The 144,179-nt window shown below is 36.7% G+C and overlaps 2 protein-coding genes across 3 annotated transcripts; both read right to left on the bottom strand.

The window, feature by feature from the left end:
* Nucleotides 1-67,779: 67,779 nt before the first annotated feature.
* LOC128198929 (uncharacterized) lies at nt 67,780-70,068 on the bottom strand. Its single transcript, XM_052886700.1, has one exon. The coding sequence runs from the start codon at nt 70,066-70,068 to the stop codon at nt 67,780-67,782; it is 2,289 nt and encodes a 762-aa protein (XP_052742660.1).
* A 3,631-nt stretch (nt 70,069-73,699) lies between these two features.
* On the bottom strand, nt 73,700-125,289 carry LOC112054629 (uncharacterized). Of its 2 annotated transcripts, XM_024094480.2 has the most exons (8): nt 125,129-125,288; nt 89,422-89,525; nt 86,186-86,353; nt 82,641-82,804; nt 80,553-80,766; nt 77,813-78,245; nt 75,063-75,166; nt 73,700-74,518 (listed from the first exon to the last, which is right to left on the bottom strand). In XM_024094480.2, the coding sequence occupies exons 2-8, from the start codon at nt 89,480-89,482 to the stop codon at nt 74,406-74,408; spliced, it is 1,257 nt and encodes a 418-aa protein (XP_023950248.1). In that variant the 5' UTR covers nt 89,483-89,525; nt 125,129-125,288; the 3' UTR covers nt 73,700-74,405. The 2 variants fall into 2 exon arrangements, with proteins under 2 accessions (XP_023950248.1, XP_023950249.1); XM_024094481.2 differs by lacking the exon at nt 86,186-86,353 and having other exon boundaries at nt 125,129-125,289.
* Nucleotides 125,290-144,179: the final 18,890 nt, after the last annotated feature.

The following is a 144,179-nucleotide window of genomic DNA, read 5'->3' as shown; positions in this document are numbered from 1 at the left end:
TAGCTTTTTATTTTTCAGAATTATGATAGATTAGCATTACTTTTGTTAGAACGTTTTTTATTGACTCTACTACTTAGTATTTAATTTACGTATTCATGTTAATTCTCATTAAGGTCTGTTTAATGTTTTATAGTGGCTATAACTGTATGCAGGTGATTACATGTGGATTTCTGTAATGCTCTTTATTACGACCAGTGTGGTTAACTTTCATTATGCGTACTGGATTTTGATTGCATATACCAAACAATTTATTACAAGTGTATTTACAGACTAGCAGATGCCACGTGGTTTTACCCACGTAATTTATTTTCCCGTCAGAATACGGGAATAAAATATAGACAGCCTTACTCACAAATAATATAGCTTTCTAGTTGTACAAAAATTTTCAAAATCGGTTTAGAAGATCCAGTGATTCCCCCGTACAACACCACAAACTTTATCTCTTTATTACATTTACACAGCTAATTAATTTGAATTTAAATAAGATATTTTGTTCTTTATGCTTAAAAACATTTATTTACCTATTCAAAAACCATTGTTTTTGTTACTGGCTCTACACTGTAGCGTTCCGGTACGATGCCTGAAACTGAACTGAAAGGGGTGTGGATTTTCATCCTCCTCCTAACAAGTTAGCCCGCTTCCATCTAAGATTGCATCATCACTTACCATGAGGTGAGATTGTAATTTGTAGTCAAGTCAAGGAATTGTAAAGAATAAAAAAAGGCTCGACGGCTTAATGTGCCCTCTAAGGCACGGAAGTTATGTATCTTATTGTGTTTTGTGTAAATTATCTGAAATATGACGATAATTGTTGAAGATGAGAAAACATAATTATTATGATAAAAATATGGCAAACAAGATAAGGGCTGGAGTTCAAATATCGCAAGTTTATAAAATCTGTTATTAATTGAGTTATTATCAAAAGAAAAATGGATCTGAATCCGAATGGTCTTTTAGCGAAAATTTATTTATAAATAATTGTTACACTTTGATCGTCTCAATAGAAATCACGAACCCATTGATTGCGCGAAGGTAAATATTTACCGGGTAAATATTTACCTTCGCATTGAATGAATCTCATTCCGGGACTCCCATTTCATTTGTATTTGAAAAACGTCTGTGATTTAGACAAAATGTGATCTCATGAATAATGTTGAGATGTCATTTGTAGACATCGAATTTCCTTTTTTCTATTTACTCTATTTATATTATTGTTCAAGGTAAATTTACATCTAACAAGTGCCTCGAGCATGTAAAGAGACACTATTGCTATCGATTCTTTATCGACACACTACGCGTAACAATCTTTTCTTCACGTAGACGCTTTTATAAAAATAATAATTATGTGTAAAATCTTTGACCAAGGCGGCAAATCTCATATTGAGACCTAGTCTTTTACTGTGTACGCAGGCATTATAGCCTGATGGAAATCCGATCTGATAGGATTGGAGAACTGTGATAGCCCAGTGAAAATGACCTTTGCTTGTGATTTCGACGGCGTAGGTTCGAATACGGGCAGGGCATGCATAACTACCTGCAACTACAACTTTATCTGCCGATCCGCATTGGGTCGGCGTCGTGGACTATTAGACTCTCTTATTCTGAGAGGAGACTCGTACTCAACAGTGAACCAAAAATAAGAAAGAGTACTGACGACATAACGTGCTCTATGAGGCACGTATCATATACTAACAACACAAGAGCTTACAGCTCATTTTTTGCAAACAGATCTGGCACTACAAGTTAAAGTATTAAATTAAATATCACGTTTGCTTTGCATACCATAGAATTTCCTTAATTCTCTGCGCGTGTGAAGTCTGCCAATCCGCATTGGGTCAACGTTTTGGACTATTGGCCTAAGCCCTCTTATTCTGAGAGGAGACTCGAGCTCAGCAGTGAGCCGAATATGGTTTGATAATGATGATAAATTTTACTAAGTAATACTTCAGGATAATGGAAGCGGTTGAGCGTTACGCTTTTGATGATCATGACTATAATAATATGGTCTTATGTAAGTGTCTACCTATTGCAAACTAGCAAGCTTTAAGTGCAGTTTATGCGAAATTGCTTTGATGGCTAAATAGTTGGCTCGAATATCACAGGGTTATACCGCATGCAAGATTACCCTCTGGCTTGTGATTAAATTCTGAATTTTGAACATCTTATATACATATGCAATCTTAGAGGAAAATACAAATAAATGGCTGCCACCAAAGATTTTATATTAGTAGATATGTCACTAGCCTATGTAGCCGTAATCATCATCATCATCATCATCATCATATCAGCCGATGGACGTCCACTGCAGGACATAGGCCTTTTGTAAGGACTTCCAAACATCATGATACTGAGCCACCTGCATCCAGCGAATCCCTGCGACTCGCTTGATGTCGTCAGTCCACCTGGTAGGGGGTCGGCCAACACTGCGCTTACTAGTGCGGGGTCGCCATTCTAGCACTTTGGGACCCCAACGTCCATCGGCTCTTCGAACTATGTGCCCCGCCCATTGCCACTTCAGCTTCGCAACTCGTTGAGCTATGTCGGTGACTTTGGTTCTTCTGCGTATCTCCTCATTTCTGATTCGATCACGCAGAGATACTCCTAACATAGCTCGTTCCATCGCCCGCTGTGTGACTCTGAGCCTTCTTATGAGGCCCATAGTTAGCGACCAAGTCTCGGAACCATAGGTCATCACTGGCAACACGCACTGTTCGAAGACTTTTGTCTTCAGGCACTGAGGAATTTCGGACGAAAAGATGTCGCGAAGTTTCCCGAATGCAGCCCAGCCGAGTTGGATTCGACGGTTCACCTCTTTCTCGAAATTGGACCTACCTAAATGGATCATATGTCCTAGGTATACGTATTCGTCTACAATTTCGAGTGCAGCGTTCTCAACTATAACTGGGTGGAGCGATACATGAGCATTACACATTATTTTTGTTTTGGCCTGTTCATTTTTAGGCCCACCTGTTGAGAAACGCTGCTGAGGTCATTGAGCATGGTACTAAGGTCATCCAGAGTCTGTGCCATGATGACTACATCATCCGCGAACCGCAGTTGAGTGATGTACTCGCCATTGATGTTGATGATAAGTCCGCCCCAGTCCAGAAGCTTAAAGACGTCTTCCAATGCAGCGGTAAATAGCTTCGGAGAGATCACATCTCCCTGACGCACTCCTCGCTGCAACTGGATTGGCCTCGTAGTCTGATCCTGAATACAGACTGACATAGTGGCGTTTTCGTACAAGCACTTCAACGCTTGGATATACCTGTAATCAATTCGGCATCTCTGCAATGACCTTAGCACAGCCCAGGTTTCCACCGAATCAAAGGCTTTCTCATGGTCCACAAACGCTAAGCATAGTGGCTGGTTATACTCGTGGGTCTTCTGTATAACCTGCCGCAGCGTATGGATGTGGTCTATGGTACTAAAGCCTTTTCGGAAACCGGCTTGTTCGGGAGGCTGGAAGTCGTCAAACCTATTAGCGAGACGATTCGTAATGACTCTCGAGAACAATTCGTAATTCTTCAGCAAGGTGTTGTCACCTTTTTTGAAGAACAGAACCACCACGCTCCTATGCCACGCCTCAGGCGTCGTGCCCTCGTGAATGACGGAATTGAACAATCGCTGAAGGACTTTAAGTATCGGTTTTCCACCCGCTTTCAGGAGTTCTGCTGTGATTCCATCCTCACCTGGCGCCTTATTGTTCTTCAGGTGTTTGAGAGCCACACTAATCTCGTATAGGCTGACGTCCGGGATATCTTCGGTATAGTGTCGGGTCAACTTGGCTCTGGGGTCTTTAGCCAAATTGTCAACAGGCTGCTGAGTAGTCGTGTATAGCTGTCCATAGAACTTCTCGACCTCACTTAATAACTCGGGCTTTGAAGAAATCAGATTACCTTGTTCGGTCTTCAAACGCGTCAGCTGCCTCTGTCCAATAGACAGATCTCTGGCGAAAACTTTGGAGCCTCGATTGTTTTCAATCGCATTTTTAATATGCTCGGTATTGAAGTTTCGCAAGTCGCTGGTTTGCGACTTAGAGATCTGTCTACTGATTTGTCGGTATTTTGACGCATCTGCTGAAGACTGTAATCTCATTTCTTGCCTCTCTTCCATGAGTCTAAGTGTATGGTCTGAGAACTTTTTGGTTCTTTTAGTACGGTGGGTCTTATAGAACTTAGACCCAACGGAATGGACAGTTTCCACGAACCTGTTGTTCAGATCGTCCATAGTTTCGCAATTTGCTAGGCAATCAAAGCGGTTCTGCAGTTCTAGTTGAAAAGACTCGGAGTTTTGGATATGGGCACGATTAGGTCGGAGCGTAGACTTCATCAGTCGATACCGTTCCAGCTGAACGTTGATATTCAACGTGCCTCTAACCATTCGGTGATCGCTATCGGTTTTCACCCTATGGATCACAGAAACATCGTTGAATATTTGCCGTCTGGTAGACAAGATGAAGTCAATCTCATTTTTCGTGGAACCATCGGGGCTCATCCAGGTCCATTTCCTGTATGGTGGCTTCTTGAAGAAGGAGTTCATCATAAAGAGGCCCTCCTTCTCCATGAAGTCAGCCAACATTTGGCCCCTATCGTTCCGTTGCCCATACTCAAATCGTCCCACTTTCAGCTCTGAACCGCTACGTTCGCCCAGCTTTGCGTTAAAATCCCCCATCACAACATTGTAATAAGAGTTTGAGGCATGTATGGCTTTAGAAATATCCTCATACAATACCTCTACCTCCTCGTCGGGATGTGTCGAGGTCGGTGCGTAAACCTGTATAACCTTGAACGAATACCGTTTGGTAATTCGGAGGACCAGGAACGCTACCCTGCTCGACACACTCTCGACTTTTACAACATTGTTCACGAGGGACTTGTGAACGATAAATCCGACACCACCCTGGGACTGTTGGTCGCTCTCCCGGTAGTAGAGCATGTTGCCGGATTCAAGGATTATCGAGCCCTCCCCCTCTCTACGGACTTCGGACAATCCTATGACATCCCAGTGCAACTTGCTCATAACTTCTTCCAGCTCGATGACCTTTTCGTCGGACCTCAAAGTTGTATGCGATGTCGCTGCTGCCCGACACCGGCCTGAGGCATTTTGTAATCTAGCCTGTGGGAATGGATATATATATTCGTCGGTCGCCAGAGCCTCGTCGGTCCATCTGCAGGGTGCACCACGAGCAGGTGAGGTTGACAGTTGGGGAGACTGACTGGTACTAGCCTCCCCCTTACACCCCAAGCCAGCCGTAATAGCCCAGTGGATAAGACCTCTGCCTTCGATTCCGAAGGGTGTGGTTTCGAATCTCGTCCGGGGCATGCACCTCCAACTTTTCTGTTGCACACAACTTTTTTAAAATTAAATATCACGTGTCTCAAACGGTGAAGGAAAACATCGTGAGGAAACCTGCACACCAGAGAATTAAGAAAATTCTCTGCGTGTGTAAAGTCTGCCAATACGCATTAGGCCAGCGTGGTGGACTATCGGCCTAACCCCTCTTATTCTGAGAGGAGACTCGAGCCTAATATAGGTTGGTAATGATGAGATATCCCTAGCGCGTCGAAACTGAGGTGGACAAAAGTGGCTAGCTGTCTTAATTTAATTTAGACGCATTGTAAATACTAGTAATACCTAAATATTGTCTACAATGTCGAGTTGTATATTCAGGAAGTGTAAAAACTACATATACATAAATATAAAATGTAAGGAAATACAAAATATTGTGTATACGTGTGCTCAGTGGAGTAGCTAAATTGAAATCACTTTTTTGTGGTGAATTTGTAGGTAGGTAGAAAATCTTTGGCTGCTACAGTCATCGAAGTATTTTTTTTAGTTCTATTGTTATGAAAATTTTTAAAGTTATACAACTTTTATTATATTGTTACCATGTAAGAGCCTATACTTTTTTACTTTTTTAAATGTAAATATTGCTGGCTGGTTCATATTGTTTCTTTTATTGTTGAAACTCCTGTGAGCTGAGCTTCAATTTGTGCTGGTATACACCTTTTCAATTAGACTTAACATTATTTTTTAATGGCATTGTTAATAAATAATTTGTTGAAAGTCTTCAGTGCTTGAAACTAAAAGCTTTATATCTTTCAGGACCCTCTTTGAGCATTTTATATTTTATTGGCATTAGACAAAAAAAATAATTAAACTCGTACTTAAAGATAATTGTTCTTTGTAGCACGACGGGACCAAAACGAATGCTTTTATTTCAAGAGGGCACGAAAATCTTCCTTCCCAGAATTATTCCACCCAATTTGCATTTTAATAGAAAGGAAAGCGCTAGGAATCCTGCGCAAAATTTCGTTTTAATACCAGTTATTGTATACAATTAGTACAGCATTGTTGCTATTTTATTAATACTGGCTTTTGCTTATTATTCGAATTAACTATTTAAATGTACGGGTTTATACTTCTAGTCTCCTGTTAGATGTACAATTACTTCCACAATAGATTAACATAAATTAATTAAAATATTCAACTTCGTAACTTACATATTATTTAATTCAAGACAATCGAATTTGAAGTTATTTTTTTTTTTTTTTATTCTTTACAAGTTAGCACTTGACTGCAATCTGACCTGATAGTAAGTGATGATGCAGTCTAAGATGGAAGCGGGCTAATTTTTAGGAGGAGGATGAAAATCCTCACCCCTTTCGGTTTCTACACGGCATCGTACCGGAACGCTAAATCGCTTGGCGGTACGTCTTTGCCGGTAGGGTGGTAACTAGCCACGGCCGAAGCCTCCCACCAGCCAGACCTGGACAAATTGCTTTAGTTACTAATACTTTTAGTATTATTTGCGCAGTGTTAACTGTCCAGTCTTATCAAATAAAAATTTCATTAGAAAAACTTTGCTTGTACTTTTATTCTAACATAGTTACAGAAGTCGTTCATCATCAACAATCCATATCCTGCTCACTGCTGAGCGCGAGTCTTCTCTCAGTATGAAAGGGGTTAGGTCTTATTACGCCACGCTGGCCAAATGCGGATTGGCAGACTTCACACACGTAGATAATTAAGGAAAATCTCAGGTATGCAGGTTTCCTGACGATGAATGAATGATTGAATGAAATATACTTTAATGTGCACCAAAAAAAAAAAATAACAAGCGAGAAATAAACTTAAAAACTAATGTACAATTGGCGGCCTTTTCGCTAAAGAGCGAGATCTTCCAGACAACCAATCAAAAAAGAAAAAATAAATACGATGAATAACGATGGGTGTACACATGTCAAAAAAGTAAATGATAAATTTAACTTAGATAACATGTTAAATAGACACACAAATATACATACGTGTACATAACTTACTAAAATGATTTTCTCCACCGTTTGAGTCACGTGGTATTTAATTTCATAAAATGCACATAACTAGAAAGTTGGAGGTGCATGCCCCTGATCGGATTCGAACCTACGCCCTCCGAATCAAAGGCAGACGTACGTAGACGTGCGAGTACGTTGAACAATGTGACCAAACTACGTACAGGTACGTAATTAAATGACACAATGTGATGTGCCCGTAATTTGGTATGGTTACACAAAAATAATCTTATTCCTTTTGAAAGTAATGACGTCATTTTATAATTACCGCGGTCTCACAAATACCATCATTAATCGCTGTCGCTTCCTACATGATTTATGAGAGTGAGTGTACGAGTAAAACAGAAGGCTCATTTTGTAGGTAAGTGTACCTAACGTTATACTATTGAGTAACCTATGTACACTGAGGTTACCATTATACAAGACCTAAAAGAAAACAAGGACCTGTAGCCATGCGAAATGAAGATTCTCTTTCTTCAATCGCAAACGTTTTCAAAATAAAGAAAAATATATGAGAATGACATTTGTTAATGACAGATCACGTGACCAAGTTACCGATCGGATCTGTCATTCTCATTCTTTTATTTTAGTTTCCGAAGCGTTAGCGTTTGTAGAAAGAGAATCGACGTACCACATGGCTACGGACCCACATCTATCTATCTTTAATGCCCTTTAAAGTTTACCTTGAAGGTTTTAAAATTTTACGTGGCAGGAAACAGACTAATTCCACATGTTAGGCTATGAAAAATTGCAAAATGTTTTTAAAAGAGTAAATTACTTTAAGAGTAAACTTTGTATCTACTAGTTGCAAACATTTACAGTTAAATCAATTTCTTACTAGAAAGTATTTGTATCTACTTTGTGTCAGTTTATTTTTTTAAGCTATATTATTTTTGATGTACAAATAAAAAGTAATATAGAAATTCATTTCTTTGAAGTCTTAAACGTTACTAATAAGTATTAGATAGTGTTAAAATCGTAACATTCAGCTTTGTTACCCAGAGATAAAGTGTGTACAACTAGTCATTACAAGTTACAAGAAACTCAACTGTTTGTTATCGGGTTTGACTTAAACTTTGTAGTAACACTGGCTAGAAGTCAGGCCGAACAAGTAGGAGATAACTTTGAGATTAGTATCACAGAAATTAAGACCAATATAGAATACATTTAGGCCCATAGTTAGCTAAATAACTATAGGCCTAATAAGAAGGCTCAAAGTCACTCAGAGGGCGATGGAGCGAGCTATGCTTGGGGTTTCTCTGCGTGATCGAATCAGAAATGAGGAGATCCGCAGACGAACTAAAGTCACTGATATAGCTCAGCGAATCGCAAAGCTGAAGTGGCAGTGGGCAGGCCACATAGTTCGAAGAGCCGATGGATGTTGGGGTCCCAAGGTGCTGGAATGGCGACCCCGCACCGGAAAGCGCAGTGTTGGTCGACCCCCCACTAGGTGGACCGAAGACATCAAGCGGGTTGCAGGGAGCCGCTGGATGCTGGCGGCTCGAGACCGTTTTGTTTGGAAGTCCATGCAAGAGGCCTATGTCCAGCAGTGGACGTCCATCGGCTGACAATGATGATGATGATGATAGAATACATATCAATATTAAATCTCACTAATTTTTTGAAACGAGACATTAATGCGAGATATACCTAATCATCTTAAAATAAATAAGATGAAAGAAGCAGAGATAATTTTCTGAGCAACGATGAATGACGACGGTGAATACTTTGTTGGTGATTCGATCAAATAATAAAATTATTCAAATGATATTTCTGATATAAAAATATTCATCAACATGAAAGGTATTCTTTTATGCTCTGCGCTTTCAGTATTTCAAATTTTATTTTATTTACATAAAATGGTGGCTTGGAATTCATTCATTACTTGAATAACTGTTTTCAATACTTTTATGTTATTTAACTTCGAGTCAGTAGTCGTGTAAATGTTGAATTAAATTTATTAGCTTGTCTATGTGACAGAGGTCATCTGGAAAAGTAGGTACTCTTGCCATTTTCTTTTTAAATTAAGCAGTATTGCGACTTTCTGGTCTCGTTTCGTTAAATCACGATTACATGAGGCACATCACTTTGTCATGGTGCAGTGGTTCGATTATGCGGCTTATGAGGTTTAGGTGCGAGTCGCAAGTCGGGTTATAGTTTTTCTTTCTTATATAAACATTTGACAAAATCGATCGATTGATCGTTGTAAATTATCGCCATTGGCATTGCATGCCAACCCGTTTAGTAGCGTGGTAGGTCCCCATGTCGCAAATCGATCGCAAGTCCGCATGAAATTTAGTTTTTCACAAATCCCTCAGAAACCATGGATTTTTCTTGAATGAAAAGTAGTGTAATGTGTTAATCCAGAGTAAAATCCATTTCCCTTCCAAACTTCAAAGCAAATTCGGTTCAGTAGTTGCGTCGTTAAAGAGTAATAAACGTCCAAAAAACTTCCATACAAACTTTCGCGTTTATAATATTAGTATGATGTAGGATTAAAGTGGCTATGGCCTGCAATGTGTGTAAGGTTAATTTAAATTTTAAGCACTTCTACACTAAATCAGGAAGATTTTCTCGACCATCATGATCACCAGATAGTATAAAAAATAAAACAAATTAACAACCTTTCATTATTATGAAGTTTTGCTTAGAACTATAAATTTTTATAATAATCGGAGAAAGCTGGTATGGGTGCCTGCCAATGTAGTTACAAACAAAACCGTTATTTCTAAACAAAACGGAACCTTACTATTCTTTCACCAAACTTGTTCGGCGTACAGGCGTTGTATAACATAACAGTTTTCTTTCAAGAATTCCAAAGTGTTTCTATTACTGAATAACATGCTTACTATTGAAAATATTGTGTCGACGTGTCTATTTATTTTATACCTATTCTCTACCTACTCAATATTTGCAATTTCTATAATTTTATGTCAATACAATTGTCATTGTCAATACATTTTTTGTGTCTATCTTGGGGATACATATATAGACTTCTTTGTGTTTTTTGAGAGTTGAGAGTTAGCTCTTGACTTCAATCTCACCGGATGTTATGTAATGAAATCCACACCCCTTTTAGCGCAAAGCGCAAAGTTGGTCTACCCCAACCAGGTGGACTGACGACATCAAGCGAGTCACAGGAAGGACGGCTCAGGATCGTGATGTTTGGAAGTCCCTACAAAAGGCCTATGTCCTGCATGAAAGTGGATGTCCATCGGTGATGATGATGACGAATTTGAAGCGTATGCTGAAATACAGGCACATGAATGTTAACATTACTTCGGTTGACTGGCGCAGGGTAGAATTGTAGGAAGTGTAACATATATCTCCTGTTAAGTCTTACTCAGTATATAAACGAAGATCTGCATTTTCCGGAGGTACATAATAATAAATAAATAAAAAAAAATTAAAGTAAGATCCTGGAGAAGGTTCAGGTAATATACGTCCACGTTTTGTGAACTAATGGAAGGTTATTCGAACCATGGTATTAAACGCCTTGCAGCGCGAAATTGCTTCGTAATTTTTTGCGTTTTGAATTCGTATTCCTTTTTTATAGCAAACGCAAATATCAAACTATTTTAATTTTTATATTCAATAATGACAAGCCAGACTAACTTGGAAGAGGCATACGTTAATTCTCTACTAAACCTCTGACGGTTTCTATGCGACATCATACCGGAACGCTAAATCGCTTGGCGGTACGTCATTGCGGGTAGGGTGGTTTACCCAGTCTCACCCGCGTAGTTCCTGTTCCCCTGGGATTACAGGGATAAAATATAACACTTGGATGTATACGGGGATAATCTGTAGGAGTAGCTAATTTTGAAAATAATTTTAGTAGAGTAATTTATGAGTTAAATAGTAACAAATAAACAAAAAATCTGACCTCTTTATAGTAATAGACAGTTTAAACAGAGTTTAGAGAAGTAGACTTCACACAATATGAATATTCATTAAATCATGACCAAGCTGTAAAAGGTTCGTTGCATCTCGTTGTTTTCATGCATTTAACATTACTTTGCTACTTAAAACACTGAGTGTTTTAAACGGACGGTGGCAAACTTTATGATGTGAAACTTTCTTATTGTTCTATACAGCCCCTGCATTCTGTAAAGTTACAGAACTGTGACATCGTTCGTTTCCATAGCAACTTTGTTGTTAGTGTCATTTTAATTTTGGTATCCTATAAACATAAAGTTCAAATTCGAATAAGATGTGTTACAGGCGAACCGTTCATCGACGAGTGTAAAATAGTGGAATCGCACCACAGTACGTTCATTCTGTAAAGTTACATCGCTGCGACATCGTTCGTTTCCATGGCAACTTTGTAGTTAGTGACATTTTAATTTTGGCATCGTATAAACATAAAGTTCAAATTCGAATAAGATGTGTTACAGGCGAACAGTTCATCGACGAGTGTTAAATAGTGGAATTGCATCACAGTACGTTCATTCTGTAAAGTTACATCGCTGTGACATCGTTCGTATCCATGGCAACTTTGTTGTTAGTGGCGAAACAAAACATTTTATTTTTTGCATTAATTCCTTCAATTCAACTGAGAATTGTTTAAGGTAAAAAGTTCATCGGTGAGTGTAAAATACCGGAGTCACACTTCTGAAGCTAAATATATTGTATGTATACAGCTTGCTATTGAAAATAGAAAACATAAATGCTCATAATGTCTTTTGAAAGCACTAAAGGGTCAGATGGATTACGAGAGGTATTAGGTTCTGTTCCACACAGTGGTCAAACATCACTGGTTTTTTGATTAGTGGATTAAGGAGAAAAGAGCAACTGTTGAGTTTCTTGCCGGTATCTTCTCAGCAGAACCTGCCTTCCGAACCGGTGGTAGAATCTTTACAAATAGTCAACTGACGTGTCAAAAGTGCTTGTAAACTGAGCCTACTTGAAATAAATGATTTTTGATTTTGATTTTGATTTTTGAGATTGTTGGTTGACTGTTTTATCATTTCATTTACATGAACATAATATTATACGACATGAAACTATTTAAGTAAATAATTCCATCATATTATCAATAAACAGTTTTATATAACAAAAAATAATACATTAAAATATCAAATACTCTGAAAACATAATATAAACCTGAAACAACCAAGCTACAAGCAGATCTTTGGCATTATTACACGGAGTGTATGACATTTTAATACCCATATAACTCTTTATACAAATGACCCTTTCTTGTTTTCCTTATGACAAAAGAATGAGGCCATCTCGTACGCAAATAAAACGTGCTCTCTTTTTATGAAATGTTTTACATGATCTTTTATTTTATTTACCTACATTGTTGCAATTTAAAATACTGCAGTTATATTTAAATTAACGAAGTGGCTTCCTTTATCTGTTGTAGGACAGCGTATATACCTACTCGCAACTCTCAACTATGACAAAATGTATTGTGTTTAAATTCCGATTGCAGATTTTAGTATTTAGTAGTGGAGATTCTGGTAACTGAGCTCGTTTGGGGAAGTACTACCACCGTGCTCATTACTGTTGTCAAGTGGTATTGTTTTGCTATTTATATTTTATTTAAAAAAAACCGGAAAAGTAAAAAAAAAGTGTGAGTTAGCCTCAACTACCGATGGTTTCGTATGTGAGGTCACTATAGTTATAGTCTGGCAAGTTCGTTGATGATATACGGGCGACGGGGGGAAAGATTGCGTGGGTGTTAAAATGTGCGGGGAAGTGAGGTGCTTTAGTCATCAGTTCATTCAGTTCTACACGCCCCCCGGCCCGCGCGGAGTGTTACGAACGAAGCTTTGCGAAACTATAGTTCAGAAATCGAATTGCGCAGTTTTTGCCGAGCTTTTCCCGAATTTCAGATCTTTTTTACATTTCATTACAAATGTATAGTTTTTTCTAAAACAATGTTACTTGTTAAATGTAATAGACAAACGGACGGAGAACAGAACATAACATCCACGTGAATCTGCTTATACATATTCGTACACATAATATACTTGTTTTACAAATCCTCGAACTTGTGAAATGAAACAAATACTTAAATCAATGCTATCAATGCTAACGAGGTTCATCTCGAAAATGTAATCTTCATACAGGTTCCGTTTGTTTTTTTTTTTTTTAAGGGACGGAACCCTAAAAACGAATTATTATTATATTGCTATTCTAAAATTAGTATTCCCTTACAATAATGCAGACCTCTCTTGTTACCTCAACGTAAATCATTCTTCCAATTGACAAACGTAAAATCTTTCCGCAATTATTCATCGAGGATAATTGATTACGTGTCCCAGTATTCGTTCGTCAGATGTAGAGCGATGAACGTCAGTCTGAGTTTGAAAATGACAAATGTTTGCTAATGACCTGCTCAGTGCAAAATTAAATAATTCTCCCAATGGTTCTGAGTGTTTTTTTTTGTTTAATTGTTTGCACATGCAATCATCATCATAATTGTCGGCTTATTTTAATGGCCTACTACATGGCTAAACCAGACAAGAGACATGTATGAGATATGCTGCTCCATGCGGGTTTCTGGGCATGCTATGCAAAAATTTAATTAATATATAATAATCTATAGGTACTTACAAGAAATCTGTTGAGAGTTCAATTCTGTACATGAAATATATTTTCAAGATAACTATCAGGGGGTGATTAGAAATCGATACTGATGCCAAAAATGCAATCAGTAAAATTTTTGTCTGTCTATCTGTCTGTCTGTCTGTCTGACTGACTGTCTGTCTGTATGTTCGTTGTAGAAACAAAAACTTCTCGACGGATTTTTACGAAACTTGGTACAATTATTCTTCATACTCCTGGGCAGGTTATAGTATACTTTTCATCACGCTACGATCAATAGGAGCAGAGCAGTGAGGGGAAATGTTGGGAAAACAGGAGGAGTTACTCCATTTTTTAAGTTGAAAATAATTTCTTTCATCGGGTCATCTTAATGAAAAAAAAACAATTATTCCATTCAAAGCTCCTTCTACAAAACAAGTAAAACATTATTTATAAAATTACTATTACAATACATTGGTAACTTAACCCGCAATGTTTAACAAAAATTTGATCTTTAAAATGTGCATTACAAAGGCTACAGCATTGAAAAAACTGATTCAAGAATGAAAAATTTTAAAAATCTGAAATAAAAATATAACTCGGTCACCCTAGGGATTTTTGGAAAAATATTCTAATTAGTTTTAGATAATTAGATGGTGTATCTACCATTTGCGTATTATCCATTAATTACGGGACACCCTGTACTATTTAAGAAAATATATAGCAAATATAGTGATGGTCCCCACAGACCGGCAGTGACCTATATTTTATATTTCGTAGAGGTGACTCGAATAACTTAATTGCTACCAAAGGTCAAACTAACCTTTGATAAACGTTAGTGGATAGCATCGCGTAATGAGTTTACCGTGTAGCAAAATATAAAAGCAAATATAAAGTCTGATCTCTAAGCACAGCGGGAATTAACTGCTAACTAAGTAAGCACATAATTTGAAAGTTCCTTAATATAAAGTTACACATACTATTATTACGAGTAGTTGTTTCAGGTACTAGAAGTTACTGCTAATTATGTAACTAGCAGAAATAACTATGTTTGCCTGGATGAAATAAGGTGATGCCTAACTTATTTTTGGTTACAAAAGGAAGTAGTTTTTCACAGATTTACATGGCTATTTCAAGCGATTTATTAATTCTCTAAATTAATTTACCATAATGACAGATTTCCGTGCAATCGTAAACTTTGAGAAGGATATCTTACTGTGTCTATTGCTTTAATAGTAAGTATAGATGCGATGGTCCGAAATGCAGTCCATGGGATTCGGAGGATTTTTCTCCAACACCACATTTAGAACGCGTCGATTTTTTCCCATATTCTCACATTAAAAAAGCAACTGGCCCATATTAGTTCCAAATAGCACATAAACTACTTAGGTGCTAACATATACTTATTTAAGTTTTACTAACCAAATTAACTTAGAATTCTAACATAACTCTGTAAATTTATGCAAGAAATTTAGACTTTTTATTTTTATTTTTTCTTCTTACGGGAACGGCAATTACGGGAGTGAAACCGCGAAGCCCCAGAAAATTACTAATGTAATATTTTTTGTATCTTAGCTTCTTTGGATGACAAACATGTTTTACGATGCAATAGCAAAAGGTTCGTTACGCGAAGCCTTGTAACACCATACGTGCCTTATCTTCCTACAACCAATGAAGGTTTCTATACATGAGACTAAATATGTTAAAGGGTCAAAACTCACGTACCATAAATAATATCATAGTTATTTTAAGTGTATTTTTCTCCAAAAAAATTACATTTAAAATGTGATTCGTTTACTACAAAATATAATGAATAGAACTTTAATTTTAATATACTCGTTTATACCTATTTGCTCATCAATATCTTTCTACAAATAATCATTTTGATTTCCGTTTTTTCAAGCCCAGAATAGTTTAGTAGTAAAAAAAGCCAGAATTGGTTTAGTAAAATAAATAAATGTATAAATATATACGGACAATACACAAACTCACAATATCACTACCAAGTCTGAAAGAAAGCTTAGCTTATGTTGGGTGTTAAGATAGCTCTTTCATAATTATATTAATGAATCAATCAATCATATCAACCCATATTTGGCTCACTGTTGAACTCGAGTCTCCTCTCAGAATGAGAGGGGTTAGGCCAATGTGAATTGGCATACTTCACACACGCAGACAATTTAGAAAATTCTCTGGTATGCAGGTTTCCTCACGATGTTTTTCCTTCGCCGTTTGAAACACGTTATATTTAATTTCTTAAAATACACTCCGGAATCGGTGGCAGAGGTGATATCCACTGGGCTATTACGGCTCTCCATAATTATATACTACGTATAAATACTTATATAATGTATAAACACACCCAGTCACTAGAAAACAATAACGTTCATAACACAAATATTTTCCAGTTGTGGGAATTGGATCCACAGCCGCGGATGCAGGAAGCAGGGTCACTGTCCACTACGTTACGTGCCCTTTAAACATAGTAACGAATGCAAGCAAGCCTAGTATAATAGCAGTTATTAGTTATCTCATCGTTCCTTTTAATAAACTTTATCAGCAAGCTACCAAGACAATGACTTCTCTTTTTAATTAAACTCCTCTGTCTTTCTGAAAATCTGCTTTCGTTTCACACAAATTACACTATGTTACACGCAAACCTTTTTTTCGGCCAACTTGTTTAGGGAAAATCAATCACTGTCAGCTGCCCAGATAGTACTTACTGTGTGATTTATAGACTGGGTTAAATAAGACAGTGACCGCAAGGAATGTTCTAAACATTTTTAGCCCTTAACATAAACAAGCCAGTGTGACAGTGATGACATAAGGATCCGAGACGCTCGCTGACTATGGGCCTTATTAGAAGGCGCAAAGTCACTCAGCGGGCGATGGAGCGAGCTATGCTTGGAGTTTCTCTGCGTGATCGAATCAGGAATGAGGAGATCCGCAGACGAACCAAAGTCACTGACATAGCTCAGCAAGTCGCAAAGCTGAAGCGGCAATGGGCAGGCCACATAGTTTAAAGTGTTTAAGGTAACATAAACAAGAGAGAGGCGAGTTAGGCGCATCTGTGTGTCTGTCTGTGCATTGTAGCGTCAAAAGAAATGGAAAAGTTTTTGTTGTTTGAAAGCTGACTTGATAGATGGCATATTACGGCAGACGTCCACAGACGGACGTATCGCATCAAACGGATTTCAGTATTCTTTGTATAGATATTCATACAAGTGCGTACACTGATTCGCATATTAAAGATCGCACGGATTTTTTCTACCGTATTGTAAAAAGTCCGTTTGGTGCGATATGTCCTATACGTACGATGTAGATTAGTGGATGTCTGTTATATAATTTGTTAAAACGGAAAAAAAATTGACAATTATTGTCGTTATTATGAAGTTAAATTCATGAGCGAACTTTTATAATTTAAACTTTTAATTTGTTAATAGTACTCGTATGTAATTTATATGTCATTATTAATAAATATTCGATTATAAATTGTATCCACTACCATATCATAACAAAATTAACCCAATTCATAAATATTATAACGGCATTATCCCCGGGCAACGTAATGAAATTATATAATATTAAAAGTTGTTTATTACTTTTATACTTATTTTTTTTTGTGATTTGATCCATCACAGAGACACACACACACACACATACACACACACACACACACCGCAGACACTTTTATCAGCTGGATGATTATTATTATGGACGCCATATAAATAGTTACATATTTGTTATAATATTTTTATTAAAACAGCAGGAAAAAGTGAGAATATATTTTTTAAATACAACATTTTTAAATTTAAAAGTTTCATACATACGTAGTTACGAAACCCCGAAATTGGAGCATACTTTTTGTAAACTGCTGCCGATATCATATTTTATACGCTTAAAAATGCTTTTTTGGTGAATATTGTACACGACGATGCTCGGGCCGGGTACCAATATTCTTTTTCAAACCATGTAAATTTTAACACATAAAAAAATGGAACACGTAACTACGTGTCTACAATAATAATATGAGTAAATATTTTCGCAGATATTTTTATATATCTATAAAACAGAAACGTCCTACTTTGTTACATAATAATATATTCCTAGGTAGCGTTTTCGATCGAAGCTCCAAGGTGGACTGATTTTTTCCGACATTTCAATACAAAATCCAAACTCATCACTCTATCTAATGGTAAAAACCGCATGAAAATCCGTCCCGAATTTTTTGAGTTTATCGCGAAAAGACATACAGACAAACGTGGTGAATTACTTAGTTTTATTACATGTATGGTTTTCGTATCTAAACTCAGCTTAAATAGATACAGATTGAGTTTTTAACCTCTGATTTACTAATGAAATAAAACAGTACTAAACTTTTTATAATAGTGTAAATACGTGTTTATACATACTTTGCTCGTTGTAAACTACATCGAAAAATGCTAAGAAAAGAAAATTTCACTGCACATAATTGACCCTGCAAGCGCCTCAATCGGTTCAGACAAGCGCTAAGCTAACAACCGTCCGTTATCTTGAAAAAAAAAATGTATTTTAAGGCTTTTAAAGGAAAAGTAATTTGTAGCGGCGTTGAGCGGAATTAATGATATTTACGGTAGATAAATGCTTTTAGGTGCAAAGAATGTTGCCCTATATTTTATACGTGCTCCCTATTATAGGATGATTTATAATGCTTCATTTTAAAATTTTTTCCTCAGACCTTTCTACTTTTAGAATGAAAATATACACCTTTATGCAAAGTAATTCATAAATTACAAGTGCTGAGTGCTGATATTAATTGTTACTTTGTTTGAATGAATGAATTTATTCTTGTAGATTTTTTTAAAACATAGGATACTTTTTGTATAGTAGTGTCTCGAGTGTAGACTTATAAGACTTTATTTTATTGAGATTTAACGTAAAGTGCAGGCAAAATAAGTCTGCGCGCGACTGGCGGCGCAATTATGTTGCCAGCTTTAGTGATCTTTTACCCACCAAGAGATAGAAAGAGATAGACAATGACGTCATTTTTGATTAGTTCCGATTTTGGCCACGCGCAAACTTATCGTTACGTTAAATTTCAATAAAATAAAGTCTAATTGGACTATACTCGAGACACTTCTATTTAAAATATCTTATGTTTATTATGAGTACTTAAGGCGTGAAAGATCAAGTATCAAACAGAAATAAACTGCCTTCCATCTTTATAAAAGTTTACCTTTTAGAAAATAAATATTTAATATTACATTGGTTATGCATTACACACTTTACTGTTTTATTTTTAATTTTATTTATTGAACGCGACATTTGGGTTGTCCTTTTTACTTTTACTCAAAACCGCTAGACGTACAAAGATGAAATTTGTCAGGAAGGTAGTTTACAAATAATAGACGTCCGCTAAGAACGGATTTTGCTACAGGGCCGGACAAAGGAGGTCTAAAGACGGACGAAGATGCGGGCATCCTGCTAGTTTAATATCTCATAAATAAATAAGAAATGTTAATTGCGGTTTTAATTGCTTATCGCCGAGTAACCTAAGAAATTGCAGTTTAAAATGAATCTAAGCGACAAAGATATCGCCGAGACTACGTTGTCCACTAATTGGCTTACTGCATGAATAAAGATTAAGATGCAAAGCAAGTCTGTGCCGCATTATATTTCTTAGAACTAATGGTATTACTAAAGGTAGCTGCCCAAGGTGGTAATAGTGAAAGCTAAATTATATTTATATTTGATAAGTTTTATAATACAATATGGAACATAAGCTAACTTATCCTAATAACAATTGCATTTATAATCAGGCCTGCATTTCCGCCCCGGACATCCAGGCTGACTCTTTCCAGCCTTTCGGTCAAATTGAGGCAACTAGTCGCGGTGAAATGGTTCGATGAATTTTTATTGGCACTGCTACTCCATGGCACAAGGCAAAAAGAAGAAATATGTAATTCTCAGTTCGGTATACTTTTGCTTGCGGCTTCCGGTCTTGATTCTGTCTCCCTGATATGACACTGTGCTAATGTGTCAACGCATGTAGCATCCCACCTTAAGGCCCGTCCTATTTTCCAGGGAACCAGTGTCAATCCATCAGGTCTCTTACCATCATGCCGACTTGACAGATCGATTAGCGCAGGAATATGTGCTATGTTTTTGTTATATTTTCGTGTAGAGATTCAACCAAGGCTCTCCCCTTCCATCTCCCCTGAAGATGCATGCATGAAAATATATGGTCATGTATGCATAAAAATTACCAAAATGATTCACGTCAACTATAGATTCTTTAAATGATGGCTGAACCACAGTACAGTGCAGTACCAAAATAATATTTTTTAATTTGTTTTTTACTTTATGCATGCTATATTTACGCTTGCTTAACTTTACCTTTGGCCTATAAGTTGACTTTTAAAAATTAGCTCTGTAGATTAAGCTCAGTACATATTATTCAGAACATTACATATGTATCAACACATCTTAGTTCCTAACAGCGCAGAGTGCATAGAATTTCCTTGCATATGAACAAGTATTAGACTACGACGTAGGCATGTCCGACGTAGACATGATATTTGCTACGCTACCATTTCACTGCGACTCATTTAATAATGCGCTACGCTTGTAAGCTGCTATGCCAGTGGGTATTCTTATATATACCCGCAAAATACACTTTTAAGGTTACTAAAACTTTGTATGAAACATCGCATATCTATTGTCCTTCTATTTTCATTTTTTCTTCATAGCGACCGCACATATAACTTGTAGGAATCTGTTAGCTGGTATTCGCACTACCGTAGTAGGGGTCTTTTCAGTGGGCCACTAGACCGATTTGGGATAGGCGGCCTTCGGGGAGTCTTTTATTCGGAACTTGTTATGAAACCCGGTCCTGTTCTTTTAATTAGTAACTCCTGGAAAGATATTCCGCGGGAATAATATACTATTCTGACAATAAAAAGCACACCTTTTGTTTGACAATTTTGTACTGTCCCATTTTATTTTTAAGCTTATTTTCAAATACAACTGCAATAGTAAAAATATTTTAATCACAACCAGGTACCTAGGAGTATACCGCATCGTGAAAAGATGCCTTTATTCTGCAGTGAAATGTTATACGATGCAATTAATAATAATTGTCTGTGAACCATAGCGTTAGTCATCAATTTTATAAGATTAAGCTTTCGCGTTTAAGAAATAATGTATCGCAAGTATTTACCACACGTCTTCATTAACTGTACGAAATGTATAACTGCTATAGCAACACGTCATGTATATGTTACCATCAAAATGTAAAATACGTTAGTTTATAATCTCACTCGTGATATTTTAATCTACCGTCATATTGTGAACTGAAAATACTGATAAAAATTTAACGTGTTACTTTTCGGCATATTATTATCGGCCGCAGGCCGGGCACTTAGGTATAATGAATAATAAATAAATATTCTTGAATTTTATTTGACTGACATATCTGTATCATTCCTAACTCTATGGACACAATTAAGGCCGACCAATCATGGGCCTAGTTCGGACAGTTGACGTTTTAAGATTGCAATTTAACGGTTTCACTTTCGATAGATTATGATATACCGAAAAATAACACTTTATATTGTAATCTGTATTTTCAGTTCACAATATGACGGTAGATTATAATATCATGAGTGAGATTGTAGTCTAACGTATTTTACAATCTAACGGTGACATATATTGAATAATATTACAAATATACACTGTGTGTGAGGTAATAAGCTATCGTAATTTTGAATAAAATAAATTTAAATTAACAAATTTTAGTAGCATAATATTAATTAGGTATTAATAAATTACGCTTGATTATGTGTCGGCAGTGATGATAGTGCACGGTGTGTTTATTTTTAATGAACTTTAGTCAATGGATTAATTATAATTATTTTATTATTAAATATGACTATTGGAATTTTACTATAAATTATATCATTAATTTATTATTCAGTTACATAGTGGATACGATTTATAATAAGCTTTCGTTTGTTCGTGATTTAACTGAAGTTAATAAAGTCACGTTTAATTGGATTAAGTTAAATTCCAATATTTCATAATTCAATACAACAATTTTAATTACAATTATATTGTTCATTTTGTAAATCAATGGTACCTATCTGATATTAGATAATGGCTAAACATTAACACTAGGAAGATCTTTTGACCGATTTTGAAGTTTATCGGTCGATAATTTCAAAATTATTTATTTTTGTGCTACATCTTCTCGTGACTTTTAAGAAAAAAGTTCATATTTTAATATTACATTAATGTTATTGTAGTATCATATAATAAATAAACATAAAATTTACCTTCAAAGACGGCGCCCGGTTATTTGACCACACGGCATTTCAGTCAACTATTTTAACCGGCTTCTTGACTGTTTCCTGGATCCAGATTCTCAACCATCCAAATTTTATGCGATGATAACTTTTTATGGGAGAGTAAACCGCTTTGTCGTAGGTTTTTCATTCATCACTACGAGCTCCCCGGTCCGCGCGGCCCGTCGGGAGTGTTACGAACGAAGTTGTCAACTATATTGCTATAGCCAACGAACCGCGGTTCTCGTTCCCGTGAGAATATGGGGATAAAATATAGCGTATGAAACTCACAAATTACGTGGTTTTCTAGCGGTAAAAAAATCAAATTTGGTTCAGTAGATTAGAGTATTTCCCCATACAAAACCACCTAATTTATTTCTGTAGAATACTACCGACGCACTGCGGTTTCACCCGCATAGTTCCCGTTCTCGTAAGAACACGGGGATAAAAAATAGCCTATAACATTTACAAATAACGTGGCTTTCTAGCGGTAAAAGAATTTTCAAATTTAGTTTAGTAGATCCAGGTATTACCCCATACAATACCACAAAATTTACCTCTGTAGAATACTACCGATGCACCGCAGTAGTTCCTGTTCCCGTAAGAATATGGGGATAAAATATAGCATATGATATTCACAATTCACGTAGCTTTCTAGTGGTAACATATTTTTTAAAATCGCTTCAGTAGATTCAGAGATTACCCCTTACAATACTACAAACTGTATTTATCGATTGTACATCTAAGCGTACAAAAGTGGTAAAGATTTATTTATTTACTAATACTGTGTTAACGTGCGATAATACCGTTGGATAACAAATTAATAAATTAACAATGTATTACCATGTTTGACCGCAGATGCTTCGATTTCATCCGGTGTGTAATTATTTTAACAATTCGTATTTTGATTCTCATTTTACGGATAATGTGATTAAAGCAACAAATCGAAAATTAATGCAAATTAATTTTGTGATTTTAATTTTATAATCGTTTTATTTTTAATTCAAAAGAGACTTGTACATTTAACCAATTTCGTTAATCTGCATAAATCAATCACAAGGGGATTTAAGTGTTTGTAGGCGAGTCGTTGAGCGATTTGCAAAACATTACAAGCAATAAAAGACCTAAATAAAACGTATACACCACTTTTTGAACATTTTGCAACTTAATACCTGGAGTATTTCGTAATGTTGTTTCAGTTGAATTAGCTCATCTCATGCTCCTACCATAAGTAAATACGGTAGCAAATTACGGAGTTTGGACCGTGATGGCTTTGGGAGGTAGCAGGTTTTAAGGATCCAGACCCTCAACCGTCTAAGTACATAAAAAGAGTAATTTTTTTATGTTTTCCTCGGTATGATATAAGAAATTATATTCCCAGTCATAAGTTACTGGCTCCATAATTGACTACCGTAGGTACCTATTTACTTATGGTAGGAGCATGAGCTGACAAACTTTCACCTTATAAAAAATGAGGAAGGTGTAGTAGGGTTAAAATTGTGACCCACCCCTAAATATATTTGTTTTTTATTGAAGGTATTTTTTTTACTTTCATGATTTAGTATTGAAACGCACATACACTCTTATTGCATTCGTTTTATCAATAGCGATAAGGTAAAACAATGTTAGCTGGGTCAGATAGCATTATTATAAAAATAAACAGAAAAACCATGCACCAATTAATTTCGATTCCTTTCTTTAACTAAATAAAACATTTAAAAGATAACAACAAAGGATATATCTTCGTTAACTTAGTATAGATAAATATAGATTATTTATCACTGTAGCAGCGAAACCTAATAAACTACTTATACGATAGGAAACAGACAAGGATCGAGTATTAGACGCGAGGCGATGTTTCTAAGAAGATCGGCGATAATAAATCGAATCTGTTTTGTTCTGTGTTATATTTATAGGTAAGTGAAAGCTGTTCAAGGTCTAACCTTGATATATAAGCATTGATTTTTTTTTTATTATTTACAACTTAGCCCTTGATAACAATCTCACCTGATGGTAAGTGATGATGCAATCTAAGATGGAAGCGGGCTAACTTGTAAGGAGTCTTGTAAGTATACCACTGCGCCACGGAGGCCGTCAAATTTCAAATTGACATTGAGCACAGAATATCACTACAGCTATACATAAGACAACTTTTATCTATACTAATATTATAAAACTGAAGAGTTTGTTTGTTTGATTGAACGCGCTAATTTCAGGAACTACTGATTTGAAAAATTCCCATTTATCGAGGAAGGCTAAAGGCTATATATTATCTCGTATTGCTACGGGAACGGGAACCACGTGAGTGAAACCGCGCGGCGTCAGCTAGTCAAACTCAGCCAGGTTTATCTTTTTTTAGTTTATAATCCTTTAACAATAGGTATATAAGTAGCCTGGTAATAGGGTTTATGTGTGTGTATTGTATGTATATTAAACTACCTCGTAGTTGGATCCGTAGCCACGTAGGCTAGCAGATATTTTGTCAGGGAAATCCTAAAATTTATAATTATACTGACGGACGCCCGCGACTTCGTCCGCGTGGAATTTAGTTTTTTACAAATCTCTCGGGAACCATGATTTTTTCTAGAATAAAAAGTAGTCTATGTATGTGTTAATCCAGGCTATAGTATATTTTAATACCAAATTTCAGCTAATTCGGTTCAGTAATTGAGGCGTGAAAGAGTAACAAATATTCATATCATCATCAAAATCATCAGTTTTCGCAAATCTCGGAAAACCATGGAATTTTTCGGGATAAAAAGTAGCCTTCGTGTTAATCCAGAGTAAAATCTATTTCCAATCCAAAATTTCAGCTAAATCGCTCCAAACATCCAAACATCCATACAAACTTTCGTGTTTATAATATTAGTAGGATTCTTAAAATAAATTCAATGAAACCAAGTTCTTATAAAATAACGCTTGACTGGCATATTTCACAGGAAGATGAAATGCTTTATTCATCAAATCACCGAAACCCAAAAGCGTCCCGTATTAAATATTTTATATGCGGCGAAACCCAAACCCGATTAATTGCGTAGACTTTAGTTCGGAAGTTAGTTGAAATAACACTCAGACAGAATCTCTGAATACCCGCGAAAAGGGCATAACCCCGAATCCGCGTGTCAGCATACATTTTATATGATTACCTTATTCACGCATTGAATATGTTATAAGAGATAACTCGTCGCGTATTATGTGAATAGATATGATGTGTTATGCCAATTTATTCATGACTCTATACGCCATGTTACAGGAAGAATAGTGAAATTTTGATAGGATCTTGATAAAATATAATGTTAATATGGTTTCTAAGTTTAGGACTCTCTTTACTGAAAACGAATGACATTATAATGACTTAGTTTTATCTTCCATTCTTTTCATCTGTCATTTGCAAATAAGTGACAAAATTAGGCATCGCTTACTCTATCTAGACTCTACATAGCAAAGGTTCTATTAAAATCTTCCAAGTTCTAGCTAGTAGGCAATAAATAATGTTTTTTTTTTTTACATTAAATGGGCGCAAGACGATGCGCCAGTGCGTTTCTTGCTTATATCCAGACCTTTGATTTTTACGAAAAAAAGTCATGCAGAATCGATTTTTAGGCTTGTCTTTGCAAGATTTTTACTTTAGCTTCGACCCAGAAAATGATGACGAACTAATCCTGTATATAATTAACTAACTACCTAGAATCGATTGGGAAAAAAAGATCGGTATTTTAGGTACAACGTTTCATCATCATCATTATCAACCATATACGGCTCACTGCTGGGCTCGAGTCTCCTTTCAGAATGAGAGGGGACTCGATGATTTCCAACACAATTTACCGAGTAAATCAGCGTGCAAATTTATAGCAATATTTTACAATAGTACTTATATTATACACATTAATTAAAAATTATTCACAAGAAAAAATATTTAATCCAAAAATTAGATATAAAAAGAATGAAAATAGCGACTGAGGAAAATATAAAATAAATGTCAAAATGTCAATAAGTCAATTTGCAGTAGTAATTATTATCGATAATACATTGAAGAACATAATTATGTAATCTGATTTATCAGTAATTCAGCTAAAATTAAAAAAATCTTTCGTAGAGTAAAAACAATGAAATAATAACCACTCATGTAATTTACGTTTAAATGCAGGAAAAGTCAATTCATCTAATTATAAAAAAAAATATGTTGATAAAATCTATGGTTCTCGCGTGATTTCAGAAAGACAAAATTTTACGCAAACTGAATTGGGGACATCTGCTAGTAAAAGAATTTAAGTTCGACAATTGCGATATCCCAAAACCTACTGAATAAGTAATTACCTATTATGTTAACTAAATGTCCAGATCAGGTGATTTACGCACATTCTATCCGTGTACTAAATCCCGGAATTTAGAATTTAGTTTACACTGAAATCTAATTTGAATAGGTACCGGTATTGAGGTAACTGAAATACAAACTTAATTCCACTGAAATTCGTAACTAACTTGTATTGGCAATATTTTGAATACAAAGCACGTCAACTGTATTTGATTTTAAAAGCCTTATAATTTGACTGACTTTATTCAAATAGTTTCCACGAAAAACTATCAGCAGGTGTCTAGATTAAGATCCAGATTAAATTTTACTTCTGATTTTGCCATATGCTAAGGGAGGGGAATGGGGAAGTGATGCAGATTGCTGACGGAATGGTACACTAGAGATGGCAAAAGGAATCGGGGCAAACAGTTCCTTAGATGGAAGGACGACTTATAGCTCACAGCTATAATTCTATAATAACAGTCATAAATAGTATAATAACAGTCATAAATAGTATAATAACAGGTTGAAACTGGAGGAGGGTTGCAATAGATAGAGAGCATTGGAAGTCGCTGGAGGAGGCCTATGCCGAAAGGTACACTGTTTTGAAAAAATAAAGACTGAAATTAAAACAAAATGTAATGTGTGTAAAAAAATTAAATTTCTTGTCACAGAACGAAGGGTTTATTATTATTATTATATCTGGTTTTGTTACAAATTAGTACTGACATTTGTGCGTAACGATCAACGATATTTTGAACTAGAGATAAGGCACTAGCGCATCAAACTGAGGCAGAGAAATGTGCATAATTGTCTTACTAAACTAACAAATATAAAATACAACGAATGTTATCTAAGCAAATAATACCCAAATTTTGTCTTTAATGTCGAGTTGTGTGTTCAGGAAGTGTAAAAATTATATATAGATACATGAAGCTAATATAATGGAATTAAACCCAAAATTGTGCATGTGTCCGCTTAGTGGTGTAGCTAAACTCTGATAACTTTTTGCAGTGATTTTGTAGGCACGTAACATATATATAAAATATCGTTGGTATTGATCGATTTTGTCTTACTTTCGTAAAATTCAAGGTGTCCTCGTTATCTTCAAGGAGAGAGTATTATGCTTCAGCATCAAATAGCATGATAACAATAAGTACGGTGTATCTTGATCCCACCAGGATATAAATTAAAATGATGATGATTATGATGACTATATTGTTAGCGGCGTAGTTAATTATGTTTATGGGCTATATGTGTATCCGTAAGTATCTATACTAATATTATAAAGCTGAAGTTTGTTTGTTGTTTGTTTTTGTTTGATTGGTAATGGGCACCAATAAGAAGACCACAATTCGCCAATAACTATTGGCGAATTGTGGTCTTCTTATTTGTGTTAAAATATATTTTTAAAATCTACTTCAAGTAGATTTTAAAAATATATATATAGTATAATCTACTTCAAGTAGAGAAGTGTTGTAGTTAATTATTTTAATGATCTGTATGTAGAGAATAATATAAATGATTCGATAGGTAATTGACATAAACATTTCTTGACAAAATGTAGTTAGGTAGGTTATTAATTTATCTTATTTTTACTATTTTATGAAGAACAAAACGATAGTTTAAAGACAAGTAATATGTGTCTGCGACCTACATGACATTAATCGCGTTAGTACTTGTAAAAGTAACAGAACACTAATAAAACACTAGCATGTGTCCTACCATTATACAGATTAGGAATAAAAGTATTTATATAAAAGACAAAGCAGAATACACCATAAAATGGTATAATAACGTCGGATTACTCAATAAAAATAGCTTAGCAATAAACACAGTGGCAATAAAAAACGTTTTATATTATACAGGCCAACGATAGCCTGGTCCGCGTCATGGATAATAACTTTATAATGCTGTGGAAATGGGGTAATGTGAATGAATTAAATCAGTGCCAATTTACTTGTATATTGCTAATATAGCAAACAGAATATTCATTTGCTTCATTTCATTGTAATTTATAGTTGACTGTTAAAAACATAATAGTCCGGGATTCGTGGATCATTTTTTACAACTGATAACTATGAAGTTGATTTTTCGTGAATAGCTTCATCTCAATGAGACGATCAACTTTTTTGTTTACGAAAATTCTTGATTCTGGTAGCTAATGCACGCCATTGACGATCAAATATTCTCACGTTTCTGCAGCGCCCACGACTGTAACTGATCGTGTATTGGTCACTGCGTGCATTACGGCTCGACTTATGAAACGTCTTCGATGCCGTTTGCGCTGCAGAAACGTGAGAATAGTTGACCGTCAATGGCTGACTTAACTGAGTAACCGGGAAATAAAAATTTCTGAGCATCGGAACGAACTAATGTACCACGCAATTTGTAGGTCATTATGGCTGTTAAGTTGTATAACTATTAATTAAGTAACAGTAAAAAATCACCTGGTGAGTAAGTTATATTTTATAAATTGAACTATCGCGAGTGTTATAAACTTAGATCGTAACTCGTTGCAATAACCAGCTCATGACCAAGAGCCCCGTATGGGTTCGAAACTAACTAAGTGAGTTAAGTTAAGTTTCATAACAAACTAAGCCTATCTATACTAATATTATAAAGCTGAAGGGTTTGTTTGTTTGATTGAACGCGCTAATCTCAGGAACTACTGGTCCGATTTGAAAAATTCTTTCAGTGTTAGATAGCCCATTTATCGAGGAAGGCTATATATTATCTCCGTATTCCTGAGGGAACGGAAACCGGCGTCAGCTAGTTTGATATAAATGAATTAAAATATTGGTCTTTCGTCTTGGCCCGAGAAGAGCTCATAAAATTGGAAATAACATGAACTTTGAATTTTGACCTTGTTTTATTAAATTTATCGTTAGAAAGTTCAATAGTATTTTATGTATATTGCTATTAAATTGTCTCTGAGATATTTAGCGTTCAGGAACCTCGGCATTAACGTGAGCCGCAAAGAGTTTGTTCCCATTGCCTCGCGACCCCGTCGTGTTCACGTGCCGACGTATATCTTCATCATCATCATAAATCACCCGATGGATGTCTGCTCTACTTATGCCTCTGATTAGAACTTCCAAACAACACGGTTTTGAGACTTTTGCAATGGCTATCTGCAACCTGTCTAATATCTTCGGTCCACATAGTGGATTGACAGACACTGCGCTTTCCGGTGCAGGATAGCTATATTTTGACTTACCTACGTAGCATAGAGCTGAGGCAGCGCCCCATTCAGCCGAAACCTTAGTATTAAGTCTCATGTTTTCTCCTAATTATTTTATGTTTTTTGGCTGAATAAATGATTTTATTATTTACTATTATTATTACTTATACAGTATTATAAGTTTTAGTGACTGTTACGTCAAACATTACCGCTTTACCTGTACTATTCGCAAGTTTTAAAATATGGTGAACGTCTGATGACCATTAATGCTCGGGACTGAAGGTCTATGTTGTCGTTTGTTATCCGAGCCGAGGGATACCAGAGATTTTCAAACTTCGGGATTTTTTGTTTGGTAGCAAACAAAAAATCCCGAAGTTTTATTAATTTATGAAAACAATAATTTTCATGGCCTAATTCATTCTGGGACTTTACGATTTGTAGTCGAAAAAATTAAATTTGGCTGATGTGCCAAATACTAACGCAATTAACGTTGTCACTAGTTTTATGGGAACACGCATTTATTGTATGGGAAGCGAAATTAAAATCTGCGGTTACATTTAAGCTAGCAACTCTACTAAACATAATATGCGAAAGCGTTTCACTTTGGAATGAGTGTTGTTCACTAATGCTGGGTACACACTAACGTTGAGGTCTATAAAACGTCTTAGTTAGCATTATACGTGTTTCATACTATGCGGACTTTTGATTTGCTTCTACCACGAACATATGCGGATTTGAGTCTTATTCTAACATACATAACGTCTAAATTATATTAAGCTAAAGGAGTTACTTCGCGTTCATATTAAAATGCTGGCAGTAAACGTTCTATGTGAAGCATAATCCTACATACTAATATTATGGAGGACTTCTAAAGTATAATGTGAAGGTTAATGCTCATTACCTTGCTAACTAAAGTAATAAAATAATTAGTTGTTTGAAGCTTCTTTCACAAGTGTAGCTACTATAGTTTACATTATAAAGTTCACAAGTTAAACTAATAAACATTTATAATAAGCTTTGCAATGATATACGGAATACAATGGTTTCTAACTATGTACAAAATTAAAATTAAATATACCGTTAAAAGCAGTAAAGCTGCTGGCTACGTATTTTAATCTATACTTTTACAAAGCTGAAGAGTTGGTTTGTTTGTTTGTTTGTCTGGTTTAATGCGCTAACCTCAGGAGATACTGGTTCTAATCGAAAAAAATTTTTTAGGTACCTACTTACATTTATCAAAGAAGGTTATTGGTTGGAGCATGACGTGCATGATGGAAATATACGTGCATATATGGCGGTGTACCAAAGCGGCGACATTGTACCGGAACGCTAAATCGCTTGGCAGTACGTCTCTGTCGGTGGGGTGGTAACTATCCACGGCCAAAGCCTCCCACCAGCCAGACCTTTTTTTTTTTTTTTAACGTGGGGAAATCCTCATGGATACCTTCTCGCCACGGGGAGGCAAGACGGTTATGTCGGACTTCAACCGACTAAAACCCCACGGTGTTCCCACTCGCCGCCTTATGACTGAGCCACGGGAACATTTCATAAACTACCGCAACCCCCCACCAGCCAGACCTGGACCAATTAAGAAAACCTTAATTGGCCCAGCTGGGGATCGAACTCAGGACGTCCGTCTTGTAAATCCACCGCGCATACCACTGCGCCACGGAGGCCGTCAAAAACTAACTACTTTACAACTAACTACGTAACTAGCTTAACAAACAACAAACCAATCTTAAATCTTCAAAAAATGTGTTGTAAAACTCAGTCTGTATGGTCAACGATCTATGCTTGTTTCCATTGGGGACAAATTAAAGATGAATTGAATATGTCGTTAAACATTACAGTAAAGTTTTTTTTAAAGTAATGATTTCATTATTAAAGTAGATTTATCAATTTTTTTTTTATATTTATATAAATTTCCGGGTGCTGCAATGCGTAAACGTTTAAAGTTCGACGGAATTGTTTTCCTTTAAATTTAAAAATTAAATGGGTTTTTACACAGACGAAGTCGCCGGCGTCCACTTGTTTATTATAGAAATTGATCTATTCGAACTAATATTCAGAATATTAAGACTAAAAATGTGGGTAGTTGTAGTTTCTCACACTACAGCCGGTGTAGTTGCGTGCACTTGATTTATATTAACTCATCATCATTATCAGCTTATATCCAGGGCCAGGCCATCTTCCTTATTAGAAAAGGGATATGGAGCTTGAACCACTACACTGCTTCAATGCGGGTGGGCGTGCGTAGGCTGTTTATGTAGTTGGTTAACTACCACTACTAAATGTTAATGATATAATATGTACCTACTACACTATTATTATGTAGGAGCATTTCCCTCTACTTATAAAAAAGTAAATTAAAAAAAAACATGTTTAAAATTCTATGAAATAAAGGGCTAACAGGTATGATTCTACCTTAAAAAGTCTCGCAGATACCGTATTGTACAGTGTATAGTTAAAAGTGCCTTATTGTTGCAACTTGCTACTAAACTCTAGAGAAGTTCGAAGTTTTCAAGTTAAGCACAATTTAAGCAGTTTCTTAGGTAGTTTACTTAAGTAAACGCAATAAATTACATTGCAGCTAATGGCACGGCGAAATATTAAATTTGTTTACGATACTATAAAAATGTGTAAATCTATGGACCGTTAAAATAAAATTACGTATTTATATTACATTTTTTATTATAATTTGACTGCGTCTTGTTACTTGGACAAATAACATAAAAAACAGTTATTTATGTTTGTTGGTTTGTTTTTTTAAATACAAATTATAAGGTCCAATATTCAAGATAGTGTTTGGACTTCGCGAACGAAATAAATTCCGTTTTTCAAACCATGGATTTTTCCATGACAAGATTCACCTATATTATATTGTTTAATAGCCTACCCTATCTTTCGCTGCAAGACCTTTAAAATCGGTTCAGTCATTCCAGAGATTAAAAACATAGATATACCTACATAGATAGATTTTAAAAAACATCGTTTCTGTTTTAGTGTCTTGTTCACAATTTGTGGTTATACCACTTGAACAATATACCCTTCTTTTGTAGTGACTGACACTGAAAGTGACTGAAAAAATATATCATTGATGGAACAAGCAGATGACTGATGAAGCTGATGTTACGTGTGTTAGGGGAGGCGAGAAAAGAAACTCGAGGTTCACAAACACACCACTTTAATAACACAACTCTTCGAATATAATCACAAAAACTGAACCCGCGTCATCCATGAAGCCACGTTTTTATACCTTTCCAACGGAATAAAAAAACAAAGAAACAGTCAAACATCAAACTTTTATCTATACGAATATTGACATAACTTCACTTATGGATTATGTCAATATACGTTTTTAAATCTATTTATTTATTTTAGTTTAGTTAAGTATATTTTAGTTTATCATGGTAGTGGTAGTCATGGTACCTACGTATATTGACAACACTACAGTTATAACCAGGTTGTTTGTAACATATAATGTAGCATATCCGTTAATACAAATGCCTTCTTATTTAATTTTCTAACACGTGAAAAACAATCCCCTATAACAATATGTTGACAAAACATAGCGGACGAACAGGCTTAACAATGTTAATTTACGCAAAATCCATTTATAGAGCGACAATTGGCCCATAAATCCGTATGAACTGTTATAATAATCCTAATGGGTAAACTGCCCTCATAAATATTTTAATGTTTCTATTAAAAGAGGCAAAACATTGGCAACGTTTACAGTCGCCAAGTCGTAAGCTCCAAATAATATCCATGAATTAGCGATGGACCGGCGTCGGAAGTTGCTGCTATTTCGGATAAATTATGTAGGCGTGCCGATCGATCTTGATGCTTTTGATAAATTCAATCCAATGGACGTGATATACATTTTTGAATAATAACGTCGCGTGGCGGGAAATTTAGACGATCACAAATCTATAGTTGTAAATGTAACTTACAATAATAAATCTTTACAGGGATATTACGAAAGAATAAGTCTATGATTAGTATTTTTTTATCATAAAGAACATTAAGTTAACCACTGCGAAGAACAACCTTACATTATTATGTTTAAATAGAAAATAGAAACAATAATTGTCAATATACAAGTTTGAAAAATACTGCTATAGCCATAGAGCAGATTGCGTGTACTGGCGTGTGATTGATCAATTTAAAATGCAGAAGGAATGTTTGCCAATAGACGGTTTGTGAAACAGAAATTCCATACTGTAAAGTTCTTATACAAGGCATACGCTACACACGAAGTTCGTAAGCTTAAAGCAAAGTACCATATTTTGGTCAGGGCTATCCCTAGAGGGTAATTATTAAATATCCTTAACAATTTCAGAAGTTAATGTTTCTTGTTTGATAATATTTTTTGACGTGACAACGTCTTATAATTCGATGGAGCTGGCTGTAGAATCGAAAAAGGTGACGTTCGCTCTAGGGTTGCCAACTTTTTTTACAAGAAAATGCAACCATTTTATCAGTATTTTCTTATGACGTTGTCTCGTTCAACTATCGTCAGTAAACCAACTTTACAGAAAACCGTTTTTTTGTAGTCTGTCTGCGTGACATTTCTTGTGAATAATGCAAAGCAAAACAAAAGTTCTAAACAATGCATATAAAGAAGCTAATTTTGTTTAATGCTCCACCTAGTACTAAAAAGTTAGAGGCAATAAATTGAACAGAGATAGATTGAGCTCAGCTGAATCAAAAGGATACTTAATTGGAAACTTTGTTACGTAAAATTTTATCGGCGGCCATTTTAAAGTGCAACTTTGTCAGTTACCCTTGCTTAATCGTTAAAATTGGGTACCACTTGGGAATTGGTATACTGATTCTTATTTAAGTTGATCGAATAAAGCAAGGTCTTCATATTTAAGTTATTTTGCTATTATCAAGTCTACATTATAAGTTGATCAAACGAAGAAATACATCCGAGTTTTCATCAACAATTTGGGCCATTGCTACACGACCATCATGTGCTTTATTAGATTCATTTTATAGTTATTTAATTTTCCTTGTAAGAAACATGGCTTATTTTTCGGTTGAGAGTAAGTACCTAATAGTAGACATGATACAGTCTGGGATATTTTGCTGTTTTAATTACAAAAATGCTTCTAGTTGATTCACGAATTTTATGCTCACATATGAAATTATATTAAATAATAATGCAGTAGGTGTATGATGAAACATATTGTTAAATTTAAGATTACTTTAAAACAAGTTTTTCTTTATTTCATTAGAATCTGTCTATATAACAGAAAGTCATTAAAAACACACAAACTAGACGTTTCTAAGATTCCTTATAATCGTATTTAAGTTCAGAGGGCCTAGTGGCAGTTTGATATTGTTAACGCGTTAACGTAAACGCGAATTTCTAAGGCATCGAAATAGCACCATCTAGTGGCACTACTGCACAACTTCTTCAAATACATATAAATTCGCGTTTACGTCAACGCGATAGTAATAGTATGAAAATATTGATAACTCCCCCTAGGCACACAGAAAGCAGAGACACTAAGAACACACAAACTTGATGTTTCTAAGGCTACTTGAATTCAGTTTTCAAAGCGAAAATAAAACGCATACTTTCAAGTATAAAGTGATTGGTCAAATTCAGTTCTAGCTCGTTCCTAGGACATTAAGTGCAGACGTAACCCTCTCCATAATGCAGCAAGCCATCTTAACCTAAATTACATAGTGTGGGAAGTCTTTAATCCCGTCCACTTATGCAACAACGCAACCTGTTTAATTTGTTGTGTAGTTGTGGTTAGCTGTAGTGGAATAACATTAAATTATTCTAGCGCCGTGTTGACATTTAGTTCCATATAATTAAGTTAAAGACGCTGTTGTGTTGGTAGTTTGTTGTTAATTATAAATTATTTTTATAAACAAATTCTAACTAATTATGTCAATGCGAGTGTGTTCTTCTTCTTCTCTTCTTCTTGGCCACTAGTGGTTGGCCATAGTACGTAGGTACATTTGGTGCTGGTCCCTGCTAGAGTCACTCCAGCCAGCCGAGCTCGCTCTAGAAGCTTAGCAGGCCGCCCAGGTCGCCGAACGCTTCTTGGAGTGTTGCTGGGGATCCTATGTGTGCTGCGCGTTGTTCAGATACACCTCTGTATCTAAGCATAACATGTATCGGGGTTTCTTCTTCCTCCATGCATGCTCTGCAAAGGGGACTGTCAGTTATATCTAGAACCAAAAGGAATTTAGAGAACAGTGCCCTGTCATTAGTTCCGTTACTGTTTGCTACGTTTAAGTTTAAGTACTTTTATCGTTAGACGTGCATTGAGGCTTGGTAAAGCCTCTTTAGTATGTTTGCAGTCATTTGTGTTATTTTAAATTATTTGGAACCCTCGTAACTTTAATTTTAAGTTTTCGACTTTAATTACCACCATTAAATAATGACCTAACTTGACATTTTAATAGTGCTTATAAACTTAGCCTAATTTAAATAAATGAAATTTGAATTTAACGTCAAAGCTGTATAACGTTTTAAAAATTTACGTACATGTAGCTAGGGTTACTTACATAAAATAAAAGAAAAATGCTACACCCCAGTTGTAGAAAAAACTATCTACGTCAGATAATAAGATTAGGCTATCATAAAATATCTGCACTAACGCTAAAACTAAAAAATGTACTCAAAATATAGGTAAATCTTTTAAAATCATGATTTTAACTTTTTAGTAATTTATACTTATCAATAATAAAAAAAAATAATTATCATCAAAGTTTTCAAATTAAAATTTGTACAACAGAAAAAAATTTAGAAATATATGTCTTAGTCAATCTCAAGATGGCAGCTTTTTCAAAGTGTTTTTCTTTCATCGCCTTCAAAGCCTCACCGTCAAGAGATTCGTCGAGCTGCCGAGGTGGCTTTAGACTACAACAATAGGGAATGAGAACGGTTGTGCTATATTTAGTCCAAAATGCAGCGTCTCTACAACTGTTTTTCAAACAAACATTAATCATTATGAAGCCTTACTTATAGCAAACTAGGTGACGCCGCGCGGTTTCACCTACGTGGTTCCCTTTTCTTTAAGAATACGTGGATAATAAATAGCCTATAGCCTTCCTCGATAAATGAACTATCTAACACTGAAAGAATTTTTCAAATCGGACCAGTAGTTCCTGAGATTAGCGCTTTCAAACAAACAAACAAACAAACTCTTCATCTTTATAATATTAGTATAGATTTGAGTATTCTATCACGTCGCTATCATCTCCTTTACAAAATATATCAATCTCGCATCATTTTACTCATAACATATTTTTATTTGATTTAGTTTGTGATTTGAGTATTCTATCACATACTCGTTTATTGAATTCATTTATCTCATATTATTCTAAGTAATTACGTGTAATATGACATAATATACTGAAGTCTTCGAACAGTGCGTGCTGCTAGTTCTATAGAACCTATGGTTCTGAGAGTTGGTCGCTAGCTATGGGTCTCATGAGAAGACTTTTTTACAAGTTAAGTTATTGAGATACTAAATATTATAAAATGAAACATTTTTTTTACAAGTTAGCCCTTGACTATAAGCTCACCTGATGGTAAGTGATGTGATGATGCAGACTAAGATGGAAGCGGGCTAACTTGTTAGGAGGAGGATGAAATTCGGTTTCTACATGGCATCGTGCCGGAACGCTAAATCACTTGGCGGTACGTCTTTGTCGGTAGGGTGGTAACTAGCCACGGCCGAAGCCTCCCACCAGCCAAAACTTACTTAGACGGCTGTGTGACTCTAAGTCACACAGCGGTCTAAGTAAGTTTTAAGGCGTTGAAACGAGCTATGTTAGGAGTATCTCTGCGTGATCGAATCAGAAATGAGGAGGTTCGCAGAAGAAGCTAAAGTGGCAATGGGCGGGGCACATAGTTAGAAGAGCAGATGGACGTTCGGGTTCTAATTCCAAATACTGAATACTGAGTTCACCCCTCACCAGGTGGACTGACGAGATGAAGCGAGTCGCAGGGATTCGCTAAATGCAGGCGGTTCAGTAGAAGCTAGCCCGTTTCCATCTTAGATTGCATCATCACTTACCATCAGGTAAGATTGTAGTCAAGCGCTAACTTGTAAAAAAAAAAAAAAAATGTTTTATTTTATAATATTTAATATCTCAATAGCATCACGGTAAAGGGGCTGCATTCAGCACCAAAAAGTCATGGGTTCGATCGAAGAAATAAGGTGAAAGTACTTCCCCTGAGTTTTATCGAAAGGATCTTCACTAACTAACTAACTAAGATTAAAGGTTTAACTTTTTGGTGTAGTTATTAAACTAAACTTAAAAGTTTACATTCAAAAATAATGGTAAATTTCAAAAGTAGACAAAACTTTTCGTGTAAAGATACATTGTCGCTTTGTCAGCATTCTCTCTGATTTGGCTGTCGCACTTCCGTGGGTCTCGATAAATAACAACGTACAACCCTAGCCTGGTAGCCACTAAACTTTAATATGAAGGAGATTGTCACCATTCTCTTAACCTAATGAAGTAGCCTTGAAGCAACACTGTAAGAGGCTCTTCACACGGTTACGGTGTAAATAATTTTAACACTTACAAATTTTTAACCGTATTTCAGTTTAAAATATATAATATCTCCAAGAAATGTAATTTATTTTAACTTTGTTAAATAGAGTTTACAAATCACTTTATAATATTTGTCTATGACAGATAAATTCATCTCAAGACCAATTATTTATGGATGAAATATTCCAAATTAATAATTATCTAAATTCAATTATTTGAAGTAATCTTAGTCTACAAGCAACTTTGAAAAGTTAGGTTCGTCTATTTATAGTGTAATTGGCCAAACAAGAGCTGACATGTTGCTCTAACAGTTGTTTTTTTTTTAAATCAAACTTTATCATAGATAACTAAGATTTTACCTATAACTCATTTCTAATTTCTTTTAATTTTATTAAAAGACAAAGTACCAATGTCTTTTTCTTTTATTAAAAGCCAAGAGTGTGTCGAAAGTGCAAATACAGGTGCACTCTCATTTCATACGAGTCTCATTACGACTACCTACACTCTACAGTCTGATGGAGCGAAACATCTATAGCTATTTGGAGGGTTAATATTTTAGTAGCAAGTAGTAGCAGATATATTATATGTTTTTTCCAAAGAACATTCCTAGATGCAAAAATGCATTGCCTACCCAGAGGATTATATCTTTATTGAAGGTAATTTCCATTTTGTACAATGTAAATACGTATAATATCTGCCCTAAATCCCTTTAGGGAGAAGCCACACGGTGCAATACGGTAGCGGTGCGGCGCCATACCATGTGCCAAGTTTTATTTGAAATCATTCAGTAGTTTCAGCGTGATGCCCGAAAAACAAAAAAATGCGGACAGACAGACAGACAAAATCGAAAAAAAATAGATAATCGAGAAACAAAAATTTCAAAATTTCTTTAATGTACAAAATGTATAGAATTCGTATTATAAGTATAGATTCTAGATGGCGCTAGTAGTACTCTATGCCACGGTAGCATTTATTGTTACAAATCTTATAAGTAAAACCTCAAATTGCGAATTAATGTATAGAATTCGACCAGTTCTATTATAAGTATAGATATGCCATACGGTGCTATGTGATCGCGGCGCCGAAGCGGTTCCGCTGCGGCATCCCGCATACAAATATCAGTTATATGCCATACGGTGCGCTCCAGCGCCGAAGCGGTTCCGCTGCGGCGTCCCGCATACGAATATCAGTAATATGCAACACTGTGCGTTGCGGCGCCGCGCCTTAGGCACACTTTCTGTACGCACACCAAGTGCGTACAGCGACGCGGTAAAACGTCTCTGAGACGCACCGCACCGTGTGCCTTCACCCTTACATTAATTCGACTTCGCCACTAGTATAGGTGCTTTTGTTAAAAAAAGCCAAAAGAAAAACTCAATATTTTTTTTTATTGGCCTTCATCCGGATCTCGAATTCTATTCTTCTTCCCATCTTCCGCTTCCAAGATATATGTCTTCCGCGATCCTTTGGCGCCCTATCTAGGGTGTAGTTATCTACGCTGGGTTTTTATGGGTATTCTGATTGCCCCTCAACCAGCGATACATTATTCGTCCGAAGGGTACACCTATCCATACCGCGAAAAATTTGTACTATATTCGCATGATAAAAAGTAAATGGAAACGTAATATTTTAGAAAGATCTTATTACAATGTAAAGTATTATACATATAAACAATTAAAGCGTTTGGCTTAAACTATAACTGGAGTCCTGAAATGGATTTTTAGAATCATAATTCATCATTATCATTAGCATAATTATAATATTGATCGACATGGAGTAAAAACATTATCACCTTATGTTAACCCATACTGGTGGGCTGTAGAAGCCTGGTGGGCCTAAACCATAACCCCTAAAGAGAGGCCAGGCCCTGTTGTCATCATACGTCATCATTATTAACCCATATTCGGCTCACTGCTGAGCTCGAGTCTAATCTCAGAATGAGAGGGGCTAGGCCAATATTCCACCACGCTGGCCCAATGCGAATTGGCAGACTTTACACACGCAGAGAATTTTCTTAATTCTCTGGTGTGCAGGTTTCCTCACGATGTTTTCCTTCACCGTTTGAGACACGTTATATTTAATTTCTTAAAATGCATACAACTGATAAGTTGGAGGTGCATGCCCCGGGCAGAATCCAAACCCATATCCCCTCTCTTAAAAAAAGAACCAGGCCTTGTAGTGAATCGTTAAAAAATAGGGTGGTAATTATGATTTCCATTGATGGTTTAAAGTTGCTAGAGTAGGTGTGAGTGAGCCATAACTCTACGTTTCGATACATAATTTAGGTATCTTGCAACGTTGTCACGGCCAGAACCGCGCTCATTTGTCAACGGCGCGCCAGCCTGCCTATTCTCTTATCTCCCAGCACATACATAACACCAGTGAGGTGTTATAACCTCTAGAATTTTATATAGTCATACAAGTATTTAATCCATTTATTTACCAACCTACAACCTACATTTTCTTAGATTTTTCTTTTGTGAAAAATGTAAGAAAATGTAATTTTCTCTAGAGTTATGAAATATGTAAGAAAAATAGTATTATGCAGGATATAATATAATAATCCAAATATTTAATTATATGTGGGGCTAAGGAAGTCTTTTATTTTTCAAGCCATTTATTAAAAAGTCTTGAAAAATAATAGTTGCTAGGTAAATTTTAAAGAGGTTCGTTTGGAACACTCATAACTTTTACAAAAGTTTGTGAATTTATTTATTTATTTACACCATTTGCGTACCACCCTACGTATTTCTTTAAAAATAGTAGTTGCATGCAGCACTTTGAACGGTCGGATATAGTACTGTCTAATTGCGGTCTCTAGATTTATCATCACCTCACTGGTTAATTCACGAGAGGTATTTCATGGCCGTTTTAAATATTTATGACATATAGGCAAAAACGTTTTTTAAGTTGAATATTTATTAAATATACGATTTTTTACACCCATTGTTAAGTACATAACATTACGAAACGAGGTCAAACTGGGAGGCTAAAGCTACTTAATAGATTTTTGTTTTCATTTCGGTTTTCATTTCGGCATCCACGGTCGTGAGTTCGATTCCTACAACTGAAAAATATTTGTGTGTTGAACATGGGTGTTTTCTAGTGTCTAGGTGTATTTATACATTATATAAGTATTTATATATAGTATATAATTAAATATGATAAAATCCGCTACCTTAGTACCAATAAAACAGACTATACGCTTATTTTGGAGATAAGTAGTGTGATAAGATAAGATGTTTTGTCTCTCAAAAAGTTCAAAGTGTTTATTAAACGCAAGCTTTTAGCAAAGTCTTATAGTGTTAGTGAGTATATGAATGATAAAAAAGCTTGGTGTTAAACTGATTTATACGACTGTGTGCTTAGTTTTAAATAAGTTTGTAAAATGGAGGTAAACGAAAAAAATAAACATTGGCTAAGTTTGTTGTGGGCTCTTCTCGGACCAAGGCGTTTGGAACCCTCGTAACTTTAATTTTAAGTTTTCATCTATTATTACCACCATTAGATAAAATTGAATTTTGACATATACCTGACCTTTTAAAAGTGCTTGTAAACTACGCTTAATTGAAATAAAAGAATTTTGAATTTTGTGTGTATTGTGTAAGTATATTTACTTATATAATAATCCGAAGATTAATTATAATATTTGCTTATAATTACAGCTATTTACAAAGGGCAGGATACTGGAAATGTTGATGTATTATGTGCATTTTCATTACAGTAGCATGTAAATTGGAGATAAATGAGCGATCGTGTTTATTGAATCAGCGGCTTCTATTGTGAACTACCGCAAACTGCATACCGTGCATAATACCAATAATAATAAATTGTTAGATTGGAATTTAATGCAATTTACTATGATGCGACTTACTTTCTGTTTTAATAGTAGGCACCTAATAAACTTAAGGTACTTTTACACATGCTATAAAATAGCATGCTAAAAACGCGCTATTAACTTTGCTCCATACGAGCATGCTTATCATCAGTTTACATTTGCTAGCAATGCTATTTTTAAGTATGCTCCTGAATAAGCATTATCAAAGGAAAGATTTCAATTACACATGCTAATTTGTATCTATCGCTCTCTGTTTTTAGTATCGTGTTAGACAGGGAGAGATGAAGGTGAAGAGAATACAGAATAGCAATGCTGATCGAGTAGCATACTCAATAAGCATACCTGTTCAGAAGCTCTAAAAGCACGCTCCCTTCCACCTGCGCAGCAAGTAGCATGCTCATAAATTGCACGACTGTTGATTCTTGAGCAAGTTCAAAATAAGCATGCTTATTATTTAGCAATGTTGCGATACACATGTTAATAAGTAGCAACTGCTCAATACCAGCATGAGCATGTGTAACAGTAGCCTTAGACAAACAATTTCGTACGTAATTCTACTAATATTATAAACGCGAAAGTTTGGCTGAAATTTAAAACGCAAATAGATAATATCCTGGATTAACATATAGGCTAGTTTTCATTCCGGAAAATTCTATGGTTCCCGCGGGATTTGTGAAAAATTGATATCGTACGTATCGTATCGATATTACAGGGACTTTTTTTAAAACTAGTAAGACCTAAATAATGTTTAGTTAATGAAAAAAACATTTTTCTTTATCATAGAAAATCTTCACAGCATTGAACAGTATAGCATATAAAAAAACATTAGTACACAATACTTGAATAAAATTTTATTCAACGAAATCAAGCCCTTGAATACACAGATCATTACGATTAAAGTTGAACTCCAGATAGAGTTAAATTGCATTGCGGGAAATAATTAATTGAACGGAATTGTTCAAGAAACAGTTTCTTCCACTTGCGCGATAATTAATTCGATTATTTCAAGACTGAATAAAACTGTTGTTGGTAAACCGTTTTACTTGAAATGAAAATTGGAATGGCTTTTAATGAGTCTTTGTAAGTCAATATAAAGATTGTATTCATTTTGATTTATAATTAAACTAGCAGACGGCAGTGACTTCGAACGCGTAGTTACCCTGAACCATTCTGTTTATATTATTGGGTACACTGTTTATTCAATCACTATAGTTTATAGTTTCTAAAACCGTAAACTAAAAAATCGGTTGTCTGTAAAGTCAGTTTACTGACGATAGTTGAACGTGACAACGCCATAAGAAAATATTGATGGAATGGTTACATTTTTCAAAAGAAAATTTCGTTTTTCTAAAATACTCTTTAATAATCTTTATAGACCAGAATATACTTTATTTCTTGTAAAAAAAAGTTAGCAACCCTAGAGCGAGGGAACGACGCATGACGTCGTCTTTTTTTGAGCGTGCAGCTCATCGAATTATAAGACGTTGTCACGTCAAAAGCGAAAAATAACAACGTATGTGCTAACTTCTGATAACTTTGAAGGCGGTGCCAACACAGTGATCCATTAACTCAAACCAAACTCAAACGTTTATATTATAAAGTTTTAGAATTTTCAGACGGTTCTTTCGGGTGGTTCTTCCAGAAAAGGCTTTAATTAATACGTCACTGGCTTGGCACCGCCTTCAAAGTCAGTGTATTAAAATTATGTTACTTAGTATTTTCGGGGAAATATTACTGTTTGTACTGTACTGGTTTGTACAAACCAAATGCACATGACATTCGGTTTGACAAGGTTCGATATTCAGCGCGGATAATATTGTAAACATTTCCCGCTGCAACTGAAGCCGGAATACGGACTGTTGGCAACATTTTGCTATAACATAATTTGTTAGTTGACAAACTAATTTAGAATGCAAAACGGCCATGACCATAGTGTCTAGTGTCTATGCCAAACGCAGTCAATTGTCACAATGTAATAGTCTACACATTGCTTATTTTACTAGCCGATTTAATAAAAGGAAATTCTTTATTTAACGCGTATGAATGTATGTTTGAATGTTTGCGATTTTATTATTGTAGCGTTATTCTTTACCTTACGATGTTTTTGTAACTAGATAGAGTGAATCTCGAATTCGTCTCTCTGTCTAACATAATAGGTACTATAGATATATAGAGATAGACAAAACTCATTCGGCTATATTATAGAAATGAAAGAAAGAATAAAGGTACAGATGCGATTTTGACGAGGTTTTGGTTAAATGCATCGATCGTAGATCGTTAGATGGGCCTCAACGCGTCGCGGAATTGTCATTGGTTTCGCACATTGAGTACGTCATCACTCGTAACACAATTCTCTTGATTCATGTTGTGGCTTGTGTTTTTACACTTCCAAAATGAACACGAAGGCATAATTAAAGCATTAAAATAAAAAAAACAGTAAATATTTTTTTTAATCCACATCCACTCACAGCATGCGCTTGTTACGTACTAAGATAAGATGTGCGTGCACGTCTTTGGGTAATGACATAAAATTGTGCGTTCTTTAGTATGGAGGGGCCCATCTAACGATTTATATCGATGGTTAAGTGCATATTGTTCACGAAAAAAATAATTATATTCCAAAGCACAGGTCAAATGATATTCACCACAGTGATCTATTAGCAACAACCACAGTGGGTCGGAATTGGTGCTGCCGTTATTTCGTCAAATATTGCTGTAGTACCTAATAGCTAATTAATATCCTTAATGTTTGATTAAATTAATATTTCTCGAGTTATTTACTGATAACAAACATAAAATAACAGTCTAAACAAAGGTTAATAGATCCATGAGGCCTATATTTGTTATAATCCTAAGATGAATTGGATCCAATGGGGTTGTAGGAGATAGCCTGTGATATAATGACAGCCATTAATATTTTCTCGAGATAGGGGTGACCCTTTAAATCAAGAGCGTGATTAACTGTTCGACTTAGATCTTTGATTATACAAGTTTATTTCAATTAAATGCTATTAATATTGCAAACGAAATCATTAAGAATGTGTATTTATTTATGGCCCTTGAACTAAATGAAATTACCCAGCTCTTGCCTTGGATTTAATCTCAAAAGTGAAGAATACGAGCAGGATTGGTAATCATATGCGTGTTTTTTTTTGCCAGTTTGCTTATAAAACAAGTAATTATTTTTAATGTTATGTTTTAATAAAGTGGGACATTAACAGCATTAAAACATCCAATTTTGAAGGACCTAAAATAGGGCCAATTCTCTTCTTCTTGATCGTACAGGGGGATATGGAAGTTAGAACCACCATAACTCCAATGCGGCTTGGCGGGCTAACTGTGATAGTATCAGGCCTAAGATAACTAAAATATAGAGTTTTTTTCTCCGGTACGAAGGTATAGGAAAATTTCCAAGAAGTTTTATTATAATTGAAAAGTACTTATCATTGGAAATGTCTGTAAATTACGCACATTGGAGTTATAATGAAAGGCATGAAAAATTCGTTTTAAATAATGTTATATTGAACTTTCTTTTAATTATTATTTTAATACATTTTAATTGGAGATAAGAAGATTCTTTATTTTAATTGCACTTTTAAGTAGTTACTGAAGCGTTATCTTATTTGATTATTGATTTTTTGTTAAATTTCTTAATAATAATAAATAAAATTTAGACATCATTAAAAGACAAAGTTTATGAATGCAAAATTGTGAAATAATATGTCTAGTTAAGTACCTCTGGCATACGATTTGCATATTCATGGTCATTTCATTTTCTCTGTGCTATCTTTTGCAAAATTGTAGGTACCTAAGAATAGATAGAATAATTTTCTATGTTCCGCACAAGTTAGTTAATAATATTTTCGTACATTTAAATGTTACGCAACCGTTAGCTCTGAAGTAAAACATCTGCAATGCGTCCAAATTTAAAGTTTTATTTATGCGAACGCTGTTTAGACACAGAATGACTTCCATATTCATAAAAAGTTATAGAGCACTGACCAACGTGTTTAACATGGTATGAAATTTTATACCTTGCGGTTTTTGTTATACCTATTTGTTTTCACTGTCCATTTTTTTGTCCATATCATATACGTAGCATTACACGCGTTCAAATTCAAATTCAAAATTCATTTATTTCAATTTACTTTTGATACGTTAGTTGACTATTTGTATAGATTCTACCACCGGATCGGAAGGCAGGTTCTGCTGAGAAGAAACCGGCAAGAAACTCAACAGTTGCAGTTCTGTAAGCTTAAGCGTGCCACGATCTCGTGAAGACAGAAAGACATATTGTTTTTTTTTTTTTTATTTTTTTAAATTCTATTACAAGTTATCTCTTTACTACGATCTCACCTAATGTTAAGTGACGATGAAGTCTTAAGATGGAAAAGGTACAAGTTTATCCTACTCATACCTATGACGGCTTCTACGCGGCATCGTACCGGAACGCTAAAACGCTTGGCTGTACGTCTTTGCTCGTAGGGTGGTAACTATAGCATGGCAACTTCGTTCGTAACACTCCTTTTAACACTCCCCGGATATCATTGGAGTGTCATCAACAAACTTGCCAGACTATAGCCATAGTCAAAGCCTTCTAGACCAACAATATGCTACTCGCCTGCTGTACAAAACTAAGAAGATGTTTTGCATATAGGCAGTTTAGGTGCCTAGAAACTCTAATCACATTTTTATTTGTGAAAATAATCTCGTAATTGTAATATTTTTATAAAACAAAATTGTATTTTTATCACGTCATCTCAAACGCCAATCATAAACTGTGACGTCATTCGATACAAGGAATGGGTCTGTGATTGGCGCTTGCGGTGACATGATATATCACATCACTGTAAACGCCAATCACGCTGCTATCTCTATGAATGACGTCACTTGCTAATGTGTTGTATTTCGGTCGCAAAAATTTTACGTAGATATTTTTTTTATTTATAATAAATTTTTTACTGGTTTATTGATGGGACAAAATAAAATATAGCTTATAATACTTCCATAATTCAGTTTAAACACTGTTTACAAAAGAGGCAAATAGTCTATTGTCAGCCAATAGCGGAGAATTTTGTTGAAATGAGACGGAAAAGAGAGCTCGTATATTTTCGATTCGATCGCTATCGTTGACGCATCTTAAGCCTTTATTTTATGGTAACAAGTACATAGTGAGATAATTAGTAATGTTAAACAATTAATTACTAGTGTTATACTCGTAGGTAGAAGTAGGTAGAGGTAGAGGTTAAGTTTGTGTTGTTGTAAGGCGTAATCTAAGATTCTACTTTATTTTACCACTAGAAAGCCATTTTGTTTTTTGTCTTATAAGCTATTTTATCTTACTATTTTCACGAGCACGGGAACTACGCAAGTGATACCACGGGACTTTGGCTAGTATTTTATATAAAAAGCCTATTTGGAATAAGTACAAATCAGCAAAAAAGCCACCCTTAAGTAACTCGGCTTATTATCAACTGAAAGCTACTTTTATATCCTACTTTTTATTCTGCTGACATTTTCTTCACGAAAATGATGGTCGAAGAAAATTTATTGCGAACATTTTTCCGATCATATTGTTCATCCGGGCCCATTGACCACCGGTTTCTAGACATTTTTTGATTCAGTACGAAACGTATACTCGTATTATAACGTTTTTTTTGAGCTACTGTTCCGGTCCGGGGCATGCACCTCCAACTTTTCAGTGTGTGCATTTTAAGAAATTAATTATCACTTGTCTCTAACAGAGAAGGAATTGTGAGGAAACCGGCATACCAGAGAATTTTCTCAATTCTCTAATATGGGTTGATAACTTTGTCTTTCCTATATATTTCTTTTCATCGAGATCAGTTCAGTAATTCTAGAATTAGAAATGGTGTACCTAATTTACCCGATTTTGTTAATATGTGAACGTTCTATGCAAAGCAAGAAAGCCGCTGTTCAACAATCGTTAATTTACGGCTTACTAAGATGAAAAGGCACACCACTTCAATGTGTACATTTCATAAGTGTGTAAGTGGGTATTAATGAAGGAAACATTAATAATATTATTGAAGCAAAGCTGTGTGTCACCGATAAATCATCGCGAACCATAATTGCCGTATTATTGGAATGCGTTAATTTCGATTCAATTACCGATGCCATAAAGCTGTTGGCACACATGGGCCTGTTTATATTTTTAAAGCGGTAAAAAGATCATTGTTTATGATTACCTACATAAAAATAAGTACTTTATTATCATAAACTATCACCATAAAAGAATTAGAACTTTGATAGTTTTACGTAAATGGGGTCGGACTTATGCCGAAAAGATCGAGAGTTACATTCCCACTTGGAGTATTTTTAAATTGGACAAGAACATGTTTAAATTGGTCATGTTTAAAAAATGTAATTTTTAAATTGGTCATGTTTAAAAACTGTACTTATACTACTTTGATGAATAATGTTTAACTTTATGATGTCATATTATATAGTTAAACATTATTTAACAACGTCAACATTAAAATTAACCGGCTTTCTAGTAATTTCAGAAAACAACGAAATTAAAATTAACAAAATGTATATCCATACTACAATACAATACGCTTGTGGTTCTGGGGGAGATTAAATTTCATTATTTGATACTCATTAATATAAATTACGAAGGGACTGTTAATTAAGCTTTCCATGGCTATTTAATTCTTTAAAAATGTTACGTGATATAATATTTTTTTAAATACCAGTACCCTCTGAACCTGCTGTGAATTTTGAAATTCTTTTCATGAGCAACAATTCCGACGAGATTTAGGTAATAAAATATTTCTGTGTGTCCGCTTGGAGAAAAATTCATTTTAAACTTTGGACATTTTTAGTGTCACGTACAAACTAAAATATTAAAATGTACAAATAAAAATGCGTTTTTAATTTTTTCTTGGCAACTCATAAATCCGAAAGTATTTTATTCTTTAGGTCGCGGGCTTACCGGACGACTTTAAAAGTTTTGTAAATTGACTATTTAAGTTTCACGATAAATTGTTTTATAGGTAATATTGAAGTCACTGATTGTAATTATATAATGATTTATTTATTTTGCTAATTGCACGTTGTAGAGTCAACATCTACTGAGGACGCTCCGGTTTCGGGGTGAAACGTACGTAGAGAGTATTTTGTCGGACTTGGGTGACGTTGTCGCCTCAGAATACAGTAAAACACCAGAAGGGGTGATCGCGCAAAGAAGTGAAGCCATTTATACTACACTTCTTAGGTATAACTGCACTACCAAGCGATTAGTCACTCAGTGTATGTGACGTGCTATACAAGGGACAAATTTAATTTAATTATGCCGTCTTGTGCTATTCTTTCGTGTAAAAAAGCCGTTGATAAAAAAAAGAAACTGGATGGGATCACATTTCATATGCAAGGAGCACAGCACATATTCTTAAAATATAATAATAAATAATAAAAAATATAATACAATATTAATTAGTTGTCATCTTGTTGTCATAGAAACGGATGCGTCGATTTTGTAAGTGCTGCCAATGTATTGGGTTTTGATTTTCCCTGCTTTTAATTTCTATTCAAGGATTTATGTCAGCGAGTGAGTTATTGGATCGGTTAGCAAAATCTACGTTTATCATTTTGATAATATTCGAATCAGGTTTTCATATTTGTTGTGTATCTGCCATCCTTGACACGTAAAGCTTAGAACCTGCTCTGAGGCTACGGGTTCTCCGTTATCAGAAGTATTTAGTATCCCCCGCCGACATCAGAAGTGGAATATAGTCGATGCCCCGACATATATATATAGGTTCCAGCAAGAAAGTTAAACCAAACCAAAAAATTAAAAAAAAAAATTGGTTGCCTGTAAAGTCGGTATACGGGCGAAAGTTTTACGTGACAACGACTTTGAGTGGTAAAATAATTTTAATGTGAATATTCATTCGTATAGTAGGAAGAAGGATAAAATAATAGTAACAATTTAAAACATTTATTTATACAAAGAATTATATTTAAAACATTAATTTATACAAAGAATCTCGCACTGAATTTCATATTAACAAAATTTTATTCACTCGCTCTCATTGTGAGCGCATAACGTGAGCGGAGCGTAACGCAGTTTCTTGAAGTGTCACCCGGCAAACCAATTTATAAGACGTTGTCACGTCAAAAAATACGGTAATCTGCGCAGGTAAAGAAAATGTAAAGAATCTCAAAGCTTTGAAATTTTACAAATAACAGTAGCGTGCTATATTATAACAAGTTCGTTGTTCTTGTTTAATTGTGTGGCTGTAATCTCGTAAGTTTCAAGTATTTTGATACTTTTCCTTTTTTCGTCATGTGGAACAGTAATATTATCAACTATTACTGACCTATCGACTAGCACTATATCGAGTCTATTGGCGACAATATACCTGTCAGTGATAATTGTTCGGTCCCAGTAGAGCAATGCATTGCTATTTTATTTAGTATAATAATTATTATTTTAAATCGGTCCAGTAATTAACAATCAAAAAAATAAATTTAATAAATTTGGGCAGTAACATTAAGCGGTTGTCATTCAATTTTGCAAAAAAGGTATAATAAATAATAATTATATTAATTTTCCAAGCAAGAGTTCATTTTCTTGCTGAATCTTAGCAATCACTAAAAAACCGGTCCCACTGTTTTTTTTTTTTATTCTTTACAAGTTAGCCCTTGACTACAATCTCACCTGATGGTAAGTGATGATGTAATCTAAGATGGAAGCGGGCTAACTTGTTAGGAGGAGGATGAAAATCCACGCTCCTATCGGTTTCTACACGACATCGTACCGGAACGACATCGTAAATCGCTTGGCGGTACGTCTTTGTCGGTAGGGTGGTAACTAGCCACGGCCGAAGCCTCCCACCAGCTAGACCTGGACCAATTATGTAAAACTCAATCGGCCCAGCCGGGGATCGAAACCAGGACCTCCCTCATTAAATCCACCGCACATACCACTGCGCTACGGAGGCCGTCAATTTACCATGTAAGTTAACATTTAATGTGATGAACTATACAGTTATACACTTATCGTTTTCCTTCTAACATTATAAACTTTTACCACAAAATAGGGAAAAATCGTCATGTACTAGTAACATTACGCGGGTGGGAAGTGCGAAGAGTGCGGGATGTTGCTACAATTTTTGGACACACTGCGCGCTATATAATGACATCTAAACGTGGCTTCTGGTGTTTTTCTGTATTCTGAGGTTGTCGCATGGGTTCGTCGGCTTTTCGCTGATGAAGTAGTAAAGTAACGCCTGCTTCTATTCAATCACTAATTGTAGTCTATTTAGCTTTATTTTCTGTAATAGGAACACGTGATCTTGATTTCTTTATGTTTCTTTTTTATGAAAACAGATTACGTTACGGCTCCGTTAAGAATCCACTCTATATTTTTATTATATTATATTTTGTAATTATTTAATTACTGTTCCTAGCTTCGAAAATGCGTAAATAAATTTTGCATCAATAGAAAAACAGTATTTCTCACACAAACAATCAATAGTATGATGTGTGACGGATGTCGTGATTTAAGCGACAAACAGTTGCTACAACTCGGTTAATGTAGACAGAAAATGCTTTGATAGGATACAGTTTCAGAAATAATTATTTCCGTATGTGAGATCGTGGTTTTATTGTTTCTATGTGTACAGGAAAGTATTTTTAGTAACCTTTTCGACTCTCCGCCACCTCAACGTAACATTTAGGTCTGTGATAAAGGAAATTCCTCGAGATTGGATAGGGGTTAATTAAGCAATCTCACTTGCGGTCATTGACCGCAGTTCAGATGAATGTGTTCATTTTGTTCAGTTTGTTCATCACTATCTAAATAAAGGTAGTTTCAGTAGAATTATTTAGTTAGCATAGTTAGGTAGGCCCAATTATATTTCCGAGAACCAGTCTGTTGATTTAGACCCTTATGAATCACATGGTTCAAAATGTACTTATGTTTTAATTATGTTTTTATAGATATCAGATGACTAAAATATAATATAATATTATAATAATATATTATTTTGATATTTTTTTTTGTTTATTAAGTTAAATTGAAACATATTTTAAAATTAATTTCAACATTAATTAATTTTATACAAATAATACTATGTCTCTCTGTATGTATGGCAACGGATCATGAGGTCCTAGGTTCGAGTCTCAGATGGGGCTATGAAATTTTTTTTTATTCTTTTAGAGTTCGTAAGTCTTAGATGCTGCATGCTCGTATTACGTAGAGCATGGTCCTGATTAAATTATTGGTATATTCATTAATATCATCAGTCCAAATTGGAGCAGCGTGGTGAGTCTAAGCTCCAAATCCCCACTTTTATTAGGAGAGAGGCTTGACTCTGCAGTGGACAAATTGTCGTCATCAACCCATATTCGACTCACTCCTGAGCTCGAGTCTCCTCTCAGAATGAGAGGGGTAAGGCCAATTAGTCCACCATGCTGGCCCAATGCGGATTGGCAGACTTCATACACGCAGATAATAAAGATAATTCCCTGGTATGCAGGAAAAGTTGGAGGCGCCTTGGAGTTGGAGGATTCCGGAGGGTGTGAGTTCGAATCCGGTCCGGGGCATGGACCGGATTCGAACTCACACCCTCCGGAATCGGAAGCGGAGGTCAAATCCACTGGTGGACAAATAAAGGGACTTAAAGAGAGAAATAAAGAGAAAAGAGAGATGTTGTAGGAAAAATGGCATTCCTTCCCCTATAGCAAGATATTTCTTTTTGACAATAAACCGGTATGCAAACGGTCTGGTTACTGCGAATATATTATTTTATTGATTTAACATAAACTTATTTTAATGTGAGTTTTATAAGCATTCAAACAAGTCGTCGAACTTCAGTTATTGGTCTATAAACAGTTATCGAAGTCATTGCAAACTGTTTAACGACAGAAGGCGATAAGTCACGATCCCGGTTCATAAAAGGTGTTTTATGTTTGCTTCTGGAAAACAAATTGCATTCAAACAATAAGTTATTGAGGACATAATATATGATAACCATTGTCTGGTATTTAATTTCTTAAAATGCACACAACTGAAAAGTTGGAGGTGTATGTCTCGGACCGGATTCGAACCCACACTTTCCGAAATTGGAGGCAGAGGTCATATCCACTGGGCTATCACGGCTTTTACTGAGTTGTGGTATAACGATTTCAAGACTTTAGCAATAAATCTCGCAAATCTTGTGATTTGAAGCCGCAAACTACAAAAATACAGTAATATATAATATATACGTAATTAACAGAATAAATTTAAACTACTACCTATACATAATTAACATAATAAATTTAAAATAAATAAAATATTTACAAGAAATCCATAAATCTAATTGTTCAGCCATAGGCAAGGTACCCAATACGCTGACGCTTTTATCCTCTGGATGGCAAATCCTTTGGGCCAAATAAGCGCCAGTACCTGACAGAAAATTTCTTAGTTATAATTTATTTTCATTTAATATAATTTTCATTTAATAAAGTATAATACCTATACGCAAATATTTTTAGTAAAGGTATTCTTTCCAGCAGGTTAATTCACTATCTTTGACGTATGCTAGTTGACGTATACGAATTGAGATTGTATGTAACGAATGTCATCCGGCGCATACTGGTGGATATCACACAGTAGTTAGATGACATTTCTCAATTGATTTGATTTTTATTTTAATACTAGCGGTCGCCCGCGACTTCGTCTGCGTGGAATTTAGTTTTTAAACAAATCCCTCGAGAACCATAAATTTTTCCGGGATAAAAAGTAGCCTATATGTTAATCCATGCTATAATATATCTTAGTACCAAATTTCAGCTGATTCGGTTAAGTAGTCAAGGCGTGAAAGAGTAGCAAACATTCATATTATTAAAATCATCAGTTTTCGCAAAACCATGTAAACCATAAAAAGTAGCTTATGTGTTAATCCAGAGTAAAATTCATTTCCAATCCATTGCCAAATCGCTTCAGTAGTAGCGGCATTAAAGAGTAACAAACATCCAAACATACATCCAAGCATCCATACAAACTTTCGCGTTTATAATATTAGTAGGATTTTAATAGGTTGACAATAAAGACCAAAATGGTGAATAGGCCAGTAGTAAGTAAATGTATTTTTTGGAAGTCACGTTTGTGATGTGATGACACCGTTCGCTTCAAGTGAACTACATCTGACTAGAATATCAATAACTTATTTGCGACACACTGAGGGGCGGATTTTGAGGGGCGGAAACATCTGTTACAGCATTTTCTCGCGAATAAATTACAATATTCAGTTACTAGCAAATCTAGTGACTGGCATTGATTTTTGTATACATAATACATGTACGTAACTTCGTCTCAATAGCTTAACGAGGGATTTATCGAATGGTTCTAGATTCGATAATCGATTTATTATTTCCTATGTATAGTCCTAGTGCTACTTTTACTTAACGGTTAGGGGATATTATACGTAGGTAAAGTTCAAAGAACAGCCTAGTGGACATGACTTCTGCCTCCGATTTCGGAGGGTGTGCGCTGTACGTACGAATTGGAAAAATGGAAAATTCCTCCCCAACGCAGGTTCCTAACGAATAGACAGTCTTCAGGATAGGCAGTGCATTTTTACATCTATGAAATGCACGCTACTGGTGCTCACACAGCTCTTAAGTATAGGCGGCATCCGCATCGTATGTATCCGACGGATCGTAGTATTCTTTGTATTAAAAGTCATACATTGCGGTTCAGTGGACGTGCGACCACGGATCCGCATCGTTCGGATAGAACCGAATGGATTTTATTTACAGTAAAATTAAAAATCCGTTTGATATCCGTTTGATATCCGACGATACGTACGATGCGGATATGTGGACGCTCACCATTAACCCCTGTTTGCCGGAGATAACTCTTTGTTTTATTAAGCCATTGAAATAGGCTGTTATAATAAAGCAGATGAAACATGAAAGGAAAATAAATATCTAAAAATATTTCAGTTTTTTATACTTTTCGTACCATTAAACTGTCACAGCCTTCGCGCTACGAAAATCTAAAGATTGAAAGGAAAAAGAAACGACACTTAACGATAAGATCTTTATTCAGACTTAAAACGTCATCCCCTTTTAAGTAAAAATAGGTACCGGTTTTAGCATTTTTATCGAAAGCTCACGTTTGGGTGAGATCTTACCTGATAAATTAAACAGCTAAAATAATATGACAATCGCTAAAAGACATATGCCAACTTACTTTTAGATTAAAAGTTGTTTAAAGTATAAATTAATTTTATTTATATTGCAACCAGTTGGACACACTTTAGTTTAGTTGTTGTAAGTATGAAATTAAAGAATATCGTAGTTTAAGTACCTATTAAATTAACTTATACATTGAAAAAAAGGTTTTTATTTTAGCTTTTTCGCAGCGTCTGATCTCAACAAATAAAACATTAAATTAGTAAGGAAGCAGAGGCTGTAATTATCAAAGCGCACATATATCATACGACGTTTTATAACACATTTACGAGGAAACACACTTTCAACACACTTTCTGAAAATGAATTTGCATCTTTGCCTGTTTTCCCTTAGATTATGATTATGATACATTATGATACGCTTGTCATTTTTGCACAGATAACGAAGTGAGCACAGCAGCGTTTGTTTTTTTTAGAGAAATGCACTAATACAACCAGTATTACTAATAAAGTAAATTAATATTTTTGTGTTTCTAATAAAGATAATTGGTTGACATTTATTGTCAAAATTATTAAAATTAAAGAATTAAATGTTTTTTTACTATCACAAAGTTAATTTAATGAATAAAATGTTGACATATAAACTCTTTGCTAAGATTTAAAAAAGTATCTTTCGTTAATAGACGTATGATAAAGGTTTTATATTACATTACGGCACATGTGCATTTTACTTTACATTACGGCACATGTGCATTTTACTTTACATTACGGCACATGTGCATTTTACTTTACATTACGGCACATGTGCGTAATGAGAGATATATGCGGCGCGATGTGGAAATTCGTGAAATAAGCGATACTTTACGAGCAAATGTGTTATAAATCGGGGTTACAAAATTCGACATTTCATTTCATTGTATTTGTACTTACTCTTTTTAGAAAAACACAAAACATTTTTTATTTTTTTGTTCTACGGCAATAATGCCGTAAGCGATTTCTGAAAAGTCACCTTAGTTGACAAAAAAATACAAAAAAGAGCGAGAAATTTTCCACTAATATACTCGTACATATTATAACAGTCACCTTTAATAAAATGAAAACATAACTCACAAAACTTCTCATTACACTGTGAAAACGTAAGCTGGTAATAAAATATAATGCAGAACACTTTAGCTTGCAGTTAATTGAAGTAAAGATTTTCATTTGGCTTTTACAAATGTTTTCCACGTTGCGTTCCGGTGCAGGCAACGTCGACGCCGCTCAGATTTCCCTCGAGAAAAACAAGTGTTTGTAACACCGAGTCACTTACACCCAGTTTGCTTGGATAAAAAATGAACTCCTTTTAAAACAAAGTAGCTATTCGGTGGAGGCTGATTTCTGTCGTATTTTATATTTTAACTCACAGCAAATGTTGAAAGAACAAGCATATTTTCCAACTTATATTGTCCGATAGTAGATATAAGAATGGTGGTATTATATTCACTGACCGGGATCTGTTACAAAGATCCAAAGATTTTGAACTCAAATTGATAGACAAACACTGCCTAGTTTTAAAATGTGTAGAATATAGCCTGCTTCCATCTTAGATTGCTTCATCACTTACCATCAGTTGAGATTGTAGTCAAGGGGTAACTTGTAGAGATTATAAAAAAAATTACAGGGAGCTGCTGAATGCGATGGTTCTAGACCGTTTGATCAAGCTTAAGCTTTAGCGTTTTTATGGTCTGTGGTTTAATCATAGTAGTTTAATTGAAATATTCACAGATCTATGAAGTATTACTAGTAGTTTTTAAGTCGAATTTAGTAGGTATTATTCATATACCCGCCTTCATATCTATGTACCTACCTATCCATACATTGTATGCTTACTTATCCATACATTTTAATTTGATATCGTTACTCAAATAATGGGTTTCTTCCTGATGAATAGATTATTATTTCACTACTAGCAGATGCCCGCGACTTCGTCCGCGTGAAAATCGATGTACATTTTCGAACCCTTCGCCCCTTCTATTTACATTTTCGATTTTTTATATATGAAAAATGCAAAATCATAACCCCTTTACAATAAAGTGCGCGTTTTTTTTGCTTGGGTAAAATGCCCAGCCATAGCCACGGTCGGTAGTCCCATCATAAGCCCCCAGCCGAAGTTTTTTGTGCTTGGGTAAAATGCCCAGCCTTAGCCACGGTCGGAGGCCCTATTACAAAACCCCGGCCGAAGGCCGGTGTAGAATAAAGTGCCCGGCCGAAGGTCGCGCGTTTTTTTTTCGCTTGGGTAAAATGCCCAGCCATAGCCACGGTCGGTAGTCCCATCATAAGCCCCCGGCCGAAGATTTTTGTGCATCGGTAAAATGCCCAGCCGTAGCCACGATCAGAGGCCATATTACAAACCCCCGGCCGAAGGTCGCGCGTTCCGTTTTTTGTGCTTGGGTAAAATGCCCAACCTTAGCCACGGTCGGAGGACCTATCACAAACTCCCGGCCGAAGGCCGGTGTACAATAAAGTGCGCAGCCGAAGGCCGCGCGTTCCGTTTTTTGGGTATAATGCCCAACCTTAGCCACGTTCGGAGGCCCTATCACAAACTCCCGGCCGAAGGCCGGGCTACAAAATAGTGCGCGGCCAAAGGCCGCGCGTTCCGTTTTTTGTGCATCGGTAAAATGCCCAGACGTAGCCACGATCAGAGGCCACATCACAAACCCCCGGCCGAAGGCCGGTGCACAGTAAAGTGCGCGGCCAGAGGCCATATTAAAAACCCCCGGCCGAAGGCCGCGCGTTCCGTGTTTTGTGCTTGGGTAAAATGCCCAACCTTAGCCACGGTCGGAGGCCCTATCACAAACTCCTGGCCGAAGGCCGGCTACAAAACAGTGCGCGGCCGTAGGCCGCGCGTTTCGTTTTTTTGTGCATCGGTAAAATGCCCAGCCGTAGCCACGATCAGAGGCCATATCACAAACCCCCGGCCGAAGGCCGCGGTTCTTTTTTGTTTGGGTAAAATACCCAGCCGTAGGCACGGTCGAAGGCTGTATCATATACTCCCGGCCGAAGGGCGGGCCACAACACAGTGCGCGGCCGAAGGCCGCGCGTTCCGTTTTTTGTGCTTGGGTAAAATACCCAGCCGTAACCACGGTCGGAGGCCCTATCATAAGCTCCCGGCCGAAGGCCGGTCTATAATAAAGTGCGCGGCCAAAGGCCGAGCGTTTTTTGTTCTTGGGTAAATTGACCAGGAAAAAAGGAGGACTTTTCATACAAACTTTTAAGCCCTATTTCACCGCCTTCACATTTTATTTTCGTTATAAAAAGTATACTTTATCCTGCTCCGTATTATATTCTCATACTGTGCTAAGTTTCATTTGAATTCATTCAGTAGTTTCAGCGTGATGCCCGGTCAACAAAAAATACGGACAGACAGACAGACAAGAAATCAAAATAATATTTTGTATCGATTGTATAATGCCCTCTAATAAAAACTTTTAAAATATCTTCTATGTACAGAATGTACAGAATTTGACAGAAGTATAGATTAGCTATTGCGCCAAATTCGTGCTACTTTTGTTTGTTGGCCGGCACTTTCATAAAGGCCCAAAATGAATGATCTCCTTTTAGGTCAATCTAATATGAAGTTATTGCTTGAAACAGTAAAAAAACTTGCATACCATTATACGATAAAAAGCAGACAATGTGACTATTTAAACACAAAAAGAATTATCCAATTTGAACCTGAACTTTCAAGTAGTTCCTATGATTAGCTTGGCGCGTTCAACCAAATAAACAAACAAATTGGTCAGTTGAGTATAGAATATGTGCCTCAATATCGATATTATACAGTTTTAGTGGAAAACTCGTTTCTCCAAATAACGCCTGCGAATCAATTTGAGCAATCCGGTTTTTTCAAGATAACTTTTTTTCTATCTGTCCGATCTTAATGAAACAAAGCCTATATGTTGCCCTGAACTTTGCTTAATCTATTTGTGAAATCTGCATTAAAATCCGTTCAGTAGAACCAGAGAATAGCGCGAACATACAGACAGAAGGACAGACAGACAGACAGACAGACAGACAAGAAAATTAAAAAAAATATTTTTGTATTCTATTGCTCTTTTCTAATCGCCCTAACTTGATTTTAGTTAAATTTGGCCAAAGTACAGACACTCGATTTCTACTCTTTTATTATAGTACTAGCAGATGCCCGCGACTTCGTCCGCGTGAAAATCGATGTACATTTTCGAACCCTTAGCCCCTTCTATTTACATTTTCGAATTTTTTATATATGAAAAATACAAAATCATAACCCCTATACAATAAAGTGCGCTTTTTTTTGCTTGGGTAAAATGCCACGGTCGGTAGTCCCATCATAAGCCCCCGGTCGAAGTTTTTTGTGCTTGGAAAAATTGCCCAGCCTATTACAAACGGTCGGAGGCCCTATTACAAACTCCCGGACGAAGGCCGGTGTACAATAATGTGCCCAGCCGAAGGTCGCGCGTTTTTTTCGCTTGGGTGAAATGCCCAGCCATAGCCACGGTCGGAGGCCCTATTACAAACTCCCGGCCGAAGGCCGGACTACAAAACAGTGCGCGGCCGAAGGCTGCGCGTTCCGTGTTTTGTGCATCGGTAAAATACCCAGCCCTAGCCAAGATCAGAGGCCATATCACAAACCCCCGGCCGAAGGCTGGTATACAATAAAGTGCGCGGCCGAAGGCCGCGCGTTCCGTTTTTTGTGCATCGGTAAAATGCCCAGCCGTAGTGACGATCAGAGGCCATATCACAAACCCCCGGCCGAAGGCCGGTGCACAATAAAGTGCGCGGCCGAAGGCCGCGCGTTCCGTTTTTTGTGCATCGATAAAATGCCCAGCCGTAGCCACGAACAGAGGCCATATCACAAACCCCCGGCCGAAGGCCGGCGTATAATAAAGTGCGCGGCCGAAGGCCGCGCGTTCCGTTTTTTGTGCATCGGTAAAATGCCCAGCCGTAGTGACGATCAGAGGCCATATCACTAACCCCCGGCCGAAGGCCGGTGTACAATAAAGTGCGCGGCCGAAGGCCGCGCGTTCCGTTTTTTGTACATCGGTAAAATGCCCAGCCGTAGCCACGATCAGAGGCCATATCAAAACCCCCCGGCCGAAGCCCGCTGGATAATAAAGTGCGCGGCCGAAGGCCGCGCGTTCCGTTTTTTGTGCATCGGTAAAATGCCCAGCCGTAGTGACGATCAGAGGCCATATCACAAACCCCCGGCCAAAGGCCAGCGTACAATAAAGTGCGCGGCCGAAGGCCGCGCGTTCCGTTTTTTGTGCATCGATAAAATGCCCAGCCGTAGCCACGAACAGAGGCCATATCAAAAACCCCCGGCCGAAGGCCGGTGGACATTAAAGTGCGCGGCCGAAGGCCGCGCGTTCCGTTTTTTGTGCATCGATAAAATGCTCAGCCGTAGCCACGAACAGAGGCCATATCACAAACCCCCGGCCGAAGGTCGGTGTACAATAAAGTGCGCGGCCGAAGGCCGCGCGTTCGGTTTTTTGTGCTTGATTAAAATGCCCAACCTTAGCCACGGTCGGAGGCCCTATTACAAACTCCCGGCCGAAGGCCGGGCTACTAAACAGTGCGCGGCCGAAGGCCGCGCGTTCCGTTTTTTGTGCATCGGTAAAATACCCAGCCGTAGCCACGATCAGAGGCCATATCACAAACCCCCGACAGAAGGCCGCGCGTTCCCTTTTTTGTGCATCGATAAAATGCCTAGCCGTAGCCACGATCAGAGGCCATATTAAAAACCCCCGGCCGAAGGCCGCGCGTTCCGTGTTTTGTGCTTGGGTAAAATGCCCAACCTTAGCCACGGTCGGAGGCCCTATCACAAACTCCTGGCCGAAGGCCGGCTACAAAACAGTGCGCGGCCGTAGGCCGCGCGTTTCGTTTTTTGTGCATCGGTAAAATGCCCAGCCGTAGCCACGATCAGAGGCCATATCACAAACCCCCGGCCGAAGGCCGCGCTTCTTTTTTGTTTGGGTAAAATACCCAGCCGTAGGCACGGTCGAAGGCTGTATCATATACTCCCGGCCGAAGGGCGGGCCATAACACAGTGCGCGGCCGAAGGCCGCGCGTTCCGTTTTTTGTGCTTGGGTAAAATACCCAGCCGTAACCACGGTCGGAGGCCCTATCATAAGCTCCCGGCCGAAGGCCGGTCTATAATAAAGTGCGCGGCCAAAGGCCGAGCGTTTTTTGTTCTTGGGTAAATTGACCAGGAAAAAAGGAGGACTTTTCATACAAACTTTTAAGCCCTATTTCACCGCCTTCACATTTTATTTTCGTTATAAAAAGTATACTTTATCCTGCTCCGTATTATATTCTCATACTGTGCTAAGTTTCATTTGAATTCATTCAGTAGTTTCAGCGTGATGCCCGGTCAACAAAAAATACGGACAGACAGACAGACAAGAAATCAAAATAATATTTTGTATCGATTGTATAATGCCCTCTAATAAAAACTTTTAAAATATCTTCTATGTACAGAATGTACAGAATTTGACAGAAGTATAGATTAGCTATTGCGCCAAATTCGTGCTATTTTTGTTTGTTGGCCGGCACTTTCATAAAGGCCCAAAATGAATGATCTCCTTTTAGGTCAATCTAATATGAAGTTATTGCTTGAAACTTGCTTGAAGTAAAAAAACTTGCATACCATTATACGATAAAAAGCAGACAATGTGACTCTTTAAACACAAAAAGAATTATCCAATTTGAACCTGAACTTTCAAGTAGTTCCTATGATTAGCTTGGCGCGTTCAACCAAATAAACAAACAAATTGGTCAGTTGAGTATAGAATATGTGCCTCAATATCGATATTACACAGTTTTAGTGGAAAACTCGTTTCTCCAAATAACGCCTGCGAATCAATTTGAGCAATCCGGTTTTTTCAAGATAACTTTTTTTCTATCTGTCCGATCTTAATGAAACAAAGCCTATATGTTGCCCTGAACTTTGCTTAATCTATTTGTGAAATCTGCATTAAAATCCGTTCAGTAGAACCAGAGAATAGCGCGAACATACAGACAGAAGGACAGACAGACAGACAGACAGACAAGAAAATTAAAAAAAATATTTTTGTATTCTATTGCTCTTTTCTAATCGCCCTAACTTGATTTTAGTTAAATTTGGCCAAAGTACAGACACTCGATTTCTACTCTTTTATTATAGTATAGATAGATAGATAATATAAACTAGATTCAGAATGCTTCATTCGATTTGCTGCTTTCAGCTACTATAGTCTGGCAAGTTCGTTGATGACACTCTCATGATATGCAGGCGACGGGGGAAAGACTGCGCGGGTGTGAAATCGTGCGTGCGGGAAAGTGAGGTGCATCAGTCGAGGGTTTTTCATTCGTCGCTACCCGCCCCCCGGCCCGCGCGGACCATCGGGAGTGTTACGAACGAAGTTACCAAGCTATAGTAGTACACTGAAAGCCACTAAAAGACAATAAACACGTACGCAATGTAAGAGTCTATAAAGAAGAAGAGAAAAAAAAAACAAAATAAATATACTGTTAAGACTCCAAAGGTATTCAGTGCTCCGCAATATACCCGTAATCTCAGGATCCGATGAACCGTCACGTGCGACCTTAATAATTCACCTCAACTTATTCTGGTTCTACTAAATTTCATCTAAATGACATCATCTATAAATCGAACTGGGCTGCACTATAAAACGTAGTCTTAGTTCTGGAGATGTGTTCAAATAACTAATGGAGCGAAAGCCTGTAATAACCAGACCTACATCATTGTAGGAAGGTTAATTATATAAATGTTTGTCAGTCTGTGCTCCATAAATATTATGAAGTTGGGGCTATGAAACATAACAGCTTTCAAGGGTCCAAGTTCTCAGCCGTCCAAATATAAAGAGTTTTTAGGGTTCCATACTTATTCTGGTTCTACTAAATTTCATCTAAGTAACATCATCTCTAAATCTAACTGGGTTGCACTAGAAATCGTAGTCTTATTTCTGAAGTTGTGTCGAAATAACTAATGGACTGAAAGCCTGTAATAACCAGACCTACCTCATTGTGGAAAGGTTTGTCAGTTTGTGTTCCATAAGTATTATGGAAATAGGGCTGTGGTGGCTATGAACTATTTGGACTGCTGAGGACTTGGACCCTTGAAACCTGATACCTTTCAAAACCTCCCCAGGCTAACTTCATAGAAGGCTATCATGTTAGGAGCGTAGGCTGATGAAATCTTAGAGTTTCTAATATAAGGTAAGTCTGACTATCGCAGGCTTTTGGTCAAAATTATCCGTAAGATTTATATTATACGTATAGAATATCGCTTCTCTCTTGATCCAAATAAGTGGGATAGAATTCCGTAACCAAATTTTACCGTGTTACACACTTGATGAGTTTCATAATGATAAAGATGCTTGGAGGCCGTTGAATCAGCTTCTTCCTTTTTTCCTTCTACTTTCACACAGGAAGTAAAACTAAAATACATTTTAATGGTATTAAATTATTATATTATTGATTATAGTGATTATAGTGATTTTTTCAAAAAATCAATTGTTGAGCTTTTTGCTGGCTCTTCACAGCAGAACCTGCCTTCCGTAGCAGTGGTAGATTTTACAAATAGTCAAACTTGACGTTTCGAAAATTGTTGTATAGCCTACTTGAAATAAATTGAATTTTGAAGATGGCGGAGAAAAAGTATACAAAGTTTCTATTTAAAGGAACATGAAATGAAAATTTCGCCAAACTTAAATAAACCCTAATATTTCCGCCCAAGGACTTTGTTTGGATAAAGCGTAAACCGCTGCTGATTAATGGTGGTAGCTCAACTTTAAATCTCCCAGGGGCTAAAGGCCGTTATCACAAATGATTATCGTCACCTTAATTTTGTATATTTAGTTAAGGTGTTTTCGTCCTGTAGCTAAGAAAATGCTTTGTTTTGCGCGAGCGATAAAATAGACGGCGTAGAGAAACAAACAATAACTCTGCAGCGTTTTAAAAGGTTTTAAAACTAGAAAGACCGGCATTTTCTTCTGCCTAAAAAGACCAACACCGTCATTTTGACGATAGTATATCTGTCATCGTGTATATGAAATCACTAGCGGAACTTATGTTCGCTTTTTTCCTACCTATCCCTTTTTTTTTTTTTTTTTTTTTTAAGCTGGGAAATGCTTTTACGCATCCCCCTCGGAAATAGTGGCATAGGCTGGCACCATTTCCGAGGGAGTATGTGGGACTCACCGGCTGCGAGTCAGCCAGAATACCCACTAAAACCCAGCTAAATTCCATCGCCTCGCCTGATGCCTGAGTTCCGGGAACAAAAAATTAATCTTCCGCAACTCAGACAGCGGCGTCCGCCGAGGCAGACCCTCCACTGGGGATCTAAGGATCCCATTGCTCCGTCTGTTGCTTACCAGAGCAACAAGATGCGCCTTCCAATTTTATATTAGGGTGGTAGGCGGCGATCGTGGGCACGTCGCCTTCGACCTGCCCTACGGCGGCGTATCGGAATTGCAGCTGCGTCATCCTCTCGCTGCCGTTCCGCCGCCTCCTTCTGCGTCATCACCTCCTCACAAAAGGAGGCGACGGCATTCCAAGAGCTCTCACTACTCACCATAGCATGGACGACGGTGGGCAATGATAGGTCAGGCCCAATTTCTTCCACGAGTGTGGCGCGCTGAGTCGACCACTGGACGCACGACTCGAGTGTGTGCTGTGCCGTGTCCTCCACGTAGCCGCACTCATGACACACCTGAGTGGGCTCTCTTCTTGCGACCCTGCACAAGTATCTCCCAAAGCAGCCGTGCCCCGAGAGCATCTGCGTGAGGTGAAAAGAGGGAGCCCCGTGGTTACGGTCCGTCCACAGTTCGAGGACGGGCCGGATCGCCTCTATTGTGCGGTGGCCGGCAGTCGGTGCACAAAGTCGCTCCCGCCATAAAGATATGAGGGAACTGGCTGTGGCCGCCCGCCGCGCACAATCAACTATCACCGAAGGGTGTTCCCCCCGTTGACGGACATCAACTCTCCGCCAGTACTCCCTCGCGAGCAGAGCAGCGTTTAAGTCCCAGGGTGGTGTCCCCGCCAACACAAAGGCAGCCTCGCCTGATATGGTGCGATACCCCCGTATCACTCTGACTGCCATAAGCCTTTGAGGTCTTTGCAGTAAAGCCCGAGTTCGGGAAGTCAGAGTATCCGACCATATAGGTGCTCCGTAGAGCGCCATTGATCGCACCACACCCGTGTATAGACGGCGACACCGTAAACCCGGACCACCAATATTTGGTAGGAGCCGACTTAATGCACCAATGGCACCTTGAAGTTTCGGGACAAGACGCCGGAAATGCTCCTCGAACGTCCACCGGCTATCGAGTACGAGTCCTAAGTACTTCATAGTACGTTCGATAGCGATGGACACTCCGCCAACTACCAGTGCGGGCTGATCAGGAGGCGCTCTCCAGGGCCCGTGAAAACATAGGGCCTCGGATTTATGCAGCGCTACTTCTAATCCCAGACTCCGTATTTTGGCTACAATTTTGGCTACACCAGCTGTAGCTCTACGTCTAGCCTCCAGAAAAGTGCTGCCACGAGCCGTCACAAGGGTATCGTCGGCATAACATACGATGTCAACGCCCGTCAGAACGGTTCCCCGCAACACCCAGTCATAACCAATGTTCCACAGGAGGGGACCAAGAACTGAACCCTGTGGGACACCGCAAGACATCGCCCTTTCTGACCATCGATCACTAGTTGGATAGCTAATCGATCGTTCGGAGAGGTAAGCCGCCACAGTCCGCTTTAGATAACGGGGGAACATATGGTACCTCATCGCCTCCATAATGCAGTTCCAGGGTAAGGAGTTGAAGGCATTGGCGATATCGAGTGACACCGCCACCAACACCTCGCCCCGGGCTACCGCGCTATCCGCAAGGTCCCTTACCTGCGCTATTGCGTCTATGGTAGACTTGCCTCTGCGGAAACCAAACTGGTTATCGCTGAGGTCTGGTCCTACCGTCTCCAAGTGTTGGATGAGGCGAACAGCAACAACACGTTCAAAGAGCTTGCCCACTTCATCTAGCAATACGATCGGCCGGTACGCCGACGGCTCATGAGCAGGCCGTCCGTCCTTCCGGAGCAGGATCAGTCTCCCTCTCTTCCACGGTCTCGGGAACTGACCCTGCTCGAAACAGGCACTGAACAAGGCCCTAACCCACGGCTCGAGTGGCCCTAGGGCTAGAGCCCAGGCGCGGCCAGGGATGCCATCGGGGCCTGGTGCAGTGTTTTTCCGGCGCATACGTATCACTGCCGAGCCTAACTCTCCTTCCGTGACCTGAGGTACGGCATCCAGACTTTGATCTTCCTCCACTGAAGACGGCGCCATGCGGGGAATCTCATGCTCAGTTCCATCTGGAAATAGAGCTGCGACCACCGACTCAACGACGAGAGGCTGGAGACTCTTCGTAAGAGGAGGGGCTCTGGGTCGAAGTTTCTTACGTACCAACTTGAAAGGCTTCCCGAAAGGGTCCGCATCCAAAGAGGCCAGCATCTCGTCATTGGCAAGATTTTTTGCCTCCCCAATGGCTATACGCAGCGTCTGCACCGCATCCCTGTAAAGCGAATAAAGCCGATCTTCTTCAGCTTGATCTCGTCTCCTTCGCCGACGATAGCGAGTGTATCGTCGTCTTACAGCCACGCAGGATCTACGCAGCTGTGCAAGCTCATCAGACCACCAATACACCGCTCGCCTCGAAGGAACAGTGTGTATTCTCGGCATGGCCCCATCGCAGACATGCGACATAGAAACACCAAGACGTGCTACTTCTTCTTCTACCTCAATTAGATTTCCGTCTCGAGGTGCGGAGAACCAAGCCTCGACTAAGGCAACCTCGACTAGATAGTCCCGGTCCATACGGGACAACGACCAACGAGGACCAACACATCGCAAAGGCTGGTTTGGACCGTTAGAATAAGCTGAGTTCCCGGAGATACCAAACCTCACATATCGGTGATCAGACAACGTCTCCACGTTCTTTTTCACTTCCCAGCCATGAACACGGCGTGCCAGGACGCCATCAGCGAAGGTGACGTCAACAATGGAGCCACCTTGCCTTCGCACGCACGTGTTAACCGATCCTCGGTTAAGGACCATGAGTCCAGTCACCGTCGCCCATTCCTCCAGTTCTCGTCCACTTGGAGTCGTTGCCGGGCAACCCCAAGCCACAGATTTGGCATTGAGATCACCAGCAATTAACACTCGACTGGAGCGACTTCTGCCTATCAAGGCGCCGACCTCAGCAAGGAAGTCCTCAAAGTCAGCTAGACTCCGATTTGGCGAGAAGTACACTCCCACCACCATTATATCATGGATGAGGGCTGATACGTACCCTTTACCCCGGACCACATCCACGAGGGCTGGAGAGCCTTCGATGGACCGGGACGTTATGGCTACCAATCCGTCTCGATCCCCCACCCAATCGACCCCAGATAGGACGTAGTAAGGCTCGGACACAACAGCTACGTGAATCGACCACTCCGCCATGCTCTGGAATAGAAGGTCCTGAGCTCTGGCGCAGTGATTGATGTTTGCCTGGAGGAGGTTCAGATCCATAACTAATCTTCAGTCATTGGAACCTCCTCTGGCCCTACGGTTTGCTGCGGTAAAGACGAAGACTGTTTGCTTCTCAGATCTATATTGCCTCCCCTCTTCTTCTTATTCGATGTGGAAAGACAAATTCTGCCTCCCACGCGATGTTCGGCTGACTTACCCGCAGCTGCACATACTACGCAGTATGGCGCAGCGGAGCACCCACGAGACTTATGACCAGGTTGGCCACAGCGGTAGCACAACCCACTGCGGTCAATGCCTTCTTTGCACTGAACACCTACATGGCCCGGAGCAAGACATCTGTAGCACATGAGGGGTCGGGCATCCAACAGTTTGACTTGAGCGGACACCCAGCCCACAAGAAGCCTTCCTCCTGCTACAATCTTTTTAGCGGCAGCTACGGGACAGTGCACTAAAACTGCACCCAGTCCATCGTAACCGCTTACCACAACGCCAGCCCGTACTTGATCAGCAGGACATCCTCCCACTGACGCAACTGCGGCAATCACCTCAGCACTAGTTACGGAGTCATCCAAGCCAGTAACTCGCAGATCTACAGATTTTATAGGTCTGGAGACCGTGACAAACTCATCACCTAAGACCTCCCTAAGCTTGTTAGCTAGCAAGTCCGCTTTATCAGCACTGGAGGCTCCAGGGAATTCAAATAGGCGGCCTCCTGTTGCAGCCTTTCGAAGTCTGACTCCGTGAGCTCCGATATCCGCCGCATTGATTTTCTCCTTTGCAAAGGTGATTACCTTCGCATAAGTTGTACCGCTTTCCTCAACTCCCGGCTTTAGCGTCAAGAGCACCGCTGATGATCCAGGGGGGCGGAGTTTGCTGGCACGGCTTTTCGGGTCGAGTTGCTGTTTGCGACCCACTTTTGTCCATTCCGACGCTGACATCTGAGACTGCCGCTGCTCCTGGTTCGTAGCGGGCAGGTGTCCATCCTTTTTCTTATACTTCTTCTTTTTCTTCCTTTTCTTCTTCTTCTCTTGAACCCCTTTGGAGGGTGTAGAAGTTGAAGTAGATGTCCCTTCTTTTGCCCCCTGTGTCCGATTGGACCCAACTGGTCTCTGTGCTGTACTGGGCCCGGGTTGTGCAGACGTTTGAGGCACGTTTCCTTCAGCTGGCCTGGACGCGTCCGATGCAGACCCTGAGACCACAGCTGCATAATTACGCCCAACTTGCCTATTATCCGACGCAAGCGGCGGCCGAAGGTTTCTCGCTGGGAGGAGCCTGTCCTCAAATGTCGCCAGACGGGCGTTCAACATTCCTCCGACCTGGATCATAACCGTTCGGCAGATCTCCTCTAAAGTGAGCGCGTCTGGAGTTGGTCCAGAGCGCTTGGTTTTATTATTTTTTCCGTTATTCTTTGAAGGAGGTTGAGTTACAGGGGGTGCCTCCTCCGTCACATCCATAGGAGGGGGGACAGAACCCTGATTCTGCTCCCCCTTCATCTCTTGGCGTAATTGAGACAGCTCAGTCCGAAGACTGGCTATCTCGGCCTGCAAGCGAACATTGTCCGCCTGCAATTTTCTCGTTTCCTCCGATATATTGCGTGATGCCAGGACTTCCACGGCCGCCTTAATAGAGTCCGCAGCGTCTTTTAAATCGCGTACGAAGGTACCCTTCAAGTTGGAGGACTTAGTGGCTACCTTTTTGATAATTTCCACGTCCTCTAGTACCTCGTTTTGCAGACGAGCAGCGGTTTTTTCGTCGATCCGCTGTCCGTCCGTGGATCCTACTCCTTTGCGCAAAACCCGCCGACAGCGGGCGACTTCAGTCTCTTTAAGGAGGTCTTCTTCTGCACGTAGCCTAGTCTGTTGGCGGGCCTCCCTGGTTCTGCCCAGACTACTACGAAAGCGCCCACTGTCTGGCACTTGACCTATGCGCCTTACGGGCACCGGTGTTCCAGGCCTTTCTTCATCAGTGGACATATTATTTTCTTCACCCTCGCTGAGACGGGGACGTTTCGCTCCGCCCATCGGTACTATCACTGGAGAGCCTGATCTCGATCCGAGCCGGCTCCCGACGGGTCTAAGGCTGCTGTCAGATTCCGACGCCACCTCTTCAGCACCGTTCCTTGTACCTGTTTCTCTTCTACTACTTTCTCCTCTTTTTTCTCCCACTCCTTTCTTTGCCCAAAATTTCCCCCCCAAACCTAACACATCCTCTTCACGTCGGTTGGCCCCCCCGTATACGTCGGGGCCGATGCGCCGGCTTTCCAGCGCACCAAGGGATTCCCCCTTTCGGGGACCCTCCCGGGTAGTTATATTTGCCGCCGTGTAATCCATTATTTTATTTTTTATTGTCCCCAAACCCCCCATTGTGACGCCTTCGGGACTGAATTCCCATCAGCCACTCATCCCATCGGCAGGCGACGGACCTTGGGATTGGGGTAATTTTTATAGAGGTTGTCTTCCTCGTGGCCCCTCGCTCCGTGCGTGAGGCCCCCGGTTCCGCTCAGTGTGGATTACGGGTTGCCCGACGGTAGCTGAAGCCAATGCTCACCGGTTATGAAGACCAGCAGAGCCCGTCGCGCTTGTAAATTTTTAACGAGGTTTTCTTCCTCACGGCTCGGAAGCCACTAGAACCCAGCAGGAAACCAGATTCATCCCCTTATATTGCCATTTAAACGCTCGCTATGTCCACTCTGATAAGCAAAGCAGTACCAGGAGCATCCAGACGGCAAACCTCAGTTGCAGCACATAAAAGTGCCCCACCCCCTGCTAGTTTTGGTTCACGCCGGGTTTCCCCGATACCTCGTTAGGAGGCTTTCCCCTATCCACCACCCAGGGGACGCACCCGATGGAGGACTAGCAACCCCACACGGGTTCCTACCTATCCCTACCCCAACCCAACCGTAACTGTACCTCTACCCTGTCAAATATACAAATTTTACTTCATGGAATGGACCGCTGTGTTGTCTTTTTAGTGTTAAAAAAAACATTATTGAATATTTTCACAATTTTTATTTATTGATGAATGAGTACATTCAAGATTGATAATCGTTTGTAATTCTAACATTATTCTGTTTATTTTTACTGGCAAATAGGTAGGTATGAACAATTGATCAGTATTTTCATCGTTCTATTTTGTTATTTTGTGGTAAGGAGAAAAAATAAAGATAGGTTTACTGTGATGCTATAGTATAGTTATGGCGCCAATAAATGTTCATATGACTTTATGAAGATTTAAGTAGTTATATTCAAGTCAATGATAGATAGTTATATAGTGGATGTACATATTACTAGTGAATATTTTTTTTTTTACTTTTACAAAACTAAGTTCCGTCTAGTAATAAAGGTGAAGGACCTAGATGATTCTCTCTCTTATAAAATTATAATCTTATATCTTACGTCAATTTACAGTGCTTGAAGCAATCAGCCGTCTACTATTTTTCATGCTCGTGTAATATTTTACTCAGCTAACTTGGAGAGTACTGATTTCCCGTGAGAAGAAAGACATTTGTTAAAATGCACTTCCACTTTAGTGTCGCTATCAAAAGTATGACTGAAATTTACTGCGTTTTAAGTTATTATGTCATCGTCTACAAGTGACTTATCAACTTCAAGTTACAGCTAAACATTATCTAAGAGGTGTTAGATCAAATTCTCTGCTCTAAAGGGGCTCATAATTTTATGACAAATCTGTAAGTATTATTTTTAGGTGTATAATTAGTTACAGAGTCCATGTTATCACCCAAAGCTGTTATTGCGGAGCAGCATGTTGGGCTTAGGTAAGTTCAAATTCTTTCAGTGATTCATAGATTGTGTTATGTTATATTGATAAAACGTAACTTATTCCAAGAAATATCTGTAAGCAAATTTTTTATCAAAATCTATATACCACCCATTATACCATTCTGAATTTACGAGTAGAAATAGTGTAACTTGCCTGACCTTATTTTATATTGTAATACCTACAACATTGTAATGGTGTATAGAGTTAAAGTTCTGAAAATCCTTGAAATAAAAGAATAGAATTTTTCCATTTTAGACGCCAAACTATTTTAAACTTTTACATTTTCCTTGTTTGCGTCTGCATTCATTTCCTTGGAACGTCGCAACGGATCCTGTTTTTCATTTGAATGTAATACTAAGCTTTTATGTTGAAAGGATTTTTGTAGGTCGCAGAAAATATTAGATATTTACAGGTAATCCAGCTTTCTATTAAATTTTACAATGGTTGTGGACAAATAAAGGTGGTTATGATTTTTGATTATTCATGGGATTCCTACTATTATGAAAAATAATCTAAACAAAATATCAAATGCTATCGTGGCAGACGGTAAAACAGATGCTGATGAAGATTGGAACAGAAGAAGATATAGTCTAGAGTAGCAAGTAAATTAGTTATATTTTTATTTCCGTATTCCGAAAGGAATGGGATATGAGATGCACAGCTCCTATGACAATAATTTCAAATTGCATTTTCTACCTATAAAATAATTTTTAAATAATTCTATGTTTAATAATAAATTATAGTATCGCTGAAAAATTTCTGTCTTTGTAGGTTTGAACTTGACTAATATTTAAAAGTACCGGTTCTAATCCCTCACGAGTAGGTTTAATTTTTTGTTGAGCAATCAACAAAATTCGGATATAGTATTTTGATGTAAACAACAAAATAAATGAAACACAATTTGATTATATTATTTATATATTTAGTTTTATTGTAATTGTAATTTTATTTTAAACAATTCCATTGACAATTTAAAACAATTAAACTTGTTATTATTTTAACAACGAAAAAATTGTGCAAAATATATTTATGATCATATTAAAAATGGCTTTGCCGTTTACTTACAAACAATTCAATTAAGTTATTACATATTTTAGTTCATTAAACGAACAAATTTCTCTGTACATTTTGTATTAAATACAGATGAAAAAAATATTAATAACTTGATTATTTTTCAATCGTTCTTCAATTACAGAATAATCAATAATAATTATAGATTCTATTATGTACATCATGTATTTTTTTATATTTTAATCTAGATGATCCTTTAATTCTTAAAACTATGTTACTCTTATCGAGCTTACCTTAGCTAGACCTTAAGTAGTCAGCTTATCTATAAAGAAGACATGATCTTTTAAAATCTCGCATTAATTTTTCGATAGAAAAGAATTATGTAAAATCTTACAATAACAATTAACATTATGAATATACAACAGCAATGGTATAAATAAATACATAACATAAACTTTATAACTAGTGGCGTACACGAGGCTTTTAATTAGGGTAGGCACTATACATACTATTTGTACAAAAAGGAATATTCCTTTTGCATTTCAGGTTCATAATTAATCCTCAAGGTAGGTACTGCATATTTGCATTTACGTAGCGCACGCCACTTTTACATACATATTAAAACAGAAAAATATTTGTTGTCTAAACGTTATTGGAATTATTCTTCAGTTCACGTAGTTATATCAATAAATGAAAATTATTCTTAAAATAACGCATTCTTAAAATAATCAAAGTTTTACGGTATCGAAATTAAATTTATTACTAGTTATTATACAAATATAGGTTTACTAAGATTTTTATGAGTAGATACATACAATATCCGAGCTAATAACTTAACATAATTACCGTCATAACTAATGCTAAGGAAACGTATTAACAAAGTAAGATCATTATATTGCAGCAACAACAGTGAGTGTTACAATTTTCCTTGATTTTTGGTCCGTGTGGCCTAACCGTTAATGGAGTTACATAAAAGCAAATATTTCTTTATTATTTAGTCGTTTCGTAACACGTGAAAAAGCAGTTCTTGTGTTTTTCCCGAGATAAAACAAACATCGTCTGCCTCGTATAAAAGAATTAGCGTCGACTGTAAACATTTTCCAGGTTTCCTTTTTTAATCAAAACCGTAAAAGCTTTATTAGATACCTCAGACGTTTTTCCATTTATACCTTTTTAACTAGCTGATGTCCGTGAATTCGTCTGAGCGAATTTGAGATGTTTCACTATCCCACAGAAACGCTGTTATTTTATGCGATATTCCGCGAGTATTTACAAATTATATCCCCGAAAAATTGGACTCAGACGTTTTTCCATTTATACATTTTTAACTAGCTGATGTCCGTGAATTCATCTGAGCGAATTTGAGATGTTTCACTATCCCACAGAAAATCTGTTATAAATTATATATTATATCCCCGAAAAATTGGATTGGATCCCCAAAAACCGCCCAAAAATTTTTGCGTGTGGAATAGTAAAAAATATCCATACAGTCATTCTAAAAATCTTTCGCATTTATTACGAGTAGTTACATAAGAGGATGAATTTCTTGAACCACAAATGGAAAGTGATTGAACACTCTTATGCACTGAAGAAAATTTTCATAGGCATTTCTTTTTTCTTTTCTAAAGGACTTAAACTTTCATTGTAATGGTATTATGTCTTCGACAAAGCTTTTTCACTTGTATTTAGACGTAAAACCTTTGTTGCAAAGCTAAACTATGTCAGCAGTTTGCTGATTCGGTATAATATACTGTTAAAGTAATTTATTTTAGCATGTATACCAGTAACTAATTAATATGTATTTGGAATGAAATGCTCATCAGGTACAACGTTGTGTAATAAAAATTAATTATACATTTTATTGTTATGTAAATGTTTATGTTAAAATTAATAATATCGCTACAATGATTAGTAAACATAAACTATGGGGTTTCCAGAAGATAGATCCCTTGTTCCACGTGTCATGATGAACCGCTGCTTGGTTTTCACCTAGCGGGGAAATAAAATTTTAGTTTCATATAAAAACGAATGTTTTGAAGTTAATAATTTAAACTGAAAGAATTTTAGAAATACGAGAAAAATAAATGAAATGGTATTTTATTTAATGAGATAATTTTAGGTAATTTTCACAGAAAATCATCTTTACATATAAATATTTTAAAGCAATTGTAATATGATAATGTTAGATAAATAACTGCAAAATCCTTCCCAATCGGTAATAGAGAATGTTTTTATGGTGCTTGTAAGCAAATTTGAAATAATTAATCGAATTGGATTCGATTCAAAATACACAAACGCGTTATTTTTTATTTATATGCAGCTTGCACAATGTATCTACATAAATGCAATATTTTCATCTTCGGATACCGATACCAGTTTGGTTAAAGTGACACATTATGAATTCATGTTTAAATATTAGTTTACTGGACAATTTTTGTAAAATAACAAACAAAAAAAAGTATGTTTTTTTTTAAATCTAATTCTCTTAGTCTAATTGAGAACCTCCTTTTTTCGAATTCGGTTAATTACTTACCAATCAAAACATGCACGTTGACAGTCACTTGCGAATGATTTAACAAATTACAAGTGTAAGTCCCGGAGTCATTTTGCGACGCCGATGTTACGCTGATTGTGGCGCTGCAAAAAAAATTCATTAAACATAAACCTTTTATTAAACACTAGCAGACGCCGCGACTTCGTCCGCGTGGAATTTAGTTTTTGAAAAATCCCTCGGGAACCATGTATTTTTCCGGGATAAAAAGTAGCCTATGTGTTAATCCAGGCTATAATATATCTTAATACCAAATTTTAGCCAAATCGCTTCAGTAGTAGCGGCGTTAAAGAGTAACAAACATCCAAACATCCATACAAACTTTCGCGTTTATAATATTAGTAGGATAGGATTAAACATAAACCTTTTATTCAAATATTGTCTAAATTAAGAATATTTATACTTTTTAACCGACTTCCAAAAAGGAGGAGGTTCTACGTTCGGCTGTATGTATGTTTTTTTTTTTTTTTTATGTATGTCCAGCGATAATTCCGTCAATTATGGACCGATTTTAAAAATTCTTTTTTTATTTTGAAGGGTTTACTTCCAGGGTGGTCCCATTTTTTTCATGTCAGGATCTGATGATGGCATCCTGGAGAAATTGAGGGGAACTTTCGAAAGTTGTAGAGACGGCTAGTGTGTTTGTTAGTGTTTCCATAAGGTATTTTAAACCACTACAACTTTATGAAGGTTTGGAGTTGGTCTGATGATGGAGCCGAAACACAGACGATGGAACTCGTCAACGATTTACAGCAGTCACCTTTTGTTTGGGCTTGATTAATTTGTATTGATGAGTACTTTCCACCTATATGGGTTGTGACTGTATTAAGGGTCTGGTGATGAAGACGAGGGACAGTGAAGAGAACTCCTCGACGGTTCACAGTAGCTACCTCGTGTTTGGACTTGATAAATTTGTACTGATGAGAACTTTCCACCTAGATGGATTATGACTGTATTAAGGGTCTGGTGATGAAGACGAGGGACAGTGAAGAGAACTCCTCGACGGTTCACAGTAGCTACCTTGTGTTTGGACTTGATAAATTTGTGTTGATGAGAACTTTCCACCTAGATGGATTGTGACTGTATTAAGGGTCTGATGATGAAGACGAGGGACAGTGAAGAGAACTCCTCGACGGTTCACAGTAGCTACCTTGTGTTTGGACTTGATAAATTTGTATTGATGAGAACTTTCCACCTAGATGGATTGTGACTGTATTAAGGGTCTGGTGATGAAGACGAAGCACAGTGAAGAGTACTCCTCGACGGCTCACAGCAGCTACTTTGTGTTTGGACTTGATAATTTTATATTGATAAGAACTTTCCACTTAGATAGGTTGTGACTGTACACACGCAGTAGGTATGCTAACACTAAAAATAAAAAAATAAAAATTTTAATAAAAAAAATTCAACCGACTTCCAAGTCATAAAATAACTTTAACTAAAAAGCAAAAAATAACATCCTACCTATGTGCTACCTTCTGATCAGTTTGAAGGCGGTGCCAAGCCAGTGTCGTGTTTTAATTAAAGCTGTTTCTGAAAGAACCACAGAAGTTTTGTAGTTAAAACGTGTTTAATTAAAACATCACTGGCTTGGCACCGCCTTCAAACTGATCAGAAGGTAGCACATAGGTAGGATGTTATTTTTTGCTTTTTAGTTAAAGTTATTTTATGACTTGGAAGTCGGTTGAATTTTTTTTATTAAAATTTTTATTAATTCACCTATTTATAACCGACTTCATTCGATCTTTATTTTGGGCAAGTTCTCTTTTTGAAACGTCTTTGATATTGTGACTCAAAAGCAAAATAACCCGTAAAAGCTTTTCAATATCGGCACTTTCAGACAGAAAAGAAAGAAAACTAAAACGCTATGAAATTATTATCCGTTCGTAAGACCACCATTGTTATGGCTTATTGATTTCTGTGGCACGTCTCTCGGCTTCCATATCGAATGACTTTCACAACCCAGATTCCTTTGTTATTATTCATTTCTCTATTATCTATCAAGGGAGTGAATCATTGATTTTTATCCTTTAATGATTTGTAGGATATGTTAGCATGACACACGGAAATTAATCAACATCAACAGTTATGACATTTTTCTTTTAGTGACTGTAATGTAAGTATTTGTTTTCTATTGGACATAATTGATAAAAAAGATATCATAATTTGTGCTTTCAAAATAAAGTGAATAAGTAGGTAGGTGTTGACAATGACAGACTGAGATGATTTTTCTAGATATGTTGCCTAGCTTTGAGGCATTTGGGCACAGAATTACAAATTTAGTTTCAAATATAATTAAAAAAAAAAAGCTAGAATAATATTATTTTTAGACTGCATAAAAATATACCTTCTAGATATTTAAAAGTCTCTTGATTCGATAATACTATAAGTTCAGCAACTTATAGTACAAACTATATTGTCGAGAGCAATGGAATTGAGTCAATATAAACTGATGAGGAATCAGAGTGCATTGAACGATAGAAATGAATTCTAGAAGAATTGTAATGGATTTAAGCAGCCATGCACAACACACAACTTTTTATCTCAGCAGGAAAATGCTGTGTACTGGAAAACAATTGAAATGTTTGTCACGTTCGAAATTCGAATACCATTCCACGTAAACGATAAAGTAGTATTTTATGAGACAATTTTGCGATACAAAAGAAGACTTTCCGATCTGTTGGAATGAAAAATTCATTTGATATTAGTTGTTTATAAATCTAATTTCTTACCTCACGTTACGCCACGTGACTGAGTCAACAAAATCCTTTCCTTGTTTTTTCCAAGAAATTCCGTAAACATTGTTCACCGCAGCTCTAGTGACCGGCTTTAGAGTAGTTGCTTCAGTTGTCGTTGTCCACTCTGTACTCTTAGCTGTTGTACTTATACTAACTGTTGACGTAATCGTTGTAGTCTCCACACTCCAACTTTTGTTCAACATTAAATCTATTCTATTGAATATTGTGCTCATTTTTGTAGTCAATTCCGTTGTAGTCGTTAAAGGTGTTGTTGTTGTTGGCATTTTAGTAGTCGCTGTAGGTTTACTGGGTAGTGATGAAACGTATTCCTCTGATATTACGCAGGAAAGCTTTATGGAACTGCCGGCTTTATAGAACCTATCTTTTACGTCGTGTGTTATATCGCCATTTATTGTTAATACGGGAGCTGTAAAGAGCAAAATGGTTTTAGTGTGTGTATTAACTCTTTGAATTGTTTTAAGAAGATGTTATAAATTTCGGAAAATTTTTGCTTATTTCCATACATTGAGCCCATTCAGTTAATATTTATGATAAAAGTATAGACTAGGCGCTGTGAGGAATTGTTTATGAATATTATGAGGACCGCATTCTGTTTACAGTTATGACCTTAGAAAAGCAGATTGTGATGCATGTTACCAAAAGGTTTGTTGGTCCTATTTTTTCAGTTATATATTATTTACATATTTTTTATCAAGTCATACTCAATGTACATACATACTAATACATCAACTAATAAAAAAAATACAAAAATACCCGAGTATAGAATGCGGTCATACTGATGTCCTCAGAGCGCCTGGTTTTGTTATTATTTATTTTGTTTTTATATTGTTATGTTTGTTATGCTAAATTTGAATTTACAAGTTTAATAGTAAAAATAAAAAAAATGCCTCTATCTTTTACACGACAACTGCCCTGACCCAATTTGAAAACAAGAATATTAAAATTATTAATGTGATTAACAATACTTTTATGAATTCAAACAATACTTTTGAATTAAAATGAGTCACTCGTATTTAATGTTTTATGACTTTATTATACGCAGAATTTAATAAAGCATCCATGCAGATACAGACGCAAATAATTATACCGTAAAACGTTTATCCTTTACAATATTGTTGCCTTCAGTATTTAATCACTCCACGCTTCCATTTTGTATGACGCAATTTTCCTTGTATGGCCGCTCGTTGTGCTCATCGCTTCATATATTTTTCATAAAAGGCAAATACATAATCGTTTTGCGACGTAAACTGAATCCACTTTAGCGATTAATTCACATAATAATGTTATCGCCGCTTTGCAACGACTTGCGGTACGGACGGCTTCAGTGTGCTCGTGGCGTTCGAGCCGTCCACATCTTTTGCTTATGGGTTACTCAGGATAGGCGGAGAGAGAGACTTGAGTGGAAAAGGGGAGTGTTCGTATACAGTCAAAGGATCATTTAACCCTACACACATCGTTCACAAGTACGTGACTTCACTCAAGGTCATTCTCTGCCATTCTAGGGTTTTATTTTGGTTACAGTTTGATTTGTTAATTAAGTTGTCCTGACAAGTGTTGTGAATCATAACCTTTGTTCGATGTAGTTTTCTTATATTTGTAATCATCTTTGAGTTTTATAATAATTATACGATTTTAACCTTAAAATGGGTTGGGAATTCTTCTTTTACTTATACAAACAATGTGGATTTGAGTTGTGTGTTTTATGAAGGTAATCCGAGAAAGTAATTTAGGTGGCTGAAAGGCGATGTGTAATTCTCCAAAATGTTCGGCTTCCCAGGAAATGAGTCCCGTAAACGGTGATCCTTTTTTGTGAATAGACGTTTCAGAACTTTATGAACGAACTAAATGGAAAGCTTGTGAGAATTCATTCGTTGGCCTGTTTTCTAATGTATGGTATATGTTTAGACCGTACATTTTTTTATGGAACCTTATTTGTAATATAAAACTATTTCTGTCAAGGTACTTTTTTTTTCGCTGGGAAATGCTTTTGCGCATCCCTCCCGGCAGTGTCGCAGAAGGGGATTTATTAAGGTACTAGCTTAAAGTACTAGCTTAAAAAAACTATTAAAACTCTCAACATTCAAACAAATCAAAGATTATAGTTGGTTATCCTTATCATATTGATAGTTAATATAGTTAAATTACTATAAATTTTCGGTTATAACTTCGTACACTTTACCAATGATCATCGATTCAGATGAATTTTACGACGCCTAAGTATGTAGATATAATTTTATTTTTCTTTTTATTTTATTTTTATAAATTAAGGTTTGGTTAGTTACTAGTAATTTAAATATAATTGTATTTAATTAGTGTAGTTAATTGTTAAATTTATCATTGCTAAGTGAATCCAATAATATACTATATACAAATAAAATACTACAATTGAAATTGTCCATATTATATAACCAATTAATGATTCTCAATCTTATTTGAAATCATATTTCAAACAATAATAATTATCGATCGAACAAGTTTATTTTAAGCAAAAAAACTATTTAAACATAGGAACCCAAGGTATTTAAATAAGTACATTTAGCGTCAAAGTTAACCTATGGCGCTAAAAATACTTATCTATATAACTTTAGTTTGGCTAATAGTACTTATTTATATAACCAAACTTATAATTACACAAACGCTATTAACGGTATATGTAAATACAGTAAATTTAGCATCAAAGGTTAAATATAGTAACATGACATAGTTAACTTACGAAGCACGCTGAAATTAGCATATATGATCCTCGGCGGGTGTGTAGATATTTGGCACATATAAAGGCCCGCGTCGGACCACTTGACTGGGTTAATGCTAAGCCTCCAATTATTCGGGTATTGAAATTTCACAGCCACCCGGTTATCGCCGGCGTAGGGCGACGGGCCAACTGTGAGGAGCTGGGCCGTGTCCGTTGTGTTCCTTAGCCACATGACCTGATTGACAACACGTAAGACAATGTAGCTTTATTATGCTTCCTTTAGTTTATTATTGTTGTAAGATATTTACATTATACTTTAATTATTTTTAATTCATTTGTACATCACAATAACAAATACAAGAGAGATAGAGACTAGAAGAAAAGCGATTATAAAGATATTTTGTATATTACTACCTAGCTCGTTGGTATAATAGTTGTTAGCATATGGCATATATGCTAACAACTACTATACTAACAAGCTTGAATGGCGGGTGTCTGGGTTCGCATCCTGGGTCGGACTTAACATACTGCCCTTCGTTTATCACCTAAAGCCGTTGGTGTTTTGCCTGAGCCATGTTAGAATCGATTTTATCTTTCTACAATCACTAACGCTCAGAAAACTTGAAAATAATGGTAGAGACATTCGTTGTTGATAGGTTAATTGATCAACTCAACAATCGGATAGGTATGCTATATAAACATTATTTAGTTTTTGAAACGTTATTAAGTTTAGAAAGAAAACCGATATGTTACATGGCTAGATGTTCTGATCTCTCTCAGTTTTGTATACCATCCTATTTAACATTGTTTGGGCTCACAAAATTGTGCCCTAAATACATATTATGCATGTGAATATTTTCCGCCATGGCTTTTCAATCGGGAGAACATTATTAATTATTTTCCGCGAACCAAAAATTCTATTAACGCTAAACCTATCTGTCTAAAGCAGTATTCGTTATAATGAGGCAGCAATTAAAATTTAATGGAATATTAAATACTACCTCGTTATAACGAATTTCAATCTTACAAACTGGTTATTTATTAAATATGTACATAAACACTACATATTAAAAATTACTAAGCCCAGTTTTTTGTTCTGTGTCATTATGAGTAGGTAAGGTACCAATGCAGAACTATACTACGTACTGTTCACCAACTGTTTTGTTTCTTGATGAGTACTGTTTACCAACAAAGAAATGAGAAATGAAGGTAGAAAACGCATATCATTTCATAACTTATTTATTTTAAATTGTGTATGATTTGTTTATAAAATGTTATATAAAATATATTAACCATATCTAATTGTCCTAAGCTTATTAATCAAACTTATTTTCAATAATTTATGAACAAGTTAATTATAATTATTATTAGGTGTGAAATGACTAGTAATTTATACCCTCATTTTTAATTTATTTGTTGGTAAACAGTACTCATCAAGAAAGGCTGTAGTATAGGTATAAGTATTTTTATAACTACTTTGATATTTTATTCTATTTACCAAAAAAGCGTGACTGTAGTCATATCAGATGACATAACTATATTACGTCATCATCATCATCATCATCATCATCATCATCATCACCAACAACTTGTATCCGTCGACTGCTGGACATGGCCTTTCCGAGAGCGCCTTCCTCATCCAGCCACTTCCCACTACCTTTTTGATGTCGTCGAACCATTAAGCTGGAGAATGGAGGGCGTCCTACACTGCGCTTGCTGGTACGTGGTCTCCACTCCTGAATAAGCCTGGCCAAGTGGCCATCTGTTCTGCGACAGATATGGCCCACTATATATTTACTGTATATTATTATTAGCCATTATTTAATTTAAGCAAAATTACTTCCAACTAATCGAAGAGGCTGTGATAGAAATGGCATCTTACGGGTGGCAATAGAACCATAGACCTTTAGGTTTCTATCTGGCCATGAAGTATTCCTCGTTTTTGCTATAGGTATAAATATTATATATTTTTTCTTAATTGAGTTATTTTAAACATCCACGTTTGCAGTAATATCGTTGTCAATGACATTCTTAATAACTAAAAGTTTTACATGCGTTTTCTTTCATGTCTAGTTATTGTTAGTACTAAAATAATGCTATAGAACTCACGGTTTTGTCTTTGAGCATAACAACTCGGCAATTCAATAGAGCCTCTGAACCAACATGCGCGGAGGCTTTAGTGATGTTCCGCTCCTCGAAATATGGGCCCCAGTGCCGCTCGTAGTGGTGATATTCTTGATATGGCGCATAGTGACGGGAATCCTCGACCTTATCTATGGGACAAAAAAATATTATTAACTATAGATGAGCCATACAGGGACTTTTTGTAGTACACAAATTTCTTTTGGCGCTTCTATGTTAATAGAATATATTTTCCAATAACAGTATGTCTTTTTTTTTTAAATATATATTGTTTGCGATTTCTAATTCCCAAAGATAAAATAAAATATTAGACACATTTTTTTCAAACGCCACCTCATATCATCAAATATTAGACACATTTTTTTAACTCGCGTAGTTCTTGTGTCCGTGAATATGGGGATGAATATAGCCTAGGCTACATAGACAGTAGACACTCAGGTGGATGGGATAGCAAACTGCGAAGAGCGTGTAACTTTCAATCCTGCAAAGTGTTCTGTTATCGTCGATAGTTTTCCACTTAACATAAAATGGGCCATCTCTTTCTAGTAGAAATCTGAATTAGAAATGACCATCATCCATTGTCTAAGGGATGAAAAGTGGTTTACGTAACTTTTTCGAAATAGTTTTTGATATTAGACTATTTTGTACAGCTTCATTGTAAGTCACAAGTCTTTGACAACTAATACTAAAACAAATAAAAACAAGAAGATCATATTCCAACAAATTCATGTAAGTTGAACTGTCTACGTATTTTATTAGTTTTATTAGATGACGTGATAGATCATAGAATTCTATAACATTAAAGGCGTTATGTAAGAGAAGATATTATTTAAAAAATTAGCTTTTAATATTTTCAAGGAGCGGAAATTATTTTTCCACGAACGTCAAAGAGCGTTTTTCTTACTCTTTTTGAAGCTTAATTACTATTCAGGTCTTCGATATCGCTAGAGAGAAGCGCTTAACAGTCTCTTTATAGTAAAACTTTTAAAATTAAACTTAATTTATATCAATATTATAGTCTTTATATTCTTTATTGACAGAGAACTCTTGATGAATATTGAACGTATAAAAACTAAAATATATGAACGTATAAAAATATATGAACGTATAAAAACTAAAATAGGAAACAAATTAACAAATATTGTTATTTTTTTAAGAAACTTATGTAGTGACGTATGTACATAAATAATTTCTTAGTTTTTTTTATTGATATTCTTTTAGACAAACGTTTTTAAAATCCTACGTAAGCCATACTTCGTATTTTTCATTAAATTTCATGTTTGACGACTGTATAAAAATATATTTCTGTTTTTCGGGAACATACTTTATGTTTATATGAGAGTTACTTCTTATGTTTGACATAGTTACTTCTTATGTTTGACATAGTTTATCTAAAGATAATCAGTTGAACAATTCAGGTGTAAAATCTAATAAAAAATGAACCTTGTAATATTTCATGTTTGCGTTTATAATTTGGAATGTTTGTTTTGCTGATGTAGTTTTAATATATTCTTATATTTATTGAGCATTGATATAAGTAGAGGTCAAATGGTTATTAACAAGAGTAGGCAGTTTGCATACAGATTATACAATTCCTTCTCCAATATGGTTCCTAATTTTTTTTTTATTTTATCTAGATCGAAAAGTTCCTGAGCGCACTCTCCGAAATAAGTCCTGTAGAACACCGACAGACAGGCAACTTTTCGGCGATGCTCCAATGATTGTAATTTTACACTAGTTAACGCCTTGTTGCAGATGAGCCTTCTAGCTCGGCGATCCACCGAGTCCAGAGCAGCAAGCTGGTATTTGGCTGATCCATCCCTTAAATATAATGTTTTGGCTGGTGGGAGCCTTCGGCCGTGGCTAGGTAGACCACCCCACCGACAAAGACGTACCGCCAAGCGATTTAGCGTTCGCGTACAATACCGTGTAGAAACCGAAAAGAGTGTGGATTTTCATCCTCCTCCTAACAAGTTAGCCCGCTTACATCTTAGACTGCATCATAATTTACCATCAGGTATGATTGTAATCAAAGGCTAACTTGCAAAGAAAAAAAAAATATGTCATTAACGCCATTGCCTTGTATTACTTAAGCTTGGAATCATTTACATCTTTTTCATAGCATAGTTAGCTCAGGTTCATTTCTCTTAGTTATTATAGTGAATTCTCCAAGTAATGTCAACAGCGCATAAGATATGCTAAGTTTGTTAAGTTGATGAAGCTACGTGAGTAAATATTTTACCGTGAAGCTACTCTACTTGGGAAGAAGCTTTAGTGTAGACTTATGCCATATTAATATTGCTTTAATATGTGTTTGTCAACAATGTGTAACAACATTTGTTGTTGTAGACCCAGCAAACATTGTTTTGCCTTTATCATTTGGGGGTATGAAAAATAGTTGTTGGCCGATTCTTAGAGCTTCCCTATACACACAAAAGTTCATAAAAATCGTTCCAGCAGTTCCGGAGGAGCTTAGTAACAAACACAATTTTATATACTAGATTGTTTCAATGTAAGTGATGAACCACAACAAACAACAATTCGTTTAGGTTCTTTATAAGTTTAGTGTACAACGCTTTTTAATCGACTTTAAAAAAAGGAGGTGGTTCCTGAATTCGATCGTATATATTTTTTTTTTGGAAAATTTGACTTTGTACTACTGTGTTATTATAATTATAATAATGAGATTTTGAAGTTCTCGCATATAAAGTCCTTATTAAGATATCTGATTTTGATGATCGGTTAGTGATAATATACATATTGTTTTGTAGTTTTTTTTACAAAAACTTTAACTCCCACATTAGTCCAGTGGTTAGCCTTTATAGCTAACTGTTATACATGAGGTCCTGGGTTCAAACCCAAGCCGTGAGAAAGCTTAAGCTATTTGTTCTTCCAAAAACTATTCAGTAAAAATATTCCGACTGGAGTAGAAAGTTGATCCCGGTCATTATCATTAAAATCTAAAATATGTGTAGAGCCTTATTATTGCGTTAAGCACACTAAAAATTAAATATCACTCATTAATATTATATATTTATTTAGTTCAGGTTTTAGCCGTGAGACTTCATTCGTGGCGCGGAGTCTAGTGGACGTATGGCAAATTCACCAATTATTTATTATTTGTAAATGTATTTTCCGACTAGTTAGTAATTCTTAAGTAACACGAATTTGTATTTACTATTTAAATGATACTAAAGAGCTAACTGATCCAAGTTCAGAATATGGATATAAAACGTAACTCGGTGCCTACTGACAACACTTCGTATTATAAAGTATGTAGATGACATTGCCCAGTTGACATTTTGATTTTTGAAAACAATGGGCTTTACGGAATACTAAAAATTTAGTTGTTATTGAATTGATGTTAACTATATTAGTTAGCTAACACACGTCAAAGTTAGTGAATTAGCCGGCTGACACTGTAGTGAGTTGTTAAAGTAATAATGGTGATATGATACGAGGTCGTAGCTATCTATTTGGCATACAAAAAGGTTTGCGAACTCAATACTCACTCTGTAACAAATGATCGCTCCCGTCAGTCGCCTCTAGCTTGATATTTTCCCGCAGCTTCTTGGTAATATTCTTAAATATTTCCCTGGACAGGGCGAGCCCGTCCTTTTCATCGCTCCGTCGAGTTCGGTCGCCGTTCGTGTGATAATCTTCCGGCACCAGCGACGGTTCTAGGGATAACATTTTTATGTGCTTGCGTATTATGGTCCATAATAATAATATTTATCCCATCTAAACCATAACATTCGAAAATGTAGAACAGTTTTTCTACAGTAAACAGTTAGAATGTAAAATCTACTTTACTCTGGGAGTGGTTTGGTTTTATTTTGATTTGATTGTCTTCTAATCTATATCAATATTATAAAGCTGAAAAGTTTGTTTGTTTGAATGCATCTCAGGAACTACTGGTCCGATTTGAAAAGTTCTTTGAATGTTAGATAGGCCATTTATCAAGGAAGGCTATAAGCTTTATAATATCTCCGTATACCTTCCGGAACAAAAACCACGCGGATGAAACCGCGCGGCGTCATATTATATAGCTGAAGAGTTTCTTTGTTTGCTTGAACGCGCTAATTTCAGGAACTACTGGTCCGATTTGAAAAATTCTTTCAGTGTTATATAGATCATTAATCGAGGAGGGCTATAGACTATATATATACCCGTATTCCTACGGGAACGGGAACCATGCGGGTGAAACCGCGCAGCGTCAGCTAATTATATTTTTAAGTGAATTATCATCAAGTCTAATAGAAAATTAATTTTAGAACCATTGAACAATATGTGGTGCTCGAGTTTTTCTTTAAAGCAATGTGAATACCTATCGAGAATAGCTAGCTTGAATTATTTATTAAAATATCTTGTTTGTCGCAGCGTTACTTTCCTAAAACTCAAACCGAAACTATAGAGTTGAAGCCGAGATAATCGCAATAAAATATTTTTTGTGACTTTTGGCCTTGAATAACTTACTTGAATCTGTCGTTTCGAGGTTGATCTCAATATATTTGCCTAATTGTTCATTTACAAACTAACTCTCCACTCCAACAAACTCCACATAAAATTCTAAATTTCAATTACCTTTATTATATTTATCAAATTCTAATGTGTGACTGGAAAAATTCCCACCTGCGGTGGAATCTTTTTTAATATCGTAATATACGTCTATTATGTAAATCGTAATGACGCTATATTTTTTAATACAAGTTTCATCGCGATACCAGCTCAGCACAAAATATAAATTTAATATTATGATGTCTAATATAAAACATAAAACAAGTACTTGCAACATTTTTACACAAATATTTTTAGACACTAAACTTGCATATAAATTGTATTTTTTTTTAAAAAAAGCTACTTACCAGTGTAAATCTTTAGATTAAGGTAGAAAAGGATTTATCAAAGTTATAGTTAGGGTTATAAGTTTACAATGTTTATTTAATAAAATGTAATGTCAGTCAATGTTTAATTAATATAATCTTTTCTTCCGAAATTCCCCAGTGCCTGAAGACGAAAGTCTTCGAACAGTGCGCGTTGCCCAACGGATCCGAGATTTGGTCGCTAACTATGGGCCTTATTAGAAGGCTCAATGTCATCGAATCATCGAATCTGATCTTTGTAAGTTTAAGGTTTAAGTTGACCTTTTGAATGTTTTTTTATACGTTTGTTATATTTAAGGATTAATTTGTGTTTAGGTATTTATTATTTGAGATTCAGTATGTAAAAAAAAATATTTTGTATTTATATTGAGCCAAATATCCCTTGTGTGCTCTTTTTGTAGAAAGTGATAGTTAGTGTAAAAAGCTTAACATCATCATTAACAGATTTATGGATCTACATCCTTTTTCTTTTAGTACGGGACATTATTCGTAATAGCCCATCTTGTTACCTTTAGACCAAACGAATACATTTGAAGTCTTTGTATAATTAAAAGTTTTCAAATTTCAAGTTAGTGGTTTGGCAACACCGTTTAATTAAAGAACAGCAAATATACTGTTAACAATCATTATTTTCTATTATTAACCTATTTCGGGCTTAGACACGTTCCTTTGACAAAGCTCGTTTCTCTGTTTAATAATTACTGAAGGCGTAATTTGTTCCATAAATACAAATACCTACCTAGTTTTTTAATCTATTATCTGTAAGGTTAGATAATAGTATTAATTCATGTAAATAATATTTTTTATTAATAATTTATTTAGAATAATATAATTATCATTAAAATTGTGGCACGTAGAATTGCATAATCTGTAACATCTTTTATCTCTTTTAACGCAAAAATAATTTTTGTTTGTTTTTCTTGTAGGATAGTCTATAAATAAGTTTTTTGAGAATTGTTAAAATTTTTCCAAAAGCCACATTTTTTAGTAGCTGCAAACCAATTTATTTTTGTGAATTTAGAAACAAAAACAAAAACAGGACATTTTTTAAGTAAAATACTTTGAAAAAAATATCGCAAACCTGACTACATCGTAAAAAAGAAAAAAAAATATTTTTAATGATCTCAAAAAACTAAATTCTTTTTATTTCATCAAATTATAAATATTTCACTTTTATAATGATCATTGCCATTGTGAGGGTATACAAAGAAACCCCATTTTCAATTATTACCTACTTCAACCAAGTTCAGATCAATTACTGTTTATTTAAGTTACAAAAGTTCGGCAGAACAAAGCCCTCGGGGTACATAATTGGGGTTACCGGCTCCATGCATTAACAGAGGACAACGTTTTGGCAATGTCTAAAAAGCATTAAAAGTTTTAGAAGTTACAACTCCGTTGCGGTCTTGGAATGTTATGTTAACCTAATTGCAAAATGCCAACGAGTGAACCTTTTTAGTTTTATTCATATCTTTATATTCGTAATGCTAACTAACTAGGAAGATAATATTTTATTATTAGATCATTTACACGCTTTATATTAGCTTCACATGTGTTGTAGGATGAAATTTTGCACACGCTCTGAGTTCATTATGATTATGAGTCCCAAAGCACTTGTATGTTTATAGGTAAGCAATACTTGATAGATGCATAATATCACATGTATGATTACACACAAGTGTTGTTTAGCTTTAAATATGCATTAGTACATAAGGCTAAACATAGTATAATACTATGCACTTAGCTAGATTATGAATGAAGAAATAGTCATTAGTTTAATTACTCACTAGGGAAATCATGTTCTTGTCAAAATTATGGAGAATATGAGGGTAAATTAATTAATACTGAAAAGGGATCCTTCTCACCTGACGCAGTACGTATGCAGCATAATGCTAGACACACAAAGTAGAGACCGCGCCACCGCATATTAGACCGGACATCACAGGCGTTGACGCATCACGCCGCTCACCTGGAACAAAGTAAGTATCTATTATTGGTGTATATGCATTAGGAGCTTGCGCTAGCCAGACATTCTTCATTAAACAGGTTTTTTTTTTCTATACTTTACAAGCTAGCCCTTGACAATAATCTCACCTGATGGTAAGTAAGTATGCAATCTTAGACGGAAGCAGGTTAACTTGTTAGTAACAGTTAGCATGGGGAAAGGGATGTGTGTGTTAGAAACAAACGCACACATCCCTTTCCGTTTCTACAACATTGTATCGGAACGCTAAATTGCTTGGTGGTACGCTTTTGAAGGTAAGGTGATAACTAGTCTTAGACCTAGAATAATTTAATTTCAATCGGCCCAGCTGGGGTTTGAACCCAGGACCTCTGTCTTTTAAATCCACCGCGCATTTCACTACGTCAGCTCTGCTCCAACCATAAGAAAGTACGGTAGTCAATTGTAGAGTTTCGACTGTGGTGACTTTGGAAGGTAGCAGACTTCAAGGGTTCACACCAACCGTCCAAGTATAAGGCGTATAATTTTAATATTTTCCACGATATAATATGAAAAAAAAATGTCCCTAGTCGTAAGTCACTCAGTGGCAACCCTTCAAAAACCACCACTAAAGGTTAATCTCTCTAGCAAAATGTTGTCAGAAAACTAAAAGTCTGGTGAATAGACATGATTCTTCAGGATAGTTGATAGGAAGTCTATATATTTCATAATAAGCTCGGTGGCTAATTATAAAATATAGATCGTTACTTAACGTACGTAAAGTAAGTTACCCCATGCTCACCATAGTAGTACGGTTAGTACGGTTACTAACCTATGGTGAGCATGGGGTAACTTTTAGTCTTCATAAAATAGTAAGTCTAGCTATTGCAAGCTATCCCGTTCTAATAGGTAATCACATTATTCGAAAGTCAACCGTAGAATTAGGTCATTGGATCCTACATAATTGAATTAGTACATGTCCTCGAAGTTAACCGATGCTTAAACTAAAGCTAACATTACCAGTACCATTACCAAACAGTGGTATTTTACTTGTCCGTTGCTAAGAAATCAGTAGAATCAGTGAGAATCAGAAAATTATGGTCAAAATTAACTTTTGTATCTCTAATTGTAGGGTTCGACGTTTTTATAACTCGACAGTGTAATTTTTGATTTTTTTGTAATTTTCTCTATCTCTGTCTATCTAGGTTGTTAGAGAGAGATGAAGATGGTTGGAGATGTTATCGAATAACTTGTTAGAAAGGGGGTGATAGAGACGAATTCAAGAGTCACATTATCTAAAACAACATTATAGAATAGCGCTATTTATATTAAATTATTGTGAAATAATACGGTTGTTTTGTACTTTATTGTGAAAATGATACCTGAAAGGGTTTTCAGGTTTAATTTTTGCGTCAGTTTTAGCTTAATTTTGACCTTAAGGATGGAAAATAATATAAATAGCTGTTATTAGTGTGACATACGAAACTGAGATTACAATTAATATTAGCAATTTCATAATACTTCTACTTGTTCCTAAGCTAAAACTATTATCAGATTCTTGATAAAATTAATCTCACTCTGTTAATGTCTTTCACAGCAACAGTTATGCGTCAAATAATATTTAAAAGATGATCTATTTCGCGTTTTAGTTGATGTTTCGATTAAAGGTATTCGCGAAATACTCGTAGAAACAAATTTGACGCACAGCTTTAAATTTCCATTTTCAGTACTTGAAATTTTACACAAAGCTTCAGCCTCGGGCTTCAGAAGCGTCGAGAGATATCTGTCTATCAAATTCGAGGAAGCCACAGATATTATTGATATAATAATATAACTAGAGGACGCTCCCGACTTCGTCTGCGTGAAATTTAGCTTTTTTACAGACAGACAGACAAAAATTTCAAAAAGTTTCTGTTTTAATTACGAATAAATAACTTAAAGCACATGTTAAGACACAGTTATTTTGAAATCACACATAGATACTTCAGTTGTGTTTATTTGTAGTGTGTAGCGTAGCGGAAAAAGCAAAATCGTGTCACGACATGTCGTGATGGCTTCTGATGTGCCTCATACAAAATGATACCGATTCTGTTCTAATGCGTCACACGACACGTCAGACAAATATAAAACCGGCTTTATTCCATTGTCATTAGTGCGTCAAAACTGAGGCTAACGAAGGTGGCTAATTGTCTTAATATAATTTAAGGTACTGTTACACATGTTCTAAAATAGCATGCTAAAAACGTGCCATTAAGTGTGCTCCATACGATCATACTTATTATCAGTTTACATTTGCTAGCATGCCATTTTTAAGTATGCTTCAGAATAAGCACGCCCCTTTTCACCCGCGCAGCAAGTAGCATGCTCATAAATCGCACAACTGTTTGATTCTTGAGCAAGCTCGAAATAAGCATGCTCATAAGTAGCAACTGCTCAATAGTAGCAGGCCTTCGAGCTTGAAATTTGAAATGAGCATGTGTAACAGTAGCTTTAGTCGCATAGTAAACAACGAAAGGATAGTACTTGTTGGGAAAAAAAAGTTAAGCTTATATCATACTACCTACTTTGAAAAGTTAAGTATATGTCATTATATTTTTGTAATATTTTAGGGATAATCTAAACGGCTTACAGTAAACGTTAAATATACTATGGTAAACAGGATGATCGTAACTTTACTCGTACCACCACGGTAATTGGTTAAAGTGAAATTTATGCCAAAATAAACACATTCCCTTTTATGCAATATCGAACTTTGTTTGTAGAATCATGCTAATGTTTGCCTTTGTGTTGAGTAACTGTATAATATACTAGCGGACGCCAGCGACTTTGTCTGCCCTTAGACCTTGTTAATCCGGCCTTCTCGAAAAAAACATAACGGACGTATACTAAATATAACCTACATCCCTGTCAAATTTTACTTCGTACGTCGAGCGATTTTAGAGATTTCGTGATGAGTGAACCTTTGGTTTTTATAACTTTAATTATGATAATTTGTCAAGTTGTCTACAAGCCTAAGAATATAATTTAAAATTTTCAAAATCTCTTAATAATTAAAGTATACTGGGTGTCCCATAATAATTGATGGATTAAACGCAAATGGAAAATACTTCACCTAAATTATTGATTACGTTTTACGATTAATTGTTGAAAATTGTGAGTGGCATGGGCTATGGAACGAGCTATGTTAGGAGTATCTCCGCGAGATCAAATCAGAAATGAGGAGATCGGCAGAAGAACCAAAGTCACCGACATAGCTCAACGAGTTGCGAAACTGAAGTGGCAATGGGCGGGGCACATAGTTCGAAGAGCCGATGGACGTTGGGGTTCCACAGTGCTGGAATAGCGACCCCGCACTAGTAAGCGCAGTGTTGGTCGATCCCTCATCAGGTGGACTTACGACATCAAGCGAGTCGCAGGGATTTGCTGGATGCAGGTGGCTCGGTATCGTGATGTTTAGAAGTACCTACAAAAGGCCTATGTCCTGCAGTGGACATAGGCCTTTTGTAGGTACTATCAGCCACAGTGGTTAGGTTAAGTCCTCATTCGCACGAGAGTTAAAAAAGCGATACGTTAAAACAGCGTTGGCACTTTTATTTACGTTCTTAATGGTCTATTTCTAACGCCTAAAATTTAAAATGCAACACTGCTCGATAAAAAGGGTTGGGTCGATAAAAAGGGGGATAAAAGGGTTTTAAAAACGCTGTCGTGTTGGTAATGCATTTGTTGTACTCTCGTGCGAATGGTTGCTTATTATCAGACTGTTTTGACGGCCCCACAGGGACCGGTCTTCCTCTTTATAGAACAAGGGATATGGAGCTTAGACCCAGCACGCTGCTCAAAGTGGGTTGACGGGCTGAGAGTGCTGATGTTAAATTCATTCACAACAACTATGAGATGTTGTAAATACCGCCACTTTAACGTGATCTCTAAAGCACAGGGGTGTAAAACCAATTAATTCCCAACTCTGGGCTGAGAATATTTACCGATTTTTTTTTAAGAAGAAAGATTAACTCAGTATCCCAAAGACCGACCAAGGATTCAAATCCAGGACTTAGTGATACGAAACCACATAGGATTTTAAATTGAGGTATGCCAAGTTACAAGTAAAAAAACAACAGCTAAGTATTGTTTTTGCTAACTAGAGAGCAGAACAGTTCATAAGACCCGAACGATTTGAGTTGCCCAAAATTATTTACTAAGTACATAATATTATTATTATTATTACTTTTAATCGCTTTTCCCTGTTGCTACTGAAAGCAAAATATGCAAAATGTCTTCTAAAGTTTAGCGTATTCATTTCATATTATTATAGAACTTTGTCTAAGCAAATCAAACAATTTCTTGAGAACTCATCTCAAATTCTGTCTTTCGATTTCAATCTGAATAGATTTACCTTTTTAACGTATTTCCTATTCTTTGGTTTTCTTTTTCTTGAGGGAATTACTTAATTACTTTCACACAATATTATTTATGAGCAAACAAAATGAAAAAGTCGGAATAAAGTAAAAAGATAAGGTAACATAAGGTACCCTATTATATACTCCGGCTAATAAGTATGTAACATTTTCAAAATTTCACAGTTTTAGTACTAAACATATTGTGTGTTTTATGAGTAATTTTTGGCCGCAAATAGTTTTTGAGATATAAAGTTAAGTGTGTTACAAATGTGTGCGAAGTCGAATTGATTTTATAAAATGAATTTTATCAACAGTATCTTGATAAAGCTTGACTATTTTTTTTAATTCTTTACAAGTTAGCCCTTGACTACAATCTCACCTGATGGTTAAGTGATGATGCAATCTAAGATGGAAGCGGGCTAACTTGTTAGGAGGAGGATGAAAATCCACACCCCTTTCGGTTTGTACACGGCATCGTACCGGAACACTAAATCGCTTGGCGGTACGTCTTTGCCGGTAGGGTGGTAACTAGCCACGGCCGAAGCCTCCCACCAGACAAAATTATAACCATTACCGAATCTTGACGATTTTGTAATCCTCAACAGCCTCAATAATGCTTAACGGACAGACAGTATTTGATTTTACAATGAATCAGTTTAGAATTTATTGTCTAGTACTTATTTACCTTGATCTGTCAACTACCAAGTCTGTGCGAGAATGGGAAATATTATTATGGCGAAAGGACTATGGGAAATGTAACTAAACTACATGGGTTATTGTTTGATTACCTATCAGAATGAGCAATGTAATCATCAATCAACTTGATATGTAATAGAATGAGCTACCAAAGCCAGACATCCCTCATTTATCGGAGCCTGAAAAATTGTCTACTCGTAGGATAGCACTATGGCTATGTAGTCAATTATAAAGTTTGGACACGCTGGCATTGAAAAGTTTGGAAGGCTGTGTCCAAGTATAAAATGTATTTTTTAGATATTTTCTACGAGATATCGTACGGAATTATGTCTTCTGTCGCCAGATTTTTTTCATTTTTGTGTGAATGGCGACTATAGACATATTTTTTTATAATATAGGTAATATGCCGAGCAAAATATCAAAAATTCGTTTTTTACATGGACAGTTGAGGGTCTGGATCCTTGAAGTCACGGCCTGTAGCAATGTGGCACTTCAATTCTCTTGTTAAAAACGCTTAAGCTTTTAAAAACTAACAAAATTTTAGGGATTGACAGATCCGATCGACAACTTGATCACGTGACCTGTCGACAATTAATGTCATTCCCATATATTTTTTTAAATTTTCGAAGCGTTAGCATTTGTAGAAATAGAATTGAAGTGACACATGGCTACATGCAGTCCAAACTCTATAATTGGCTATCATACTTACGTACGATAAGGAACATAGGCTTACGAACTTTCAGCCTTAACTAAACGAACGATAAAACATATATTTTGTCATCATCATATCAGCCGAAGGACATCCATGACTGTCTGCAGGATATAAGCCTTTTGTAGGGACTTCCAAACATCACGATCCTGAGCCACCTGCATCTAGCGAATTCCTGAAACTCGCTTGGTGTCGTCACTCCACCTGGTGGAGGAGTCGACCAACACCGCTCTTTCCAGTGCGGGGTCGCTGTTCCAACACCTTGGGACCCCAACGGCCATTAGCTCTTCGAGCAGTGATAACGAGCACAAATAATTTCACAAATAACTCAAGTTATAATAAATTGCGTCGTGGACAAAAAAGATCTCTGCCTCACTATGGCGTTGATTCAGGCGAGACCTTAAGTCTTCACGAACATGATTACGGCTATAAATTTAGTAAATTCAAACTAAATAGCCAGTGCACAGTAAAACCAACTGTGGTTTGTGTTGCGTCGTGGTTAGGGTTGATTTAAATATGTATTTTGTAGAATAATAAATAAATAAATAAAAATAAAACAGATGAGGTATGTCTGGCTAACGCAATCTCATAGTCCTTAAGTGGTTTGCGAGAGCAGTAATAGTAGATTTTCACACAACCGAACTTACCCAATGTTATCTTACCTTAACGAAATATGAAACTTGTTTGATATTGGATGCTGATGGAAATTTTACCTAACATTTATTTATTATCAATATAAGTCTTAGGTAATATAACGTAATTTGATGTTTTTCTTTAAAATAAACATTAAATATCTTCAAAATAAATAAAAACCTACCTACGCAGTACATGTCTATGTTTAACAATCATTATAAGTTATAATTGGATCTTAGCTTTAAAGAAAATTTTTATTTTTAGAATATTAATTGTGTTTAAAAACAAAAAGTGATTTATTCTAGTTATTGGTTTATTGACAACAATCTTCGTCCGTTCATCAGCCATATACACGGCTTTTACAGCATTTACGGCCTCCGTGGCAGTTGATTTACAAGACGGAGGTCCTGGGTTCGAACCCCGCCTGGGCCGATTGAGGTTTTCTTAATTGGTCCAGGTCTGGCTGGTGGGAGAGTTCGGCCGTGGCTAGTTACAACCGTACCGGCAAAGATATACCGCCAAGCGATTTAGCATTCTGGTACGATGTCGTGTAGAAACCGAAAGGAGTGTGGATTTTCATCCTCCTCTTAACAATTAGCCCGCTTCCATCTTAGATTGCATCATCACTAACGATCAGGTGAGATTGAAGTCAAGTCTAACTTGTAAAGAATAAGAAAAAAAAACACAACACTGCTTGGTGATATAAATAATTACGGTTGTAGTACTTCCCCCAGTCTAATCACTCGTATATTACCAAGAGCCATTCTAGTAAAAGTTCACGTGATATTTAGACAGTGTTAGGCAAATACGAGCACAAAGTACAAACGCAGTATGACTAACTTGTCCAATAAAACAAATATCGAAAAGCTAAAAACCGTGTAGCATTTGACCCACCAGCAAATCTTATGAATAAACACTGTTCGCTGTACCGAATAAAATACAATTTAGTTTCGGATATAGGAGAAATGTGTGCTAGTATCTTTTCCAGCAGATATTTTAGACAGCTTTTTGGCTCATACGCGTCCACGATACTAAAATGATTGGCTGTGGTACGTGCCACTTGTTTGCCCTTTATGATCTAATATTTATCTTAACTGCGCGTCCGTTTGCCAAAATAATGTTATTGTTTTGATATCCAATGTAGAGTGGGTTTCTATATAAATAACTTTTGATAGAAATAGACATTATGAATATTTAGACAGGGCGCTTTGAGGAAGTTGATTATAGTGAGCCATGTATGACAGTAAGTCAATACTAATAATATATAGAGGTAAATTTTGTAAGTTGTTAGGTAATTTGTAAGTAACGCTTGATAGCCCAGTGAATATGACTTCTGCCTTTCATACGTTATTCGGCACGCACCTAAAACTTTACAGTTATGTGCATTTTAAGACATTAAATCATACGTGTCTAAAACGTTGAAGGAAAAATTTCGTGAGGAAACAGGCATACCTGAGAATGTCTTAAATATCTACATATGTAAAGTCTGCCGATCCGTACTTACTTACTGGGCCAGCGTGGTGGACTAAGACCAAGCCCCTTTCATTCTGAGAGGAGACTCGTTCTCAACAGTGAGCCGAATATGGGTTTTTCATCACATCAGCCAATGGACGTCCACTGCAGGGACTTTTGTAGGGACTTCCAAACATCACGATACTGAGCCGCCTGCATCCAGCGAATCCCTGCGACTCGCTTGAAGTCGTCAGTCCACCTGGTGGGAGGTCGACCAACACTGCGCTTACTAGTGCGGGGTCGCCATTCCAGCACTTTGGGACCCCAATGGGTTATTAATAATGATAAATGATGAGATTATTTCTAGATCTACTAAAGCAATATTAAAATTAGCAGGGCGTCCGCTAGTACCTAATTTATAAAACTGAATTTAATTCAACGATTTTAATAATTTCATTATATTTATTAGTTGTTGAAGCGATAGTTGCCTTATTGCTTGGCATTGACTTTTTGTTCGAGTGAAGTTAGACAGACAGATAAGTCGTCTGTCTTAGGATGGTTTTAGAGTCACGCTGATCGGACGCTGAACGTCGGCGCTAACAGCGCATAGCGCGCCGACCACCACACGCGCTGATAGCTACGCGTTATTCTAAAACCGCTCCATAAGAGTTCATACATTTCGTCTGTCAGCGCCGACGGTCAGCGTCTTATCAGCGAGACTCTAAAACCAGGCATATACAATTATATACTTATAAAAATACTGTTTTATTGTATATTTAAACAATCGTTAACAAACGTATTCATAAATACAACAGTTTATTTTACTAATGACAAGAAGTTTTATTACCCGTGAATATTATTCCTAACTATGGCCACAATATTCCGAGTAATAAAAAGATTCAACGACCCATTATGTCACACAATAGAGTAAAATAACGTATTTACGAAAAGGTCCAAATGTAATTCGCGATTTAGAACCGTGAAAGTCAAAAGAAAAGTTAAAATAACAATGGTGAGTCGAAAGTAGGGGAAAAGTTTACTTATAAATTGGGGCTTAACTAAAGTATAATGCTCTCTGCTTTTAAGGAAACATTGTAAAAATTCAAACGACCGGCTCGAGGTAACATTTTGAATAATGAACGCTGAGAGTAAATGCGACTAAGATTTTCTATAACATAAAACAGGATTACCGCTTTTTATTTACTTTTCTACTGGCTTTTCTGAGCATCCCTTCTATATATTTTTTTTATTTTTTCTTTGAGCATAACGTTATCATCATTATCAACCCATATTCGGCTCACTGCTGATCTCGAGTCTCCTCTCAGAATGAGAGGGATTAGGCAAATAGTCCACCACGCTGGCCTAATGCGGATTGGCAGACTTTACTTAAGCAGAGAATTTAAAAAATTCTCTGGTATGCAGGTTTCCACACGAAGTTTTTTCTTCACCGTTTGCGACACGTGATATTTAATTTTTTAAAATGCACACAACTGATAAGCGGAGATGCATGTCCGGATCGGATTCGAACCCACACCCTCCGGAATCCACTGGGCTATCTTATTACTTAGAAATTACCTACAACTCACAAACTTACAAAATTGACCTCTATATATTATTAGTATTGATACTGTCATAAATGGCTCACTATAATCAACTCCCTCAAAGCGCCTTGTAGTCCGGTCAAACAATCTTACCGAAATTCAGCTTGGTTTGAATTTAGGTAACTTCGAATGTCTAAATTGACCGGACTATTGTCAAAATATTCATAATGTCTATTTCTATCAAAAGTTATTTATATAGAAACCCACTCTACATTGAATATCAAAACAATGATGAGAGATGAAAATTAAATACACACCTACAGGGTATGGACAATGATGCCATATAATGATGATATTATAGAAACCCAATAAGCTACATTAAATTTAAAGATAACATACAGCAATTTTCACCTAGTAATAATTAGGACCTTCTATTACTGGTATTTACATTGGGCTAATGGAAACTCCGCCATTTAGACCGTAATGTTACCCTTCTATTCAGTTGCGATATTACATTTATGCTATCATTTCTAAGAGCTGGATAATGTTCACCATTAGGAAAGATTCCGATCGTAATATCTTCGCGACTTTGTGTCAATAAAAAACAACGATAATGATCGTTTTCACAATGAAAAAAGATGACAATTGTAGTGATTATTTTATTTTATTTATTTATTTATTTATGTACACTTACAACATACATATAGATACATGCACAAATAGATAATGTTTATAAATATCTCGCATTCATTTATACCTACTTACCTCTATGACAAGTGCACAGAACACTCATTAATAAAAACATGATTGTGAACAGTTAAATACAATACAAGGACCAACAGAATAATTATTATGAGGAAGGACTCACCGATAGATGATGAGTTTTTTTTAAAGACAATAAAAGAATTGCAAAATATGCCGATGTCAGGTATAGAACGAGATAGTTCATTATATTTTGCGCTTATACGAGCAACGGGGGCTTGATCTAACAATAAACGCGCATAATTATAAACTAAAACCTACCAAGTGCGAGTCGCACCACGCGCCGTATAGTAAAGATAGACTAAATAGGCACTATAAAGATAACTTAGGTCAGCCACTGACGATCAAGTAATCTCACATGCCTGCCGTGCTTGACAGCCGATAAAACTAATCGTGTGTTGGTCGCGATGTACATGATATCACGCCGAACGTAACCAACACACGACCAGTTTTATCGGACAAGCCGTTAGCGTTGCAGGCATTTGAGTTTACTTGATCAATGGCTAGTATTAAAGACTTCAAATTTACAGATTTATGTTTAGGTAGGTTTATAATACTTTTTCGTCACATAGCCTACAAAGCTGTGATAGTTGTCCGTTTATTATTATATTACTACTTCTGTTTTTTTTCACGTATCCTTAAACAACCGTTTAGCTGACAGATAACAGAATTTTGACTCCGTGGACAGACAGATGAATATGGCGAAACTACTAGGGTTCCTCGTTGGCTACGGAATCCTGAAAGTAATCTCCGAAGTATCTTATGCAAGTCAAACTAGCTTTGGGGCCACAAATAGGAGGCGGTGAGTCGTGGTGAAATATATTGAAATTGGAGTCAAGGCAGTGTGAAACTAGATAAGAAGCAAATCACATGTTTTGCCTGTTCAAGTTAAATGGATTCTCACACCGTTGGCTCAGAACTATTTAGGCCTTTATAACAAAATAGATTTACCTATTTAGATTCACCTTTTCCTATTTATATTGATAAAATTCAGATATATGTTTTGTTATATTTTTCGACTAGGTATGTACAAAAATATCTCATATTTTTAGTACACTACAGACTGTTAACGCCATACACACACATTACAGATATATACTTGTCTCCCTTCTTCTCCTACCTTTTCCATTTCCTTATTCTCGTGAGAGGGAGACAATTGCAACCCGCAACGCCAGACGCTTCGATCAAATTAGTCAATCAATGTTCGCCGCCTGATAACTACGCATAAATTGGCTCGCGCGCTTTCTAAATCAGTGATTATTATAAACTATAATATGTGTTGTGAGTGCATTGGTGGGCTTCTATGAGCTGTCGAAGGCGCCTAGCAGCCCTGTGAGATTTGCTGCTTCACAAGGTCAGTTCACGAGATCCTTTGTCTCCAAAGTTCACCTATTTCCACACCATATTTTTTGGTCCTTCTCCCTGGATATACTTTCTATTCCCGCTATTTATTTATTTCTTCATTTCTACGCCTAATCCGCTATATTTACATACTTTTACATACATTTACACGCTACACACACGCTACACGCCGCTAACGCCACGACGCCATTTTCTTTTAAATTCTAACAATGGCCGAGAAAGAAGATTTGCAGTTAGAAATACGCTTGCTTCAAGCGAAGCAACAAAGTTTTTATAAGCATATACAAACCCTGTACGATTTGTCGCAAAATTTAAAAGATGACGTAACCATCAAAAACTTTTTAATTAGACTTAAATGTTTAGACAATTTAAGAAATGATTACGTGTCAGTTACAGACCAACTGAATATATCTAACTTGAAAGCCAACCCCAAATCGCTTATTAATTTTGATACTTTAACTTCTTTTGACGAACTATTCTGTCACATTAAAAGTGTTGAATCAGATATATTAGCCAAATTGGCACGAAATAAAACGCACAATTTAGATCTCCTCAAAAAACTGCCTGCTTTGGAGTTAAGGGGTTTTGACGGAAATCCAACGCATTGGTCTGTTTTTTATGAAAACTTTAAAACGCTTATACACAACAACGAAAACTTATGTAACGCCGAAAAAATACAATATTTATTAGGCAAATTATCAGGAAAAGCCTTGTTAGTTTGTTCTGGGATACAACCGGTAGCCAGTAACTATGAATTAATTTGGAATTCGCTTATCGAAAAATATGAAGACAAAAGAACGCTAGGATCAATGTATTTAGAACAAATATTGAATTTTAAAAGTACTCATACGCTAACGCAAAACTCATTAGAATTATTTATTGAGCAATTTTGTTCTGCACAAGCCGCATTATCATTATTAGGTATTTCTGACTTAACGGACTTTATATTTTTACATATAGGTTTGAGTAAGTTAGACAAGGAAACTGTAATGCTATTTGAGCAAACGCATCGTAGTGAGAAAATACCATCTTTCGCGTCTTTAGTAGAATTTGTCAAAGAACAAAACAAAATATACACATTGCGCAACTCATCGCCGCAGACTTCGAAACAAAATTGGAAGGTAAACGCAAAACAAATAAACCGAACGCCGCACGCTCGCTCGCTTCACGTAGATTATAATAAACCTAGTACGTCTGATCATAATAGGCAATTTCAAACTCAAAGATGTCCTGATTGCGAACAGGATCATCATCTTTTCAGATGTAATAAATTCAATGAACGCGATCCAAAATCTAAGATACAATTTGTTCGGTCTAACAAATTATGTATTAATTGTTTAAGTGGATTTCATGTACTAGAAAATTGCAGAAGTAAGATAAGATGCTTCTGTGGGTCTGCACACCATTCGAAATTGCATTCGGGAATCGAACCCGTGAAACATAGCCACGCGCAAGTGTCAACGCTCCTCTGTAAAAATGTTGCCCCCCCGCAGCCCGCGCACGCGCAACCGCTGACCGAGTGCGATAGCACTCGACGTGACGTGGGATCGACCGAATCGCTCGCGCGGAATATGCCTACCAACTTCAGTCGCCCGCCGGCCGCCGCCGGGAGCGACGCGTCACTTCATTCTTTAAAAATACAGACGAAAGATACGACAGTGTTACTTCCGACTGCAGTAGTATATGTTTATAACAATGCTGGTGAACGTTTTAAGATGCGAGTGCTGTTAGACACCGGTAGTTCGTGTCATATAGTAACTAAATCGCTTTGTAATCGATTAAACTTAAAAATTAATAAGTCTAATACGACACTACACGCTTTAGGTGACAATCGAGTGAACGCACAGGGACACGCATTTTTAACGTTTGAATCTCGCTTACAAAATAGATGTAAATATTCTATAAAAGCTTGCGTTATGGATTCAATTTCGCGAAATATTCCAAATGATATTATAGATTTAAATAATTTACATCATATAAAAGGATTACCTCTCGCTGATGAGGAATTTTATTCGCCTGGTGATATTGATTGCCTTATCGGAAATGAATTATTTCCATTTATTTTAGAAAATAATAAGGTAGCACACCCTGATTCGTCCGTGGCCGCTATTCAAACTACACTCGGCTACATTTTAATGGGAAAAGCAAGCTACTTAACGCCCTCGCATTCAAAAGAAAAATCTTTTCATATTTTCTCTGAAAATACTGAATCGAATTTAGATAAATTAACGCAACGCTTTTGGGAACTGGACTCAGTACCTACTAAGATACATATAAGTCAGGATGATTCCGCTTGCGAACGTATTTTTTCAGATAATATTTCGCGCGATATATCGTCAGGTCGTTATATTGTTTCCCTACCTTTCAAATATGATACCAAATTACTTGGTGATTCATTCGCAATTGCTAAACGCTGTTTATTACGCTTAGAAAAACAATTTAATAATAATCCATCGCTACGCTCCGATTACAACGCGACCCTTAAATCTTACATAGATGAAGGTTATCTTAATAAAGTTAGCCAATCCTCACGCAATATTAATTCTTATTATATTCCGCATCGTGCTGTCTGTCGGCCTGACAAGCAAACCTCCAAAACGCGTATTGTTTTGAACGCCTCATGTAAAACCACTTCAGGAAAATCGCTTAACGATTTGTTATATACAGGTCCAAATCTACAAAGCAATATTTTTGATCTACTACTTAATCTACGCCTGTATTCTGTCGCTTTAAGTGCTGACGTGGAAAAAATGTATTTTAGAATTAAACTTAAACCAGAAGATCATCGTTATCAGCGTATTCTGTATAGGTTCGATTCAAATGACCCTATTGATACGTATGAATTTAATTGTGTATCTTTCGGTCTGTCAGCGTCACCATATCTCGCGATGCGTGTGATTAAAGAACTAGCTAACGATGAACGCTCACGATATCCAGCAGGCGCTTGGGCAGCTGGACGGCATTTCTATATGGACGATTTCGTCTCCTCCGTCCCTTCTTTAGAAGATGCTACGAACCTTTACTATGAGCTTGTTAATCTGTTCAACGCTGGTGGTTTTAAATTAACAAAATGGATATCAAATAATACTCGCTTACTTCAAGAAATTCCGCCTGAATTACGCTCGCCTAACATCGTTCAGTTTGATGAACACTCAATAACCGCTAGTACAAAAATAGTTGGCTTACAATGGGAGCCTAACGATGATGTTTTTACGTTTAAAGTAAATGTACCTACAGAATATAAGTGCACCAAACGCATTATTCTGTCCGTCACCGCCCGCCTTTTCGATCCGCTTTCTTTATTGGGTCCTGTAACCGCCTTATTAAAATTATTAGTGCAAGAATGCTGGAAACAAAATCTACACTGGGACGAAGAAGTTTCTACTAGTATAAGTGACCAATGGTTTCAGTTACAACGCGAGCTACATTTGTTAGAAAGGTTGCAGATTCCGCGACATATAGGTATTTTTCAAACCACAAACAATATTTCGCTTATAGGGTTTGCAGATGCTAGTGAAAAGTGTTACGGAGCTGTAATTTACCTGCGCGTAAGCTCTAGTGAATCAGGTGACGGTCAAATCACATTACTCTGTTCGCGGTCTAGAGTAGCTTCCCCTAAAGGCAATGTGTCTTTACCGCGACTCGAACTTTGCGCTAATCTTTTATTATCGAATTTAATTGTCGCTGTAAAAAACTCAATAAGTGAACGCGTAACAATAAATAAAATATACGCTTTTTCTGACTCCACGATCGCACTTTCGTGGGTCCGCTCGCCTGCACATAGGTTTCAAACCTTTGTTGCAAATAGAATCGCCGCTATAAACGCTAATCTTCCAGCTGAAAACTGGTTCCATATTTCTGGTAAAGAAAATCCCGCCGATATAATATCACGCCCTATTTTACCCGCTAAGTTTATAAATAATACGCTTTGGTTTCACGGACCTCCGTGGGCCACGCTTCCTTTCAAAGAATGGCCAATCAATGAATGTCATTCTCACGCTATCGATGAACTACCTGAACATAAAACGCTTATTTCTTTAACCGCTAAAGTCTGTACAGATAATGAAAGTACCGATTTATATTATAACTCCGCGATGCGCATGTCAAATTGGAATAAATTCATACACTCTTGGGTGTATGTGCTTACATTTTACGAGCTATACAAAAAAGGCATTGTTTAAATATTAATAGCCCAGCTTTGCGAAAGCTCAATGCGTTCCTAGATTCAAATAAAATTATACGTGTTGGAGGCCGACTGTCTCAGTCACAATTGGGATATTCGCAGATGCACCCAGTCGTCCTTCCGTCTAAAGATCGCATAGTGCACTTGCTCGTAGATTATTTTCATAGGCAGAATACACACGCAGGGCCTGCTCTATTGCTTGCTCTATTACGCCAAAATTATTGGGTTATCGCCGCTCGTAACATGGTACGCCAACGAGTACAAAGCTGTAATCGTTGTTTCAAGCTTAAGCCAAAAAATACCTTCCCTGTAATGGGCGATCTGCCCCCCTATCGCGTAAGCGAAGTAAAAAGCTTCGTTTTCTCGGGCGTTGATTTCGCAGGGCCCCTCTACATAACGCCTTATCGCCGCCGCGGTGTAAAAAGCATAAAAGCTTACCTGTGCCTATTTGTTTGCTTAACTACAAAAGCTCTACATCTAGAGCTAGTGAGCGATTTAAGTACAGAGTCATTTTTAAACGCTTTTAAAAGATTTATTTCTAGAAAGGGCCCTATTTCTTTAATAAGAAGCGACTCGGGAGGCGCTTTTGTTAAAGCGGATAGATGTCTGAAGGAAATTCACGAGCTTTTGTCAAAGGATAAATTTTTAGACCAACATTTAGCAGATTTACGCATACAATTCCAAAGAAACCCACCTTACGCTCCGCATTTCGGTGGAATATGGGAGAGTAACATTAAATCTGTTAAAACCCATCTATTTAGGGTCATTGGAAATCAAATTTTGACATACGAAGAGCTCAACACTGTCCTTATTCAAATTGAAGGAATAATGAACAGTCGCCCGCTCTGTGTATTAAGTTCAGATCCTTCCGATCTCACTGCTCTAACACCATCGCATTTTTTGAATATAACACCACTTAAATACTTACCGGCTAAGGACCTTACGGACGTACCTCAGAACAGGCTTACACGCTATCAGTTGTTGTCAAAATTGGTCCAATCATATTGGGACAGATGGAACCGTGAATACCTAACTTCGCTTCAAAGTAGACAAAAATGGAACACTCCATCAAATCCGATTAAAGTAGGATGTATTGTCATTATACGAGACGATAACTCACCGCCTCTTAGTTGGCCTCTAGCCATAGTAGAGGAGCTCTATCCCGGTAGAGACGGTATCGTACGAGCCGCTAGAGTTAAGACCAGAATTGGTTACTATACGAGAGCTGTAGTAAGGCTTTGCCCTCTACCTCTTCAATAATATTCGCACTTTAATATTAACGCTTTAACCTAATTAATTAATGTTTATTTTTAATTTATAGTTAGTCTTTTCTTACAACTTTATTATATTATTTATACGCTATCGCATCATCGCAAACTTTTATTTTCCTGAAGGCTTTGCCTCAGCCCGGGGGATAAATGTTAACGCCATACACACACATTACAGATATATACTTGTCTCCCTTCTTCTCCTACCTTTTCCATTTCCTTATTCTCGTGAGAGGGAGACAATTGCAACCCGCAACGCCAGACGCTTCGATCAAATTAGTCAATCAATGTTCGCCGCCTGATAACTACGCATAAATTGGCTCGCGCGCTTTCTAAATCAGTGATTATTATAAACTATAATATGTGTTGTGAGTGCATTGGTGGGCTTCTATGAGCTGTCGAAGGCGCCTAGCAGCCCTGTGAGATTTGCTGCTTCACAAGGTCAGTTCACGAGATCCTTTGTCTCCAAAGTTCACCTATTTCCACACCACAGACTAAGCTTACTGTTTTATCGATTCCAGTGCAATAATTATCGTTAAATTTGTTTAAGTTGACTGGGTTGAGGGATTTAGTAATATTATGAACTAGCGGACACCCGCGATTTTTTTCTGCATGAAAATCAATGTAAACCTTTAAGCCCTTTTTCACCACTTGTTGAATTAAAAAAAAAATCAAATCATTTTACATTTCGTAATTTTTTTTTATGATTAATACACAAATTTTTATAACTGTAACTTTAAACACATAGACTCCAATTGATAACCTCCTTCTTTTTTAAAACTTTCAACCCCTATTTCACCCCTTCCTCTTTTTATTTTTGGTATAAAAAGTAGCCTATGATCTGCTCCAAGGTCCCATTTATCAAAATATCAAAATTCATCTAGATGGATTCGGCCGTTTACGATAAAAGTTTTTAATCAATTTTGAAATTTTATAATCTTATTTATTTTGCAAACATTTTCCAGACAATCTTTGCTCTTTACGTATAAATTAGTTAACATTGACCTTATTTACCCGAAAGTCTCATTAAATCAACATTCAACCGTAGTCATTACTCTATCTAGAAAATATAAAATCTTAAACTAACCCAAGCTCGGAATCTAACCCTCTCTTTTGGAAACAGCACTACCGCGCCGCGAGGTCTTATTTTTTTAATTCAAATGAACGATTCTACATATTTTATCAACACAGTGATGTGTACATAGATAAACGATATAGGTCGTAGGCAGAATTTTGCTTTGTAATAATGTACAAAGCATGAAATTACTGTTAAGTAAATCCTGAGAGAAGCCCTCTTGAATTCACGACGATATATGTGTTTTTCAAGATAACAACGGCGTCTACTGAAAATATTTCGGGCATTTCTAAAGGAGCTCTCAGTATGCTTATATTAAACAAAATATAAGTACGTACTTTAGTATGAGCACATGAAAATTTCAACGTATGAGCATGTTTATTCAGAGGTATGTAAAGCTTACTGATTGTCTGCAGGGATTATGTTAAAGACTTTTTTCTTTGCTTGTTAGAAATATTTATGGTGTAGTATAACATACCTGAGTGGAAGCATAGATGGAAGAAACTGAAACTACAGCTTGTAAGTTCGGGGCAGAAATTATCTAGACCACTAGACCAAAGTCTAGATACATACTCGTGCCTGATGTAAAAAAATATCTCATGTTCATTGGATATATTATTGTTGCAGGCAAGGAAATAAATATTCATACGTTCGTTAACAACCGCAAACATCACATACTTCTAAATCCACATGAAATAAAACGGAAAAGTCAGTGTTTTATTTGAGCGTTAAAAATTGTTTAACTACACAGTTCTTGCCGTTTTTTATTTTCAAAAAGCTTTGAACAGTAAAAAATTGCCCAACCATTGTTTGTAAATTGGAGAATTTCACTCACGGTTATAACACTCGCTGAGTTTTTCATATTGTTTTCAAAAAGCTCAAGTTTCAACAATAACAGCCAGTCAATTGGCCTAATTGAAACGGGTCTTTTTGTTTTCGTATTCAAAACGCCTTGTCTGTTTTGTAGCGGTACAAATGTTTTTATTGCTTTAAAAATTCAACTTTTAGTTGTAACCATTACGGTATAGCATTGGAACTGTAACTGTACACGAGCAGAGAAGGGGAGTGTTGATCGATCGTCAAGGAATTCCTTAACCCTACATCCAGTAGTCACAAGTACTGGACTTTGCTTGGCGTTTTTCTCTCTACCACACGATGGATCCGGCACCTGGACGGTGAATCCATGGAATGCTAAGATATTCGTCTCATTGAATAAACAAAACAGACTTATAGAAAGAACGGAAGCCTGTGATTGCGAGACCTCCCTTATTTTATAAATGCTGAAAGTTTGACAGCAACTGCTATAGCTTTAGGTAAGTACGAGGACGAGCAACTCTGGAGCTTTAACTCTGGAGCTGTCCAAGTATACGAATACGAATAGATACCTCTTTATATATTCCTCAGCATAATATAAAAAATCCATGATAGTCCGGTGGATATGTCCATTGCCTTGGATGAGCCGTGATAGCCCAGTGGATATGACCTCTGCTCCCGATTCCAGAGGGTGTGGGTTCGAATCCGGTCCGGGGCATACACCTCCAACTTTTCGATTGTGTACATTGTAAGAAATTAAATATCACGTGTCTCAAAAGAAAAAACATCGTAAGGAAACCTGCATACCAGAGAGTTTTCTTAATTCTCTGCGTGCGTGAAGTTTGCCAGTCCGCATTTGGCCAGCGTGGTGGACTATTGGCATAACCCCTCTCATTCTAAGAGGAGATTCGAGCTCAGCAGTGAGCCGAATATGGGTTGATAATGTCGATGATGATGATGATGAATATAAAAAAATCAGTTGAAAGCTTTGCAGCAACAAACAAGGTCAAACATTTAGGGTATCTAGTCAAGTTTTGCCACAAACCTGATTACCGATTGAGGATATAATTTCTCATGATATCCCGTACAAAATTAAAAAAAAAAATACGTTTTATACTTGAAAAATTGATGATATCTGAACCACAGATGTGGTGAAAAAGCGTTATTGTGAGTCCATGCTTACTACCACTATCTTTCTTTATAATAAAATAAAAATTGTTTTATATGCCGACAAAACCGCTTGTTTATCAATATTCCAAGTTCTCTGTCTGCAAAGTTCAGTAACATGACACTATAAAAGCCAGGGAAGCGCCTTTGTATTGTGATATGGCGCAACTGAAGCTATCGATTACAATTAGTATATTGGTTTATTCAGAACTGTATACATTCCTGGAGAAATACAATTATCAAATACATCAAATAATTGATACCCATCTGCCAATTCTTTACCACGGAAATACTTTAGACAAAAAAATCTTGATTATTCTGAAACTGCATTTGAAATTATTTTTTTATATAGACTCTTTCTTAGAATATTTGCGTAAATATCAAAAATAGGTATGGTTTTTTAGTCATAATGTCAAATATATTTTTGCTTTATAACTAATACGGTTTTCAACTGTTGCTAGCCCTGGGGCAGTAGTCATGTGGTACGTCGAACAAACGCTTACGCTACAAAAACTGAAAAAATGTATAGAAATGACATATCCGATCGATAACTTAATCACGTGACCTGTCGATAACAAAATCATACCTATACATTTTGAAAAGAGAATGGCGAGGTTGCATGTATTTTGGGAATAGCAGATAGAAGTAGCGTACATAATGGAAACCCATTAATAGTTGTTAATCGTGATTAATTTAAGAAAAAAGCAAATTGTAACCAATCTTGAAAAGCAGGGAGAAAAAAGATTTACCTTAAAATTAGAAGGTACCTTATCTAGTATCTATGCATCCGAAAATGTGAAATTTATACTGAAAAACACCGCTGCTGACATACAACTACGTACAATGCTTTGTAAATACAAGGCGTTTTGGTCTCAGGCAACAAGTAGAACAATTTAATTATGCTAAGTATAGAAGTAATCTTGATTCCCGTTCTGTAAAATTTCAATATTTTTTTATACAAGTATCTTATAAAACGATAGTTTTATTTAATAATGTTTTATAATGTATTAGTGTACGACAATTCTGAGTGTGACTCCCACTTTCGCCATCCTCCTTTTCGAAGCATTTTCTATTGAAGAGAATCGACGTGCCACAGGGCTTGAAGTTCTGGTTTGACTAGCTTTACAGTTCAATAATTTATAGAAAAGAGTATTTGAAAAGCAATATTAATCTAGTCCACTTGAACTGGGAATTGGAGCCAGGTGATATAAATTCTTCGAACTTTAGAGAGTAATTCTACTATCTCGTCTATTCAAGTGAGTAATGTAATCGGTGACCTAAAATTTTGCTCCTTTGTCCAATACCTTGATCCCTCTTTGTCACGTATATTGTTTGCGTTCCGGCCAAATATCTCACTTTCTTTACAACGTCCGCCTGCTTTGGTTCGGTGCAAAAATATTTTTAATTTCACCTATTTTTTTACACGCCAAAGGCTGCTGGTTAATGGAAATATGCGATATTTTTCATTATACCCGATATTGCTTGTGTTTTTTCGATTCATTTTTCGCAGGTAACAATGAAAGTATGCCACTACTAGCAAAATGTCGATACTTGGTTTAAATATGACGCGGTAGGCTTTTTCATTAACTGGAAACAAAATATGATGTTTTTTTATATGTAGATATGAAAAAATTAATTTCTGTTTTAGTGAAAAAACTAAATAACGGGTCGTATAGTTTGATTGATTTTTCTATTAATAATTCTATATACCTACAGGGGTAGCTGAATAAAAATAATTTGTAATCCTATGGGTATTTTATATAATACTAGCTGAAACCACGCGGTTTCACCCGCATGGTGCCCGTTCCCGCAGGAATACGGGGATAATATATAATCTATAGCCTTCCTCGATAAATGGGCTATCTAACATTGAAATAATTTTTCAAATCGGATCAGTAGTTCCTGAGATTAGCGCGTTCAACCAATCAAACAAACTCTTCAGCTTTATAACATTAGTATAGATGTATTTTAAGGGTGTATAGTTTAGTTTGGCCAGGCAACTTACGTTGCTTAAAAACTCCTCCGTAATATATTTTTAACATTTCTCCGTTTGTTTTACATAATATATTAAACAGATGGGATTATCTCGTTTATAGCTTAGTTTTTCTTTAGTGAATAAATAAGTACAAAAAATTTAGAAGATGCACAACAAAAACTGAAATAATTGTGTGGCAAATTGGGCTAAAAACATGTCCTTGTACAAGTACAGTATTCACACCACGAGATTCCTTCAAAGGGAGCAAAGTGGGTAGTTAGAGACTGCTTGCGACATTCCACAGACTATTCGTGCAACTGTGTCAAACTACTGTCATATTATACCACTTCTCATCATAGTATTTAGTATGTACCTATACGAGTACACTAAATTAGCTGAAAAATTGAATTATAAGTATTTGTTATCTTTTCATGAAACTAAACCCTGAATCACATAATAAATTATCGGAAAATATTGACTTCAAAAAAAGCTTAAACAGATAATAATCATCATCATGAATCGACAACGTTTTCAGGGAATACGGAGGGAAAATTAATTTGCAAACACAAACGGCGCGATTTGGGTACGCTTCAACTGCTTTCATTCATATCAAGAGCACTTTTCGAGCAATGAAAACGCTAAACTGTTTTCCTTTCGCGATGTTCGTCTCGTGAAAAGTATGATTCTAATTTTTATGGTGCGGTTTTTACCGATGATATAAAGGGCATTCAGAACTTATTGTGTGTGTGTTTGAAATTTCACGGTCAAAAACGTGCTATTAGGTATGCTCCATACGAGCATGCTTATCATCAGTTTACATTTGCTAGCATGCTATTTTTATGTATGCTCTTGCATAAGCATGCTCAAAGCAAACATACCAATTATACCTGCTAATTTGTCAATAGTATTGTGTTAGACTGGGAGAGATGAAGGTGAAGAGAATTCAGAATAGCAATACTAATCGACTAGCATACTCAATAAGCAAACCTGTTCAGACGCGCTTAAAGCACATCCCCTTTCCACCCGCGCAGCAAGTAGCATGCTCATAAATCGCACGACTGTTAATTCTTGAGCAAGCTCGAAATGAGCATGATCATTATTAGCTATGTTGCTATACACATGCTAATAAGTAGCAACTGCTCAATCAGCATGCTTTTGTGCTTGAAATGAGCATGTGTAACAGTACCTTTATGCTAAATCACAAAATCTGCTATCTCTGTATAACGACAAAATTTATTATGCATACAATACAATACTGCAGCTAATGAAATTGAGGTTAATTATTATGAAATAATTAAGTTTCAGAGACATTTCTTTTAACTTACTAGGCTTTATGAATTCTAAAAGCATTCTCTTAATTGAATGGACTGCAGAGATAACCGTGTAGAAGATAGTAAATGGAATAGACTCGAAGATAACGATTGAACTTTAATTTAAAAGAAAGTAATACGATCCAATCTATATAAAGACGTACTTGGAGAGTCATGGCTTGGAAAAAGATCGTTTTGCTAGAATAAATTTATTATTCCTTCTTCTTAATAACTACGTCAAGCATATGAATGAACTTTAATTTACAGAGAACTGAGATGAACCAATTTATAATGAAAATGTGCCTGGAGTTTTCTAGTATAATGTATTTTTGTAAGTGTATTAGACTGTAAATTTAATATGAGTTCTTTATAAACTTTTGGTCCTTCGTATATTTTAGAACCCATTGTAAAGATTCCCCTTCTGAAACTTTAATTAGTCTTTTATTAGTACCTACTTATAAAATGTTTATAAAAAAATATATACCAAGTTTTTTTCATAATATCTATACTAATAGTAAAAGAGGTTATGTGTGTGAGCTTGTGATAGAGATTTTATGAATCTGTATATATAAATCCTATTACCAATAGGAAGCTACGTTATTTGTGAGTGGCATGTGCTTATTTTATCAAGGGAATACGGACATGGAAACTTGCTAGTTTGAAACCACAGGGCGGCGGTTAGTACTCGTACTCGTATGTGTTCAGGCAAAAGAAAATATTTTAAAGCAATTTTATTGTGTTAGTGTCAATTTATTATAAAACACGGCCAAAACTCACGTGATATAACGTCGGAGTATGCCCGACTAGTTTCGAACCCATACAGGCCCATTAGACTCATTATTAAGGGCCCCGTATGGGTTCGGTATGGATTGTGCCGCGTTGCAAAAATATAGATCATTCTGGTTCGTGCAACGCGGTCATGTTGAATCAGTTGGATCGTGTCACGTTGCAAGAACCAGCTCATGACTAAGGGCCCCGTATGGGTTTGAAGTTAGTCGGGCATACTCAGACTTTGTATCACGTGAGTTTTGGCTGTTTTATAATAAATTAATATGAATAATACGATAGTTTAAATTCTAAAATATTATTATAATAATAATAATAATAATAATAATTTATTTATTCATCAGAAAGCAGGTTTACAAAGATTACTTAAATATAATAAGACCCTGATACTCTCTACCATAATAATTTGGTGTATGAAAAATTTAAATAGACTATGTATAATCCTAATTTAAAAGCAAACAAATAAAAAAAAAAAAATTCTAAAATTCATAAAGTTTAGTCGCATATTATTCGATTAGTAGTGAATTATTTCATTAAATAATAATCTCACTACCGAACCGATTATATAGAAATTTGGCAGAGTGGTAACTTGGGACCTTAGAAAGGAAATAGGGTACGTGACGTCATCATAAATTCAATATGGCGGATCCTCTTAGCCGGCAGACACAAATTGAGATGGCAATTATGTACAACAATAGGGGTCGAGGTCTGGACGAATAAATAAACTAGTGGTTAATATAACGCCCGATTATATTTCAGCAAATGAATATTATTGGTTATCAGTAATACAAATAAAACAATCGGTTCAATGAGTTATTACTACCCTCAAAACCTCGTTAAGTTCAACTTGAATCTTTGCATCTTGCGCCCTAGTGTAGAAAGGTCTTCTTTACAAACCTCAACTTATTTTTAGACTTCCTTCCAAAATTGGGTTGTTACTAAGAACTTTTAACAAGACGATGACGTTAATTTCCAATACACATTGTTGACGTGACAAGGGCTTATAATTCGATGAAGCGGGCTGTGCACTCGAAAAAAGATGACGTCATCCGTTGTGCCCTCGCTCTAGGGTTGCCAACTTTTTATACAAGAAATAAAGTATATTCTGGTCCATGAAGATTTTCTTTTGAAAAATGCAATCATTCCATCAGTATTTTCGATGTTGTCACGTTCAACTATCGTCAGTAAACCGACTTTACAGATTTTTTTTTTTGTTTACCAAATCTAGATTTATTTTACATTATCATAATTATTAGTTTGTAGCAAAGCTTAACGATAATTTACAACATAATAACGTAATCTAGCACGCCAGGTCAACTTTGTCAAGTGTTAAAATAATATGTTAAATGTTAACACAGTGTTTTATTTTATTATTATTTATAGTCTGAGCTTTTAATCAGAAATAAAAAAGCAGCATAAAGCTTGCCTTGCCAAATAGATTTGGCTTGAGTTTCTATAATCGATGGCATATTTTGCCAACGTTGTGATGCCATGAAACTATGAATTCCAAACAATAATATTCCTTGAAATGTACGAGTGTTTAGATTATCACACTTATCACATAATCACACCAATATCACATCACACTATCACACAAATATTATAAAGGCAAAATTTTGTCTGTGTGTAAGTAATTTTGTTCCTCCTTTACGCTTCGGCTACTGAAACGATTTGGCTGAAATTTGTAATGAAAATAGATTTTACTTTGGATTAGCACATAAGCTACTTTTCATCCCGGAAAAATCCATGGCTCTCGCGGGAATTATAAAAAAAAGTTATTTCCAATTTAGTTATTCATAATCTTAACTTCGTCATTATTTCATATCTCATTCGCGTCACTAAAGAAAGCAAGAAAGGTTTATCTAAGATACACATTACAGAAAAAATGTATATATAGCTTATAATACTCGCTGATAATGTAGCTTTCCATTGGTGAAAGCATTTTTTTTTATTAGTGGTTTAATCGTTAAACAAATAAATAAACGAAATCATTCGCATTTATAATATTAGTTAGGATGTCTGTTACATAAACTGTATTCGGAATACTACTAAATTGGCATTTATTTGGTTCACACAAAAACCACTAGATTACGATTGTATTGGCAATAGAGAGGAGCGCTATAGAATAGGGCTATTGTTAGGGCGTTACCCGGAATGTAGTCACATTTTTTTCCCTCGTACGCCAATCTCGTATTTCGTAGTGCAATCGGAAATAGCCGAATCACTCTATTTTCTGGCAACGATAAAAATTTTTTTTTTCATCTATTTTCTGTTTGAAATAGTTCCATTCATGTGGTTAGTTTATAGTTTTATCAGTTGTTTAGATAGCAGAGGTTGCTGTGTGATATTTATTTTAGTCATTTTTTATTTAATGTATTTAATTTTTTTCAAGTAAATTCATATAAAGTATACACTACTATCACGCTATATAAAGTATAAATAAAAATAAAATTTATTTATACTTATTATAGCGTGATAGCCCAGTAGCCTCTGCCTCCGATTCTGGAGAGTGTGGGTTCGAATTCGGTCCAGGGCAAGCACCTCCAACTTTTCAGTTGTGTGCATTTTAAGACATATAATATCACGTGTTTCAAACGGTGAAGGAAAACATCGTGAGGAAACCTGCATACCAGAGAATTTCCTTAATTCTCTGCGTGTGTGAAGTCTGCCAATCCACATTGGGCCAGCGTGGTGGACTATTGGCCCAACCCCTCTCATTCTGAGAGGAGACTCGAGCTCAGCAGTGAGCCGAATATGGGTTGATAACGTATAGCATAATCATAATAATATTTATAATCGCGCATTTGAGAAGTGACGAGACGTGATAGCCGAGTGAATATGACCACTGTCTTCGATTCACTTTTGTGCATTTTAAGAAATTAAATATCACGTGTCTCAAACGGTGAAGAAAAACTATTGGGAAGAAACCTGCAACTGCATACCTGAGAATTCCGAGCATTGGGCCAGGCAGCGTGGTGGACTAAACCATATCCTGACAGGAGACTCGTGCTAAACAGTTAGCTGAATTTGGGTTGTTAGTGATGCGCTTTTGAAATGTTATGTTTGTCTGTAGTGTCTCGTGATTCTACCAGAAATTGTCTTTAAAATAAAATCAACTAACCAATACCACAAATTAATCATTATTCATTCATTAACATTATTTTATTGTTAACTAAAATATTTACGTCTAACTAACACTTTAATGCATACGTCGAACTAACTAATAGCATGGGCAAACTAAATTAATTTCACTAACTTGTGTTATATTCGTATAAAGCCCCAAGTTTGTCGATATTAATTTAGAAGACATACGCTAAGATCTTAATTATTAGGTATAATATTATGTTCTCTTTGAGATGTTCATCTAATATTACTTACGAGTACTAATAATAATAAGGATCGTTTGTGTTGCAAACAACTCAAATCAGAACGGCTGAACGAATCTAGATAAAATTTAGTATACGGATAGACTGCAAAATTCCGATTTTCTGCGGAAATATCGAAAAATTAAGGGCAGGACGTAAAACTCAGTTTTCCACAAATGTTGTTACTCGTATATGTTGCTCAATGAACTCTTCTAAAAACGGTTAAGCTATTCCAAAGATTAGCCAAGACAAACAGACAGAAAGATAGACGGACAAAAGTTTTTAAAAAGCTTGGTTGTCTTTTTAGTGGTATCCTGTAAACAATGACTTTATAGTATTAAAATCATTGCGTGTAAATCACATCACACTTCACATTAATAAAATAAAGGCGAAATGTTTCTTCTTTACTCTGCGGCTACTGATGGCTGGTGGGAGGCTTTGACCGTGGCTAGTTACCACTCTACCGATAAAGACGTACCGTCAAGCGATTTAGCGTTCCGGTACGATGTCGTGTGGAAACCAAAAGGAGTGTGGGTTTTCATCTTTCTCCGAACAAGTTAGCCCGCTACCAGCTTAGATTACATCATCATTTACCATCAGGTGAGATTGTAGTCAAGGGCTAACTTGTAATAGAATAAAAACAAAAAAAATGTTTTTATTTCACTTGTATTTGTCTGTGTGGTGAGCAAATAAAGTATATCTATCTATCTATAATACAGTTAGTTTGAACTCAAAGATACTTCAATTTTCATTATATGTATTGATAAAACAATGAAATGGTACAGTTTTTAGTATGAAAAAATATAAATCAAGAGCTCAGCTGGACACGGACACGATATTTCACTACATCTTTTACTGGGAGTACCTAGTTTCTCAGAATTGCTCAGCAACAATGCTCATTATTTTAGAAGCGTGTTTAATTTTTGCAGCGTTTTCTCTCATAATTATATTTCCGTTTTCAGAAGCGACATAGGAAAGAACTCTATAGTCTTTTGTTTGTTTTGCCCTTTCGAGACAAAGTACGCGAAGCTCGCACAAAAAATATGTAATTTTAAACAATATTATGCTCGTAAGATTGATTAAGATTAATATTGTAAAATCCGAAATGAGGAGATCCGAAGAACCAAAGTCACTGACATAGCTCAGCGAGTCGCAAAGCTGCAGTGGCAATGGGGGTCCCAAGGTGCTACAATGGCGACCCCGCACCGAAAACCGCAGTGTTGTTCGATTCCCCACTAGGTGGATCGAGGGTATTAAGCGGGTTGCATGAACCCACTGCATGCTGACGGCTCGAGGCCGATGTTCTTGGAAGTCCATGCAAGAGGCCCATGGGCAGAAGTGGACGTCTATGGGCTGATAATGATGATAATGATGATGCTTGTAAGGAGAAGGCTAGTATGAGTTAACTTCCCCAACTGCTAATCTCTCCTTCTCTTGGACCATGTTGACTAACCAAAGAAACCGGTGACTGACAAAAGGTGGTAGTATAACCATTTTGGTTGGATTTCTTAAATGCCAGTGACACTGCTGCTTGATACAGGCGCTTGTAGCCCCGCGATGACAAACCCGCATGCCTCATGCATTATCGGCAAAATCTTTTATGGATACCGACAAAAAACAACAGCCCCTATTCCCCGGTAGCCGCGCTATCCCCGGTTCTGGTAGCAATTGTGGTAACGGCGGGGCAAGGGGTGTCATGAATCTCTGCGATAGATTTCGCTGCCGGTATATTAATTAGGTATAATATGAATTTCAATATCGACAATATCCTCCAAAGAAGACCACTTAAATAAGTCCCCTTTGAGTATTTGAGAGGGTTGATATCAAAGTAAAAAGGGACGAATCTTGTTAACTAAATTACAAAACCAATAAAGTAATGACATAATCACAACCTTTATAAAACCAAAGAATATTCTTTCATTGTTAACAAAATCGCTTCAGTTTTCTTCCCCAAATAATAAACGAAAACTTTTCATGAATGTAGTTAAGTTAAAATTTTCTACCAAGGTTTCTTGGCCAAGGAGATGTTTTGTTATTCGTTCGTTTAACTAGGTCGCTCAAAAATCCGTAAATAGAGAAAACAGACAAAGCTTTTTGTGGGAACTTGCACGTAATCTCAAACTAAACTCGTTTTATTAACAAACCTGTAACATTTAGAAAATGCATATGCAGTTCGAGATTAGAAATTATTATCGAAGTTACGTAAAAGCTGTTAACATTTCGTTTAAATCCGGAATATGTTCAACAAAGTTTAGAGTTTAGTCGATGTAACGCTGACTTGTAAAATATATAAATTTTATTTGAAATATGTTTTGGTTTGTGTTACAAAAATGGATTTTGAATTGGGTACTCCACCCGCTGAACGCGGCCACTAAGGCACAGCAGGCCAATTCATTAACTTTGACGTGTGTTAGTGGACATTATACGAAATTTACCAACTAGCCCTTGTAAGTGATTCTTAAGGTGATTTGGTATTCACTATTTTTTAATGCCAACTGATCTAAATTGAGTTTACAGGTACAAAAGTCATCCGGTGCCTACTGGCAACCATTCGTGGATATAGAATAGGTAGATGACATTGTCCAGTTGAAATTGTGATTTTTGTTAACAATGGGTTTTAGGAATTAAAAAAAATGTGGTTGTTATTGATTTGATGTTAATTACAAGTTTCTAACATACGTCAAAGTTAGTGAATTGGCTGGCTGGTAAGTATTTCAAAATTTAACACTAACAACAAAAGTATAAAAATCAATAATTATATAAAAAATACTCTATCTTATTTACTTATTTAGTTTTTTAATAACAGTTTTTAGAATATTTAAAAACACAAGACGACATTTTTCTTGAATAACATTGAAGATACTGATACGACGCTTAGTGTAGTACTGACACCAGAATGTATTCGTTTTTGAACTTTGTATTTGGAGCGGCTACGACACCGTCGTGTTCCGTGCGCTTTATCTGTTTAATCTTTGAGTAAATATGATAAAACTTCTTTGATCCACTTGTGACGGTTTCTGAATATACAACTATTAGAAAATAAGTGCTTTGGTATGCATCAATGTCTTGAAAATGAGACGTATAGGTGCGCAGTGTGTAAAAACATTAGCGAGTAACATCTGCTCAGTTTGGCTTGGTGGGAGATTTCAGAGCGAAGTTTGGCTGATACTATACATGAGTAGATGTCAAACAGCATTTCTATATCCAAGCTAGTACCTACTTAAAAACCTACTTGTTCATCTTCTACGGATAAGATTCATCATAAAACTTACGGAGTATATTCTAAATTACTTACGTAGCTGAAGCCTTGAAAAATCTTAGCTCAGGTTGTTTTGTTGTTCGTTTACTGAACTAGGTCGCGTGGCGTTCGGTAAAGTCACGCTAAAATGCACCTAAACGGTGCAAAATGAATGAGCTTTTAGGAAAATCTTGTAAGAGATTCAGACGAGTAAATTTAAATTTCGACACTTTTCTGAGAGGAAATTATGAGCCAGTAGTGAGGTGCTAATTAGGTCAATTAGCTGTCCTTTTAATGTTGTGCTTCGGGGGCGGTAGTTTTCGCTAGCTCGACTATCACGTAAGATAAGTTTATACATGACTAGCTGATGTCGCGTGGTTTTACCCGCGTGGTTACCGTTTCCGTAGGAATACGGGGATAATATATAGCCTATAGTCTTCCTCGATAAATGGGCTATCTAACACTGAAAGATTTTTTTAAATCGGACCGGTACTTCCTGAGATTAGCGCGTTCAATCAAACAAACAAACCCTTCAGCTTTATAATATCAGTATAGATGCGCCTACAAGTACCTAATAAAAAAAAATAAAAAAATAGCTAATTTATAAATATAAATAATTTATAAAATAGGGGTAGACAGATGGATAAGCAAATGAGTGAAAATGAATTTATTGTTATCAAAATTAATAGAAATAATAGCGTTTATATATTTTATTGTTGTTAATGATTGCCAACTGTTCTGTATACACTTGTTTATTATGAATCAACGGAATCATAAAATGTTAATGACTTGCGGGAAACGAACGTATACTGAAGGTGTGTCTGGCGGTCTTTTGCATAATTTTACTATCAGTCGCGCCGGCTACAGTTTTTGCCGAATGTATTCTTTGTACGAAATTTTCATTAATGCTGTTATGATATAAAAATATGCAATTAAATAATTTTACAACAAAAACACACTTTTACGATGCTTATACACAATAAAAATCCGCTTTTTATGGCAAACTTTCTGTACAATTTTATATGTGTATATTCTCCTGTTTTGCATACAGTAAAGTTTGTTGACTCTGCAGATATTATTGTACTAGCTATTGCCTGCTACTTCGGGTAGATGATATTTCCATACTCTATTTTCTTTTCTGTATTCAATGTAACTTGTGTTCATCTTAATGGCATAAGCTTTACACATACCTTCGATAATAATATTACCTAAATGAGTTGATCAGTCAAATTGTGTCCGTTTACTTTTTTCTATTACAAACGCAGTATTTTTTTAAATTAATTTGATTTTATTGGCAATATATGAACTGCCTTAACATAATTTTATTAGTATAATGTATTGTAGAGCTGGAAATTAATTATTAAAATTGTCAAAAATATGTTCGTTATAGTTATCAAGATGCCATAATATATTTACTAGACTATTTGTGCCGTGTTTTACTAGTGTGTGTAGTACAAACTCAGACCAATTATTGTATAGGACCTGCCTCGCTAGACGTTATTTTTCTGTCAAAGTATATGATCAACGATCAAATGCGATTATAAAAACTGTCTCTATACAATCGATATTAAATAGTTGTAATCGTGTTCGTCGGTTAAAGAGCTCCGTAAAAATACCTTTTTGTGTAATTGAATTGTGTAAAAAAACGGGCAAAAACTTCTAGTTTAGTATAAGATATAATATACAAAATCTAAGCTCGTTTTCCTCAGAAAATGACAGACAATTTTGTTCGTTACTATGAGTGCGATACAGGTCCTTGTATAATTGGTCTGAGAGTACAAAGGAGAATGGCGAGATTGCATGTATTTTGGGACTAGCTGATAGAAGTAGCGTGCATAATGGAAACCTATTAATACTTGTTTATCGTGATTAAAGTAAGAAATAAGTAAATTGTAAGCAGTCTTAAAAAGCAGGGTGAAATTATATACGTTAAATTAGTAGGTACCCTATTTATACATAAATGTGAAAAACACCACCGTTGACATACAACTGCGCGATTACTTCATAAATACGACCAGGCATTTTTGCAGACGACTTTCTTTTTTTTAATAAAATGCACTTTTTTCTTTGGATTCCCGCTCTGTAAAATCTCAATATTTTTTTACAAGCATGTTAAAAAAATAATAGTTTTAATCAATACAAATGTAGGAGTGTACGACACTTCATAGTGTGACTCCCACTTTCACCAACCTCCTATAAACACGAGTGGAGTACAACTGTACTTTACAATCTATACTAATATTATAAATCTGAAGAGTTTGTTTGTTTGTTTGTTTGTTTGTTTGTTTGATTGATTGATTGAACGCGCTAATCTCAGGAACTACTGGTCCGATTTGAAAAATTCTGTCAGTGTTAGATAGCCCATTTATCGAGGAAGGCTATAGGCTATATTTTATCTCCATATTCCTACTAGTAAAAAAATAAATTCATACTTGGTCTGTTGAGGTTATTGCAGTATCTCAGTCCCTAAGCTTTCAAGATGCTTTACCATCTGTATTATGTATGATGTTTCAGTTGCTAGGCTATCTGAATCGTATTTTACGTGTTGCTACGAAATTTAAACACAAGTGGAGTACTCGGGATGGATGGATTGAAAAAGTGCCAAGCGCTATATTTCCCCGTTTCCAGTTGACGCTAAAGTGATGTAGGTTACCCAATTAGTTGGCGAGATGGCCGGGCGGAGGGCTCTCTGACAAAACTATATGTTACAAGAACGTGTAATTGTGCAATTAGCACGTAGCGCTTATGAAATGTAAAACTATTATCTCTGAAAATGGGAAATTTTAGCGTTATCTAAAAGTTTAGCTTGGATTTTTGTGAAATTCAAAATATTTTTTTTATTTCTAAATGGGTTTTTAAAACACTTTTATAAATTTAAATCTGCCCTTGAGTAATAGCTGGATTACGGATTACAAAATCAGGTAAAGTAACGAAACTATACGTTACAAGAACGTGTAATTGTGCAATTAGCACGTACCGCTTATGAAATGTAAAACTATTATCTCTGAAAATGGGAAATATTTTAGCGTTATCTAAAAGTTAAGCTTGAATTTTTTTGAAATTGAGAATATTTTTTTTAAATTTCTAAATGGTAATAGCAATAGTAATAGCTGGATTACGGATTACAAAATCAGGTAACGTAACGAAAAGAATAGGCAAGAAAGTTAGCAGACAGCTTTTACAGCATTATGCCATGCAGCCTTACGTATACCAATATGATTTTTGTCTTAAAAAAACCTGATTTTCGTATCTTCAATACATATAATAAAACTGGTCGAATTCTATACATTTATTTGCATATTCAATTTGAGATTTTACTAATACCATTTGTAACAACAAACGTTAGCGTGGCATTAAAGACGCCAGCGCCATCTAGAATCTGTACTTATAATTTACTTAATTTTTAGAGTTTCACTTTTAAAAATTTATTCATAAATCATAAATAAATACGAAATATAATGTAATTCAATTTTTTTTTAAATTAAAGTGGTGAAATAGCGCTTGAAAGTTTACATTGATTTCCACGCGGACAAAGTCGCAGGCGTCCGCTAGTTCTTAAATAAAAATGAATCATACACTACAAACATTACACATGAAGCTGTTCTGTTTATAATCTCAAAGCACGCGTCAGATACTTCGCCAGTAATGATGCAGCTCAACTTGGAGCACGCGATCCTGAAAGAGGTCGTGAATAATAATGAGCCGTGACTAGTTTATGTGATTCGCCGCTTGTCGGTGGGGAGTCTAATGCAAATAAAATCTTTATCCCCGAAAAGGTAGAGGACTTTGTATAAATAAAGGTGGAGTGGTTGATCTAATGCAAATAAAACGGTGGGAATCCGCGAAAAGGCTTAGTTTGAATAGGGTGAGGTGTCGGCTAAATTCGCATGACGACGGACGTACCCCCGTGCGATTACAATCGTGAGTGGGGCCTTATGAACGGTTCAGACGGCAAAAAATTAAATTAATACCTCTATATATTAAGCTGTAGAAGGGTTGAAATGTAATTTGAATGGCCCTACATTTTAATCCCTTTTTAATTAGTTTTGTTACAACTTTTTGTTCAACGTAGTTTTAGGCTTTATAAATAATTAAATAAAAAATATTTCTCAGCAGACTACTTCTGAATCGGTGGTAGAGTCTTTACAAATATTCAAACTTATAAATAACTAAGCCTACTTATAAATTACTAAAAGATTAATTTGCAGATGATGCTGGATGGATGGATGGAATGCAAAGTCAATCAGTCCAAAATTTCAGTTAGCGCGAAGTTTTAGTCAACGGAAAATTTCAGTCAGTGGTCAATTTATTTCAGCGCTATATTTCAGATAGCACCAAAATCCAGCTATCTTCATACAAAGTTAAATTTATATCATCCGCAACCATATGACCATATTTTTGTGGATTACGTTTCGTATTAATATTCGTATCTTCCAAAGTATTTCAAAGCTGAATAAATGCTATGTCTTAAATTTTAAGTGTAGAATTACTGAATTGCTACAAAATTCTAATCAAAATTAATAGACGTTTTAATTATTAATTGCGGAAATAAGTAGATATTTCGAACATACTTTTTAAAAAGAAAAATCTCGGATGCTCGATGTTATGATCTACGCAATTTTAAAATTAAGACCTTATTTTATTTAATTGTTTTACAATTAAGAAGTTCTTGAATTAGTGACAAACTAACAATCAGCAGTTTATCATTTACTAGAAAGTACAATAACATTTTACACGTCAATTTTCTTGAAAGATTTCCCCGATTTTTGTGTAAAAACTGTTAAAAATATTTTTTTAAAGTAATCCACAAACGTTTCAAATTTAACGTCATCCAGACCTATAAACTGAAACACTACAAAAAAATTACAAAATTTTGACTAATAAAAAAATATACTTACATTTTTAACACAAAACAGCACATTTAAATCGGGTTTACACACGCACTGAACACTGCACTCCACTACGGACGTCTATACTGGGTACATGCTACAATGGCCGCTAGCTAAGGTCGAGTTCCCGCTTCGAGAGGCTGCGTGGTACTGAGTCGGGAGCGAGCGGGAGCGCTAGTGACGTACCACGTCCACCGCGTACATTTACACTGCGTATTTAAGTTATTTTGTGGTGTACTATTAACAATTGCTATAGCTCGTATCTTTCTTCTGCTAGTGTTGTTCCACTAGGTGTCCATACTCTTACCTTACCTTAGTCAGTTATCAAACATATTATACTAAAATGTTGGATGTACATATCCAACATTTTATTAAACGCAAGCTTACAAAAAAGTCTAATTATAGAGTTAATGATTTATTAAACCTTAAAAACTTGGAAATTAAATACACTACATGGCTTAGTTTCAGAGAATACTAGCGGACGCCCGCAACTTCGCACGCGTGGAATTCAGTTTTTACGAATCGCGCGGGAACCATAGATTTTTCCGGGATGAAAAGTAGCCGTGTTAATTCAGAGCAAAATCTATTTCCATTCCAAATTTCAGACATATCGCTTTACTAGTTGCAGCGTAAAAGATAAACTTACACAGAAACTTTCGCCTTTATAATAATAGTGTGATTGTAAAATGCTGATACGCAAAAAAAAAACTGGCTGAGTTTGTCCTGGGTTCTTTTCGGACCTAGGTGCGTTTGGAATCCTCGTAAATTTTAGGTTTTCAATTTTACTTATCAAGAAATTATCATGGTACCTGAACCTGACGTTTTAAAAGTGCTTGCATAGCATGCCTACTTGAAATAAATGAATTCAGACTTTAATATTGACACTTAGCGCTTGTGTCCTAAATAAGAAAAAACCTTTATGCAATATTAAGCGATATTTTAATTAGTATGTTAGCTTTTAGATCGGATATATAAGTTGTTTACTTTAGTAATGCAAGAAACTTTTTATTAATCACACGAAAAGTTTATAAGTTCAGTATTGTTTGACGCATGGCCTAATTTTCATTATGGAAGGGAAAAAATGTACCTACAGTGCAAGAACTATACCTACCTTACTTACACATAAGTAAGTGTATACAGTACATTAAATACATCCTTAAAAAGCTCATTATTAAGATAGACAATATAAATTAACTCAAATCTTTGTTTTACAAATATGTCTTCAGCATTACTGTAAAGAAGCTACATAAAGTAATACTTGTGATGTTATTGACTTCATTAGAAGGATAGTTACAAATTGTAGTATCCTTCTGTTTTTTCAGGTTTTTAAAATTAGTCGATTAGTAAATATATAATCGCAGCAATACTCTTGCAGTGTTGCATAACAAATAACTATTTTTCGCTCTAAATACTTCAAAATCTATTCGGATTGCTAAATGGTCTGTCAGTTACTGGTTTGTATAACAGTTTTTGTCACTTTAAAGCTTTGGCCACAGCTGGGTTTCACATGTCAGTTGCAGCTTTCAGATATCGCACACTATAGTAAAATTATATTTTAACTACTAGTTTAATTTTTTTTTTTACTTTATCCATACCCTTTCATAATTACTATAATTTTGAGAACCGTTTCCGAATTCATAGGCAATTTTTTTGTTGTTTTTTTCGAAAAACTAAACCAATACATTAAAACATCGAGGCAATCCAGCTACTCGACGTTACGAATACTGTGAAAAGACTTAAACGGACCAAACCATTTGAGTTAGTGTTTAGTGACTAGTGATAGTGTAGCACGTGAACAAAGTGACCTAAAGACGTAATAGTCAATGAAATATTAAGATTGAGTTATTGGACATTATCTTGGAGAGTATAAAGTTTTCTTCATGAAATGTTTTTTTTCCCGAACATAAACAAAATATTAATTATTTAATTAACACTTTAATAAGCGTCGTTACTTAACTTATAAGTAGCTGCAATTTCATATTAAATAAAAGGGTGTTAAAGTAATGATTTTAAGCTTATATCGTGTTTGTTCATTACGAATATTATTTAAACGGGTACATATTACATGCAACTGAGTCGAAATATCGACATTAAAAATCTCGTCGTTATATTGTGGTATGTAACCGTTTAAAAAATATTCGTAAGGGTGTTAAAGGTAATGAACGTATGTTATGTTAAATTTGCTGCATTTAATTTATTTAAGAAAATATTATTTTACTTTGTTATATCGCCTAATTAGACAAAAGTTCAGCTTCTTATGAAAAATCGTTGCAGTGGAAGGATAAATATGAACGACAGCTAATATCGCTCATGATTTTCTTTTAAGCTAAATTAAGTAGCTAGTGTATAAATTTTACGAACGTCAAACGAAATTCTGACTAAGATATTTTTTTCTGCAATCCAAATCGCAATAAGAGTTTTGACTGTTACTAAAAATGTAATGTGATGAAATTATGTTCTTATTCTGTTAATAAATTCTAAAACAAGAAAAAAAAAATCTAATTTAATTCTTAATTTGTAAAAGTCCGTATATTTAAATACAAATACTGCGTTGAAAATAGCGTCCACTGCTAAAACAATGTCCGAACTACAGTAATTTTATGTTGGAATTAGTATGTCACGAAGCTGAAGTGGCAATGGGAGGGGCACATAGTTCGAAGAGTCTATGGATGTTGGGGTCCCAAGGTGCTGGATTGGCAACCTGGCACGCGAAAACGCAGTGTTGATCGACCCCACATCAGGTGGACTGACTACATCAAGTGAGTCGAGAGGGATTCGCTGGGTGCAGGCGGCTCAGGATCTGATCCAAGTTCCTACAACAGGCTTATGTCCTGCAGTGGACGTCCATCGGCTGATATGGTGATGATGATGATAATGATGATGATAATATGTCAATCACTAAGTTATCCATAAATAGATTTTAGGTACTTGTAGATAACGAAATAAATAGACAACTATGGAAAGATTTTCAAATACTAAATCAGGCCAATTCAATTGACCTATAAGGCGTTGCAAAGATCAGATAGGCGATACTGAAGTGGGAGATACCGCAGACATGTCAAGCACTTTTTATACCGGCATATTCGTATCGGTCTTATTGCTGAGCAATATAATGACACTATACCATGATGATGACTAAGATACCATGATAGCCTAGTGGATATGAACTATGCCTCCGATTTCGGAAGGTGTGAGTTTGAATGCATTCCGGGGTATCCTCTCAGAATGAGAGGGGTTAGGCCAATAGTCCACAACGCTGGCTCAATGCGGATTGGCAGACTTCACACATGCAGAGATTTAAGAAGATTCTTTGGTATGCAGATTCTCTCACGATGCTTTTCCTTCACCGTTTGAGACATGTGATATATTTTAATTTCTTAAAATGCACACAACTAAAAATTGGAGGTGCATGTCCCGGACCGGATTCAAACCTATATCCTCACGCTCACGCAGTATATATATAACTGGTTTTTGAATAAAGTAAATAAGATTGCCCTACATATTGAGAATATCGCATACACAATTTTTAGAAGTAGGTATGGTCATGAATAAATACTTTGTTCACGGGTCCAAGGACCATTATTTTTGGTAAAGAAATATTTTTTATCTACTTATCATAATTTAAGTGACTGCGTGCCACTTTCTTACAATTTTTTTTCGGGTAAATTATAGTTGACATTTACTTAGAAGTACGAAGATTTACCAACAAAATGGAATTCTATTTGATTCTACATCCCTTTGAAGTGAGCCGCTCTTGAGTATGCCAAACTCTTTGGAACGAACATTTTGTAGTTCTCATCCCCTGTGATCAGAAACCCTGTAAGTAAGTACCTAATATCTGCATACATTGTCCTTTATATTAGACTAGCCCCGCAGTTTTACGCGCGTTGTTCTCGTTCCCGTTAGAATATGGGGTTAAAATAAAGTCAACGATACTCTCAAATAACGTCGCTCTCTAGTGGTGTAAGAATTTTAAAAATCGGTTTTAAAGATCGAGAGATATTACCCCCTACAACACCACAAACTTTACTTCTATAATATCATATTAGTATCGATTTGCTTATAAGAATTTAATTACCCTTAGATAATTTAAAAAAGACCTTTTTTATGTAATGCTAAGTTACTTACAATATTAGACTTTATTTACGTCTTAAGTATTTCTAGAAAATGTAAATCCGCTATGTGAGACGCACGCACACGTGATCATAAACGGAATATATCCCGTTCACGATGACACGTGCGAGCTACTTATTCCTTCAATTTAAAATACTATACTTAGAATAGGATGAATGGACCCAGAGACACAATAAAATAATGTTAATTATGTTGACATTGATAAAATACAAATAAATTGCCAATTCGGGCAACGTGGTTCTGCTATACTAAAATACTTTATGACGTATTCTCACACGATGACGGCGAAGCCGAAAGTTACGGAAGGGTACTAATTTTTATATTAATATCTAGCTATCTATCTTATCTATCTATCTATACTATAATAAAAGAGTAGAAATCGAGTGTCTGTACTTTGGCCAAATTTAACTAAAATCAAGTTAGGGCGATTAGAAAAGAGCAATAGAATACAAAAATATTTTTTTTAATTTTCTTGTCTGTCTGTCTGTCTGTCTGTCTGTCCTTCTGTCTGTATGTTCGCGCTATTCTCTGGTTCTACTGAACGGATTTTAATGCAGATTTCACAAATAGATTAAGCAAAGTTCAGGGCAACATATAGGCTTTGTTTCATTAAGATCGGACAGATAGAAAAAAAGTTATCTTGAAAAAACCGGATTGCTCAAATTGATTCGCAGGCGTTATTTGGAGAAACGAGTTTTCCACTAAAACTGTGTAATATCGATATTAAGGCACATATTCTATACTCAACTGACCAATTTGTTTGTTTATTTGGTTGAACGCGCCAAGCTAATCATAGGAACTACTTGAAAGTTCAGGTTCAAATTGGATAATTCTTTTTGTGTTTAAATAGTCACATTATCTGCTTTTTTGTCGTAAAATGGTATGCAAGTTTTATTATCTATTCTATATCTATTCTATATTGTATTCTTCTATATCTATACTATAATAAAAGAGTAGAAATCGAGTGTTTGTACTTTGCCTAAATTTAACTAAAATCAAGTAAGGGCGATTAGAAATGAGCAATAGAATACAAAAATATTTTTTTTAATTTTCTTGTCTGTCTGTCTGTCTGTCTGTCCTCCTGTCTGTATGTTCGCGTTATTCTCTGGTTCTACTAAACGGATTTTGATGCGGTTTTCACAAATAGATTAAGCAAAGTTCAGGGCAAGGGCTACTTATTAGATTGACCTAAAAGGAGATCATTCATTTTGGGCCTTTATGAAAGTGCCGGCCAACAAACAAAAATAGCACGAATTTGGCGCAATAGCTAATCTATACTTCTGTCAAATGCTGTACATAGATGATATTTTAAATTTTTTTATTAGAGGGCATTATACAATCGGTACAAAATATTTATTTCGATTTCTTGTCTGTCTGTCTGTCCGTATTTTTGTTCGGGCATCACGCTAAAACTACTGAATGAATTCAAATGAAACTTAGCACGGTATGAGAATATAATACGGAGCAGGATAAAGTATACTTTTTATAACGAAAATAAAATCTGAAGGCGGTGAAATAGGGGTTAAAAGTTTGTATAAAAAGTCCTCCTTTTTTCCTGGTCGCGCGCACTTTATTATAGACCGGCCTTCGGCCGGGGGTTTGTGATATGGCCTCTGATTGTGGCTACGGCTGGGTATTTTACCAAAGCACAAAAAACGGAACGCGCGGCTTTCGGTCGCGCACTTTACTGTACACCGGTCTTCGGCCGGGGGTTTGTGATGTGGCCTTTGATTGTGGCTACGGCTGGGCATTTTACCGATGCACTAAAAACAGAACGCGCGGCCTTCGGCCGCGCACTTTGCTGTGCACTGGCCTTCGGCCGGGGGTTTGTGATGTGGCCTCTGATCGTGGCTACGGCTGGGCATTTTACCGATGCACAAAAAAAGGGAACGCGTGGCCTTCGGCCGCGCACTTTATTGTACACCGGCCTTCGGCCGGGGGTTTGTGATATGGCCTCTGATTGTGGCTACGGCTGGGTATTTTACCCAAGCACAAAAAGCGGAACGCGCGGCCTTCGGCCGGGAGTTTGTGATGTGGCCTCTGATCATTTCTACGGCTGGGCATTTTACCGATGCACAAAAAACGGAACGCGCGGCCTTCGGCCGCGCACTTTATTATACACCGGCCTTCGGCCGGGGGTTTGTGATGTGGCCTCTGATCGTGGCTACGGCTGGGCATTTTACCGATGCACAAAAAACGGAACGCGCGGCCTTCGGCCGCGCATTTTATTGTGCACCGGCCTTCGGTCGGGGGTTTGTGATATGGCCTCTGATTGTGGCTACGGCTGGGTATTTTACCCAAGCACAAAAAACGGAACGCGCGGCCTTCGGCCGCGCACTTTACTGTACACCGGTCTTCGGCCGGGGGTTTGTGATGTGGCCTCTGATCGTGGCTACGGCTGGGCATTTTACCGATGCACAAAAAATGGAACGCGCGGCCTTCGGCCGCGCACTATTTTGTAGCCCGGCCTTAGGCCGGGAGTTTGTAATGGGGCCTCCGACCGTGGCTAAGGTTGGGCATTTTACCTAAGCACAAAAAACGGAACGCGCGACCTTCGGCCGGGGTTTTGTAATATGGCCTCTGATCGTGGCTACGGCTGGGCATTTTACCGATGCACAAAAATCTTCGGCCGGGGGCTTATGATGGCACTACCGACCGTGGCTATGGCTGGGCATTTTACCCAAGCAAAAAAACGCGCATTTTATTGTATAGAGGTTATGATTTTGTATTTTTCGTATATAAAAAAATCGAAAATGTAAATAGAAGGGGCGAAGGGTTCGAAAATGTACATCGAATTTCACGCGGACGAAGTCGCAGGCATCTGCTAGTAAAAAAATATATAAAATCGATTAAGCCCTTTCGGAGAAGTGTGTCTACAAAACTGTGTCACGAGATTTTTACGATAAATATATCCCTAAAATATATTATATCCTTTAAATATAATATATTTTAAGGATATATAACCTTTAAATGAAAGTGTCTCAAAACATAAACAAGTTGAACGCAAGCATTACGTCGTATGTACCAATTCTCAAGAGCTCCTAACGACATTGTGAAACAAGGGTACGCGATATATCTCTTTGAAAAAAGGCCGTCTTTCTTCGTAAGATGTTGCCCACAACTCACCCGTTCGCCTATTCGGTTTTTTTTTCTTAATATTAGCAACCTTAGTCTCTATTACCAAGCTCTCATATCTCATGAAACAAGACATTATCACGTTATAAAATCAGTAAAATAATTTAATAAACAGTATACTATATTCCTACTCCCCTACTATATTACTAATACCTTTAGTGTATACTACAGTGTCCCCTACACTGTAGTATACACCAAAGGTAATAAACTATAGGAGGGTAATATTATCTATAGTAGGGGAGCCCGGGATGCTTATTTAACAGTTACTGATAAGTAGGTACCGATGAGATTTGATAGATTTAATGATAGGAATAATAAATGGTTATTAAACTATAAACCTTAAGAAAAAATTTGATTACTTCAGCATACTAAAATCGTCAGAAAATATTACGGATTATTTCCTTCAAAATAAACAAAAAATACGGCGCTCTTGGCTCGGGAAAAGAAATAAATACAGGGATTTTATTATGTTGCTTTGGAACTCCCCCTTAAGTTATGCTCAAATCGTTAGCTTTTTGAAATGCACACCTTTTAGCTATTAACCAACTTACTTTACCTTTTTATGACGTACTGGTTACTGAACCATTTCTTAGTTTTATTTTAGCCCTAAACGTACACACCAATATTAAGGGGTCATACTTGGTATAGGTGCTCGCGTAAATCCAAAAATCCCCTTTTGGGTCCTCATTAGTATCTATACTAATATTATAAAGCTGAAGAATTTGTTTGTTTGTTTGTTTGCTTGCTATAGCCTATTTATTATCCCCGTATTCTTACGGGAACGGAAACCACGCGGGTGAAACAGCGTGGCGTCAGCTAGTTAGTTATATAATATTGTTAAATAACAAATTTGCGTCCTAATTTTCAAAAGTTAGAACGCAATAATCTACCATCATTTAAGGGTCGTGCCTCAGACCAATTATAGAAGGACCGGTATCGCACTCATAGTCACGAACAATATTGTCTGTCATTTTCTGAGGAAAACGAGCTTAGATTTTGTATATTATATCTTATACTAAACTAGAAGTTTTTGCCCGTTTTTTACACAATTCAATTACACAAAAAGGTATTTTTACGGAGCTCTTTAACCAACGAACACGATTACAACTATTTAACATCCATTCTATAGAGACAGATCAACGATCTAATGCGATTATAAAAATCGCATTAGATCGTTTTATATATCGACAGTAATTGGTCTGAGAGTCGTGCAGATGGCAGATTGGACAGCCATAGCATATTTAGTGCCTCCGGTCTACCCAAATAATTATAAACGGACGGAAACAAACAGCGAGAGAGAAGTCTACATTTTGCATGTCATATAAACGAGGTCTTCGTGCGATTTAGTGGCACATTTGTCGCGTATTTATTTTCATACTTTGCGGCGCCGTGTATGCCTCAAACTATGTTGATGATTTTGAGCAAAAGCATAAAAAATATTTAACGAATTTGAACTGAAAGTGTTGGGGCGAATATTCGTACTGCTACATCACAAATTTTATTTTCTGTGACACAGTTTCAAACTTTATTCCGTTTTGCATTCGTATTTTAGGTTGCATTAAGGTGACCTTATTTTTATTTGGTTTGTGTTTAAGGAAATAAACTCCTAGCACCTAGTAAGCGTGTAAATAAATTCTCGAAATCTCGTAGTCGGAGATACACGCTCGTATTTTCAGATAGGTACGCGTAGTTGTGAAGATATTCTAATGAAAAACACTCATACTGAATATCTTTATCACATTATTAACAAATACATAGGAGTATTCAAAAAACTATAGTAACAATTTGATTATTATTTAAAACTTGATTTATTTCCAAAACATTTTTACATTAAGGGATGATTCACCACATTCTGATAAGTGTCGAATAGTCTAACCATAAATTTTGTCACTCTCTTACGTCATGTCAAATGAAAAATACAGAACTTGTGAAGAAGCCTTCATTTATCAAAAGGTGATAAAAGTTTTGTACAATCTTTAATCATATAGTCTCAATAGACATAAATTAGAGTAAGACACACCATAAACCTTTCAGTATACAGGCCTAAGCCTCAACTTGCATCTTAATGTCAAGCAGAACAAGGCATCACTAGTGCAAGGTAAAACTAGTGCAATACAGGCCTAGTCAAATCAAATCAAATCAAAAATCATTTATTTCAAGTAGGCTCAGTTTACAAGCACTTTTGACACGTCAGTTGACTATTTTTAAAGATTCTACCACCGGTTCGGAAGGCAGGTTCTGCTGAGAAGATACCGGCAAGAAACTCAACAGTTGCTCATTTGAAAAAGTCATACAGTATTATAATTTACCATTTTATAACAATTACTGTTTACATTTCTTATAGTTTTACTTCCTGTATGAAGGTGGAAGCTGATCCAACGGCCTCCAAGCATCTTTAGTCTCTAGCTGGCAGTTTTAGCTTTCAGGGTATCCATTACTCTCAAGAGAGTGTAATGTTCGAAAGAAATCTAAAAGATTTCACACTATAGGCCACTCGGCCCTGTGCAAAATTAATAAGCCATCAGAAGTCAATTACTATGTAAAGTTTCACATATATGCTCTTAATCATTAAGGAGTTCCTTCATGAGAAGACACCCCTGGCTGCATCATCATTTTGACTTATAAGTCCAATTTTACACCATAGGCCACTCAGCCCTGTGTATTATTAATATGCCATCAGAACTCAATAACTATGTAAAGGTTCACATATATGCTCTTAAGTATCAAGGAGTTCCCTCATGAGAAGATACTCCTAGTTGCATCATCATCAAGTCTCTACTGTTCGCCTAACCAACCGACTTCGTACTATGCTTCCATCATTATGGAAATGCACGGATAGAATATGGGAATACTCATCAGTCATTGTCAGTCTCATACAATAGCTCAAACTCAGAGGGCTATAGTGCGAACAATGCTCGGAGTCCTAAAAAGAGGCATATTCAGCAGTGGACATCCTTTAGTGAATAATGGTGATGAAAATAAAGGCATTTAATTTACTTAAAAAGAACCTTAGTTATAGCCCCAAGGTCCACGGTTAAGGAGCTGGACCCAGAAGAGTTCATGGATTTTTCTTCCGTTCGAAGATTATCGTATTATTCGTTTAAGGAGTGGGTCCTTAAACGTTTTTAACGACTAATTTGAGAAGAAAAATGGTAATTATATTTCTTATACAAACTATGTTATAGTTACACTAAAACTACGTTAAAATATTGATTTTTAATGTAAAATCAGCGTCTGACATTAACGATGCGAAGAATCTTTTAACGCTTAAATTATTGTCGACTCACTTTGATAACGCTAAAGCTTTTTCGATTTGTAAGAAATGATTGACGTTCCCTCCAACTGAAATTAGGCGTATCAATAGTTCAGACCTTGGTTTAATTTTAGTCGGTAGGTAGTATAAAATTGGTTTAGATTTTTTGACGTTACAACGTTTTATAATTCGATGGCGCCGACTGCACACTCGAAAAAAGATGACGTCATGCGTCGTTCACTCCAATTAAAGTAATTTCTGGTACATGAAGATTATTAAATAGTATTTTAGAAATACCTATTGTTCCTAGCTGAGAATCAATCCTTTTGAAAATTAAAATGCTAGTTTGGTGTCGACAAGCTGCAACAGTTTATATTATTAGTAAGGACATAGAAGCCTCGTTTTGACGGCCTCCGAAGCGCAGTGGTATGCGCAGTAGATTTACAAGACGGAGATCCTGGGTTCGAATCCCGGCTGGGCCGATTGAGGTTTTCTTAATTGGCCTCGAGTGTGCTAGTTGACGTACCCTACCTAACCCTAAGAAACCCTACCGGCAATGACGTACCTCCAAGCGATTTAGCGTTCCGGTACGATGTCGTGTATAATCCAAAATGGGTGTAGATTTTTACACTTGTCCAAATGCCGGGTTGTCAGGCTTATGGGGCTATTTTTTATTCTATAAAGATTACTATCAGATGTTAATAATATGATCGATAAGGGGAAACTTACTATAAAAGTCTGTGCTTCAAAGTTCGTAGTTCTCCACGGACTAAGTCGCAGGTATCTGCTGTGTAATAATCACAATAGGTTCGTAACACTTCCGATGGTCCGCGCGGGCCGGGAGGGGTTTAGCGATGCCCCGCTCGCACGACTTCATACCCGCGCAGTCCGTCCCTTTACCCCCGCGCGCTCGACTTTATACCCACGCAGCTCATTCCCCCCGTCGCCCGCATATCAGGGTTCATCAAGGAACTTGCCATAACATTAAATATTCTAGTATTTATATAAGTATTGTAATATAATGTTTTACTTAAAAATGAGAGAAGATTGCCTCGCCAATACTCGCCGACGCCTTGAGTTTCCAAGAGTATTTATCAGTCAAAAGATATTTCTCTACTTTGCGAACCGCAAGACATCAATCTGAGTCGACGATATTGAAATGGATTTCAAAGTAAGAACAGAAATATTATGAGAAAATTGTAGCGATATTATTTTTTAAATTTGTTTCAGTATTCACAATTCATATTTAGATATTTTAGTTTACTTTACTGATATGGAAGGCTAAATTTTTTTTATAATAGTTTTATTATTTGGAAATTCAGTTATGTTAAGGAACTTATACCGTTACTGGTCGAATTGTATGAAATAGCTGATATTAGTAAGTTCGTTATGGTTTAAAAAAGTATCTAGTAATAAAATTCAGTAAAATTTAGTAAAAGGTAAAACGAATGAGAGTTTTAGGACGCTAAGTACTCTAAAATTGTATAATTTATAAAATCTATCTATCTATCTATTCTATTCTATTCTATACTATAATAAAAGAGTAGAAATCGAGTGTCTGTACTTTGCCCAAATTTAACTAAAATCAAGTTAGGGCGATTAGAAATGAGCAATAGAATACAATAATATTTTTTTTAATTTTCTTGTCTGTCTGTCTGTCTGTCCTTCTGTCTGTATGTTCGCGCTATTCTCTGGTTCTACTGAACGGATTTTAATGCAGTTTTCACAAATAGATTAAGCAAAGTTCAGGGCAACATATAGGCTTTGTTTCATTAAGATCGGACAGATGAAAAAAAAGTTATCTTGAAAAAACCGGATTGCTCAAATTGATTCGCAGGCGTTATTTGTAGAAACGAGTTTTTCACTAAAACTGTGTAAAATCGATATTGAGGCACATATTCTATACTCAACTGACCAATTTGTTTGTTTATTTGGTTGAACGCGCCAAGCTAATCATAGGAACTACTTGAAAGCTCAGGTTCAAATTGGATAATTCTTTTTGTTTCACTAAAACTGTGTAAAATCGATATTGAGGCACATATTCTATACTCAACTGACCAATTTGTTTGTTTATTTGGTTGAACGCGCCAAGCTAATCATAGGAACTACTTGAAAGCTCAGGTTCAAATTGGATAATTCTTTTTGTGTTTAAATAGTCACATTATCTGCTTTTTATCGTAAAATGGTATACAAGTTTTATTATCTATTCTATTTTATTATCTATCTATCTATCTATCTATACTATAATAAAAGAGTAGAAATCGAGTGTCTGTACTTTGCCCAAATTTAACTAAAATCAAGTTAGGGCGATTAGAAATGAGCAATAGAATACAAAAATATTTTTTTTAATTATCTTGTCTGTCTGTCTGTCTGTCTGTCCTTCTGTCTGTATGTTCGCGCTATTCTCTGGCTCTACTGAACGGATTTTGATGCGGTTTTCACAAATATATTAAGCAAAGTTCAGGGAAAGGGCTACTTATTAGATTGACCTAAAAGGAGGTCATTCATTTTGGGCCTTTATGAAAGTGCCGGCCAACAAACAAAAATAGCACGAATTTGGCGCAATAGCTAATCTATACTTCTGTCAAATTCTGTACATAGATGATATTTTAAAATTTTTTATTAGAGGGCATTATACAATCGATACAAAATATTTATTTCGATTTCTTGTCTGTCTGTCTGTCCGTATTTTTTGTTGATCGGGCATCACTCTGAAACTACTGAATGAATTCAAATGAAACTTAGCACGGTATGAGAATATAATACGGAGCAGGATAAAGTATACTTTTTATAACGAAAATAAAATCTGAAGGCGGTGAAATAGGGGTTAAAAGTTTGTATGAAAAGTCCTCCTTTTTTCCTGGTCGCGCGCACTTTATTATAGACCGGCCTTCGGCCGGGAGTTTATGATATAGCCTCCGACCGTGGTTACGGCTGGGTATTTTACCCAAGCACAATAACAAAACGCGGCCTTCGGCCGGGGGTTTGTGATATGGTCACTGATCGTGGCTACGGCTGGGCATTTTACCGATGCACAAAAAACGGAACGCGCGGCTTTCAGCCGCGCACTTTATTGTACACCGGCCTTCGGCCGGGGGTTTGTGATGTGGCCTCTAATCGTGGCTACGGCTGGGCATTTTACCGATGCACAAAAAACGGAACGCGCGGCCTTCGGCCGCGCACTTTATTGTTCACCGGCCTTCGGCCGGGGGTTTGTGATATGGCCTCTGATTGTGGCTACGGCTGGGCATTTTACCGATGCACAAAAAACGGAACGCGCCGCCTCCGGCCGCGCACTTTATTGTACACCGGCCTTCGGCCGGGGTTTGTGATGTGGCCTCTGATCGTGGCTACGGCTGGGCATTTTACCAATGCACAAAAAACGGAACGCGCGGCCTTCGGCCGCGCACTTTATTGTAGAACCGGCCTTCGGCCGGGGGTTTGTGATGTGGCCTCTAATAGTGGCTACGGCTGGGCATTTTACCGATGCACAAAAAACGGAACGCGCCGCCTCCGGCCGCGCACTTTATTGTACACCGGCCTTCGGCCGGGGTTTGTGATGTGGCCTCTGATCGTGGCTACGGCTGGGCATTTTACCGATGCACAAAAAACGGAACGCGCGGCCTTCGGCCGCGCACTTTATTGTACACCGGCCTTCGGCCGGGGGTTTGTGATGTGGCCTCTAATAGTGGCTACGGCTGGGCATTTTACCGATGCACAAAAAACGGAACGCGCGGCCTTCGGCCGCGCACTTTATTGTACACCGGCCTTCGGCCGGGGTTTGTGATGTGGCCTCTGATCGTGGCTACGGCTGGGCATTTTACCGATGCACAAAAAACGGAACGCGCGGCCTTCGGCCGCGCACTTTATTGTACACCGGCCTTCGGCCGGGGGTTTGTGATGTGGCCTCTAATAGTGGCTACGGCTGGGCATTTTACCGATGCACAAAAAACGGAACGCGCGGCCTTCGGCCGCGCACTTTGTTATACACCGGCCTTCGGCCGGGGGTTTGTGATATGGCCTCTGATTGTGGCTACAGCTGGGTATTTTACCCAAGCACAAAAAACGGAACGCGTGGCCTTCGGCCGCGCACTTTGCTGTGCACCGGCCTTCGGTCGGGGGTTTGTGATGTGGCCTCTGATCGTGGCTACGGCTGGGCATTTTACCGATGCACAAAAAACGGAACGCGCGGCCTTCGGCCGGGGGTTTGTGATGTAGCCTCTAATAGTGGCTACGGCTGGGCATTTTACCGATGCTCAAAAAAACGGAACGCGCGGCCTTCGGCCGCGCACTTTATTGTGCACCAGCCTTCGGCCGGGGGTTTGTGATGTAGCCTCTAATAGTGGCTACGGCTGGGCATTTTACCGATGCTCAAAAAAACGGAACGCGCGGCCTTCGGCCGCGCACTTTATTGTGCACCAGCCTTCGGCCGGGGGTTTGTGATATGGCCTCTGATTGTGGCTACGGCTGGGTATTTTACCCAAGCACAAAAAACGGAACGCGCGGCCTTCAGCCGCGCACTTTATTGTACACCGGCCTTCGGCCGGGGGTTTGTGATATGGCTTCTGATTGTGACTACGACTGGGTATTTTACCCAAGCACAAAAACCGGAACGGCTATATTACTATGCACCGGCCTTCGGCCGGGGGTTTGTGATGTGGCCTCTGATCGTGGCTACGTCTGGGCATTTTATCGATGCACAAAAAACGGAACGCGCGGCCTTCGGCCGCGCACTTTATTATCCACCGGCCTTCGGCCGGGAGTTTGTGATAGGGCCTCCGAACGTGGCTAAGGTTGGGCATTATACCCAAAAAACGGAACGCGCGGCCTTCGGCTGCGCACTTTATTGTACACCGGCCTTCGGCCGGGAGTTTGTGATAGGTCCTCCGACCGTGGCTAAGGTTGGGCATTTTACCCAAGCACAAAAAACGGAACGCGCGACCTTCGGTCGGGGGTTTGTAATATGGCCTCTGATCGTGGCTACGGCTGGGCATTTTACCGATGCAAAAAATCTTCGGCCAGGGGCTTATGATGGGACTACCGACCGTGGCTATGGCTGGGCATTTTACCCAAGCGAAAAAAAAACGCGCGACCTTCGGCCGGGCACTTTATTCTACACCGGCCTTCGGCCGGGGTTTTGTAATAGGGCCTCCGACCGTGGCTAAGGCTGGGCATTTTACCCAAGCACAAAAAACTTTGGCTGGGGGCTTATGATGGGACTACCGACCGTGGCTATGGCTGGGCATTTTACCCAAGCAAAAAAAACGCGCACTTTATTGTAAAGGGGTTATGATTTTGTATTTTTCATATATAAAAAATCGAAAATGTAAATAGAAGGGGCGAAGGGTTCGAAAATGTACATCGAATTTCACGCGGACGAAGTCGCGGGCATCTGCTAGTTACAAATAAAACAAATTAATAATATAAACGGGTAAGTGACACATAAAGTATAAATAGGCATAAATGCAAATCTATAATATTTAAATGTTCGTTGAAGTTCTAGGATGGTTTTTACAGCGAGAAAAATTTAAAAATACTAAAAAAACATGTATACTCCAATACAAACGATTTATAATTTGAATTTTAATGTGTGGTAGGGGTAGGGTAGGAGTAGGGTAGGGGTAGGGTAGGGGTAGAATAGGGGTAGGGTAGGGTTAGAGTAGGGGTAGGATAGGGGTACGGGTCCGCTAGTAAAAATATATTTTATTCGTTTTTAGCAGCGAACGTACGAGTATGTGGGATTTTGTAAAATTTGCATGTCTGACAAAGCTGCACAAAGGACAACTTCGTAGATTGGAACTAACAAAACTTTCCTACTAGATCAATGCAACACTGCACGATAGTGGTGACACGCTCAAATTACCTGCGGTATTTCAAAGCGGCTAACTGTCAGTTGTCGTCATCAAGATGGTTGTTGCTAACTAGGACTTTTGTTGTTGATATTTCCTTCCATTCTAGTTATTTTAGTTTAGCAAAATAATCTGTAGTTGTATTCTGAAACACGGAATTCGTCGTCGAGTTCACCGTTGTAAGGTATTATTTGTATTCATTATTTATTACTTGATTTAAAAATACAAGCTTTTAAAAAGATGCTATTTTATTTTCTATTCTGTTTAGCTGAGGCATTATCATCCAAACTAAATGTTGTATTTATGTTAAATTTCAGCTAAAATTTAAATAAATGTAATTAAATGCAAGTTTTGTTAGCTAAACGAATGTAATGACATTTACAATAAATTTAAAAAACATTCTAGTTAGCTAGTTCAAGAATGACAAATTAAAATTATTATATAAAACCTAGTTTTAGCACAAAATACATAAAAGTATTAATTTATCGTATGGTGTAGTATTAGTTAATAAAATAATGAGTTTGGCTTCTATGTTTTTTTTTTTTTCAAATTTTAATTTTATTATTTAAATTTTACTGTATGATACTTTCCGTCACCGCTGCGTCAGCGTTGAAGGGGCATCAATAAATAGGTATACTTCAAGTATACTCGCAGAATAACTTCTTAGTTGAAGGTAAATACTTAAAGTTCTTTGCAAAATTCAGCGGTTTCGTGAACTTCGGAAATAGTTTGCCTTAAGATGTATTAGTGGCTAAAATATTCAACCTCAGCTTAACACAGCTAAGTATTTGTTCATAGTTCTGCTTTTCATTAGTTTTGTATATTAATTGTGGTTTACACGGGAAATACGACCCCACTTTACCTTTATATAACAATATTCATTAATTAATCGTCGATTACCAACACAGTAATTTAATTATTGTGGTAATTCCTTTGTTAACACTGAAATCGTAAAGTTTTACGTGGCTTAACATCACGTTGCTAATTTATTTGCGGTAGTAATAGATAACTTTATATATTTGTAATTAAATCATTAAGTACAAAGGTGGTCCCACCGCCCTCGCAATTACGACTTATAGACTACAAGCCCTTGAACAAAAATTACCTGTGAAATGAACCAACGTGAATAACGCTTAGAAGGCTGTTACTATATCAGAAAATAACTCAAAGCACTATGCCGTGATTTCTGAGCGGTACAATGGTGAGGACGCGAGTGAATGGATTTTCTCACGTACAAATGATGAATTACGACTAATTATTAATGTACGGCTTTGTTATAGTGTTAAAGATAAATAAAAATAAATGTCGAAAATCCTAGTGCCGTACTAAAATGGTGGTGCCGGAAGTCAGAACAAACGTTAATTCGTCAACAACTGCAGAAGCAAAATAGGTTACGTACGGGCTCCGCGGCGCAGTTGTATGCGCGGTGGATTTACAAGACGGAGGTCCTGGGTTCGATCCCCGGCTGGGCCGATTGAGTTTTTCTTAATTGGTCTAGGTCTGGCTGGTGGGAGGCTTCCGCCGTGGCTAGTTACCACCCTACTGGCAAAGACGTACCGCCAAGCGATTTAGCGTTCCGGTACGATGCCGTGTAGAAACCGAAAGGGGTGTTGATTTTCATCCTTCTCCTAACAAGTTAGCCCGCTTCCATCTTAGATTGCATCATCACTTACCATCAGGTGAGATTGTAGTCAAGGGCTAACTTGTAAAAGAATTAAAAAAAAAAAAGGTTATTTATTACTGTACGGCATTTGTGCAATTCTTTTTGTACACATATACAGATACTTTACCCGTAAACGACGTACATATTTCCAGCGCAGGAGTCGAAAGATAAGGGTCGCAAGCCTTACTCTTCACTCGCGTACTCACCTGTACCGCTCAGAAATGACGGCATAGTGCTCAGAGTTATTTTCTGATATAGTAACAGTCTTCTAAGCGTTATTCATGTTGGTTCATTTCACATGTAATTTATGTTCAAGGGCTTGTAGTCTATTACCTAAATTAAAAGTCACTTAATCGTAAACTTTTGTGCGTCACCTTTTAGATCTCGTGTTACGATTTTGCGGAAGAACAAAGAACATTCATTTGTCATAGTTACTAAAGTGGCTCATAGAAGACGTTAGTGGAACTAATGGTCCAATAGAAATGGAAACAAAGCCTGTTTCTAGGCTACCAAAGCTCAAATATAGTTAACAAAAGCAAAATTTAAAGCTAAACGGACACTTGATTTATTACCGTGTACGCTATTGCTACGCGAGTGTTTGTGCAAATAGTTCGTGATTGTTTCGATTCAGTTGCATGAATGGATATGTCACTCCATGTTACTAGAGCAACTCCAACACAATTATAATATTCGAGTACATCGTGATAAAATTGTCTGTCAGTTGTCAGGAACGTACAAAAAATCACAAAGAAATATCTATCTACATTTTATGTTATTTCATCACGTCAGACGATGGACGTTTACTGCAGGACATAGGTTTTTTGTAGCGGCTTCCAAACATCACGATCCTTGGCCGCCTGAATCCAGCAACTCCCGCAACTCGATTGATGCGTTCAGTCCACCTAGTGGAGGGTTTTTACTCAACGATATATTATTTATATAATTGTAAAATGGGGTATATATATGTCACCGTAAAATTGTAAATACCGTTAGATTATAATCTATCTCGCGAGATTGTAAGCTTTC

The sequence above is a fragment of the Bicyclus anynana genome, chromosome 17 (assembly GCF_947172395.1).
Source record: "Bicyclus anynana chromosome 17, ilBicAnyn1.1, whole genome shotgun sequence".
Taxonomy (NCBI): Eukaryota; Metazoa; Arthropoda; class Insecta; order Lepidoptera; family Nymphalidae; genus Bicyclus; species Bicyclus anynana.
The sequence above is the reverse complement of the archived record's forward strand: the minus strand, read 5'-3'. Positions and strand labels throughout refer to the sequence as shown.

Coding starts and splice junctions, on each gene's coding strand:
- LOC112054629 (XM_024094480.2), bottom strand. CDS start 89,482: ATGCGGTGGCGCGGTCTCTACTTTGTGTGTCTAGCATTATGCTGCATA. Junction 86,354..89,421: donor CTGCATACGTACTGCGTCAG/GTGAGAAGGATC, acceptor TGTTATCCCTAG/AACCGTCGCTGGTGCCGGAA. Junction 78,246..80,552: donor TGCTAATTTCAGCGTGCTTC/GTAAGTTAACTA, acceptor TGCTCTTTACAG/CTCCCGTATTAACAATAAAT.
- LOC128198929 (XM_052886700.1), bottom strand. CDS start 70,068: ATGGATTACACGGCGGCAAATATAACTACCCGGGAGGGTCCCCGAAAG.